Raw genomic sequence first — 144179 nt, 5'->3', positions numbered from 1 at the left:
GCGCCATCTATTTATATCCCCATTTCATAGTTCTAGAATTACTGCGAAATTTCTCGTCTTTTGCTTCTAGAAATTTCCTTTTCAAGAGGTGGCGCTGTATAATTCAACTCCATTTTTGGGATATTCAGCATCCTAGGGAAATTCCAACGGATGTGTTCAGAAGGTAGGTATTTTCATATTTATTAAAGGTGCGTTCAGATGTTTATCTTCGCATTCGTAGTAGTGTGTTCAGACATTTATCTTAAAAGTAATTCAGTAAATCATCGTTACAATATTGTTTACTGTTGCAGTAGAATATGTACATAGGGTAGAGTCGCCTAAATCCGAAGACTCACAGTAGTCGAACACTTTTTGAAAAAAAACCGTTTAAACTGTGTAATTTTCTAGATTTTCAACTTATGTAAATGCAATAGTCTAAATGTGTTACTACCCTAAACCTTGAGAAATTTTCAACTAGTACAATTCATGTCAACGTTTATAAGAATGGTAGTTTGTGTTAAGCCTTCAGAGAGTGCCATCGTTTAAGGGTTTTGTAGAAAAAAAAGTGTTGCGAGTGTTGTGGTAAACTGTTTGTATTGTGTGAAAATTGAGGTCAATACACATTCTTAAAAGTTTTTTCTTTATTTTAAATCTATTATTATTCAAAAACATACAATTTATATCCAAAAAGTTAATAATTATTTAATATTTTAACTGTTCGAACATAGGAAGCTTAATTTGAACGAGTTTCCTATTCGAACAGTTGTGTTCGAATATAGGCAACCTCGTCAAAATAGTTTTCGTTCGCTCAAGCTTGAAATATTATAGGAAAATAAATCATAATTAATTATTATCATAATTAAAAATTATCGGGTGTTCGGATCAAGGAAACTTACTATTTTTGGTTTCCTTTGTTCGAATAGTTGCTAAATTTAGTCGTTTCTTGCCTTGAATTTGAAAACTAAAAAATCTTTCAGACAAAATGAAACGAAAATATCAAACTAACAGCCCTATTCTGCTATTCGATTCACATCAAATTGGCTTTGAAAAACACTTAACTTTCTTAGGCAAAACGTTGTTTCCGTCTAAATTAGCAATTCTAAGGAAGAAAAAATTGCTTAAATGTTATTTCAACCCTCATTTAAACGCTTCTCATTTAAGAGTTTCACGTGAATCGAATAACAGAATAGGGCCGATATAGTGAAGCCTCCCTAAAAAATGCATTGAATAGTATTAGTGACAACCATATGAGCGTTCAAGGAGCAAGTAGGGAGTTCGTTGTTCCCATAACTACCCTCCATGATAGGATTAATGGGAAATTTGCAGATGGGCTTAAGCGCATGGGTCCTTCTACAGTCCTTACAGAAGATGAGGAACGCAAGGTCGCAGATTGGCTCATAAACTTACCGTGAAAAAAACTGAATTATGTTTTTTATAACTTTTTGTATTTATTTTATTATATTTAATTTACTTTTATTACCTAGTATGTACCACTATACATAACATTGCATTTAAAAAAAAATTCCAAAAATTACTTTGCTGAAGAATATTGCAATTTATGTTTTTTTTTGTTTTATGTTTGTAAGGTTTATTTATTACTTTCGTACCTATATTTCAATTAAATTGAATAAAAACTACATAATACTATGAATTTGTTGGTTAAAACTGAAATAAAAATTCCAAAAATTAGTTTTAACATTTTTTTATGTTTAACCTGTGCCCGAAATCTTACGTTCGAAATTAGGAAACTCTATGTTCGACTTCAGGAAACAAGTGTTCGACTACTGGAAAATTTGGCTTTTTTTCATTTTTTATTTTTTTATAAAAAAACAATAAAAGTAAATAAAAGAAACTTAAATTTAATAAAAACAATAATAGAAATAAAAGAAACTTAAATTTAATAAAAACTTAATATAACGAATTTAAGTTGAACGATTTCCTCACAGTTGAGGATTACTTTTTTGTAAGCTACTAGGTGTTCGATTATAGGGGAAATGACCCTACCTTTTTTTCATCTTCTCCAGAATAATCTATCTTATATTGCTAGGCGTCCGCATCACTAACTGAAAGCTGAAACCATTCGAAAAAGGTTTAACATTTCATGCAATTTTTACCATAAGAACAAGAATTTTTCATGCAGGAAAACATTGACTAAATATTTACAGGGTTTTTCTGATCTTGATAAAAGTTCTTTAGAAAAGAAACGTTGCTAGACCAAAGTTTTTTTTTTGGTAAGTATGATCTATATTTAGAACGCCTATCTTATCCAAAAATTTCAAAATTTTAAAAATATCGCAACGAAAACAATCTATTCGACCGTATTTTGTCACATATTATGGTATCAGTCTTTAATCACTGCAAAATGTTGTTTATTGCCTCTTATCGGGCTTGTGATAAGGATTAAGAAGTTATGAGATTCGTAAATAAAAAAAAATTAACTTGGGTTTTTTCCTCATTTGGAAAGTAATACAAAATGCATTCGTTTACAACCTCACGCATTTACGTAATATGTGAAGGCCTAAGGCTATGTTATAATTGTAAATATTATTTCTTTTATAAATTGCTGTCTAGTAAAAATGATTATAAAGAAGATATTTGCATTAGCATAGTATTACTGTGTGAGCGCGCGAATAAAAATTAATCCAAGATTAGCGATTAGCTATAATAGAGTATAGACTTGCTTACCTAAGCGACTTGCTAAATGTTGAATAAAGTAATGTTTTCTTAAGGTTCGTAATAAAAGTTATTAGTGTCCGACCGAAGCTTGGGCTTCGGCCGAATCCGGCCAAAAAAACAACATTCGGCCAAACCTTCGGCTTCGGCCAGGCACGTAGCCAGAATTTCGTTTCGGGGGGGGGGGCTTGGTTCAAAATCTTGTGAACAATTTTGTTATAATTTAAAGACTGCCTACATACTACATGCTAAATGTAATAAAAACAGTAGATAATCAACATGATTTTTTTGTTCATAAACCATCCCAGAAAGTTGCTATGACGATTCTTAATTTCAAATTATGAATAGTGTTTTTTCATGCAAAACTCATTTTCAGGAAATCCGATTGTCTTGGTTTTAGTTCCATGAGATTCATCATCGACAAATCGACATGCTGTTTTCTTGTTTTAATGCAAAATACACATGAGACATGATGGACTAAGATAAGAACCCACAGCCATTATGTGGATCTGTTGATAACATAAAATAATTTCCATCTTGGATGGCTCTTAAATTCGGATGTATTAGATGTGAAATACTTGCAGAGTCTAGTCATCTAAGTCCAAAATAAAGTGCACTAAAACTGCACTTCCTTAAATAAGGATGATACCAGAAAAAAAAAAACGATACCATATGATTGAATTTTCTTCCACAATACGAAAAGGTTAAGTTCAAAACGGTATAAATACGGCCTTCTGTACGTAAAATGCACTTGAAAACGCATACTTTAAGTGCATATTATGGCAAGATGGATTCATAAAAAACATTCATAAACCAGAAATTTTGGTAAAAGTAATTTTCATATTATTATAGTTTTGCGTCTATTGAAGATAACTTTTTGTTTGAAACGGCGTTTTAAAGGTTAAGAATAGTTATTTTTGAATAAATATTAAAAAATTACGTATTATAATGAATCATAAACAATTTTCGAAATTGCTGCGCAAGGAGTACAGCTTTCGAGTTGGTTTAAGATTTATTTTGTTGAAAAATATCTATATTTAATATTTGGTAAGAATAAGCCTCCTACATATCTATAATAGCCAAGGTTCTGGAGCCAGTCAATGAGTCAAAAGCCATGAAAAATAACCAAAATAACAGTTTTTCAAAATTTCAAATTCAGGTAAAAATAGTAGGTACATGATTTTTTAATATTAATTCAAAAAATTATAATTTCAAGCTTTAAAATGCCGTTTCAAACAAAAAGATATCTTCAATAGTCGCAAAACTATAGTAACATGAAAATGACGTTTACTAAAAGTTCAAATGCGGGTAGCGGGGAAACCACTCAACTTAAAATTAAATCGTCATGGATTTGCTTCCTTACAGTCCTAGAGAACATCCCTACAAAGTTTGAGCAAAATCTAAAATGAGACGGCAATTCCGATTGAACAATTTCATATCATTCAGATGTATTTTTTAAAAATTGTTGTAATCGAGAGCTGTGAAGAGAGGAGCTCTATACTAGTTTTACAGATTCATCGACTTATATTTCTAAAATAGGATACCATTTCAAATCATTACCGTGACTAAAAGTTTAATTAAGTATATTAATAGGTAACAGAATAGGCTAATGTTAAATTTTTTAATGATGTGAAATTTTTTAAATGGCGCGGCGGTGTAGTTCAGGATGATGGCAAAATCCTGTGCTTCCATCGGGCGACCAGCTTACTCCTACAGTTTTGAACCTATCGGGCTGAAATTTTTTGTGAAGTACGTAGGATTTTTTTAAAATATTAATTTTTAAAGAAATGGCATTAGTTTGAAAAAAATTATTTCATTCCAAAAAACAAAATTCGTTAAAAAAAGACCATAAAATCTTTAAATTTTAATATTTCAAAAAAATCGTACTTCACTAGGGAATAGTATTATTAGGCTTCACAAAAAATTTCAGCCCGATAGGTTCAAAACTGTAGGAGTTAGTTGGTCGCCCGATGGAAGCACAGGATTTTGCCATCATCCTGAACTACACCGCCGCGCCATTTAAAAAATTTCACATCATTAAAAAATTTAACATTAGCCTATTCTGTTACCTATTAACATACTTAATTAAACGAAACAAACACCAAAAGAAAATAATATTTCTTCTTTGTTTTATACGCTGATGAAAATGACGCTCGATTTCGTGGTTTACAAGGTGTTATTACACCTTAATGTAGTAATAATAGGTAATAGTATTAGTACCTACTTATATGTTTTAGACATTAGATGTATTCTTTATTACGACTGGGCTGAATTGGACAAAAAACGCAGTCGGGGCTAAGCAATTTACTTGTTAAATACAAGATTCCTCAACCGAGGGGCTAATTTGAGGCCAGCTTAGCCCCTCGGCTTAACTAAGGCCAAGGGGCTAAGTTTTTTTTGTATTTAAAATGTAAATTGCTTAGCCCCGACTGTGTTTTTTGTAAAATTTAACCCAATCGTAGTAAAAAACACACCTATTAAAAGAAATTGCTTTTTAGTCCTTTTTATAAAAAAGGACGAAGAACATTATTAAAATTTGTATATTTTGAAAATCATTTCGGGGGGGCTTCAGCCCCCCAAGCCCCCCCCCCCTGGCTACGTGCCTGGCTTCGGCCATTTCAGGTCGAAGTTTTGGCCAAAGCCGAAGAATCTTTTTGTTATATCGAGCATCGTACTAGGCGATGGAAAAAATTTCAATTTTTGAAATTTTTGAATACCGAAGAAAATATTGCAATCTTTTCTTCGGTACGTATTCCAAAATTTCAAAAGACATGTGTGCCATCATAGTAGGCGCCGAACAGAATTTCAATTTTGCCTGACAATAATATTTTTATCCAAAGGAGAATTCTTGTACCAGGCTTTAAGCCTAGTACACTGCTGAAGCGAAACGAAAAGTTTTGAAGTCTCCAAAGTCAACAGCGGACATATTAACGAAAAAATACCATCAGGTATTATAGAAAAGTAAAAAATAATAGAAATATAAATCAAAAAATTCAAGAAAAAACATCCGAAAATAAGTTTTAAAGCAAAAACAAAACAAATTTTATTTCGTTCAAGATTTCGTTAACGTAATTTTGTATGGAAAATTTCGTTTCGCATCAGCAGCGTACTAGGCTTAGGAATCAAACTTTTTTAGCTGTGCGAATTGGGTTAAAATGTGTTAAATGGGACTTTTTTTTGCACTTCTTTGATTGAAATTCCCTCAAGATAAAACAAAATTACCCCAAAATATGGTTTTTCTTATATTCATTTAATTAATTTTTTTAACAAAAACCAGCTGAAAATATATAAAGTTAAATATTCTAGATCTAGTATGAAAATGAAAGAAATTCTCAATTTCACACTCTTTTTTTTATTTGTATCGATAAATTTCCACTTCATTACGATCAAAAAGAAATTACACTGTGCTACAAAATAAAAAAAAAAATACACCCGAGAAATGACATAGTGTAGGCTGTTTGTATGGTCGAATAATGCATAAAAATATTTTTGTTATATTTTTGGAACCCTCCATTTTTTTTTTATTTACAAAAACCATTTTTACAGACCTTACGATGTAATCTATCAATATGTCAGTCATTTTTCTAACAACTCTCAATATGTTATATGTTTTTGGAAAGAGGATTTCCAGACCTTTTGAATGATGTATAGAAGTCTATTGTTTAAACAAATTAAGTGTAGGTTTTTATCCCACAAATCTTGAAAAAGTGATTTTTTTCCCAATTTTTTCAACTTTACCCAATTTTTTTTGCAAAATAAAACAAACAAAAAAATAAAGTAAGGTTATATTCTGAAAAAATATACATTTAGGCACAAATTGGCGTATTTTTTTATTGAATTTGACCAAAACTGCGGAATCTATGCTATTTTTTCGTAAATAGAAAATGTGGCTTTTCATGATGTGAATTGCAAGGTGCACAATAGGGTGTTCGTTATTTTAAAATAATAAGAATTTCTATGCTCCTAGGATCTTATATGGTTGGAAATAAACTAAAAAAAATATTCCCCAAGTTTCAAGTCTCTAACTTAATTCTAATTTGTGCCGCCAAGCGGTTGAAGTTTACGGACATCAAGACAAAAGCGGATATAATGTAAAGAGAACTGGAAATAACAAAGAAGTCAATACTTTAACATGGGATAGCTCAGGTAAAATAGGTCAATGTAATGGTGATTTGGTTGGTTTATTTAATTCTCGTCCTGTTTTTAGAATAAATTCTGTTTTCGATAATTCAAGTCAGTGGACAAAAACATACTTGATTGAGTCAGAACCTGTTAAATTTAAGATAGATTCCGGATCTGATGTAAACTGCATTCCTATCAACGTTATTAAGAAAATCAAGAAACAAGTTAACAATTCGAATATTAATTTCTCTATTTTTGATTATAGCAATAACAAAATCAAAATATTTGGAACTATTGTGCTAATTTGTATTGATTCAATTTCTGGAATTAAAAATAAAGCTGAATTTTTAGTAGTAGACAATTGTTTTACACCACTGCTTGGTCTAAAGACCTCTGTTGAGTTTGGGCTCATTAAACGACTTGATGTTCAACATATTAAAAAGCTTCCAAACACTGAAAGTGAGTTTTTAAGTCTTTTTAGTGATATTTTTGAGGGGTTAGGTCATTTAGCCACGGTATCTATTCATTTGAAAGAAAATTCTAAACCTGTGTTGCATTACAAAAAAAGAATCCCGCATAGCTTAGTTGATCGTCTCAAATTAGAACTAAACAAAATGGAGTCTGATGGTATAATTTCAGCAGTGGAGTATCCCACAGATTGGGTTAATAATATACAAATAGTGGAAAAAGCTAATAAAACTTTACGGATCTGTTTGGATCCCAAGCCCCTTAACGAGTGCATAAAAAGGGAACATTTTTTAATTCCTACTGCCGAAGATTTATTCTCAAAAATTTCGAATAAAAATATTTTTACAGTTCTTGATCTGAAAAGTGGATTTTGGCAAATGGAGCTTGATAAGTCTAGCTCGGATTTAACGACATTTATGACCCCTTTCGGTCGATACAAATTTCATCGCGTCCCATTCGGATTAAATTGCGCTCCTGAAATATTTCAAAGGGAGATGGTGAAACACTTTGGTGATATTCCGGGACTTATAATTTATTTTGATGATATTTGTATAGTAGCTAACGATGAAAAAGAGCATGATGAAATATTGTTGGCTGTCATAAACCGTGCGCGAGCACATAATGTGAGGTTTAATGCCAAGAAAATACAATATCGAAAGAATGAAGTTAGTTTTATGGGTCACATTATATCTGCCAATCAAATCAGGCCTTGTCACAAACATTGTGATGCAATTCTTAATATGCCTACACCACAAAATAAAGGGGACGTTATGAGACTTCTGGGTCTTTTCAAATATCTGGCGAGGTTTATACCAAACTTATCTCAAATGACAGCTTATCTTAGAGATTTAACAAAAAACGATAGAATTTTTAATTGGAATAAGAATCATGAAACCGAATTGTCCTCATTACTTAAAATTATCTCGTCTGCGCCAGTATTGAAACCCTATAATCCAAATGGGGAAGTATTAATTCAAACGGATGCTTCCAAGGATGGTTTAGGCTGCGTATTATTACAGGATGGACACCCAGTGTCTTATGCATCACGTACGTTGGCTTCCAACGAACAAAAATGGGCGCAGATAGAGAAAGAACTATTAGCTATAGTTTTTGCGTGTAGCCGTTTTCACTTATTTTTATACGGTCGTGAGTTCACCGTTCATAGTGATCATAAACCTTTAGAAAATCTCTTTAAAAGGGATATTGATGATGTGACTCCTAGACTTCAGAGAATGTTTATGTTTCTCCTTAAATATCCTTGCATGAAAATTGTATACAAACCCGGAAAAGAGATGTTAGTTGCTGATTGTCTTTCCCGTGCACAGCTTCCGGACCAAGAGGAAATAGTTAATCTTACTGGAGTTATTCACTCTGTCTCTAGGAATGTTTGCTTATCAAAAGAAAATTTTGATTTGTATAGGCAAATTATAGAAAATGATAATGCGTTGAAGAAAATTTGTTACTATGTGGAACAAGAATGGCCACAATATCAACGATTAAGTGAATTGGAAAAAACTTTTCACAAATATAAATCGGAATTACACTTTGAAAATGGTCTTCTTTTTAAAAATCATAAGCTAGTTATTCCTGTAGAATTACAGAATATTATTATCAAATGGTTACATGCACCCCACTTAGGTATAGAGAAAACGTTAGCTAGAGCTCGAATGCTGTATTTTTGGCCAAAAATGACCGAACAAATCAAAGATATTATAGCAAAGTGCACAACGTGTGAAACATTTAGAAGAAATAATACGAAAGAAACATTGAAGCAGGACGATTCCCCAACTTATCCATTTCAAAAAATTTCTATGGACATATTTGAATATAGCGGAAAATATTTTCTATCTGTCATTGATTCTTATTCTGGTTATTTGATGGTTGAAAACTTAAGATCTAAGACCACAGAAAATATAGTAGAGCGTTTAAGACAATTGTTTGATCGTATGGGGTATCCCACAGTTATCAGGTGTGACAACAGCCCATTTGGTTCAATGGCATTTGAAAAATTCGCGGAGGAATGCAACACTAGAATTATATTCTCCAGTCCCAGATACCCTCAAAGCAATGGCCTTGCTGAAAAAGGCGTGGCGATTGCAAAAAACTTACTTAAAAGGTGTTTGGAAGACGGCAGAGTAAATGAATATCAATATAGAATCCTAGAATATAACACAACTCCAGTCGCGTCTATGGGCCTTACACCAGCGCATTTATTTTTTGGTCGATTAATTAAAACAAAATTACCTATGACAGAACAAATTTTACATAGGATCAATATAAAAGAAGACACAATTGAAACAAAATTCGAAAAGAAAAAAGAAAAACAGAAGTTCTACTTTGATAGGAATGCAAGAAACTTACCTGTATTAGAGATAGGCGATAGGATTATTTTTAAAAAACTAAAGAAGAATGGAATTATGGAATTATAGTAGAGAATATCAATGGAAGATCATATATTATAAAAGATAATTATGAAAATTATTTCAGAAGAAATAGACGATTTATTGTTAAAACAAAAAATAATAAGTATAATCCAAGTGAAATACTTTATGAAGATCACGTAAGAACTTTCGAACAAGATAATGCAAATCAGTTAGAACCTATCAGCATCACACCATCCACAAACAACAAGATGGAAATACCGCGTTTAGATTCGGGATTAGAATCGAATCCATCCTTAAACAATAATAATTTGCGAACAACATCTGATACTAGTGTTTTGCGTGATGCTGGCAGTGCTAACCGTGAAGAGCCCCTGAGGGCAAATATTCCTGAAAATGTAATAAATAGTCCTTACCGCACAAAAAGTGGCCGAGTAAGTGCTCCACCTAATCGATTAGGCATTGATTGAATTTGTATTTATTTTTAGATTTTGTTACTTTAATAATTTTTAAATTATATTACCTAATAATAATATTACTTAATGTTGAAATGTATTATATTATATATTTTATTATATTGTTAAAAAAAAAAAAAAAAAAAAAAAAAAAAAAAAAAACAGAAAGCGTGTAATAATGTAGTCAAACAAACCACCTCAATTTATGTAAGCACCAATACCACCACCAATCACCATTATAATGTAGGTATTGTATACTGTGTGGATTAAGATTTATAGTCAGTTGATTTATAACCTTCCGATTGAATAAACCTTAAAACCAATAAATTACTTATTTTATTTCATAGTTTTAAAGCTAAACTTTACAGCATTAGCTCTGTGAATGACCGCATATCCTTGCAAGATGATCTTGATAGATTTGCTATTTGGTGTACAAGGAACGGTTTAAATCTCAACCCGACTAAGTGTCAGACGATGACCTTTTCAAAGAAAAAAACTCCTAGTCTGTACGATTATAAGATATCGCATCACACTTTACTCCGTGTGCATAGCTTTAAAGACCTTGGTGTTAACTTTAACTCCAACCTCGATTTCTCAGAGCACATAAACCTGATTGTAAACAAGGCCAATTCTATGTTAGGTTTTGTCAAGCGTTGGTCGAAAGAGTTTAGGGACCCTTACGTTACATTAGCTCTTTACAACTGCTTAGTTCGCCCCCACTTAGAATACGCATCTCAAGTTTGGACACCTTTTTACAGCATCCATATAGAAAGAATAGAATCAGTCCAACGTAATTTTATTCGTTTTGCCTTAAAAGGCTTACCATGGACGGACCCTTTTAACCTTCCTTCCTATGAGCATCGAATCAACCTACTGCAGATCCAAACCTTGTCTCAAAGGAGAGTAAATAACGACCTTGTATTTATTCATCAACTTATAACGGGTGTAATTGATGGCCCGGATCTGCTTAATTCTATTAATTTTAACTACCGGAGAGGTGCTTATAACTTTCGTAGCTTAGATTTAATAAAATTACCCCAACACCGTACTAATTATGGTATGCATGTGCCCTTAACTCGCATGTGTAAGCTTGTAAATTTGAATACTAATCTGTTTGATTTTAATATTAATAAAACTAGTCTGAAAAAAATACTAAAAACCAGTGTACCACGCTCATAAACTTTTTTTTTGTATTTATGTTCAATGTTTACTGATTCTTTTCTCATTTAATGTCTTTATACCTAATTGTATGTACATATGTATATTGAATTATTTTTTTATCAATACTCTTGACTATTAAAACATTTTTGTTTTAAAATTTTGACACTTTCTGAAAATTAAACATGAAATATTAAATTTATTTTTTTGTTCATTTTAAATTTTTTTTATTTTGCACAGATATAATAAATGCTTGTACTAAGCAGTCCCAATCTTTGACCTTCCTTTGATATTCGTATCACCATTCTCTTTACTTATTTAGTTCTTTTTAATTTGTTTTTACCTTCAAAAAACACTAAAAAGTGCCGATACGATAATCATCCGCAAATGACTTCGTACTCGGTGAAAATGGACCCCAGCGCGTGCGGTATCTGGGGGGGAAAGAGGCGTGGGAATTATTTAAAAAAAAACCTACACTTAATTTGTTTAAACAATAGACTTCTATACATCATTCAAAAGGTCTGGAAATCCTCTTTCCAAAAACATATAACATATTGAGAGTTGTTAGAAAAATGACTGAAATATTGATAGATTACATCGTAAGGTCTGTAAAAATGGTTTTTTGTAAATAAAAAAAAAATGGAGGGTTCCAAAATAATTTTAGGAAGTACTTTGTATTAGCGTAATTTAGGTAAATGTGGTACACTTGGGTAATATGTAGAGATTGCAATCCCGGGATGATTTTCCGATCCCGGGATTTCAGGATTTGAAAAATTGAATCCCGGGATCCCGGGATAATCCCGGGATTTGAAAAATATTTTCAGACTCAATTTAAGAGCCAAAAAAAAAACAAGTTTTATGGATTATTTTTTATTATTGAACGAACAAAGTATAAAAAAAATATATTCTTCATAAAAAAACAAACAAAACAAGTAAAACAAAATCAATATAGCTAACAAAAACTAAAAAATATTCCTAATGGAATAAAATATATGCTCCAAACATTAATTCAAAATTAATTCAGTGTACAAAGTACAAACTCAATGAAGTTTAGTTAAGAAGTACTTAAAATAATAAATAAATATTTAATTAACATTAAATAACACATTAACAATTTAGTATTAATAAATCACATTTGGAATTATTTTTATAATAAAATGGAATAAAAAGCAAAGCATCCAATGTTTTGTCTGCAAGTCAGCTTCTAAATTTTGTTCAGCTCGGTTTCAATACTCGTTAATTAATTTATTTATGTGCCTGCTTTAAGTATTTTCCTCTTATCCCGTCTTCAAAAAGCAGCATCTTTCCTCTTATCCCGTTTTCAAAAGCAGCATCTCTCATTTCATCAGCTGCTTCTATATTTTGGTGGGGTCCTATGTTTTTGAGACTATTTTTATTTCATTTTCTAATTTTTCTTTCCAGGAAAGATGCTCTTCGCAGCTTGAAACAGCAAAAGGCTCGCTGCCGCAAACTCAAGCTAATAATTAAAGCTGTCTTCAATTTGTTATTGCTGAAGTTTTTGACTCTAGAAGAAATTTAAGAACACCACCAGCCAGCTGTACACAATTTTAGAATCAGAACGGCAAAAAGATTCAACTATTAATTTTTTTGGAGCCAGTACTTCAATAGTCTCATTTATTAAATCAAAATCTGTTTCTTCAAACCTTATAGGGTAATTCAGATCGATAAGAGATTTTTGAAGGCTATTCCTCCTTGTTTTGCAATAAAGTAATAAGGAAAGTTATTTCCCATGTTCCTTTTCTACATATTTTTGCAGAATTGTGTCATTTTTTGTATGCGAATATTTAACCACCAATCCCGAAAATCCCGGGATTGGGGAGCTATAATCCCGGGATTTTCGGGATCAAAAAATGGGTCGGGATCCCGGGATCCCGAATCCCGGGATTGCAATCTCTAGTAATGTGGTATAGGCAGGTTTCTCAAAAACTAAGCATGCTTTTACTTTAATTTTTGAACCAGTAGGTGAAGCGACTGCGAAAAGAGAAGCAGGCGTGTTTAAATGTCAAATATGTCGACTCAACTGGACGAAATATTGAAAATTCAAAATTAGATGCAGCCGAGTTTTTTTCAAACGAAAGTGCTTGTGTCTGGGCAAGTTTTGTGTTTTTCGGCGGGATTTGATTCTTTCAAAACAAAGTATTAAGTTATTTAAGTGATATAATTGTTAGTTTTGTAATAACTAAATAATTTTATATTTTATTAAACTTTTTGTTCAACTATTGTGTTTTGGCTAATGTGGTATACCTGTCATGGGCTATTGTGGTATAGTATACGACATTACCCTTATAGCAATGTTGCTTCTATAATACTTTACAGAAGCAACAATAGCATTTGTAAAGCGTTATAGAACCAAAATTTTTTGTCGGGTAGACATTAGCAGAATAGGGGTGAAAGAGTGCATTATTTGTTTTTTTCTTCATGCAAGTAATTTTTCCACATGTAAAAATTCTTATTCCATCACTTAAGGTCAAGAACGTTCTTTCGTTCACTATTTTACTACATAATTTCATATTTTAAATCAAAATTAATTTAAATATTTAATTTTTTTTCATTCAAAATAATGTAAAAAACATTATATGGGTTAAGTGGTATAGTATACCACATTAGACGACATCAACAAAATTTGGAAGCAAACCGTTCTCTAAATTACTGGTGAGGTCAAAAAAACAAACATGTATTATCACAATACCCCAACTTCCTCTAATACTTTTACATTTCTTAAAATTATAACAATAATAATTTCAAATTTGTCTTGATCTTTCTATCTTGAGAAACGTCAAATTTTAACCACTAGTGTCAAATTTTTACCCTGCTCCGCAGACGGGTAAATTTTAACCCAATTTATTCACCACGCTAGTGTCAAATTAACCAACATTTTAACGCAAATCGCACACGGCCTAAAGCCTAGTACGCAGATCGGGAAAAATTTATTTTTCATACAAATTTTTTCTCGGGACAAATTTTGTCTTGAATATTTTTCCAAGCAGTACGTGGTTCACGCGCAAAATTTAAATATTTGGAGCCGCTGTAAAGAAAAAGTCTCCACTTAATTTTGCGCGTTCAAATAATGTTCGAAGCATTAAGGGCCCGACCCATAGAATCCGTTGCGTCCGTTCCGTCGAAGTTTTCAACTGACAGCTCGAATAAGCGACGAATCGGACAGAGCCCGACAGATTCGACGGGAGAAGTAGCCCAACTTTCTACTTTTTCATCCTTCGTGTCTTTTGGCATTGGTTGTCAACAGACCACTGGCAAGCCAGACCATCGCAATATATTTTTTAGGTGCACGAATTTAATCAAATTCCCCTAGAAATATTAGAATTCACAGTATGTTTATGCTGTAATTTTAATAAGTGTCGGTAATCATCAACCAAAATTTTGCGTCTTAGAAAGGGTACAACTACAACAGCATCTAACTGATGAGCCCAACTGTTGTACCTGGGCGAAACGCATTTTGGACTACAGGTCATAAAAACTTTATTAAATTCAATATTGGTTGTCAACAATAGATCAGTTCGATTTTCTGCTTCTGTTCTGAGTGCACACCGGGGAGTTTCAGAACTAAGAACTGTGTTCTTTTCTTCTCCGATTTTATGAATTGTGAACTTTCATTGTTCATTTGTGAAGAAATAAAAATAACGTTTAATGATATATATAATAATAGGTGTGTTTTTTTGTTTATCTATACCTATAGATTTTGTGCGAAAAACGACATCGGGAGTTTTGAAATCCATGCAAACATTTGGCACCACTGTTCATGCACTTTGGCAGCTGTCTGTCAAAAATGTTGCTTTTGTTTTTTTTTTTATTTTAACTCCGAAGTGGGAAGGCCATTACATCCATGTAGGATGCAAAAAAAATTTTTCACAAAAAAACAAAAACCATTTGTATGGCCATGGCATCCATGTTGGATTCAAAAAATTTTTTTTTCACAAAAAACCAAAAATCATTGGTTGCGTCTTTCTTGTGTTATAAGCGTTTGAAGGTAGCCATATTGAATTTTATTTCGATTTTGTAAAAATCAAACGTGGAAACTTTTTTATTTTTATTTCTAACTTTTCGAAAAAACTTTGGTAATTTTATGTATACCTATATTTGTTCAACAATCTTATCAGGATCCATTTAAGACTTTTATCTGAAAAGTGCATTGCGTATATACCGAAATATTAATCACAACAAAAACATTACTGTTAAAAAAAGAGCCAAGTTCTCCTATGTTGAAATTATGCTAGCACACAAAGTACTGAAATGTAAAAGTGTAGAAAGTTCTAAAGCTTGGCTTTAAATTTGTATAAATAAAATTTTGGTTGTTCCCTTGGCAATTTAACTTTAAATTACCGGTTTTTAAAGCTATTTGAAAAATTGCCAAGTAAACAACCAAAATTTTATTTTTACAAATTTAAAGCCAAGCCTTAGAACTTTGTACACTTTTACATTTCAGTACTTTTTGTGCTAGCAAAATTTCAACATAGGAGAACTGGCTCTTTTTTTAACAGTAATGTTTTTGTTGTGATTTCACTTCTTTTTGCAAGGTTTTGGTGTAGAAATTAAAATCTCTATAATTGATGAAAATTCAAATAAAATGGCGGTTACCACGCCCCTTGTCTAAAATTCTCAAATTTTGTTCTTTTGTAATAACTACCAGATCTACCATTTTACCAAGTTTCAAGATTCTACGATAATCAGAAGTGCTCTAAAATATTTGATGTAAATTAAGCGAAAATGGGCGGTTACCATGCGGTTACCACGCCCCCTGGCGAAAATTCTCAAATTTTAAATTTTTTCCTTTTTATAAACTACCAGATCTACCATTATTTTAAATTTCAAGATTTTACGATAGTTAGAAGTGCTCTATAATATTTGATGAAAATTCAGCAGAAATGGGCGGTTACCACGCCCCCTGTCCAAAGTTCTCAAATTTAAAATTTTTTTCTATGTATAAACTACCAGTTCTACCATTTTACGATTTTACCAAGTTTCAAGATTCTACGATAATCAGAAGTGCTCTAAAATATTTGATGTAAATTAAGGGAAAATGGGCGGTTACCACGCCCCCTAGCTGAAATTCTCAGATTTTAAATTTTTTCCTTTGTATAAACTACCAGCTCTACCATTCTACTAAATTTCAAGATTCTACGATAATCAGAAGTGCTCTATAATATTTGATGAAAATTCAGCGGAAATGGGCGGTTGCCACGCCCCCTGGTTGAAATTCTCAGGTTTTAAATTTTTTCCTTAATATAAACTACCAGCTCTACCATTCTACTAAATTTCAAGATTCTACGATAGTCAGAAGTGCTCTATAATAATTGATGAAAATTCGGCGAAAATGGGCGGTTACCACGCCCCCTGAATTGCAAATCTCAAATTTTCGATTTTTTGTATACACCACAAGTCCTATCACCATGTAAAATTTCAAGTTTCTACGATAGCGGGAAGTTCTCCATAATTTTGATGATCTGTCAGTGAGTCAGTGAGTCAATGAGTCAGTTACGGTTTTCGCGATTTTTGAAGTCCTATATCTCAGAAACTACTCATCGTAAGAAGCTGAAATTTTGTGAGGAATTTGGGTTTGGCCAGCTCAACAAATGTAGCGAGTTTGGCATATTTGGTGTGGAAGTTAGAGGGGGGTCGAAAATGGCCTGAGTTGTTTCCTGTAAATAAGGGTGTAGTGCCAAAGTTGCCAGAGAACTTGGCTGGGCACTACCGTACCGTGATATTTCAATGCAACTATGTCAAACAAATTTTTGATAATTTTTTTCTATGAGAGCTTTTTTCAAACCTTATTTTCTTCGCTTTTTTTTGACGTGATAACGTCTTATAAATCGATGAACCATAGCAGCCACCACAAAAAAGTGACGCCATTTTCTAGCGTTACACTCTCGCACTTTCGCAGTTCGGCAAAAAAATTCAATTAAAAATAAACTATTAGAGATAAAAAAATCTTCTATAGCTTATTTGAAAGATAATAACCTAAAGCTTAATCCAAATCAAGGATTTTTAAAAATTCCGTCATTTAATAGGGTAAACAGGGGTAAAACGGAAAGATGAAATTTGGGCTAAAATCTAAACGCGAAGTTGTAGAGAATTGATTTTTGTTTGCTATAGATAGATGAGACTAATTTAAGAATAACTGCATTCAAGAAAAAATTCTAAAAAATTTTGCAACTAAGCTATAACGTTTTGTTTGAACGTTGTACTTGTGTTGGGGCTATAACAAAATGATGATTTTGGGTAAAGGAAGACAATTCTAAAGATGCCAGGTGAAAGATGAGAGAAAAAAAAATTAGGGGTGTGATACGGATTTTTTTCCAACACTCTGCGTTTCGAAATATGAATTTTTGAAAAACACCTTGTTTTTTAGGGGTATTTTTGGGTAATTTTTGATTTTTATCTTTTTTTTTGGAGCGTTCAAAAAACTCAAACTTATAGGGCATGTAGGTTTTGGCCTTATGCATAGATTACAAAAACTTGGAAACGTTTAGTAAGTTTTGATTAAATAACGGAAGAAAGAAGTTTTTAAAAAACACGTTTTTTTTAGCGTTTTTAACCGATTTTCATCGTTTTTTATTTTTATCTTTTTTTCTTTAATATATACAGGAATAAAGTATATGGAGTAATGATAGACCATAATTACGACTATATGTGTGCGAAGTTTCAATCATTTTCGTAATCACAATTTTGAAATAACGGTAAAATAAAATAAAATTTTAGAATTCAACAGGTTATAACTTTTGATTAAGAACAGATAGAAATTTTTAACCCCCCTCCCCCCCCCGAAATTTTTTTTCAGAAAATCAAAAGATATAGTATAAACAAATACAAGTCTTATATGTGCAGCACTAAATGGTTTGTATGTGTATTTTAGTAATTTAATTACCTATCTTTGTATCGTTAAAGAAGCTGTCGATGAAGTTTTTATAAGGGAAAACAAAAATTTTGTGGTCCATAACAACGTTTGGTAAGGGAAGGAATTTTTCAAAAAACTAGTTTTTATCTCTTTGATAATTTCCATAAAAAGCTGACGTAATAATAACCTTAAAGTGTTCTTTTAAATAACACAAGTATTTCTACAAGATTTTTGGTGACTAAACTATACTTTTTTAAAGGGTTGCTGAACTCTAATCCGAAGACAGAAATATTCATTCACATCTCGCTTTTGAAATATTACCGTTAAATCTATTTAAATCTTTCATTTCTACTGTCCGAGATATCTATAGTTGCTTGTAACTTGTAACCCACTTTTGTTCTATGTTAAGCTTAAATCCAGTATATAAACGAAAACATAGGTGCCCTTATATTCGGAGAGTGTAGTACCTATGTAAAACATTTCGTTATATTTTTAGCTTTCTATTTTAAAATTGTTTCAAATTCGAAAATAAAACAACTTAAGTTTATAGTTTAATTTCAAAGTGAATTACTTAGATCATGCCAAACAACTTGTATTATTTATTTTTTACACTGGGGACTGAGGGAAAAAACAACTTAAAATCAACCACGTTGATTCAACTATTTTTCGGAATGATTTTGCGTTGAAGACGAAAATTTTAAAATCAAAGTAGAACATCTTTAGTTTAAAGTGGTTTACCGTTATAAAACCTCTTTAAATCAAAGTTGTTTCAACTTAAAAAAGCATCAATTTATTAAAAAAAAAGAAAAATGGGCAGCCGCAGGGGATTGTACCTATAACTCTTGGGTTACTAGGCGAATGCTTGAAAATTAGAGTGATAAAATGCAACAAAAGCTGAAGTCGGACAAAAATAAAAAAAAATTTTACGTTGTTTCAATTTTATTTTGAAGAAGTTTCATGTTAATTTTTTCAACATTAAATCAACGTTGAACATTTTACATCTTACGTTGCGTTTTTTCCCTCAGTGTAGTATTCCCGATTTAATTTAGGCCGTGTGTGAATTGCGTTAAATAGTTAACCCCGTGTAAAATTTTTGACACTAATGAGGTTAGCACCTATGTGAATTATTGTTTAAAATTTTTTCTGCCAAACCATCTGCAAAAAAAATTACCTAAAATTTAACCCAATAAATTTTTAATAGCTAAACATTTTTTATTCATTTCAATAGTGTCAAAAATTTTACACGGGGTTAACTATTTAACGCAATTCACACACGGCCTTAGAACTTAGTTGATATAATAGAATATATCAATTTTTTGCTGCAAAATTTCCGTGCGAGAAAAATTTCATTTTTCAATCTTTTTATACATAATAAAGTTGTACGAACTAATTTTTTGTATAAAGCCTAAGAATGGTTCAAATTTATTTCTTTAAAAAATTTTTCTTGCTCGCTAACGCTCGCAATTCAAAGCAAACAACTTATCACTCTTTGTATATCCAAAAGGATATTGGAAAGTTTTTCGCTTCGTTACAGTTCTAATGACCATTTGCTTTAACGGAACTAAGAATCGGCTGCAGTTACTTCTAGTTGACAAAAAAAGTTTTGTGATTCCTAAAAAAAATGTTTGTTCGGTCTGAGGTAACCAAAATCATTTTATTCTTAAGAAGAAATACTTGGCTTTTAAATTGCATAATTTTTTTTGTAAGCTTTTAAAATAAAAAAATTAATATAATGAGAAAATAAAAAAGGTATTTTTTTAGCTTTTTCTTGTAAATTATGATTGTTTGAAAAAAGTAAACGCTTCAATTGACTCATTTTAAACAAAAGTACACAACCTGTTTTCTGATGACGTTATCACGTAAAATCATCGTCCGTAAACCGGCTTTACAGACAACCTCTTTTTTTTTTTGTTAATATTTTCAGATATTTCTGTATGAACACAACAATTAAACTACCTTGGCACTACTGTTTTTATCGAGAGAAAGTAAAATCTGGATAACTATCTGGATTTTTCAAAAATCAATACAGATAAAGTTTTTGTTGTTTTTAACACGTAAATTGTTTCGATTTCAAAAATCTCGATGTCGTTTTTTTGCACAAAATCTATATAGATAAACAAAAAAAACACACCTAATATATTATATCAATTTAATAGCTAAATTCTAGTGTAGAGTTCAATTTTACAATGCCAAAGTCATACCTAAAACTGATAATCTGTTATTAAAAATTGTTTTTAACTGAAGAGCAAGTAGCTACATGAAATCTATTCGCGCATTTTATTTTAATGAAAAAGAACGACGATATATTGTTAACAATTTTTTACATCAGAACTTTATTGGTGCACATTTAGGGATAAAATATCGAACACACCTTGGAATTTGAAGTGAGCTGTCAAAAAGCAATCCGTCGTACCATGTATTCTATAGGGCCCAACCCATAGAATCCGTTGCGTCCGTTCCGTCGAAGTTTTCAACTGACAGCTCGATAAAATACACACCTTCTTATGGGAAGCGACCCATAAGCGACGGATCGGACGGAGACGGACGGATTCGACGGAAGAAGTAGCCCAACTTTCTACTTTTTCATCCGTCGTATCCTTTGACATTGGTTGTCAACAAAAGATCAGTTCGATTTTCTGTTTCTGAGTGCACACCGGGGAATTTCAGGACTAAGAACTGAGTTCTTTTCTTCTCCGATTTTATGAATTGTGAACTTTAATTGTATTTTTGTGAAGAAAATGTAATAAAAGTAACATTTAATGATATATCTAATAAATTATATCAATTTAATACTCAAATTCTGTTGTAGAGTTCAATTTTACTATGCCAAAGTCATACCTACAACGCATAATTTGTTATAAAAAATTGTTTTTAACTGAAGAGCAAGTACCTAGAGGAAATCTAGTCGTGCATTTTATTTTATTAAAAAAATGAACAACAACAATAGTAAAAAATTTCTTGCATCAGAACTTCCTTAGTGCACATTCAGGGATAAAATATCGAACACACCTTAGAATTTGAAGTGAGCTGTCAAAAAGCAATCCGTCGTACGACGTATTCTATGGGTCAACCCTTTCTGTCCCATCCGTCAACTTCAACGGATCGATTGACGGAACGGACGCAACGGATTCTATGGGTTGGGGCCTTTACTCTGCCGGCAAAAATTGTGACAAGGAAAAAAAAATTAAACAATATTGAAGAAAATTCAAACAAAATTAAGGTGGACTCTTTAATAAAATTATTGGAAAGTGAAGACGAAGGAAATACAACTCAGAATCAAATCAAAAACAAACAAAATTTATTTAATTTGAAAGAAGAAAAAAACTATTGATGGAAATTACTCAGGGTAACTCCCCATGTGATTGGCACCTTGAGTTTTAAAACCATTTACAGCTACTATTTTTATTTTTTGTTTAAAAATTCACTCTTCCCGCCTTTTTGGGCATATTCTTAGCAAACGAGATATTGATAATTACAAAAAAAAAGTATTAATACAGTAGTCCCTCGATAATGTGAACTAATTAAAACAAGGCGTTTTCGGATTTTAGAGGGATTCACATTACTGGAACTTTTTCCAATTGCCATATAACTGATTAAAACATTCTTAAAACCAATGAATATTACAGTTATTTTTAGCTCAGTTTAAGCCTGTACTGAATAAAGAAAAAAATCAATAAAATACAAGTAAAAAAAACGTTAAAAAACTTCGTATAAAAAGACGTAAAATGTTAGCACAAAAATCTCCAGCCTGCAGCTACTTTCAATATCTTACGAAATGTCAAGACAAATAACAGTTATCCACTTTTCAGACCTATACAAAGATTGCGTGCACGAACGAGAAAAACATGCAAGCTTTGGCAAAGGAAATTCACATTATAGAGTCTAAAAGTTTTCGAAATTCACATTACAGAGATGACAATGAAAATTTTTGGCGATTCACATTTTAGAGAAATTCGCATTATAGGTAATTCACATTATCGAGGGACTACTGTAATAGTTTTATGCTATACGGAAAAAACTGGGAACTAAATTTGGTGCGACATTCGCTTAAGGCCAATGATTGGGCAGTTTACCCTAGGTAATTTCTCCAATTTTAAAATTTTGCTCAGGATTCGGATTTTCATGGCGTATACGGCAAACTCGTTTTGAACAAAAATTTAAATATTTTGAAAACTAAACGAATTTCAGATGTCCAATAAAATGTATATAAAAGATACATTTTAACTATATATCACACTAAAAAATCAAAAATTTCAGCAGTTAGTTCTTTCGCAATAATCTTCCGAACATTTAAATGCGATTTCCCAAAAATGTAAAAATAGTGTGTATAGGGCACTTCAATACTAAGGCAACGATATGTGTATCAATTCCATATGAAAATTCATATATGTACATTGTACATCTTCTAATATGTATATAAAAATCTCATATCGCAGTGTTTGTTACCAAACTCCTCCGAAACGGCTGGACTGATTTTTATTAAATTTTGTACACATATCGGGTAGGTCTGAGAATATTTTTCATACCTCTAAATTGTTAGGGTGGTCTAGCCAAATTTTTTTATATCTTGGAACGATCTTTTCGAAATTTGTTGTGTATGTCGGGAAGTCTGAGAATCGGCCATTCGACCAACATGAATTTTCATATGATAAAATGGTTAGGGTGGTCCAACCAAAAAATTTTCTATATTTTTCTGGAATGATTTTTATGAAATTTTGTAAGTATATCGGGTAAGTAAGTCTAAGAATCGGTCAACATCTATTTTCATACCATAAATGGTTAGCAAGGTCCACTCCAAAATTTTTTTTACTTTTTTTTTCAAATCCTGGCTTTATACTGTTTTCAAGGGGTTCAAAAAAGTTAGTTTTCCAACTCATACGAATAGCCTAAATTCGTAATATTTCATATTCTTAATACAGAAACTTTAAGCCTACAAACATCAATATTCATAATGCGATCAATAGAACTCAAAAACCACCTTCTTTTATTAATAAAGACCTGTATTTGATGTTGTGACCCGATTTTTTTTTTTTTTGGAAAAGATTGACACACTCCAAAATTGGAAGTAAATAGCAGAAGAGGTGTAACGAAGTCCGCCGGGTCAGCTATAGTGTATTAATAATATCCAACACTTTATTTCATCTTGTACTGTAAAGCCTAGTACGCTGCTGATACGAAACGAAAAATTTTAAAGTCTCCAAAGTCGAGAACGAAAATGCCAACGAAAGAATATCATAGAGTATTCTGTCAAAGTCAAAATAAAAAAATTCAAAATTATTTTAAAATCAAGAAAAATCAACAAAAAATAATTTTTAAAGCAAGAAATAAATGAATTTAAAGTGAAAAAACCGTCGACACTGCTCTTAGAGTCAAGACAAATGCACAGGACAGTAAAAAGTAAGTGACAAATGAGTGAAAACTCTCCAATTTTTCGCTAGAGCTGCGTACTGAATAACGAAAAGCAAAACGAAATTTTCCGTTCGAGATTTCGTTAACGAAATTTTATATGGAAAATTGCTTTTCGCTTAAGCAGCGTACTAGGCTTAATCTGTCACTTTCACTCCCTTCTAAAAATTTTGCTTCTATAATGCTTTACAGAAACAAAAATTGCATCTGTAAAGCTTTATAGAACTAAAATTGTTTGTCGGGCTGTAAACTGTATCCGGTCGGTGTGTGTACTATCTATTGTAACGATTAATTACTGAACTACTTTTAAGATAAATGTCTGAACACACTACCTACTATTGCAAAGGTAGAAATGTGAACGCACCTTTAATAAATTAGGAAACTACCCTCTGAACACATCCTCGTCGTTTGCTTCTAAAAATTTCCTTTCCAGGAGATGGCGTTGTATACTTCCCCTTCAGCATTGACCTATTATATATGGACTGCCAGGACCAGGTTCAAGCTATGGTAGCGCCCCCTGGTAGGGCAGCGGGAAATAGTATTCTGACATCTAGGTTTTGTGACTTTTGATTGTCAAAAAAAAAAAAAAAGAATTTAATTATTTGCAGAAATTGTCAAAGGAATTTTGTTTCCCAAGAATAAAAAGGTAACAACAAATTAAAAAAAAAAAAAAAACATATTAATATAATCTTTTCACTGATTTATTTTCTGCAGACGATCTATCATCGGCAATCTCTCTTATAAATAAATATTTTTCCAAATTGCCCATTGATACATCGACCAAACTAACTCCATTACCGAGATGTGCAGAAACAAAGCGTTGCGACAAAGTTATGTATCAATATACACTTCGTTTGCCTATAAATTCGTCTTTAAAATATGACATAGTGGTAAGTTCAATAGCACCGTTTTTATCCATTTGATTAAATTTTTTTTCTTTGAAGGGATTACCAATGCCAACTGAAATCCTTGCAAGACTAATGGTAGCCCTTCAGGCATATCGAGAGTTGCATAAATGTGTGGAGAACTGGACAACACCTTGCAACCAATTAGGAAAGAAGGATTTAAAGCATTCGAGTCTGATTGGGAGGAGTTGGAATTAGAAAAAATTGACGAGTAAGTTTTTACATATAACGCAGGATCATGGCCTGGTGTATAACCAAACGTCGCCAATATTATTACAAACGAGTAAGAAGACATACAGCCCTATTCTGCTGTTCCCGTGAAACTCAGATCCGATTCACACATTCTGTTCACTTTAACTCTACCTTGCCATTCTGCTATCCATCGGGTAAACTGCATTATCATCCCTCAATTTGACGTCCAAGTGAACGTCAAATTAAAAAAAAAATGGCGACGAAGTAAATTGAAAGGAAAACAAATTTTTTGTTTGTGTTTATTTGCATAGAAAAAATAAAAACAGCCGATTAAATGTTAAGAAATAATTAAAAATTTATGAAAAGTGGCATTTTGCTTAATTTCAACGATGGTGAATTTATTTTTACAACCAAAAGTGACAGATCCGCAACATTTTTTATGCGGATTGCAAACGTATGGAGCAAGTTCATTCACGTGATTAGTGGAATACTGAACAACATTACCGATATTACCGACGTGAGTTTGGATTCCCCCCGATGAATAGCAGAATGGTAATTGGTGAATATTTAGCGATTTTTCCCCCCGATGGATAGCAGAATAGGGCTGATATTCATTTACTTTGTTTTATTTAACGAAAATTTTCAATTCGTAGATTGCATCAGAGTTTTACAATTGTCGACCTACTGCTGGTGCTGTATCCTATTTGTACATTCCTGAAGAACAAAATACTGCTAGTTGATTCTCGTTTCCATACAAAATTTTTGAAAATGTGGTTCAATGATTACTAGCGCCTGTGGAAGAAAGTGGTAAATAGAACTCAGTTAGCGTAGCGACATCTTCCGTCAGATTGCTTGAAGTACCATTTTTGTGCATAGAAACTATGGCCATCTACATTTTTTGGCTATAAAAATCAGTAGCACCTGTCTTTTTTGAAGTCTACTTTTTGACGTTTTGGAAGAAAAGAATTCTTTCAGAAAAAAAGTATTTTAAAATGTTTGTGCGAAACAAAATATCGGGGTAAAATAATTGAATCGTGTTGGAAAAAGGTTTTTATATCAATTTATTAATATCCGAAAGTTATTAAAAATTATAATTAAATCATTAAAAAAAAATTAAGTGTTCTTTTATCAATAATTTTCTGTTTTTTTTTTCAAATGCAATCGTGGAATCGTGTTGGATGGAAGGAGGGCCAAATGCTCCCGCAAACTAGATACATGCCTCCATTTATATCAATAGAAAGTCTAGTAAGTGCCACGATTCATCAACAACAGCATCCGAAACAGCATTATCACACCAAAATCAACAATAACAGCTTAAGCACCAATTACAACAGCTGAATCCCGATATGATCCGCCAGTCCTTTTTTTTTTTTAATCCCAGCTGCAGAAATCAATGCGAGGACGAGCTTAAGATACCAATTTATAACATGGAACCAATCGACAAAATAAGCCTCCTCAAACGAGACAAATGCCAGAACAGCCAGGACAACAAATGTCTGGAACGGGATATAACGCAAAATTAAGGTTAGATGAATAAAAATTATATTTTCTACTCAACACCTTTTTGTATGTTTCTAGTTCATATGGAATACTTCCAATATCTTGGTCATACTGGCCAACGTGTGGATAAATGCAAAAGACCTGCATAGGTACAAGGTACTAGGAATATATAAATTCGTTGCAAATAAAGATTATTGCCCAGTAAATGATGGTTGTTGGTGATGTTAATGAAATGTTCATGCCCTTATTCGATGGTGTCCTTGTCGATCCAGAAAAATATGTAGCTGGAACAAACTCCTAATATGTTTTTTGACAAAAGGAAAAGAATCATATCTTTTGCCAGCCACACAAGCTGGTCTAAAAGCACTCAAAGCATCAAATTGTGCTGAAAAGCTGCTCGTATTCAATTCATTGTTGCTGATAATGTGAAGATTCTGAAAAACTTCATAATCGTGACGATCTTAAACGAAACAGGGAAAGAGAAAACTGACTAGAGTGTGCTCAGTAGATTTGTTTATATATTCATATGTGGATATTGCTTCAATTTGGCGAGTTCAAGGTTAACAGGAGGAGAAGTCTATAAATACACAATTTTCCAGGTAAGTCCAAGGCCATAGTTTCTTTTAGTTTATTCGTTTATTATCAAAAAAAAAATCAGACTGTTAACAAAAACACTATTCTTGCATTTTGCTGTAATGTAATTTCTTTTTAGATCTGTTGGGGTTGAATTTTAAAAATTTCCCTGAGAGATGATCCACAGTCGCGGGCAGTTACGGAGTTTGTGGAAACAGAACCTAACAATTCTGAACCTCAATTCTTTGTAAGTATTTTTTTTTCTAAAAAAATAAAACAAATCTCTTACTTTATAAATTAATCCAAAATTTTCCTTTTTAGGAATGAAAATCGAAGAAGTAGCTCCAGCACAAGAACTACACCAAGCTTAAATCGGAGAATGTAAGGAAAATCAATACCTCATAGCAGATTTTTACGTAACACTCAACACTTTGTGTCGTATACCAACTGTGTCCTAAAATTGTTGTCATCGAAACTCCAAATGCAAAAACCATGAAGGAAGAATGTAAAAAGCGCCATTTGTTAGAAGATTAACATCAACAGTGTAGTCTAGGGCTTTTAATTATTTCTAAAGAGTACATCTTTTTATTATTGTTATTGTTGAAAAGACTTTTTATACGAATATTTTATATTACATAATTATGCAGGTATGTGTGTATTTATATAATAATTTTATTTTATTTTATTTTAAATTAAATCTAATTGATAGAATCTTCACACAAAATATCAAATGTGTTGTTTTGTTATCATAGTTAAAACAAGATTTACAAAAGAAACTTGAAATTCTTGTAAAAGAATACGTAATGCACCGCTAATTTTTTGACTAAAATAACTTAAAGCTGAAACACAATCACGCTTTAGGGCGTCGCTTCGTTGCGTTACGTTGAGAAATCCTCAAAGCGCGCTTCTGTCACTTTGACTTTGAACAGCTGATTGCAACATAAAATCTGCTGTCAAATAAAAAAAACACAGTCACTCACAAAATTATTGGGCCAAGTCTTTATCTTGATTTAATTGTGGAAAAATGAAAAAGGATATTAATGTGTTTAAAAAATGCATAGAAATTTGTTTATTCTTTAATACTATAGTTATAAAAACAAAACCAATCAAAATATATTGTTTTTAACAATAAAACTCAGTCCAAAACATCATTAAATTTTTTTTGTTTTTAATACGTAAATTGTTTTGATTTAAAATATCTCGATGTCGTTTTTTTGTGCAAAATCTATATAGAGAAATTAAAAAACACACGTAGTTTTTCAATAATTTATTTTTTTTTATTCACATTTGGCGCAATAATAATGTGGGTGACTGTAACTATGTCTGTTAAATGTCAGAAAGCGAGCAAAAGTTCAGTCTGGTTGAACTTTTGCTCGCTTTCTTACGTTTCCTTACGTTTGTCAAAAAAAGCGTACGTAAGAAAAGCGTCATTGTGTGAGGATACACAGATTTCCTATAGTTGAACTTTTCGCAGTTGTCAAAATCGACGGCAAAGCGTGATTGTGTTTCAGCTTTTAAGGGCATCATCATATAATTAAACGGCGAGCATAGTTTTTGTGGTACAAATTACCGGGCCCCCAAAAACCGAAGGGGCATAAATTATACACGATACGAAAGAGAATGACGCGTAGATGTGCAGAATCACATTGTTTTTTACTTTTTTTTAACCGAAATAACGAAATTAAACAAATTAAAATTCGATACAAAATAAAAAAAAAACAAAAACAACTGGAATTCTATTGGAAAATTTCCAATCGACTGGAATGAAATGTCATTCATGACTGAATGAATGAATGAAAGCATTCAGCGAAAATCAAAAAACATTAAGGTGGGTTCACATTGGTGCGTTGTTTTAAGATCGCACGTAAACTATGGTTAACTTTCATTGTTTTAGTTATCTAAAGCCCAGTACGCAGATCACGCTAAACTAAATTTTATCTCGACAATTTTTATCTCTACACGCGTTCGCTAAAAGCCAAGATAAATTTAAATTCAAAAATAACGGCTGATACACAGTTTCATTTACTTATACCAGCTTACATTCAATATTACATTACATATTTTTTTACCTGCAGAATACCTTTTTTACGCTCTCATTTTGTTTTATTCCTCTTCTTTTATATATTCCAAGGTTTTTTTGCCTCTTATTCCTTGCAGCAACAACAACAACCACAAAAATGTCAAATTTTATCTGTGAAAAAATGCGCTGAGCATTATTTCGCGAGCTAAATTGAGTGGAGACTTTTTGCAAAAGTAGTAGATGAGAATTTGAATTTCGCGCGTGAACTGCGTACTACCTGGCTAAAAATCCTCGCTAAAATTTATCTTTGGAGGAAATTTGTATGAAAGATAAATTTTAGCGCGATCTGCGTACTAGGCTTAAGTTTAGAAAGTAAGATGTTTGTTTTATTACCATGAATTTTTTTGTTAAAATCGAATTCTATTAAAATCAAGTCTATTACTTTTGTAAACACTTTTGATACCAATGAAATCTATTTTCGTCCTTTTCTCTCTTGAAAGAACATAAGAATTTGTCAGCAATTACATGAAGCCTCAAGAGGCGCGACTCTTTTTAAACATAATGTGTGCAAAAGAGAAAAAAGATGAAAGAAAAAATTATCCCACCGGAGAGTCGTGGGTCGTGAGTCCGAGACTCTTTTTTGACGTTTCTTTTTCCACTTTTTCTTTTTTCAACATTCCCTCACATTTCTTTTTGCTTCTTGGTGCAATACAACAACAACAAATTTTAATTCAAAAGATAAATGTCAAATTTGAGTCCTTGACTCAAGAGGCATCGTGTAATAGTACGCGCCTCACAGAATGATTACACACCCGACAAACAATTTTGGTTCTATAAAGCTTTACAGATGCAATCTTTGCTTCTTTAAAGCATTATAGAAGCAAAATTGTTAGTAGGGCAGCCACACAAAAAAATATAAAAGTTCTGACCTGGGATTGCGACTAGATTTTTCATATAGTTTTTGGGTCGCTGAAACCGAATCCGAATTCCGTTTTGCTCCATCACGTCAGGTTTTCGAGATAACCTCATAAAATGTCACGAAAACAAAAAATTTGTTTCTCTGATATGGATGTGCGAATATGTTAATCATATAGTTTTTGGATCACTGAATCCAGATTCGAAGTCAATTTCGCCCTTTCACGTCAGGTTTCTGGGATATCCTCAAAAAAATGTCAAAACCAAAAAAACAAAAGTTTTTACATGGGGTTGCGACTAAATTTTTCATATAGTTTTTGGGTCGCTGAAACCGAATCCGAAGTCTATTTTGGCGTATCACGTCAGGTTTTTGAAATATCCTCAAAAATGTCTAAACTCAAAAAAAAAGTTCTTATCTGACATTTTTTGAGGATATCTCAAAAACCTGACATGATACGGAAAAATAGAGTTCGAATTCGGTTTAAGCAACCCAAAAACTATATGAAAACTTAGACGCAACCCCAAATAAGAAATTTAGTTTTTTTGGTTTTGACATTTTTTGAGGATATCTCAGAAACCTGACGTGATAGGGCAAAATTGACTTCGAATCTGGATTCAGTGATCCAAAAACTATATGATTTACATATTCGCATATCCAGATCAGTGAAAAAATTTTTTGTTTTCGTGACATTTTTTTAGGTTATCTCGAAAACCTGACGTGATGGGGCAAAACGGACTCCAGATTCGGTTTCAGCGACCCAAAAACTATATGAAAAACTTAGTCGCAACCCCAGGTCAGAACTTTTTTTTTTTTGTGGGTGTGTTATCAAAAGAAATTTTGAAGAAAGAGTCAAGCCTCTTGAGGCTTCATGTAATAGCTGACTTTGACAGTTCCTTTACCATTTTACCAAGTTTTCACTTTTAGACGTTTACATTTTTGCATAAAAGGCACTAATATTTTATCGCCGCATGGCAAAGCGTTTTTCTTATGAGGTTCAGGGAAAACTAACAAAAACGTCTTTTTTGTTCCTTATCTACAATAACCTAAAAAGTGAAAAAAAAGGGAAATTTGCAGAATTAAATTTTTTTATTTCTTTCTAGCGCTATTTGTTTTTGTTTATTAAAGCAAAAAATAAGCTTTTTGCATCATTATTTTTGATTTTAAGGTAAGAAAAACTGTCAAAAAATGAATTTGAAAATTTTGTAAAAAAGAGTTAAGGTATAACTACAACGGCCACTTTTTGCAAAAAGTCAAAAAGTGAACATTTTCAAACTCATTTTGTGACAGTTTTTCCCATCACAAAATTAAAAATATTGATGCAGAAAGCTTATTTTTTGGTTTAAAAAAACAATTTTTGTAGTTTTTTTCTAAAAAAAAAAATAGCGGTAGAAAGAAATAAAAATTTTTTACTTTTGTAAATTTCCCACTTTTTCACTTTTTAGCCCATTGTAGTTATGCCTTTAACAAATTGTTTTTATACAAAAAAAATATGGTTTCCGCATTTTTTGTTAATTTTCTAGCCCGAAAAACCATACAAAAATGCGTTTGAAAATTTTCACTTTTGTACTTTTTCACTTTTTGAGCCAATGTAGTTAAAAGCCACTTAATGCAAAAAGTCAATAAGTCAACATTTTCAAACTCATTTTGTGATAGTTTTTTCGACCAAAAAATTAAAAATAATGATGCAGAAAGCTTATTTTTTGGTTTGAAAAACAATTTTTGTAGTTTTTTCCAAAAACAAATGGAGCTTGAAAAGAAATAAATTTTTTTTACTTTTGTAAATTTCCCACTTTTTCACTTTTTAGGTCATTGTAGTTAAGCCTCAAGGCTTTAAAAGTATAACTACAACGGCAACTTTTTGCAAAAAGTCAAAAAGTGATAGATTCAAACTCATTTTATGACAGTTTTTACGACGACAAAATAAAAAATAATGATGCAAAAAGCTTATTTTTTGGTTTCAAAAAAAATGTTTGGTAGTTTTTTCCAAAAATTAAAAAAAAAAACAAATATTGCTAGAAAGAAATAAAAAAAAAAATTTAATTTTGTAAATTTCCCACTTTTTCACTTTTTAGGTCATTGTAGTTATGGTTTTAACATAAAAAAATAAAAAAAATCGTTGTTGTGCGACGCAGTTGTCGTGGTAATGCCTTAAGAATTAATTTGTTTGATTAAAAAATGTCGCTTCTCACCACATAGTACCACGGATTACCTTTTTACTACTGTATATTATGAAGATCTACACCTGAACATACCTTTAATAAATGTGAACATATCTTTAATCATTATTAAGTGTCTGAACGCATTCATTAAAATTTTCCTGGAAGATTTGACATTTCTCAAACGTCAAGCTGAAAGTTTTCTTCGTATTGTATTAGGGGGGTTCACATTGACTAACTTACCGGACAGACCAGCCGCCGTTTGGTATGATCTGATGCTGTTTTGATAGTGTGAACACCCATCCGACGACCTGTCCGGTTTGCCGGATGGTTTTCAAAAAATTTTGATTTTTTGGTGGTCGGACGGACATGTTAGTCAATTGAACGACATGTCTGTCCGGCAGACAGTGATAATCCATTCTCTTGAATTTGAGAGCAGAATAGGTGAAAGATACATTAAAAATAAGATGAAAAATGGGTTTTGATGAAAATTGTCTGATGAGTGTGAACGAAAAATATAATTCAGCCATCAGGCCAAATGACAATCGGTCTGTCCGGTAAGTTGGTCAATGTGAACCCCCCTATTGTATTAATTTGAGAACACCAACTTCAAATAAAGAGTAAATTCTAATTGAATATCGTTTTTTTATTGCGGAAAAATATAAAATAAATAAAAAAAAAACCATTTGCGATCAAAATATATTTTTTCCTGGCATAGTTATTGTGAAAAAGTCAAATTACTATGACTTTTCTTCCCGTGATTGTCTTCAGGATATTTTGTCTCTGTAAAACGACAGCATACGGCCAAAATAATTAACTTTCTACTTCATCTTCACTCAGATCTTAATAATATCTGCAATTTCCTATTGATTTTGATTTAATTGAATTTATATTACCGAAGAAAATAAACAAAATTATTGATCAAAGGAATCTCTGGTTTTATTTTGCAGAAGTTGTTTTGATTTACGATTGACGTACGTGTTAAAATTGTTGTCAAAGGACACATACACAATCGCAAAAAGAACTCGGTCTGTTTTCATGTTCCTACAAGCTAATGTCGAATTCCTTTCAATTTTTTGAATCGCCTCAAAAAATCGAATTTTTGGTGTTAAAAAGGAACATGAAAACAGACCGAATTCTTTTTGCGATTGTATGTGTGTCATTTGACAACAATTTTTACACGAACGTCAAGCTGAAACCAAAACAATTTCTGCAATATAAAACCAGAGATTCCTTTGATCAATAATTTTATTTATTTTCTTCGGTAATATAGATTTATTTTAATCAGAATCAAAGGGAAATTGCAGTTATTATTAAGATCTGAGTGAAGATGAAGTAGAAGGTTATTATTTTGGCCGTATGCTGTGGTTTTACAGAGAAAAAATTTTCTGACGACAATTACGAGAAGAAAAGTCACAGTAATTTGACTTTTTCACAAGAACTATGCCAGGAAAAAATATATTTTGATCGCACATTGTTTTTTTTTTATTTATTTCATATTTTTCCGCAATAAAAATACGATATTCAATTAAAATTTACTCTTTATTTGAAGTTGGTGTTCTCAAATAAACAAACAATACGAAGAAAACTTTCAGCTTGACGTTTGAGAAATGTCAAATGTTCCAAGTGTGTGTGCAAATCCGTGTAAATCTCTCAAAAAAGAGGGATTAAAAAAAATTCGAATTCTGCTTCGTTTGAGGCGAATTTTTTTTCTATGGAACATGATTTTCAGAAAAAATTCGCTTCGAGATCGCCGAAAATTCGATTTTTCAATTGAAAGGAATTCGACATAAATGAAAAAAAATGGTGTGAATGACAAATTTGAGTGAAGTTGGTGGAGGTTGAATGATTGACGGATGGAATTTGAACGAATGGAACATGAAACAGGTTGAATTGAATTGAAATGCAAGGTGCAAACACAATGCCCTTAAGGAGATTACACTTTGCATTTTCTTTTTCGATACTTTTTTTACGTAGTTGAGCGTAGTTAAAACGTAGTTCAACAATATCTAAATCAGGCTTAAAATATATCAAAAAGTAGGTATATTATATATTCCTGTGTAAAAAGTGTAGTTGATCGTAAGAAAACAACAACAAATACTATAAAAAATAAAGAAACTATTTTGGTATTATTGTGTTCAAAATTGTTGCAAATAAAAAAAAAAATAAAGAAATTGGCACTCGAATTTCGAGGGCTGGGTCGGCTAGTAATAATAATACTGTCAGCTATGTTTCCAATAGAGAAGATTTAAGTCATTGGCACTTCGGGCAGTCAAAGTCCATTGACTCGATGTAGAATGCATGGCAAACGAACAGCTGTTCGCCACAAAGAAGCAGGAAATGGATGAACTGTAGAAAGTTCCGGGACTAATATATGTTTTTGTTCTAGATTTTCTCTTTTTGCGCGTTTGGTTTCTTCCGAGCTTTCTTGGTAAAGCTTTTTCTTTTCTGTTTACATATCGAGGGGTAAGGAAATTAAGTCTGGCGATCGTAGATTAACATCGAGCAGAGGTTGATTAGTATTTTGAATTGTAATGCGATATTTTACAAAGAAGCGGATAAATTTTTCGCCCGCGAGTATTTTGTGCTTCAGGAATGTACAAATAGGATACAGCACCAGCAGTAGGTCCACAATTGGAAAACTCTGATGCAATCTATGAATTGAAATTTTTCGTTAAATAAAACAAAGTAAATGAATATGTCTTCTTACTCGTTTGTAATAATATTGGCGACGTTTGGTTATACACCAGGCCATGATCCTGCGTTATATGTAAAAACTTGCTCGTCAATTTTTTCTAATTCCAACTCCTCCCAATCAGACTCGAATGCTTTAAATCCTTCTTTCCCAATAGGTTGCAAGGTGTTGTCCAGTTCTACACGCATTTATGCAACTCTCGACATGCCTGAAGGGCTACCGTTAGTCTTGCAAGGATTTCAGTTGGCATTGGTAATCCCTTTAAAGAAAAAAATTAAATCAAATGGATAAAAACGGTGCTATTGAACTTACCACTATGTCATATTTTACCGACGAATTTATAGGCAAACGAAGTGTATATTGATACATATCTTTGTTGCAACGCTTTGTCTCTCCACATCTCAATAATGGAGTTAGTTTGGTCGATGTATCACTGGGCAATTTGGAAAAAAATATTTATTTATAAGAGCGATTGCCGCTGATAGATCGTCTGCAGCACCAGTTAGCAGCTCTGGTAAGGGTTTGTACGCTTCAATGCAGTTTTTCAGCTTCCTGGTGTTCTTGGTTGGGATTCCAAATAAATTTCAAGGAATTGTGTTGGTTCTATTTTTGCGTCGGGGATGCATAAAAAAAAGTATTTGCTTAATAAACTTTAAGATGAAGAAAAATAATATATTTTAGGTATAGAAAACTTGAAATAAAACAGTGAAATGATAATAGCCGTGTTTTATTGGTACTCAGTATTTTACTAAGTAAACATTTTATGCTGCAAACAACAAAAAACGATAACTTTTATTTATTTTTTATAATCCTATATTGTTGAAGGGTCAAAAATGTATAAGTCTATAAAAACAGTTTCTCTGTAAACCAACAAATACAAAACATTTGTTTATCCTCAGCAATCATTTGTTGTTGTTTCCCGTGTAAAATTTTACTGAGCTAAGTACTGAGTTACCAATAAAACACGGCTAATATTAATATGTTTTTTTTTTTAATTTGTTTTGTTACCTTTTTATTTTTGGGAAACAAAATTCCTTTGACAATTTCTGCAAATAATTAAATTCTTTTTTTTTTTTTTTTTGACAATCAAAAGTCACAAAACCTAGATGTCAGAATACTATTTCCCGCTGCCCTACCAAGGGGCGCCACCATAGCTTGAACCTGGTCCTGGCAGTCCATATATAATAGGTCAATGATTGAACCACATTTTGAAAAATTTTGTATGGAAACGAGAATCAACTAGCAGTCCATATATAATAGGTCAATGCCCTTCAGTGATATTTTTTTGGGATATTCAGTATTCAAGTTAAACTTCAACAGATGTGTTCAAAAGATATATTCACATTCAGGCCAACAGCCAGGGGGGGCTTGGGCCTCTTATTTAAATAATTCATTTTTTTTATTGAATGATTACATTATTTTTTTTGAATGAATAATAGCCCTGTTCCATTGGGAGGTAGCAAAGTACTACTAGTAGTTTACTAACGATTTTCAATGGAACGCACTTTCAACGAATTCAATACAAATCGTATCTACTCGGGAAAAAGAGCATGAGTAGCTTGTAGTAGGTGTGTTTTTTATTACCACCGGTCTTAACTGGACAAAAAAAAACACAGTCGGGGCTAAGCACTTTACATGTTAAATGCAACAACACCTTAGCCCCTTGGGCTTAGTTGTTTAGCCCGGAGAATTCTCTGGGCTTTACTTTTTCAACAGATTTAAATCTGTGCTACCAAATTAACTTGTTCGTAAATTGTTTAGAATTTGTTTAAAAACATCAAATTTGATGTTTGGAATGACAATTATTATTTTAAATATTTATTTAATAGTTAGTTAAACTTTTTTTCTTCAAAAACACACAAGAAACCAAAAAAGCGAAAAATATAACAATTTTATATTTGTTTGTGTCAGCTGATTTCGGAACATTTAGTATGCAGTGCTGCCAATTTTTCTCGCTAAGCCCCGAGGCGTTTTTTTTAACCAGTTAAGACCGGTGGTAATAAAAAACACACCTAGTATTAGACTAACAAAAACATAGTAGTAGTAAACTACCACCTCCAATGGAACAGGGCCAATATGAACAAAAAATTAAATCCTTGGATTTATGAAATTCAGATTAAAGTGATTGGATTTAAAATTAACTTTAATCGTTATCGTTACTGCTACCCGTACCGCTACCGCATACCCTCCGGTGTGACCAAGCCTTTAAGCCTCTTCATTCTTCAGGCTTAAGGCTTGGCCACACCGGAGGGTACGCGGTAGAGGTACAGGTAACGGTACGGGTATTTGTATGGAAAAAATTCCAAACTGACACATCAACGTTCGGGTGTGGAATTTTTTTAATACAAATATCGTTGCCGCTACCCGTACCGCTGCCGCGTACCCTCCGGTGTGGCCAAGCCTTTAATTACACAGGAAAGTATGCGGTAGCGGTCCGGGTAACGGTACAGGTACTTACTTGTATGAAAAAAATTCCACACCTGAATATTGAAGTTCCAGTTTGGAATTAATTTCAAACAATTTCCCGTACCGCTATCGCATACCCTTCCGAGAGGGCCAAGCCCTTAAGGCTTGACCACACCGAAAGGGTATGCGATAGCGGTACGGGTACTTGTATGAACAAAATTCCAAACTGACACATCAACGTTCAGATGCGGAATTTTTTTTAATACAAATAATGTCGTTACCGCTACCCGTACCGCTACCGTATACCTTCCGGTATGGTCAAGCCTTTATACGTATGTACATATTTCACTGGTTATTTCTGTACTTCTACGTTTGCTGGGTAGTACGCAGCTGAAGCGAAACGAAAAATTTTGAATTCTCCAAAACAAACATTGAACATTTTATCATACAAATAAAAAAATTCAAGAAAAAACATGAGAAAATAAAATTTAAAGAATAAAGCCTTAACTACATTGGCTCAGAGCCTAGCTACGGTCATAGACAATAAGACCAAACAGCGTAAGGTAAGAGCTCTCGATGAGAGCGAGCTACGACGCCGACAAAATCGCGGAAAGAATTATCCGTCGCTTTGCCAAAAGGACTCCCAAGTCCTTTACGGCAAAAGAGCGAATTGCACTGGACAAATCCCAACAGCGTTTGCGTGCAGTGGCTGAGCAAGGAATCATAGACGCGCCAAGCTCCTCCAAAAGAGGTAGGAAGGACGTCGATTCACCAACCAACTCTTCGCCTAATAAAACGAAGAAGAGGTTAAAGAACTCCCAGGCTAGCGTTAAAGGCCACCAAGTCGCTATAGCTGATTATGGTAAGCCCACACGCAAGCTGACTGAGGATGAATGGCATCTCCTTGAACTAAGAATCCTGGAGGAGTTCAATGAAGCTATCGTCAAGAGCTGGACTGTTCCACTCTTCGGTAACCTCACGACTGTCCATGGTTTCAAGGTGATGAACTGCGAGAACAACGTGACGCTCGAATGGCTTCGTGAGTTCATAAAGAAAACGGCAGCTCCATGGCAAGACACCGACCTTCGTCTCATTGACGTAAAGGAGATTAAAGACCTCAACAGACCTTTAGGTAAGCTGTTGGTAAAAGGCCCGGCCCTTCCCAGCGAACGGCTTGAAAGATATATCCTATCTCTGAATAGTGATCTCTTAAGCAAAGAGTGGGAAGTGGTTAAGAATGGGAGAACCAAAGATGGCACCGAAGTTGTGGTAAGATTAATACACAAATCTTTACCACTCCTGAGGAAAGCTGATTTCAAGGTACGCGTTGGTATCACTAGGTGCAAACTTAGATTGATTCGCAACGAGAGAAAACAGGTTAGTAAAGCGTTGAACTTTAACTTTATTATATAAATGGAATTGAAAATCTTACAAATCAATCTTCATCATAGTAAAGCCGCAACTGCTAACCTTGTCTACCTCATGGAGAGTAGACAATACGATGTAGCCCTGATACAGGAACCCTGGGTTGTAAGTCAAATCTTGGCAGCCTAAATAGTAACCCAAGAACATGCATAGTAGCTAGGAAACAGTTTAATCTTTTTCTTCTAACTACTTACTGCAACATGGACCAGACTACGGTAAAATTGGAACGCGATGGGCTTCCAACGCTCATCTTCTCTTCCACCTACATGCCGTACAATAGCATAGAAGGACCACCAGCAGATATCACTAAAACGTTGGTATCTTTTGCAAGTAAGAACAAATTTGATATTATTTTAGGCTGTGATTCTAATTCACACCATGTGCAATGGGGAAGCACTGACATAAATACTAGGGGCGAGTCCCTCTTCGAATATATTATCGAGAACAACTTGGTGGTAGCTAACAGAGGCAACACCCCCACCTTTGTTACAAAAATACGTGAAGAGGTTTTTGACCTTGACAAATAATTCAGATACTTGCCTATTAAAAAAATGGAAGGTCTTAGATGATATCTCTTTTTCCGACCATAGGTTAATAGAATTTTATATCCCTGATGCTACTAGGCACAATAAGCCCTTTAGGAATAATAGGCGTACCGATTGGCATGTATTCAATAGGGAAATAGCTAAGAACATTAGTCACCTGAGGACTGATAATAATCTAGACCCAAATGGCCTAGATAAATTGACAGAGGAATTCACAGGAATTCTACGCGATGCACTGGACAAAAGCTGTCCTCTTATTACCGCGACGAAGAAAAACAAAAACCATCCTGGTGGACTGTTGAGCTCAGTAATATAAGAAAAGAAACTAGAAAACTTTTCAATCGTGCTAAACGCACTAGAGCTGAAAGTGATTGGGAATTCTATAAAACCAGTCAAAGAAAATTTAAGACAGAAACTCAACGAGCCAAACGATGCTCTTGGAGAAATTTTTTGAAGTACTATCAAATGTACAAATCATTCGGCAAGACTTATAGTGAGCCAGCTTAGCATTAAAAATTACTCAATATAAGATTTGTTGCATATCATAGTATAGGCAATGAAACATTTTTATTAATATCATACATGATTTCGAGGTATTTTCTAACGCCCGATCGAATAAAATCATTACCAAAACGTCTCGACCAACATGTAAAATGTTATTGGACTCTTTATGAATTGTCTTTTACTCAAAGAGCTAGAGTCAGAATATTACCAAGTACTCTTTGAAAAAAGTGGTAGGTTGATAAAATTTTGTGTGGACGTTTCATACACCATAGAAAAAAATAATAAAATATGTCCATCAAAAAATTTCAGGTCAAAGGGTGTTTTTTTTTAGCGAGAAAGAACACTTTTGAAATGGTACCATTGCAGCACATGGAAAATTTATGCTTTTTTTTCAATTGCATGTAAATGTTGTACATAGTATGACAATCAAAAATAATCAAAAAATGAATTATATTTACCATGGAATATTGAATTTTCATGCAAAACTTAAATTGCTTGCTTTTATTTTTTATTAAATTTTCATTCAAATTAATATTTTGAAGGAGTTTAGGTGCAAAAGTAAAAGTATGAAAAATAGTTGTGCAGTTTGTGATAAAGGGATCAAATTAATAGGATTGTTAGTGGAAAGTCAGAAGCAACAAATTTGTTTACAACAACAATTTCAATGGGCTGGGGCTGTCAAAACCTTAAGTAGCCATAAGTTTTGACAGCTCTCGATACTGAGTTTTTTCTAATGATCATACCTTCTCTTTTTATACCATGCCTTTCGACAACCTATGTCACTCGTTAAAAATTTCCTCTTTTCGCCGTCTAAAGTTATACCGCTAGTAGAGCTAGAAAGAAGTGGAATAATTTTGTTTCAATTTTTGTATGGAAGAGTCAAACGACTAGCAGTCCATAGTAGGTCAATGCTTAAAACTCCTGGTGCAGGCTCACAGTTGTAACTCTGAATTGGAAAATGATTTTACAAACTCTTTGCACTCAGTTTGTGAAATTCCCAGAGAAATTATTACGAAAGAAAAGTTGATCTGGGCCATCAACTCCTTCTCTCCTTATACATAAATCTCCGGGCCTAGACGGCTTCTTCCCCTTAATGCTGCAAAAAAGTAGTGAATTCATTATTCCATACCTGATCACAATATTCCAAAATAGCCTACATTTGGGATATGTCCCTAAAACATGGCGTGAAGTCAAAGTTGTCTTTATACCAAAAGCTGGTAAATTCAGTTACACAGAACACAAAGATTTCAGACCTATCAGGCTTTCAGTCTAACTTCTTTTACACTCATAACACTTGAAAGGTTAATCGATATACATATCCGAAGTTACTTAAGACCGGAGGCTATATCACCATTTTAATAGAAGACACGGCCATAAAATGGATCGAGTGCATGTTAAAAAACAGGCAAATCAATAGTGAATTAGGTGGGTCACATATAAAAATGTACGCATCTAGAGGAACCCCACAAGGTGGTATTCTATCACCTCTTCTTTGGATCTTGGTGATGAATGAGATTCTAATCAAACTGAATAACAGCGGTGTCAAGGTTATAGCCTACGCAGACGATCTAGCTCTTCTAGCGACAGGTAAATACCTTACCACTGTAAGCGAACAATTAGAAAACGCATTATCCAAAGTCAGTAACTTGACCAGGAGATGCGGTCTTAAAGTAAACCCCCTTAAAACAGAACTGGTACTTTTCACAAACAGAAGGAAAATTCCTCCTTTTGCAGTGCCAAAAATTGATGGCACCCCACTTAAGATTTCGGATAAGGCGAAATATCTCGGAGTGATCTTGGATAAGAAACTTAACTGGGGTCCAAACATTCAAGAAAGATATAAGAAAGCCACGTTTGCACTTTACTCATGTAATAGAATTCTTGGCAGAAACTAAAATAATAATGTGGATGTATACCGCCATTGTCAGACGGGTTGGGGTCGAAATTCTGTATGGGCCAAAATTCGGATTCCAAAATTCTGTATTCCAAAATTCTGTATTTTAAAATTCTGTAAATTCAAAATTCTGTATTTTAAAATTCTGTAAATTCAAAATTCTGTATTCTAAAATTCTGTAAACACAAAATTCTGGATTTCAAAATTCTGTATTCCAAAATTCTGTACTCCAAAATTCTGTAAATGATAAAAGAAAAATTGTTTTGATAATGAAAAAGTGCGCACTTTTTTCATTATCAAAACAATTTTTCTTTTATCATTTACAGAATTTTGGAGTACAGATTTTTGATATTTTCTATGCAGAACCTTGAAGCAGTTTGCGTTCGCCAGCTTAAGTTAAGTGTTATGAGTTAATCGTGATATAAAATGAATTCAGAAAAATGGAAAATATTAAATTATTAAAACCTAATAAAGGAAAGGATAAATTGTGTGTCGATGGTTTTATGTTTAATAACGAAGAAAAAACTTTCGGAAAATAGGGTACTTAACTTAAGATCACAGAAAAAAAATCATTTTTGTAAAAAATTTTTTTTTTTTTTAATTTTTGTTTGGCACCTAAATATTAAACCAAACCCGAATTTTTTACTAACAGTTTAAGGCATTTTCTGGTAATTGCTCTCCTAACTTTAAATCGAGTTAGCAGAACATTAAGTTTTTCCAAAAGTAAGGGAGCACTTGATATAATTTTGGGGTACTTGCTCTGCTTACTTGAGGGACATGTTTTAATGTACAGATTTAAAATTACAGAATTTTTAAAAGCAGAATAATGGATTTGCAGAATTTTGAAAAACAGAATTTTGGATTTACAGAATTTTGAAATACAGAATAATAGAAAAGCAGAATAATGGAATACAGAATTATGTTCATACAGAATTTTTTCTTCAGATACAGAATTTTGGTCATACAGAATTTTGGAATACAGAATAACGACCCGTTCCCTTGTCAGACCCATTCTGACTTATGACAGCTTAGTCTGGTGGCAAGCTCTGGAGAAATCCACAAACTTGAAGACCCTAACCAAAGTACAAAGAACAGCATGCATTAGCACTACGGGGGTGATGAGGTCCACTCCAACCGCAGGTTTGGAAGCAATCCTTAATCTCACTCCCTTAGATCTATTTGTACAAGAATTAGCAGCAAATAGTGCCCTACGACTCAGTCAAACCAACATTTGGAGTACTAGTCAAAGCGGTCATACCACGATCCTTTCTAACTACGTTGACAACAACGTAAGTACAGACTACATGACCTCTTACTTAGACTTCAACAAGACAAGACAAGATTGGAAAAACAGTGTACCTTTCTCAAATGAGTCGACTATCGCCATCTTCACTGATGGCTCGAAAATGAACACTGGGGTTGGTGCAGGTTTCTACTCAGAAAACCTCAACCTTGCCAGTTCTTTCAGACTCCCCGATTACAGCAGTGTCTTCCGAGCCGAGATACTGGCAGTGAAAAATGCTGCTACACAAATATCAATGATGGCGATATCACTTGCTGACATCACCTTTTTCATTGATAGCCAAGCGGCAATAAAAGCGATTTCTGCCACCTTAATCAAGTCAAAGCTTGTTTCTTGCTGTCGCGAAGAGCTTAGGGTTCTTGGTATGCAGCATAATGTAAGACTCTGCTGGGTTCCCGGCCACAGTGATGAGTTCGGCAACGAAAAAGCGGACGAGCTTGCAAGGGAAGGGTCAGTACTCACAGTGAGCCTGAACAAGTTTAAGGTTGACCTAAAATTACGACAAAAACTAAAGATGAGGCTTTGTTCCTGAAGGCCTCAGCAATAATAATCCGTTTTACCAAAATCGGATTAGCTTCCTTTTTCGAGATACCCCCCGTAAACATGTTTTTTCGAGAAAAATTCATATCATCGCAAGGCTCCAGTACGATAACTTAGGCGCCGAGACTTGAAACCGGTTTTTAGTAGAGGTATTCAATACAATCATTTTTGGTTTTCGGAGGGAGGGTCTATGTCCCCCCCTTTAGGCGGGAGGGGCAGTTTTCTAAAAATTCAAACAAAAAATTATAAAAAAAACAATGGCAACACTTACAGTTATGAATGATACCTTTTTCAAAAGCTAGAATTGTACACTTAATTATAGTTTTTAAACCAAGTTATTTTAAACAGTTATTTTCAAAATAATCGATTCCAAAGTCAACAATTGTGAAAAAGAAGTTTAAAAAAATACATTGAATATTATTTTTGTCAAGACTTTGGGTTTCATTACGGGATAAATTGATAAAGTAAACTACCTCAATAAATTCCTTATCAAATACTGAAAACCATATGTTTTGAGAAAATTGAAAAATAGGAAAACTACTTTCTTTATCAGGCTCACTAATGAGCGTTCTGCTACCACACTGGTACTAAGAAATTTTATTTTTAAGATCCAATTTTAAATGGAAATAAAACAAATTCATGGAATCGAAGTAGATTAAGCACAGTACTTTTTAATTTTTGATTTTTGATAATGGCAAAGCAAAATAGCCAAGAAAATAAAAATAAGATAAAGAAAGTAGTTTTCCTATTTTTCAATTTTCTCAAAAACTAGAAGGCATAGAAACATATGGTTTTCAGTGTTTGATAAGGAATTTATTGAGGTAGTTTACTTTATCAATTTATCCCGTAATGAAACCCAAAGTCTTGACAAAAATAGTATTCAATGTATTTTTTTAAACTTCTTTTTCACAATTGTTGACTTTGGAATCGATTATTTCAAAAATAACTGTTTAAAATAACTTGGTTTAAATACTATAATTAAGTGTACAATTCTAGCTTTTGAAAAAGGTATCATTCATAACTGTAAGTGTTGCCATTGTTTTTTAATAATTTTTTGTTTGATTTTTTAGAAAACTGCCCCTCCCGCCTAAAGGGGGGGGGGCATAGACCCTCCCTCCCAAAACCAAATTGATTGTATTGAATACCTCTACTAAAAACCCTTTTCAAGTCTCGGCGCCTAAGTTATCGTACTCGAGCCTTGCGATGATATGAATTTTTCTCGAAAAAACACGTTTACGAGGGGCATCTCGAAAAAGGAAGCTAATCCGATTTTGGTAAAAACGGATTATTATTGCTGAGGCCTTCAGGAACAAAGCCTCATCTTTAGTTTTTTCGTCATTTTAGATCAACCTTAAACTTGTTCAGGCTCACTGTGTACTTGATCCTTCTCTCATAGACCATAACATATTATATTAGAATCCCACAATGTGAAATGAAAGGAAATATCGTCAAACATATTTTTCAAAAAACCAATGAAAGATGGAACCTCCTAGATACCTGCGGTCACACAAGGAAACTTTGGCCGAATTACGACGAGAAAAAATCTAATAAGATCTTACTACTCAGTAAACCCTCCTTAAGATCCCTTATAGGTGTCTTAACGGGACATAACCTACTGGGCTACCATAAAAAGAAAATAGGGCTTAGCACAGATGACCTATGTAGAGGCTGCGGCAATGAGGACGAACAGGAAGACACTACTCACTTCCTCTGTCACTGTCCAGCACTCTGCCGCACTAGAAAAACATTTTTAGGGAACTACATCTTTAATGAATTAGAAGAACTATCAGAACTGTCAGGCAACAGCCTACTGAACTTTTTCAAGTCAACCAATTGGCTCAAAAAGTGAAAAAGTACAAAAGTGAAAATTTTCAAATGCAATTTTGTATAGTTTTTCCGGCTCAAATTTGAATTTGTATTCAAAAATAAGGTCACGAAGATAGGAATTTTTAAAACAAATGATGCAGGAAGCTTATTTTTCGGTCTGAAAAACAATTCCATTCTCTTTTTCACAAACAAATTACGGTAAGCAGAAAAAAATCGTATCATTTTGTACTTTTTCAAAAAGTGGCCAATGTAGTTAAGGCTTATCAAAAAAAAAAAATTTCATTTAAGATCTCGTTGTGCGTACTAGGTACCTACAATTATTTTCGTTTCGCTTCAGCAGGGTACTTGCCCTTCATGTGCTGAGGCGGTCGTTTTTCTGTTAATACCTACCTCCACTAGCTGCGTTCCTTTGGAAATATTTATCTACTGCTTAGTACTTAAAGCTGCTTTGAACTACTTTTTCAGTATAGCAAAAGTAGTTCAAATAAATGCTTAAGCAGTAGATAAATATTTCCAAAGGAACGCAGCTACTGTAATATGTACTAGACTTGACAATCATCGAGCTACTTCTTCTATACGGATACCAACGCGTACCAAAAACTCAAATGAAAATGTCAAAACATTTACCCACCCCTTCGAAAATCCAACTTACCTTTCCCCGTGTATGTTTATGGCAAGCCAAAGCCTCTCGCGACTTTTTTTTAAAATAATTTTTCTAATAATATTCTAGCACATGGACAATACATTTTATTCTTTAAATATATTTCATAAAGTGAATAATTTGCTAGTATTAATTCAATCGTAAACACCATTCGATTTAAATCCCAAATCATAATAATCAAAATCAAAAAACTAAAGATACAACATTTTTTTTCTTTTATCATAAAAAAAGAAAAAAAAAAATGATCATGCTCCTTGTTATGTGCTGAAAGAAAAAGTTCTTATTCGAAACAAATAAAAAATTATTAATTTAACATGGATCCGGTATGTGAGAAGAAGTATAACTTCCTTCAAAAATATGTCCCATTTCTGGCCAATCTAATTAAGCTGCTGGCCAATGATAATGAAAAACAGGGCAAGTTGGCACAAATGCAATTGCTTTACGATTTATTGAACAAGCCGGACAATAGGTAATACTAGAAACACAAATATGCGATAGAAAATGTATTTATTTATTTTGTAATATATATTTTTTTTTTAACTTTACAAAACAGTGTACAAATCGAGACTTTAGAAAAGTGCGAAGAAGTGCTTTGTCGTGTTTTTGGCAACACCGATGAAAAACTAGTAAAAAAAAATAATGTATTTTATATTTAATCGATTATTTTTATTAACATTATGTTTCATCACAGGCTACAGCAGTTGAATGGGTTATGCCGAGTCCTTTTATTAAGGCGGAGCTGCCGGAGGAAGTTGACGAGAGTATGGAAAAAGTCGAAGACGCAAATTGGGAAAATGTAAGCAACTTTTAAACTAAAACTAACCACAAAGCCTTGAGCTCGCTTTTGTTTTAAAAAATTAAAAAAAACATCGATATTTCATGTTTTACAATGCAAACAAACATTGCAAAGAAGGGTCTCGGTATAATAATGTCCAGACTCGTATTTAGAAATTCGATTTGTGTTGAGGGGGGGGGGGGGGGGGGGGAAGAGGGGTGGGGTTAATTGCAGTGGGGTATTGAGGGGGGGGGGGGCTCAAGCCGTATTTTTGATCGTCTTAAGTATATTTACTTTTTTTTTCAAAAACAATATTTTTCTCAAAGATATTGGAAATAGACATTTTTGTAATTCCTGTTAGTGGTCAACATAATTAATGGTTGCGCTTCTAATTTGTACTAGCCGACCCCGCACTCAAAATTCGAGTGCCAATTGTAACTTTTATTTTATGCTCAAATAAGCACACTATATAAATCACTAAACACTTTTGAATTCAGCACATGACAAAGTTCGAACGAAGTTTTTTTTTTTAAGGATGACTCAACTCCTTGTGGTAGCTGTTTATGTAAAATGTTTGGGACACAAGAATTAAAAAAAAAACACTAGGTACTTTGAATGTAAAAGGAGGAGACAGTAGTACGAAGCTGACGAGAACAGTAAAATGCTACTATACCAGTTTCAGTACCGAAGCACAGCGCTTCACTCTCGATCATAGATGAGTAAAAAAGACAGAAAAATTTTACGTATAGATAAATCTACCCTGTAAAAAATTTTTGAAAAATTTTCCAGCCCCTCCAAATTTTTTTCTGGATACGCCACTGGTTGGTTACAGGATTTAAAAAACTTACTTCCAAAATAAACAAAAAAAAATGGTCAAGTGCTCAAAATATTTTTATTAAAAATATTGATATTTTTAATTAATATACAAAATTCTATCCAAAATCTAAGATCAAATGTATTTTCGAGAGGATTTTGTCTTGGACCCTGATACCACAGATGACTATCAAGTTAGAAACTCACTAGCCGAACCACTCGGAGCTTCTTCTGAATAAGTATAGACTTTTAACGCCCCTTTTTACTAGATCGCTAGTGTCCTCGTAGAAGGGTTTTCCTAGATGGAGTTTTCTTCTAATAGAGAGAGCAGGGCGGGTGCACAGATGATGTTTTCCTCTTCTTCTTCATCCATGCAACTTCTGCAGAAATCGTTACAGAACACGTCCATTCTTTCTGCGTGTCTACCTATTAGACAGTGTCCTGTATGCAAACCTATGGTGTAGCTAATATGCATTCTGTTTAAATTCAACAAACGTTTCAAGTCTTTACAAGGCCATATTTGTTTAGTTGCTAGGCAAGTATTACTCTGAGTCCATTTAAAGTTGGTTTTGTTTAAAGAGTCCTGCTTTAGCTTAAGTTTACATGTAGCGATATTGTTCCTTTCTGGTTGTAGAGGAGTGATTGTTCTTGTTTGGCGAGTTCGTCTGCCATTCACAGGATTAAAAAAAACTTACTTCGAAGATAATAAAAAAATATAGTCAAGTGCTCAAAATATATGCTTAATTTTAGCTAACATACAAAATTCTATCCAAAATCTTAGATCAAATGTATTTTCGAGAGGATTTTGTTTCGGAGCTTAAATTAAGCTCAATACTCTGCATACCTAAGGAGCCAACTTGATTTATTTCATTAAGAAGTGTTTTTAGAAACAAACATACAAAATTAAAAAATTACGATTCAAAATATAGTTGGCATACCATTTGTTGTAGAGTTGGTTGGGGTAAGTGCGCGCACTTTTCACTTTAAGTCAAAATTGTGAAGATTATGTAAGAGATATCAGCATTAAGTTTTTTACATTTGATAAACCTATATTTTGGGAACAAGAAAACACAAAAAAGGTTTTTAGTTTAAATATTTCATATGAATCGTAAGAGCGCGCACATAATTTTAATAGGAATCTTGACAGTTTACGGCTACTAAATTTCTTTTCACTAAAATGAATGAAAATATTAAGGAAAAAGCAAATTAAGTTCAAATACAAAAACTTAAACTTTATTTATAAAACAAAACAAACAAAAAATGTTTCTAATTAAATCAGAGCCTTTCTTTTTTTGGAATTCATGAATAACAGCCTTCGTTTCTCAAGATTCAAGTTTAAAAACTCTCTGTACTGTAAATCAGATTAAAAAAAGAAAAGTTTAATATGGGGAGAAGTGTACGATCTTACCCACAAAAAGACTGCGCGACACAACTCGAGAAATAAGCAGTGCGCGCTCTTACCCACTGCGCAATCTTACCCCAAATGACTCTAATTGTTTACACACTACATAAGGCCGTGTGTGAATTGGGTTAAATATTTAGCCGAGGTTAAATTTTTGACAATACAATTTTTGAATAAAAAAAAATTTTCAGCTGTCAAACATTTTCCCTGCCCTGGGACCCTGTTAAATTTTTATCTTCATAGGATAAATTATTTGCAGAAGGATTAATGTATTTTATTAATAAAATAATAATAATATTTTATTAATAAATAATCAAAAACTGAAAATAAAGAAATAAAATTGGGAAAGTAATGCAACATTATGAGTGTGTTTTAGGGAAAATCAATATTGTTCATTATATTTCACTTTAGCTGTTTTTTATTTTCCTCGTGACAAAGATACAAATGTCAAAAACTTATCCTCGGCTAAATATTTAACCAAATTAAAACTATGAAAAAAAATGTCCCGTTTTCGTAAATTGATATTTAAAAAATAAATATATTTTTCAATCCAAAAAATAAATTTTTCTATATTAACTTTTTAATTAATACAATCAAAGCTTTTGTTTAAGATAAATCTGTTGCAATAATTGAGGTTGTCATTTTAAACAAAGTTAGAAGTTAATAACCGTTCTACACTGTGTGAAACTTCAACTTTGCTAAAATGAACGGAAACCACTTTGATTTAACTGTTTTTCGGAATGATTTTGCGTTGAAGACCATCATTAAAAAATGTATTTTTATTCAAAATTGAATCAACGTTTACCATACTACATTTTACATTGCGATTGCAGTTGCATGTTTTTATAAAAATCGCAGGGACCGGTTTAGAAAAAATTGCCTATATTTTTACAAAATTCTGTTCAACTGTACTAAAAGTACGAAAATAATTCAGAAATGTTTGAAGTTTTAATATATCGATGTTTCCAAGAGAGATGTTTTCAGCATCATTATCTTTTTGCGGAAACATCAAACCATAAATGTTTTTTCTATAAAAAAATACCGAGTAAAAATAGTAAAATTATATGATTAGTTTGAATTTTAGAAATGTTATCTTTAAAAGCAAAAGTTAACTTTAAATAAAAAAATTTATAAATTAAAAAAAATATGTGTAGGATGAAATAAATTTCCTCCACACAGGTTTGTTACAAAGAAAAGCGTATTTCTTCATAAACCAAAATATGAAATTAAGTTTTTGCTATTAGTTATGATAGATCGCTCGTAGATATCATGGAAAATTATATGATTTTCAGCTTTTAAAAGTTTTCATTAAAAAAATGTGTAGTTATTTTATTATACCAGTTTGTATAGGGACAGTGAAGTTGTTAAATAATTGTATTTATTTATTTATTGGGAAACCTTATTTTAAATTAAAGAATACAATAGATTATGGGAACAGCTGCGATCTCAAAAGAATAATTATTTAAGAGTCAAACCATTTTATTAAGATAATTCGAAGCAAGAAATATTCGAATAAAAGAATTTAGACCAAATAAAATGGACATAGCGAAACATATCAAGCCCTTATCTGGAGAAGCAGATCGGCCAGTTTGGAAGCGCAAGATTCGTGATCTTTTAGACTATCACAAAGGAGCTTTAAATGTTATCGATTAAGAATCCTGAACCATTAGCAGCTGTGGCCCTAGATGTAGAAGTCAAGCAGCATAAATTGCAAAGCGATTTATGTCGAAAGGCTATTAGTAATGCGAAGACTATGCTTACCAGCTCGATGACTCATGAGGTTTACCTAAAGGTTATGGATAACGAAACAGCTCAAGATTAATGGGGAGCGCTTTGGCAGCTTTTTGAAGCAACTTCAAAAGATCAGCTCTTTAAAATGTGTACCAATCTGTTTAAGTTTAATTAAACTCAAGGTGAAGACGTTTCATCCATATCGCAAAACTGAGAAGTCTCTGGAGTGAACTCAATAAGGGTCTCAAAGTCAAAACATTAAATATCCTACCAGACTTGTTATTAGTTTGCAAGACGCTCCAGGTTCTCCCTGATAGTTTCAAAATGTTGCGATCCAGCTGGATACTATTGACCAAGGTCACAGAGAAGACTTTTGACGAGCACACAATGCAGCTATGTTTGTTTGAGAGGAACACACAAAAGAGTTGCAAAGAGAGTTCACAAGAAGCTTTACTTATCAAAGGTTATACATGCAAAAAAAAAGAGATGAACACGCCATACTGAGTAAACATTCAACCAAAGAAGACGATACTTGTAACTATTGTTAAAAAAGGGACACTGGGTCCCTGGATTGCCGATGGAAACAAAACACTGAAGTTAATACCAATGTAGCCCTGCAGTCCATTGCAAACGAAGCCAATCGAGTTGAACCCAATACAAGAGATTGGTAGATTGATAATGGTGTCACAAACAGACGAGATCTCTTTGTGGACTTTCAAGATTTCCATGATTGAGTTAAAATACAATCTGCCGGAAAAGAGAGTCTATCTGCACTAGAAAAAGGTGCCATTGGGATCATTTCTACTATTGAAAGGGAAATCAAGAAAATGACCATAAACGATGTTTGGTATGTTCCTCAAATTTTAAGAAATCTATTTTCAGTTTGAGCTGCACAAGACAGAAACCCAAGTGACCAATTTACTTCCACATCCCGTAATTGTTGGTTAACAGTAAATGGGCAAGAAGTACTGGAAAGAACACGACAAGTAGGTGGTTCACTTTTCAAAGCAAACATAAGATCAGTTTTTCCCCGTGAATTAGAAGAAGCTAGTGTAGCGCTTGTATCTAAGACTTAACTTATACCACGAGCGATGGGCTCATCAAGTCAAACGCTAGGTTAGATTAATGCTAGAAACTAGTAATAAAAGTACAGTTGGATTCAGAGGTTTGCGAATCCTGCATTTACGGGAAAGTACCATTTGGTACTTGAGATAAAACTTCTACCCCTGGCGAGTTGATTTCAGTAGATATCTATGTTCCTTTTTCTGAATCTTTTTCGAAGAAAAGATATTTTCTCATTTTTAAAGATTCGTTTACAAAGTTTCGTTATGGAATTATACGAAACTAGCTGACCCGGCGGACTTCGTTTCGCTTTTTTCTTGTATTTTTTTTCAATTTTTGGCTTTGTAATGTGTTAACCTTTTCCAATACAAAAAAATCGGGCCACAACTTGATATATGGAACACAAACATAAAATTGTACATATAAAGTATTAAAAAAAGCAAACCATTTGTCTGACAGCTATCTATTATAATTTTAATTGGAATGTGTACGAAGTTTCATAAATATTATGATTAAGGTATAAAACATAAATCTTCAGCGGAAAGCAAAATGGTATTATGTCCTTAACAGATCCTATATGGAGTTACAATAATTTTGCTTTCCCAGGCGATATGTATGTTGTATTAGGGTGTCCGTTATTTCCCAAAGTGATGTTTTCGGGGGTGACACCCCCCAGATCGAAAGTTTAGGGCCTAAATACGGGGAATTTAGCAAAAAAAAATTTTTTGGGGGTCATTAACCCGTGCCTCTAAGGTCATACTTTCCCCATACAAATTTGTATGGGAAATTTTTAACTCATACATAAAATTTTTTTTCTCTCGAGTTAAATCATCTATTTTTAAAATGTTTGTTGATTCTGGTTGGAAAATAGTTCCTTTAAAAGATTACATTAAAAATTTCCCGTTAAAAAATTTTTTTTATATTTTATTTCGGTTTTTGAAATTATTAGCTGTTTTCGTAGTTTTTGCTTTCACCTATCACATAATTTTAAATGCAGTTTTATTGGTTTTTAATTCTTTTCAAACATTGCATTCAAAAATTTGTGTATAAATCAAAAATTTTAATTTTTTTTTATTTTTTTTTTAATTTTTGCCGTTTTTATACGTTTAAATTTATTTTTCTCGAACTACAAAAGATATGTTTACAATATTTTTATTGAATTTTGTTTAAAAATTATTCACCTAAAAAATTACATCAAAAAAGTTGCAAACAAGAAAGGGTAAAGTATTTATACTCTGTCCGATAAAAATTGGCAGTACAGGCCTTATGGGAGAGCTTTTTAAAAATCAGTGGCGCGCTATTTTCTACACCATACCCAATTGAAGGAAACTCCCTTAAAAAGTTTAATAAAACGCCCATGAAATCTCGATGGCACCTGACATAGATCCCACAACGACCTACCTGGCACACACTTGAGCATGCACTGATCGTTCTCTGCTGCTTTTCAACCCTCATTAAATCACACATATTCAGAGTTGCCTTTTTCAATTTCTTAACTCACTTCGTAATTTTTTCTTACTTTTTCAATGGGTTTCTGTTGAGGAGCTTTTGCTTTGAGAGCTTTTTTAAAAGTTCTTAACGGTGAGTGTTATCGTGTTTTGACTTTTGCATTTCTTTTAAAGTTCTGCAAATCAGTTAAAATGTAGTTATAAAAATCAAAGCCATTTTATTTGAGGAATTATTTGAGTAGATTCTCGTGCCGGGCGGTAGGTTTGTTCATTTTGCGAGTTATTTTTGTGCATTATTGTAATAATTTTGTTGTGCTGTTGTTGTTCTATTGTTGTGTGGTTTGTTTTTAAGTGTTGTGCCTTTCTTGTTTTGTTTGTATATTATCTTTATGATTTTGTGGTGTTGTTTGTGTTGTTTGTGTTTTATTGTTGTGCTTTTGTTGTGTTGTGCAAATTAAAAATGGCTTCAACATCAACAGGCTCAAAGGACTTGAGTGCCGAAAAAAAGAAATAGTTGAGGCGACAAATGCTATTTGTAAGAACCTACTAAGCAAAACCGAAAAACGCGCCATTTATCTTACCTCTTGGTGGTGTGGAAAAAGATAATTTTTATTTCATTTTTATATATAATTAAAAACGAAATGAAATTTCTATGTAAAAAAGAAGAACGGTAACCCTGCCGTTATTTTTTTTAGCTTTTTCAAATTCAAAATGCGCATTACGGCAACCCTGTAAGAGCTTTTTTGAGAAAGGTACTTATGCGTAGGAAAAGAGTGCGAACGAGATGCAGATATCCCTATCTTCCCTGTACTGCCAATTTTTATCGGACAGACTATAATAATATTTTTTTATTATAAAAACGGCAAAAATTTCCAAAAAAATTTTCAAAAAATTGAAATTTTTGATTTATTCACAAATTTTTTAATGCAATATTTGAAAAAAATTAAAAACCAATAAAACTGCATTTAAAATTGTGTGATAGGTGAAAGCAAAAACTACGAAAACAGCTAATAATTTCAAAAACCGAAATAAAATATAAAAAAAATTTTTAACGGGAAATTTTGAATGTAATCTTTTAAAGGAACTATTTTCCAACCAGAATCAACAAACATTTTAAAAATAGATGATTTAACTCGAGAGAAAAAAAATTTTATGTATGAGTTAAAAATTTCCCATACAAATTTGTATGGGGAAAGTATGACCTTAGAGGCACGGGTTAATGACCCCCAAAAATTTTTTTTTTACTAAATTCCCCGTATTTAGGGCTTAAACTTTCGATCTGGGGGGTGTCACCCCCGAAAACGTCACTTTGGGAAATAACGGACACCCTAGTGTTGTATGCATGCCACTGTTTTTTTCTGTTATTGGCACGGGTTTTTTTCGTCAAATAGTAAAAAAAAGTGTTTTTAAAAACAAAATCTTATGTGTCTCGAACTCCTTTCAATCACTTGCAATCGCTACTAAAATTTTCAGTCAAATAAGGGTTTCACCTCGGAATGAATGCTAATAGAATTTTTTTTGCTCAATACCTTCGTTTTGGCATTCCATAACATACCTCAAAAGTCTAGAAAAATCTCATGTCTGCAAGTCGCGATTTTCAAGCTCAAATCGCGAAATGGAGATTTTCAAAATTAGAATTTCAAGAATTACATAACTTCGAGGCATTTTTTAATGCTGATTACAAAATTTTTTTTTTTGATTTTTGACATAAGTTATAGAATATCCAAACAAAGATACAAACAAAAAAATTAGCCTATCAGCACTAATTATAAGATTGTACCAGGATGTTTTTTAGTGCATATCCCAAAATTGTCCCTTTTCTCAAAAAATACCAATTTTTCATAGGTATGAATGTTTTTTTCATTGCATTGTTTTGATTCTTAATGATAATGGATATGAAAACCTTCATGAAAAATTTTGTCCCTCTACCATAACTTTTAAGGATTTTTCGGTAATAAGTTTGCAACTGTTATAATAATATGGGTTGACAATTGAAAAACAGGTATAACTTTTTTCAGAGACGTCAGATTGTCTTGATCTTGTCTAGATTTTTTGGCATCAGCATTAAAAAATATTGTATCATATGTGAATATAATACCATTGTCTTTTATTGCTTATTTTGAAAATCTTCATTTCGCGCTTTGACCTTCAAATTCGCGACTTGCGGACATGAGATTTTTCTATACTTTTGAGGTATGTTATAGAATGCCAAACCGAAGGTATTGAACAAAAAAATTTCTATTAGCATTCATTCCGAGGTTTACTCCTTTTTTTCACCTTGTTTGACTGTATCATGATATTTTTTGGCTGTTTAGAAAATTCAAAAAGTAGCAATCTTTTTTTGTAAATTGTAAAGAAACCGGCTTAAAATGAAAAGATTCCGTCTTAATTCTATACATACGTCTAAATATTAAAATATTTTCTTAAGAAGATTAAATCATTTTAAATTAATGCGGAAATTGTATTAATAAATTGGTAGTTGAAACAACTTAAACAAATTTTAAGTTTCAGTTTATCATACCAATTTTCAACTGTGAGATATAGCTTAGTGGTAAACAATTTTAATTGAGGAAATAACATTTTAAAGAGTTAAATCGTGTTTGTTTTTATTAGCCTTGAATATGAACTCTTTGAACCCCAAATATTGAATTTGCTCATAACTTGACAGCAGCGCCACGTACCAGGTCCAACAGGGGCTTACACACCATTGGGGCAAGTGGGGCGGTGGTGCCCCGGGGCCCCCAACACGCCAGGGCCTCGTAAGGAGACAATGCAAAAAGATAAGATACTTGACATGAATCACTTCGGGCACAAGAGAGACACATTATATTTTTCAGTGAATTGGTAGCCAGTCACATAATATTTCATCTAAAAAAAAAGTATTACCTTAGGGGTCCCAAAAAAAAATTGCTTTTTTGAAAGAAAAATTACATATTATCTTGGGGCCCCAAAAAATATTACTTACATAATTTTAGCGCCCAACAAATGATAGGTACATCAGGAGCCCCAAAAAAAATAAGTGGGCGTATACGTCCTTTTTTATTTGTTCTTATTTTCTATATCAAAGTGGCCCCAAAAATGTAGTCTTGCCCCGGGGCCCCGACAACTCAACGTACGCCCCTGGGTCCAACTTTGAAACAAAGCCTGTCTCGAATGAACCTTATCAAACGCAAAAAATTTCATAAAAGTCTATACAGCCGTTCGGACTCCAAATATGGAATTTAACTATAACTTGACAACAGCGTCAAGTCTTTCTATATATAATTTGACAACAGCATACAGTTATAATTTACAAAACATGGACGGAACTTATCACACAAACGAACTTTCACAAAAATCTGTCAAGTCTTTCGGACTTCAAATATGAAATTTGTCTATAACTACTTCGGCAACAGCGCCACCTACCGGGTCTAATTTATGAAACAAAACATGTTTCGAATAAATTGTATCAGACACAAAAAGTATCACAAAAATCAAAATATGTAATTTTCCTAGAACTTGACAACAGCGCCACTAACGACTGTCCAGTCGCTCGTTCAAAATATGCAATTTTCCTAAAACTTGACAACAGTGCCAACTACTGGGTCCAATCATGAAACAAAACTTGTCTCGAATGAACCTTGTCATAACACAAAATTTCACAAAAATCTGTCCAGTCATTCGACCCCACCTATGGAATTTGCCTATAACTTGAAAACAGCGCCACCTATCGGATCAAATTATGAAACAAAACCTGTAACGGATAGACCTTATCAAATAAACAAAATTTCACAAAAATCTGTTGTTATTCGACCCCAAACATGGAATTTGCCTATAACTTGACAGCAGCGCCACCTACCGGGTCCAATTATAAAACAAAACCTGTTTCGGATGGACCTTTTCATATATATTTCACACAAAATTTCAGAAAAATCTGTCTAGTCGTTTAGGAGTAGGGCCACAAACAAACGCACAGGAGAAATATATATAATATGTAGATACAAACCATAACTCTGATTGATGTGCCAATGCTTTACTTATTTGTCCTCAATGAAAATCAGAGATATACATTTTATCTGTGCAGTCCATATGTGGATTTAATATCACAAGACGAATAATTATTTGTTTCACTCAAAATCAGACTTTTTTAATTATTTTGAAAGCTTTACAAATTAAGCTTAGTTTAAATTTTTAAAAAGCGAGAGTGGTTTTTTACTCGTACATATTGACAGCTATGTAAAGATGCGAGAAAAGGTATTATTTTTTTTGATACAAACCATCTACATATTAATACCTTTCAAACAAAAACAAAATTACCAAAATCGGACCAGCCAAACGCGAGTTTATCGGCCACACACACTAAACGAACTCATTTTTATATATAAGATAAGCAAAAGACGTACTAAGAAAGATGCTTATTGATGTGAAAACTTTGGGACATCCAGTTAAACAATTTTTGAGTGACAATGGTGCAGAATTTAATAATGAAGATGTTAGAAAAACATAGAGCTCTTTTGTGATAACGCAAAGATTGACAGCCCAATACACACCTCAGTAGAATGGTGCAAGCAAATGTGAAAATAGAACATAAGTTAAAATGGCAAGAACATTTAAATAAAGCAACAGCGAACCAAAATTTCCAGAAGCGATGTGGGCTGAACTAGTCAATACAGCCATTTACATTTCGAATAGAACTGGAAAGTCTTCTGTTGTAAATGTTACTCTCATAGAGCTCTGGCTCGGACAAAAACCAAGAATAAAGCACCTACAAATAATAGGTTATACGTGTTTTACACATGTACCTGATCAAACACGAAGAAAGGTGTATTCAAAGGCTCAAAAAGGATACCTTGTCCGGAATGAAGGAGATGAGAGGTATAGAGTTTATGTTAAAGAAGAACATAAAGTTATTGTGTCCAGAGATATCTAATTTACTGAAAATTCATATAAGTCCAACAAAAATAAAGAAATAAAGATAGTTCAAATAATTGCAATACCATTCAACTTCCAATAAAATTTAAACAAAGAAACAGAAAAAAATCAGGAAGAAGATCAAGTAGAACAAAATCAAGATAACAACCAAGATCAAGACCATGAAGAACAAATTCAAGAAGAAGACCAAGAAGAAGAAATAAATTATTTTTCAAACAATTCAGAGGTGCATGTTAGTTCGCAGAATTTCCTAAAAGACAGCTAAGAGACAGAACTAAACTTAACAAACCAAAGTATTTAGATGAGTATGTTCTTCAACTTGAAGATGCACTCTCAACAGAAAACCCAGATAATTTTAAAAAAGCTTCGGCGAGTAAACATAGAGCACAGTGGGTTTAAATGGAACGATGCTGATCCATGTATTTGCACAAAAGAAAAATGTGGTAAGAAACTTCTACTCGTCCTCTATGTGGATGATGGGTTGGTCGCTGCAACAGATCCCAAAGAACTATCAAAGATTTAAGAACAGAATTCAAAACTGTTTCCAAAAAGGCCGAGTACTTCTTAGGACTTGAAATTTAAATTAAAAATAGTGAAATTTCAATAAGTCAAAAAGCTCATGCATCTAAAATCTTAGAGCGATTCAATTTCACCGAATGCAAACCAGTTTCGATCTGTGGTATACCTAAGGTATACCAAGTGATCAGCAGATAAACATAATGGCCTTTTTTTTATCACTTTTGCGCGATTATCCAGCTTGAAAATAAAATAGATAAGCAAAAAATAAAGTCAAATCGATTGTACAAGTACTATCCACAAAAAAAATGTACTTTGCTCAAAAGAAACAATTTTCTCTTCTCTTACATATTTTTTTTTTTGTAGGAGCTTGGACAAGCTATCTCTTTATAGCTTTTGGTTCAAAAAGATATTCCAGATACGGGTATCCCAGATAACCACGATACTCTCACACCCACTCCTCTGTTTGAAATTCGTCTGACCATTTTTTGTTTTTTTTTATAGTAAAAAATTTCGTATTCGCAAACAATTACAAAAATAGATTTCATCTTCCATTTGCCAGGAACAATCTTGGATTCACAGTATCAAAGTATTCATTTAAATTGTAGCATAATGAACTTAATTACTTTATTTATTATTGGCCTATTTGATTAAAATTTGTTCGTAGAAATGTTTTATGATATTTTTTTTTTTTTTTTCATTTTAGTTAAATGGGTCTATTGAACTTAAAAATGATGGTGAATCAACTTGTACGAACGAACCAGAATTAAGTTCAAAAAATAGTATCGAAACTGAAGAAGGTGGTCAGACATACAATTCTGAGACCGAACACTCTAAACAAGAATTTTTTGACAAAGACAACAGCAAAAAAGATAATTCACAAGAACGAATGTTGTCTAAATCAAATTCAGTTGAGGAAGAACAAAACAAAGATATAATTTCAGATAAATTCAATGATGTTGCAGCTAAAAAAGAATCTGAAGACATAAATGATACTGCTGAGAGTAGTGCAGTCAAACAAATTAATGTAAATGATTCTAAAAGTGAACAAGATACTGAAGACATAAATGATACTGCTGAAAGTAGTGTAGTTAAAAAAATTAATGTAAATGATTCTAAAAGTGAACAAGATACAGAAAATGAAGCTAAACTAAGTAATGAACACGAAACAGAAGTAGAAACACAAAATAGCAAAAAAATACCAGAAAAAACAAATGATAACCAAGTTACTAAAGAAAATATACCAGAAGTAGTTGATTTAAAATCAAATTCAATAATAAATAAATCAGAATCAGTTGAAACAACTAAAGAAACTCCACCAAAATCTGAATTAGAAAAGGATAATACTACGGAAAATATAATAATGCCTTCATCTAATAAAAAAGATTCTAATGAGTTCAATGAAGTTGAAACAAATATTGAAACTGAAAAAGGTTTATCTATGTCTAATAACGAAAAACAAGTAAGTCAAAACGAATCTGAACCAATGCCTCCTTGTGTCGAAATCAAAGAAGATACGAATGATACAGTTAATGCAGTTAAAACTGTACAGACATGCGAAAAACCTCCAGACGATTTTAATGAAAAGCCTAATTTAATCTCAAATGAATCCGATTCCAACATCTTATGTGAAAAAACTAGTTCAACTTGCGAAGCTATCCCGAAGAGTGATGAAAATCTCCACTCCGAACAACAAAAGATTTCGTTGTGTGTCGATAATGAAGTAGAAGCATCAGGCAGTGACAAAATCAGAACGGATAACCAAAGGGAAAGTCTCGCTCTCGAGCAAACGAAAAAAAAAGATGTAATCGAACAAAGCCAAACAGAGATGTTAAAATTAAAAATTGTTTCAGCTGAAAGTCTAGCTGCAACGGACACAACTCCAAATGATGTTGAAGAAAAAAGAGACTCACCTGAAATTCAATCAAATGATACTGCCAACGAAATCACGACGACATCTGAACCCCAAAAAGATGTCTTGGATCCATTAGATCCTTTGAGTCATGTCACAGAAACACGTTTGGAAACCAATAAAACAGCAGAAAACGGTTCAACTTCTCCAAAAATGCAAAACAAAGATGATGATGATGATGACGTACTTTTGGTAGAAAACCGTTCATCCCCAATATGCATTGATTCAGACCCCGAGGATGAAGAAAATATGAAAGGAAATCGTTCTTTTCCTGTCATTTCAAGTAATCTTCCACCAAAACAAAAACTACTACTATCTAAACCTACTGTAAGAAAATCGACCGCAGCGGTTATGGAAACTATTCGAAACATTATTTCCAAGAATCAAAACATAACGCCCAAACGAAAACCTCCAATTCAAAAGAAACCAACAAACAGTCGAGATGTGGCGTTTGTAAATAAAGATCCTAAGGCTCTTATGGAAACTATTGACCTCTTAGACTCTGATTCTGATGATGAACGACCCAAGCATAATAGCAAACAGTCCCAAACAAACACAAAAGCCGATGATGATGTGATAATTGTTAGTTCCACACATCCTCAACGTAAGTTTCTGGCAAAGAAGCTAAATCAAACAGTACCATCACCAAAACAGATTCCTAGATTTCATTCAAAAGTAATAAATAAATCACCAGCTAAACCGGCAACGGCACAATCAAATTTTTTGAATGCTGTAAACCTTCAGCCGGCTAAGTCAAGTTCTTCAAATCCAGCTACGTTTTCTGCAAGACTTTCTAATAAAAAAGTTATAATACCGAATGCATTTTACGGAAATCCTTCATATAACAGGAAACCGTCATTATCGTCAAATTCATCAGCACCATCAAAAGTAAACAGTGGAAATCATGACGTATCTACTTCAAATGTTTCTTCTTTAACACCACCTACACGTGCTGTAGGTGTTTACTCTGGAGTCAGCATTCGACATGTGCAGGACAAAGTGCTGAAAGAATGGCTGGAAGGTTTTTTAACAAACTTTGCTAGCCCTTTGCAAATAGCTTCTCATGCGTGCTTTGTGCTTCTCCAACGCGTTTTAAAGTACAGATTCTTTCAGCGTTTAAAGGAAACGCGTATTTTTTTAAATCAAGCAGCGAAAAATTGTTCCGCTGAGAGCGTAGATGTTCAAATGTTATTAGATTTGCGAAATGTTTTTCTAGAAAATGATTATTTGACCGAAGCTGGTAGGAGATTTTGTCGTTTTGCAACGAATGATGCATTTGGTAAGCCGGTGGCATTGACAACGGATTCTAGAACTGGCAGAGTAACTTGTCGTACAAGAGTGGCTTCTAAAGGGGATTTACCTACGAATATTGCTAGAATTCCAAACAGTTCATTTATAAGGAGTCCAAAGCCTATTACACCAGACAAAGCAGCAGCTTCAACAGCTCAGTTACCCGCATCAACACCTACTACAACAGCTTTTAACTCCAAACCATTTGTTAATTCTACTAAGATATGCCCATTGCCTAGCACATCAACTCCTTCGTCAGTTCCTAAACGAAGAGGAAAATTCCGGAAATTGAGTGATGGATTAGTGGTAGCTGAAAAAGATGAGGATGACAATGATTATACACCTGCACATGATGAGATCGAGCCAGAAGCAGAGATTGTTACTGAACGGAAACGATCCTTGCGTACAAACCGTACAAAACGAAAGGAAGCGGGTTTTACATACAGTGAAGACCATGATGATGAAGAATTTGAAGCTATAGCTAGAAAAATTGAGAACAAAAAAAGAGAAGAATTGAGATTGGCCGAAGAGAGAGAATTGGAATTGGAGAGGGAACAGTTAGAACAGCAGCGCAAAATGAATAAAAAGACTGTAGCTAAAAAGACGACTTCGAAACGCAGTGGTGGACAAGCTGGTTAGTATGTTTAAATACTCTATATTAAAATTGACAAAAAAAAGAATTATTAATGTATTGGAAATATTTTGTAACGCGAGTTACCATGGAATTGCCTTTTTAAGGATCGCATCTGAAAAGGAAAGAAACATTACCACTTGTTTTGTGGTATTTTCTCACGATAAAAACCCAAAATTGTTTTCTTCTAGCTTCTCCTACATTTTATTTAAGAAATAGACGAACACAACTTTTAGAGAAGTGTACTTGGCCCACTATTATTCCGAATTTTAAACAACATTCTCAATTCAGTATCCTTCTCCTGATAATAATCTTCAACCCCTAGATTTAGAACATGTTTAATAAGAGGGAAAATTTATGGAACTTTTTTGCTTAAAACATTTGTCATTGACAAAGATTCCATATTTTTGAAGACAATGGGGCAAATTTATAGTCAATCTTAGACCCCAGTTTATCTTAGACTAGGGTTTATCCATGATATACTCCCGTCTTTTTTAGAAGTGGCATAGACAGTGTCTATGATTATGGCCTAATGTTTTTTAAGTTAAATTTGGAACACTGCTACTATCTTAATTAAGTTACAATACTTTACCTCTAAAATTCCTCTAATTTATAAGGCTCACTTGCACGGAACTTACTTATTTCATCCTCCCATGTCATGCTATCAACAATTTTTTTTATTTTTAGTACATATAAATATATGTATATTATTTTATTAAATAAACTTAACATTTTTCAAATTATAATGTTTCAACAGATAATCCAAAAGGACCAACTCGTAAAAAACTTCGCTTAGCTAACACATCAATTGTAGGTTCGGAAGAAAATGATCTTTTAACTCCCACCTGGATAGAAGCTGATGCAGATGATGGGGAAGTAGACAGCTTGTTAGATTTTGCCGATGAACCCCAATCACCAGGTATAGACACGAATACATATTTAGAAACGGACAATGCCGATGAAAATTCTTTCCAAAACGATGAAACAATAGAGGAGGCATCTCAAGAGCCATCAGAAACATTTGATTTGCAAACAGATAAAACATTGAAAAATATAGATCGCAATCAACATTTACACAATAAAACACATGATTTTTGTGTGCATTGCCAACGAAGAGTTCCGCGAATTGTACACCACTATGTGAATGAGCATCGTTCTTCTGAGGTGTTCCCTTCCCGTCTTCGGAATAGAGATATTCGACGGCTGCTTACAACGAGCAATGTTGGATTTGTGCATCTTTACAAAGGAAATCAGATACAATATGCTGCTCATTGTATTTTTTGCGACAAAGAGGCCAAGTTTTTGTTGCCTTATTGGTTCGAACATTTCACCATGCACACAGGAGAATATAGCTTCAAATGTAGCGGATGTCATATATTAAAACCAACTAGAAGTCTCCTCACTAATCACATACAATCAAATTCAGGTTGTCCGAAAAAAGGTTCAGCAATAAGGTTGGTCAATTTCGACACCAAAGTGCATCAAATCGAAGCGCACATATGTTCAATATGTAATTATACACAGTTACATAGAAAAAATCTGCTGCGACATCTTCGAACGCAGCATGGTTTAGACACAATTTCACCTGATCAAATTATAAAAGTTGTGCTGCTTCAAATTTCTGCGCCTAATCAGGATGCAGCTAAAAACGAGGAACCACAATTGGCATTTTTGCAACATTCAGATGATGAAGACAATGGCATCAATAATGTGTCTTTGGATGAAAATTCCTTGATGCTGCAACATGATTTTACAGACAATGATGACTTGTCATTCATGATTTGTGGAATGCTGGATGTTCAAACGAATTTGTCACCAACCGGTTAAAAAACGAAAAAAAAAATACTGTAGATAACAAATAAGTACTTTCAACTATTAATTCTTATCATGTTTTTGGTTTTTATTTCAGTTTCTCAGCTACGTTAGGGTCTCACAAGTCTCATTTTCTTTTTTTATTATTTTAAATGTATTCGCTTATTTTAATATTGCTTCAAAAATCATATATTTTTTTTATTCTTTAAGAATACTTTTATGTGTATAGGTAATGCCAGAACAACAAATTTAAAAATGGCCAAGGTAATAGAAGTGCTACTGTTATGTTAGGCAATAAATTAAAGTTACAGACAAAAATTCATAAAGAAATAATGCAATGTCGAAGATGTTATTCACTTTTCATTCTATATTTATATGATACTTTATTTAATTTAAAATATACATTTTTTTCTTTCAACCAGCAACTATAAAGTACTATTATTATATTTTTTGTTTACATTCATATAATTTTGTTTAAAACTTCTCTAAATATACATAAATATTGCTCTGGCCATAAAATTGTATAATTTTTTGAAAAATGTAAATGATGTGTCTCAATTGAGTTATAATATTATCAGGTTATTATTTTACTTGTATGTTTTCTTTTTTAATTATTTTTTTTTTGCATTGTTTAAATTTCATTCATAGTAAATAAAAGTATACAGAAATAAACAAACAAGATTTGTTTTGATTTGTAAAAAAAAAACATGTGTAGCAACATTTTGTTTGTAGTTCGAAAAGTGTATAGGTTAGGTTCGTTTGCAATAATAACATTATTGGAAATCAAAAGCAACAAGTTATCTTTAATAAATTACACATTACAATTAAAACAAAGTTGAGGAAACTTTTAAGTTTAGTGAATATCTATAAATAAAATAAAAGTTTAAAAATTTACTAAGTGAAAACTCCTTATTGTTGTTGAATTAAACAGATTCTATGCTTTTCTTTAAGGAACTATTTGAATAGTTTCCTGTTGTTATCCGAAATTTTAGCAAAAAAAGGAAGTATCAATAATTATTTTGAGCATCTTTTCGCCCGTAGTTGAAAATAGGAAAAAAAGTCAAATTGAATTTTCCTATTGGAATCTCCATCACACTCAAATGAAAAAGGCAAATTGGATTAATTCTAATTAATGGACATTGTTGCCCCTCTGCATTTATGAACGTCAACTTACGCCATTTTAAAGCTATAACGAAGACTTCTCATAATGAGTTCTTTTCCTCGTTGCCATCAAATCTCTGGGTAAAATTAAATTTATATGTAGTTAAAAAAGAAAACTAATTTTTTTTAAACCTACAGATTAAATATAAAATTTGAATTTGTATAAAGAACATCCTCGAAAAAATCGACCCTCGAAGAAAAAAATTTAAGAGTGTCGGTGTAATTTTCTCTCATTTTTATTAAAAAAAAAAATTAATGGAACCTTCAACTTCTGGCATGTAATGAGCTATTATTTTGTTTAGAAAGTACATCGGTTTCTGAGTTAAGTTATGCAACTCAAATGAGCTTGAGAGCAGTTTGTCAATGGAAGATATAACAACAACTTCTGAGAAGTTACTTCAAACAGAAGAGTTCTCGAAGTAACAGTTGAAGCCCAATTATATCGATATCATAAGAATGAGTGCACTAGAAAAATTCCTATCGTATAAAGTCGTTCAAGCTGCGAAAAAAGAATATTCGAGGAGATGCTGACAAGATGATCGTTGTGGATTGATCATAGACAAACCAAATCCCGGATTTGGCAACTCAAATGATGGAAACAAGACAATTCCTTTTTTTTTTCAAAACCCTGAAATTTCGGCTGAAATAACCAAAATTGACATGGAGAAAAATTCAGAAATGATGCAAAAGATACTGCGAAATGTTTTGTAACTAAATATCCATCGTATTAAAAATGTCAACAACACTTCATAAGTATTTAATTCATAGGCGGGATCCATACGATAAGAAGGAATTACTTCAAAAACTATAGAAAGCTTCTTCAAAATTCTGGTAATGAAAGTCTTGATGACATATGGAGTGATGAAGAAAACGATTCCATGCAATCTGAAGATTTTTGTTTAAATAAAAAAAAATGCAATAAATTTATTTATCTAGGTACGTATATCAATTTTGAACTATTTTAGTTTACTGTATTTATTATTAAAAAGATCAAAAAATAAATTGATTGATCATAGACAAACCAAAGCCCGGATTTGGCAACTCAAATGATGGAAACAAGACAATTCCTTTTTTTTTCAAAACCCTGAAATTTCGGCTGAAATAACCAAAATTGACATGGAGAAAAATTCAGAAATGATGCAAAAGATACTGCGAAATGTTTTGTAACTAAATATCCATCGTATTAAAAATGTCAACAACACTTCATAAATATTTAATTCATAGGCGGGATCCATACGATAAGAAGGAATTACTTCAAAAACTATAGAAAGCTTCTTCAAAATTCTGGTAATGAAAGTCTTGATGACATATGGAGTGATGAAGAAAACGATTCCATGCAATCTGAAGATTTTTGTTTAAATAAAAAAAAATGCAATAAATTTATTTATCTAGGTACGTATATCAATTTTGAACTATTTTAGTTTACTGTATTTATTCTTAAAAAGATCAAAAAATAAATTGATTTTTTTACCAAACGAAAACACCAATAGTTATGAATGCCCTTAAACACATGGCATATTATGACTAAATACTTAGCAACGACGTACAATAGTGTGTAATTTTGTACACCTTTATGACAAATTTTACACATGTTTGCCACACTGACGAACAGGCAGACTAGCGGTTCCTTATTGAGGACTATAAAGTGGTATGACTCTTAATACTAAGCAATTACCTGCAAACTTTAGGTCGCTGGCTCATAGTTTATACATTCTCTAAGCCTTTGATGCACGGATAGTTTCGGGCTTTTTGGTATAAGGGGACAATTCTGATAACCGAAACGAGAGAGTAAACGATCAGGAAATGTCCCTTGCAGTAATTGAAGTACACTTGTTGTGAGTGTCGTTCAACTTTCGATGATAAAAGTCGATCGAATCGATAAATATCTCTTTCGACAAAGATATTTGGAATAGAAATGTAATGAACTTGATCTCAGTCGAAAGTAAAATTGTAAACGAAAAAGATCGAACGATAAAACAAACAAAAAATAGATCAGATTCGCAAAAAAGTCGTTTATCGATAGAGATTTACAATACATACCATAATTAATTTTCAATGATTGACTATCGACAAAAGTCGCTTATCGATAGACAGACGACACTCGCAATAGGGGCCATAGTCAATTCCTACAATCGAATTAATTATAATTTAACCATAAAAGTAAAAAAACAATTTTTGAACAAGGATAAATAAATTTTTATTATTCACATTGTAAAAAAACAACTAACTAACCATACATTTTTACTTCAAAATCTATGTTTTTTTTTATTTTCTTTTTAATCACAAATTTATATTGCCTTCTTTATAATGCAAAAAAAAATATTACTTAGTGTTCCAAGACAATAATAAATATAGGTAAAATACATTTAATTCTAATTAGTTTTCTATTCATCAATTCTCAGATTTCACCGTAATATTAAAAATATTATAAAATGGCACATACATACATACTTCAAATAATACATACATATAATAATACAACTTTATCACATTATCTCCGGCTAACCCAAACAATTTTTTGAATTCCAATATTAAACTGCAATGATCTTGCATAATATGCAATGAAAATTCTTATGGAATTATTTGTTCAAATTCGATATCTACTATAACTAAGTTTTTCCACTATTTAAAAACAAAATCTTAAAACATTCATGAAAACTTAAAAAAAAAACATTATAATATTTAATATATATATCCAGCTTCAAAATTATATATATCTCGCATAAAGGTTTGCTCGTTAAATATGCCAGTGTTACGTAAGTCATCTAAGGACACTAAAAAACCATTTGGGTATGCGATTCGAATTTTTTTATAGTATTCAATTTTTTGAGGAAACGTTAAGCTCATTGTTATAAGATGAGAAAATTTCATGTGTTGAACAATGTCAGAAATTTTATACGATGTCATTGAAGAACACATACAACAATAATACTTGAGCTTAGTTTTCAACATTCCAGTGTCTAAAATTTGATGATGAAAAATAGCAAAATGTTGACGAAACTGCTGCTGAGATAGAAACGGCAATCTGCATACATCGCATGAATATTTGTAGTATTGATAGCCAATTTCTCGTAAACTCATAAGAAGTGGCAAATTCAAACAATCGGCTAGAGTTATTTGAGGACCTGGGCATGGGCAAGCGCAAACGGGCGGCAAGTTTGATAGAGGGTAGCGGAACATATTGTTGCAAATGCCACAGCGCGTTGGTTCCTTAATACTGTGACACAGGCTTATTTTGTCGGGATGAAAAATTGTGTGGTGATACGCAAAGGAACTTACACCACCTCGAAAGTCGCAATGCATGCAACCAATTTTACGGTCCACATAGAAATAAAAACATTCATTGTAACTTGCGTGTGTTGCTTCATAATGGGACTGTAAATGAATAAAATCTTTACATTCAAAGTGGCAAGTCCCACAAATTGAAACTATTTCATCAAAACTGGGCACATTGGATTGATGCATTTGTACGCTAGGCATTTCTGGAATCCAGGGCGTTCTACTCGTTATAACAGGAATCCTTTGCGATGTTTCTATAATCGCAGGCCGTTCTGCTGTTGAAGTTTCAAATGCTGCTGAAGGTATTGAAACAACCACATTTCCAGCAGTCAACTGTATCTCCTTTATTACTTTATGTTGCGTTTGCTTTGAGGGCTGTCGGTTGGGCAGAATCAAATGGTGTGAAGATAGTAAAGATCTTAAAAGAGTATTTGATGATGTAGAGCTTTGGGCTCCAAGAACCGGTGCTCCGGAGATAGTTCTTTGGGTAGGTGAGGGAATATCGCTTGCAATATCTTGTTCGGTTAAAGAACATTGAAGACCGGGTGTTGGTACCATTGTAACTGCATTTTGTTTTTGCAAAATGTTCGGTGAATGTTCGGCTTCCTGGTTGCCAATAGCTGCTTCAGGCTGCTGGACTAAATTTGCGTGAAGATCCTTCGATTGTTGTTGATATGTCTTTTCGAGTCCCCTCTCTAAAAGCTGATTTGTATCTAAACAATTTATAGAAATACTTTGTATTTGCGTCTCCGCTTTCAATTCCAATTCGTTCTTCACTAAAATTTCTTCTTTGATTTCTACCAACGATAGATCATTTGGATTCGAATCGATGTTTAAATCAGAATGCTTTTCTTTTTTAAGGTGCATTTTCATTTTTAAAGGTGACCAGGATATTGGAATCAAATTGTACAAATATGTAGTACAAACTTCATATCTTAGTTTAAACATGTCCATCTGATGGACCTCCTTGAAATGAACTTCTGCATTGATATGTGTCAGTATTATTTCGCTACATATTTGGCACCTCGTACATAGAGTTAATTTATGAACCTTCTTCAAGTGCTGAACATATTTTTTGCTATTTCCTATTTCCTCTGCGCAACAGAAGCAATCTTTTGAAGTTGTAAAACTGATTTTATTCGGAGGTAAAAAAATTGATACTGAGACTTTGTGATTTAAATCGCCTCTATTTAAATTGAGTACTGGCACATCTCTACTGTTATGGAGGTTGTTTATATGCTTTATAATACCCTCATTGCTGTAATGAATAAATTTACATACACAACAAACATGCAAAGTAGAACTTCGATGTGTTGAAAGATGAAATTTAATACTATCCCAACTGGAATATGTAGTTTCGAGCTTACAATATGTACACTTGAAAACATTCGGTAGTTCATGTAGGACTAGGTGGCTATCAAGACAGTCTTCGTTTGATCCAACAAAAGAACACAACTTGACGAAACACTTGTATAACGGTTGTCCGTCTACTTTATATTGTGGGATCCCCATTTCATTGATAAAATATTCTGTAAGATTTACTGGCCACTCATTGATAGTATGCCGTTGAATTTGTTTCGTCAAATGCAAATGTATTGATTTATTGAAATGTTGTAGCAATGCTGTGTAATCAGTTATTATAGCATTTTGTTTCATTACCATATAAAACGAATCTATTGGCATTTCAATAACATTACAATTGTCATGATTGTAAGCAAAATGTTCAATTAGTCCCTCATTGGTAGAAAAAGTTGCGATGCAGTAATAACAAATGAACTTATGACGAAGGTGGCTTTTAAAGTGAGTTTCTGCCGATTCAAATTGTAATTGACTTGTACAATATGGACAGTTACCACATTCAAAGTTTGAATGATTATTTTTCATATGCGTGAGCCATAATCCATAGTGCATAAACGAAGAATTACAGCGTGGACATTTAAAAAGTGTAGAGTTATGAACGCCAGTATTTTCGACGAGTAGTTCCAGTAAGAGCTTTAGAGGATTTCCATCTTTTTCAAAAGCTTCATTTAGTTGTTTATTTTGTAGATCTGATAATTGGCCATGATCGTTCAGGATAGAACCTCGCTCATTTGATTCTTTTGGAGATTTTATGTGTAAACTCTCCACAATAGGATGTGGATTTAAGTTGATTTTAACGACTCTTTCACAAGTTTTTGATGTTTCATTTTGGTTCGATTCTTGAAAATCGGGATTATCATTGGATTCGCTCATCAGTTGAACACAGCAATCGTCCGTCGTTTGCAGTTGTGTTATAGAAAGAAATTGTGTTTCTTCCATCTTATGCAGTTTCATCGTCGAATCTTTGTTTTCAATTAAGGTACTGTTGGTTTGCGTTGTGACGGAACTTACTTCTGATGACTTGTTGTGGACAAAATTATCAGACGATCTGTATGTAAAATACAAATTAAATAAATAAAATATATAGTAAAATTTTACACGTGATTTGTTAATCAAAACTTTGTGTCTTAAATTAATAAAGTAATACTTTGATCAAGACATATATAAGTAAGGATTAATTTAACATTAATTATTGACTGAATATAAATTACAATTGTAATACATAGAAAGCTTTTCATATCTTAATAATAAAAGTAAGTTTGAACCTGCAATATTTATTTGGTGAATCCAGAGGCATTATTGTTGAAGATTGGTGCTCAAAACTTTCCATACTTTTTTTCTCCGATTCTAAATTGTTCAGCGGTTCTTGTTCTCTATTTGTATTGACGTTTTTGCATTCGTCAAAAAGTATAATATCAGACTCAGCAACATCCATACTAATATCCACTAGTTTAAGATCTTCTTCAAAAGCATCCTGTATTAAAATAATCCGTTAGGGTAAAAAGATGAAGATGGATATTATATTTGATCTGACCTCACAATCTTTTTTTTCTTTTCTCCCAATAACAAAACAAGGCTCATCTGGGTGCTGCAATGCTAAATGAATCTGCATACTTTGTTTACAAAGTTTTACTCTATTGCAATATATGCAAGCGAGTTCATTTAAGTTTAAGGAACTAAACTTTTGAAATGTTTCTGGGTGCGAATTTCGCAAATGCAGTTTTATTGAGGCGACAGCAAAAAATTGATATGAGCAATCTAGAATAAGGTAAAAATTTTATTTTATTAATTAGTACGATTGCTTAGTATTTATATAAAAGTAAATTGTGGATTATGAGATAAAATATTATAATTTGCATCGTGCCACACACGTCAAAATTTACCTATAGTTCAGTCAATGGGGAAAAAATTGAAAAAAGTTGTGACGTTAGCTAAATTTGGATGCAGTATTGAAGAGGGGTTATCCTGGGTATTAATCTCAGTTTGCGTATTGATTGGTCTTGTGGGGCGTCCGACATTTTAAAAAATGCGTTAGTCTCAAGATCTCGAGAACGAATGGTCGGACAGAAAATAATTATCTTTCTTTTTGTAGTACATCATTTTTCTCTAAGAGTTATACTTTCAGAGTAAGAGAACCGTAAAGTATCTCATTTTCAGTTATTTCCCACTTAAGTCTAAGGGTTGTTTAATATCAAAAAATACTTTATTTGCAGTACCTACTGTAACTGTGAAAGTATAACTCCTAGAGAAAGATGATGTATACTACAAAAAGATTATTACATATATTTCCAATCTGAAAAGTTCTTGCAAATTTTCTGTCCGACCAGTCGTTCTCGAGATATTGAGACTAACGCGTTTTTCAAAATGGCGGACGCCCCACAGGACCAATCAATACGCATACTGAGATTTATACTCAGGATAAACCCCTCTTCAATACTGCATTCAAATTTTGCTGACGTCACAACTTTTTTCGGATCCCCTGCATTTGACTCCTCATTGACTGAACTACTAAAAGTGGGTCCCGCAATTCCGTCCGTGGGTCTGTGCGGTTGTGCGTCCATCTGTACACATTTCCACAGCCTAAACGGGTGGATGGATTTTCTTCAAATTTGGTACAGATGATTTTTATGGAATTCTGAAAGTTGGTTTTTTTTTGTTTTTTTTATATCTCGTTTAGAACGTATACCTCCCATATGAAAAAATACGATATTACGAATTTCTCAAAAACGGCTCTAACGATTTTGATTAAACTTTGTATACGTAATATTTAAAGCAGTGGCAATAAAACTGCATTTTTATTTTTTCTCAAAAAAGTCAAATAACAAAAAACAATTTTTTTCATTTAACAAAAATTTGCCCTAAATGTCGGCTCTTCCCCAATATCAATTTTTTTTTTTAATTTAGATCCAGCTTTTTAAATCTACAAGTAGACTAACATAAAAGTGCTTTGAACTGCAAGAGCAAGTACGTGCGACCCCAGTCGTGCATTTTATTTTTTTTTTGTAATTGTGTGTGTGACAAGCCAAAAATGGATAATTTCCATGACAAAAATAGTGATAACAGGCCTAAGGAAAAATTTTATGAATTGAAAAAAAAAATTTTAATATTAATAACATATGAAGCATAATAAGCGTTCGTTGATAAGTCTGCTTCTACACAAAGACGCAAGGCGCAGAAATTATCTTTAAATTTCCTTTTGATTTTCGTTTCGCTGCGTCGCGCGCTTCTACACGCAGTATTTTTTTGAAGACGCAAATTTGACAGCTATTTTCTTTGGTTATATTTTGTTCTTGTTTTCGTATGATGACTTCTACTGGAAGACGTAGACACACAAGATGCACATAAGAACGAGGGAGAGAGAAAGATCGATTTCTCCTTTGCTCTTATGTGCATCTTGTGTATCTACGTCTTCGTGTAGAAGCAGACTATGTATTTTAATTCTAAAAAAAAACACCAAAATGTACAAAAAACAAACAACTCCAGTGGGGTCTATGTGCAACGAAAACTTTTGAATAAATTAAAAACGTTACTATACACGCAAATGATACACAACCGACGAAGAAGACTGCGCGACCGACGAAATAAAATAAAACAGAACAGCAAAAAAAAAGAACAAGATCAAAGAGAAACGTCAAAAAGAGTCACAAAATTTTTTACCGGAGACTCACGGTAGAAAATCTTCCTTCCCTTTTTTTCGAACTTTATTTCTCTCTTCCTCTTATGTGCGTCTCGCGCTTTGCGTCTTCGTGTAGAAGCGCACTTAGTTTTACTTTTGGTATATTTTTCATTACGCTTCTGATCGGGGTTTTCAGCCTAATTGACACACACCTTTAGTTTGATAATTGTAAAATAAAAATATCCCATCAACGCAGAAAAAAATGGGATTTTTTTGCTATATGGCACAGGATTTTTTTTTGTTATTGATGAAGAACACTGGCTGAAAATTTTTTTTATTCGGTTTTCAATTTCATTTTGGAAAAAGTGAAGAATTAACGAAAAAAATGGAAGAAATATATCTGGCGGAATATAATACAATAGAAAATATATTCATAATGGTTGTTTTTGTTAATAACAACAGAGTTTGAAAAAAAAAACTTTTCGCATTTTCCACTTTTCAAACAAAATTTTAAAATATCAAACTTCAAATTCATAAGTGTGTGTGCAAATCGGTGTAAATCTGACTAAAAATGTGGAGTAAATCCGGGGTACTCCGTAGTACTAAAATGACTCCGGAGTAATTTTTTTTTTACACTTTTGTGGCTTCAAAGAACACAAAACCTTCAAAAGTGCAAAAATAAGTACTAAAAGGGTACTCTCATTGGAGTGAAAGAAAACGACATAAGTTAAGAGAAGAATTTGCTAATTTTTAAACGATTTAAGCATATTACTATCTCTTAATATTTTACTAATGTTAAAATCAGAAAATGGCTGCTTTAACTTTTAGTCTTTCATTTTCATTAAAAAAAAAATAATTTCAGTTTTATTTGAGAGAATAAAGTTGTGTTTTTTTCATTTTTCGTCTTGCAATAAATACTAATAGGTACATTTGGGAAACCGACGAAGTTACGAATACCAGAGTTACGGGCGACAGAGTTACGAGCGGCAAAGTTACGCGAAACCGAAGTTACGAAAAACTAGAGTTACGAACATCAAAGCTATGAAACGATGTTCTTGGGTTGGCAACCATTGAGATGAACGATATACTGGAGGAACTTATTTATGTTTAAATAATTCCATATCGTTCCTCGCAATTGTTGCCAACCCAAAAATCACATGTCATAGCTTAACATAACTTTAGAATTCGTAACTCTAGTTTTTCGTAACTTCGGTTTCGCGTAACTTTGACGGCCGTAACTCTGTCGCCCGTAACTCTGTTATTCGTAACTCCGTTACCATTTCGGTACATTTTAGATCGAAAAAAATAAAAAAAAAGTATTCGACGAGAACAGGTTTTGAATAAACGTGTGCTGTGCAGAGCACATTTAGTTAGCAATACAAGGCCTTGCGAATTGGCCTTAACCACTGGGTCACCACATCATGTTTGACCACGTTGGTACCATTGCACCACATGGAAAATGTATGCATTTTTTTTAAACATATTTTATTATTTTTGTCTATGGTATATGAAACGTCCATACAGAATTTAATCAGCCTGCCACTTATTTTCAAAGAGTGAATGGTAATATTCTGACTCTTGCTCCTAAAGTAAAAGACTATTCATAAAGAGTCAAATAACTTTTTACATGATGGTCGAGACATTTTGATATCAGTTTTATTCTATCGGGCGTTAAAAAATAAATCGAAATCATGTATTATATGAATAAAAATATTTTATTACCTATTGTATGATATGAAACTCTTGTATCTACCCTTCCGGATGGAATACAAAGTGTACCAATATCTCAAAATAACTCTTATGTCGTTTTCTATTGACGAATCTCAGAATGAGATTTGTGAATTTGACAGCTGAAAGGGGGGGTGAAGAGGGGAAATAGTGGACAAATCTCAGATTTCATGATCTATTTGCGTCTTGAGATTCCAAAAAATGACAAAAAAATGAATCTGAGATTCAAGAATCTGATTCTGGATTTTTATCAAGATTCACGCATACAAACACACGCACTTTCACACACACTCCTCTGTTTGACATTTGTCTGAACATTTGTTGTTGTTTTATTTTTTTTTATACGCACAGATTTCGCACACAATTACAAAACTAGATTTCATATTCTATTTGCAGTGGAAAATCTGAGAATTTTACACAAAAATCTCAAAAGTCAATAGAAAACGACATTATATTACTACTACCAACGATGTTAATTTTATGCTTTTATCACAAGTGCACGATTTTGTTGCTAAGCCGCACAGTGGTGCCATTTGTATGGGAGAGCGAAAAAAAAATCCGTAAAATCTGTACTATCTAACAGAATTTAATAAAACTTGGCACATGGTTGGACTATGCTTGCACGCATTTTGACAAATTTTGGATAAAAAAAATACACTGAGAAAAAAATTATTATCTGAGATCCGTGAAAGGATGAATTTTATTTTGTATTTTAATGAAAGATATATACAGGGTGTCCCAAAAGTAATGGATCAAACGAAGTATGCTAATAGGGGATCTTAAGGGCTCTCAGAATTTGGTAACTTGTTCATCCCAAATCCTTACGGTTTTCGATTTAATGCAATTCTTGTGAAATTTCGAAAAATCTCGACTTTGCAAAAGTATTTTGCTTCCTGCTGCCATTATTAATTTTTGTTTTTTACAATTCTTTTACTAAAACATTGACAAATAATTAGAAACAATTAATTAATCAAAATATTTTTTATTCCATAAGCCATTTCGTTGCAAATTAACTAACAGTTTCAAGTTTTATAAAAAATCAATTTTTTACTTTTATTTGAGAGCAACACCACAAAAAAATTTCTATGGTGTGAGGTAAAGAATTATTAAAATACTAATTCTAGTTCACACACTCCTAACCCAAAAATAAGACCAAAACAAATGTTTGTTTTTTTATTTTGAAAGCTCAATAGTAGTATACATGATGTATAATTAATTAATTTTTTTTGTTTTAACAAACAGCAATTAAAATGCTATTTTTCATGAGAAATAAATTAATTCAAGAAATTACATAGGTACATTTCAGAACATAAAGATAGGTTTACTTTGAAGCGCTTTGTCTGGTGCGTATATTCCTTGATATAAATTCCCTAGATTTTGGGAAAACATAGAACAGTTATAGGTATATCTTTGAAAAAATAAATGCAACAAATTCATACTCAAAATTTCGCTTTTACCATTTATAATTTACTTCATCAAAATCACCACTGTGAGCCGCCCACTACAAACGGATAGATAGTAAAAAAGATATTATTGAATCCTAAGATATTATTTGAAAAATTCTTGAAGTACGAAACTCAAGCTTGTAGTAGAAATATGGCATTCGAAAACCTGCAGTGGTTCAAATGCGTTTGGTTTTGGGTAACATAATCTTTGATAAAAAAAATTGATGAAAGATATGATTTCACTTACCCGGACACTTCAAGCTGGATACGTTGTTTCTAGTATTTTCTGACGAAGATCTATATTTTCTCTTTTCTTCCATGCTAAGATAACAGCATTTGTAAATTGATTTTTTTGTATTAATATTTTTGTGATATATTTTACGATGGATTATTACATTGCCAGGTACCATACTTCGATAAGAACACCCAACACATTGGTAAATGCTCATGCTGTGATGTTGCCAAATATGGTTACTAACTTTTTCCAAGCAGGAGCTCTTATTTATGCAATAAGGACAATCATATAGTTTTGATTGGTTGAGATTTATGTGATTGTTCGACGAATGTATTTTGAATTCCTCTCTAGAGTTGGTAGAATAAAAACAATCCTCCATTAAACACTTATATAAACCAAAATAATTTGTATCCAAGTTGCAGTATTGACGGTAAATCATTAAATGTTTGTGTTGTTCTGTTGAAGATTCAATTTTACGTTCGTCTGAAAATGTATTTAATAATTCTTTTGGGACCTGCATGTTACAAGTTTTATTAGCAGGCGAACGTTCTGTGTTATGAAGACCTTTGAAATATTTTTCGGTGCTTTGGTTCATCGTTTCTTTTGAAACTTTTGGAACAGTGAGTTTACCTAAGTGTATTTCTAGGAGGCTCTTGCAAGGCACTTTATTACCAAACGTTAATACATTTTTAGATACTTGATTAATTAGTGTTTTCGTGTGCGCTTCAGTGATAGGTACGGGTTCCGAGTCTGGGAGTTCTTCAAAGTGTTCCTCTATAAGTTTGTTAGTTTCTTCTTCAATAGTAGTTTTGGATGTAAGAAGTTTCTTTGAAATCCTTTCGGCTTTTTTGCTTAAATTATCACCTTCTGACATCTCATTCTTTTGATCGTTAATATCACTTACAGGATTTTCTGTACTTTCGGTTGTGTTTTTAACGAATGTTTCAATGCTGCTTAAGGATTCCGAATCTTGAAGCGTCAAATCTATTCGGAATGTTGAATCCGCTTTAGTAGAACTCTGAGAGTTGGTAATTAAATCCGTCATTGATTTCGTGTATTGTATTTTATATAAAACTCGTTTTGTCTCATGATTTGACTTCTCAAATGCACTTTTGTCTTGAGTATTATGATCTAAAGAAATTAATTCATTGATTTTGCAAGGTGACTCGCCCAAACAAGCTTCAGTCGTGACAATTTCATGGTTTGGAGCATGCATTTTTTCCAAAAGTATTTCGGGACTCAGAGCTGAAGCTTCTTTTACTGACCTACTATTGTCGCACGCATTACTTGCATTAATCAGCATGTTTTGTATATCCATTGGTAACTCTTGTTCTGCACAAAGAGGGTCTTCTTCTTTTGCTGGTGTATTATCCGTCTCATAATGTTTATCATCACGTCCAACTGGATCAACTTCTTTGCTAATTTCAAGGCTTTTTCTTGCGACCAATACACACTTTTTAAAGATATCTGGGAGATAAGACATTATCCCATGTTGTTTTCGAACATGATTTTTTAAATTTATTTCATTCAAATTTCCAAAGTTACAAATTTTGCAAATATACAGATGAATAATTTTTGTTTCCAAGTGGTTATGGATTTTGTTGGTATTGCTTTTAATGCATATTCTTGATCGTAATCGATGTGAGTCGATGTCTTCTTTGTATGGTTTTTTAATGCCACAGCCTTCACACTTGAAATTGTATTCCCCCGTGTGATACGAAAAATGAGCATAAAAGTTTTCAAAGTGATCTTCTACCATTTGCTTGCAAAACACACATATTATTCTAAAACGATGTCTACCAACCGGTATGGCTACATTTGTCTTGCCTTCCAATCTTTCTATGTCGACCGAGGATAGCCGGGATACGTACGATTCCGTTTTGTGTTTTGATACATAGTGGTGTGTTAGATCTTTCGAGTTTTTGTTACATAAAGCACAAGTTTTTGTAGATTTGAATATCATATTAGAATCGATATTTGGTTTGATGGATTTTCCCGTTGATTTGTAATCAAAAGCGATTTCTTTACATGGAGAGTCTTTGGTTGTTAAATTATTATCCAAGATGTTTTCAGTTACTTTAACACTGAGGCTGGCATTAATTTCATTTGTGTTCTTTGAACGATTTTCAGAGATATTAAATTCATCAGTATCATCAGAAGATGCGTGGTGTTCAATATCTGGGATATAATACTCGTTTCGGTCGCATGAGCGTCGTATTGTCAATTTTAGGTTAGCCAAGCCACTACAAGTCTGTCGCCTACGTTGAATTGGGGCAGGTCTTGTCCCAACATTTTTTGGTTTGTCATTAACGTTATCGGTTGAGTTTAGCCAACTAGAACTACAACGGCGTATAACAATGGCTTTAGAATGTAAGTTTTCTCCAAAGCGACATTGAATTGGTGAAGAGATTGGTTCAGTATCAATGTTTTTCGAATTTATATGAACCTTATCGGTAAAGTTTAGCCAAGCAGAACTACACCGTCGCTTTCCAATAGTTTTAGGAAGTAAACTTTCTTTGAATGTACAAGTAAGGTTATTGAGTTCTCGATATAAACGTTTAGGTGGAGAATTCTTAGATTGTATGGCGGATTTATTCTCATACGAATGATTAGATGTTTTAGTTCTCTTTTCTGTCAAATTACTACTGGTTACCTTAGTGCTATCTTCTTCTACTGAGGCTTTTCTTTTAGTCCCTGTTTTACTGATATGGGAATTATCTTCTAAAGTATTTCTTTTATCAGAGCATTTTTTGGCACCTTCTTTACTTTTTAATTTCTCTTGATCCAAATTATTTTCTCCGCCAATATTCAAGCAATTATTTTCGCCTTCTAACCTCTCGAGGGGTGTTTTACACTTTTCAGAAGTAGGAATGAAATTAATCTCTGATTGCTTTGATATTTTGCGTTTCTTCTCTGTGCAGTTTTTGGCGTCTTTTGTGCTTTGTATATAGTCCTTTCTTTTAGAAGCGTTTTTATTCGTAGATATATTATCTTTTGATTTTATTGCCTTATCAGTACTTTTATTCTTTTCGTTAACATTATTTTGTTTTTTTATTTTATCACATTTTTCTACAGATTCATGGTCACACCGTATAAGTCTTATTTCCAAATCAAGAATTTGATTTTTTTCTGAGACGTTCTTTGATTTCGTCGTTAAGTGTTCACCCGCACCTTTCAGTTTTGTACTGGTTTTATTCATTTCTTGATTTGATTTTTCAGTTTTGTCTCCGCTTCGTTTTATTGCTTCATTTCTGAACAGTTTTGGCGTTTTAATTTTCTTCGTATGCCCAGGTACAACTTCAACTTTTTCCGTGGGGCTTCCCTTCGATTTAGAAGAGCTGCTATGATTTTTAAAAGAATTCTTTTTTTCAATTGGCTTCTCTCTAACTTCACTTATATTAACATTTTTAGAATTAAGTTCAACATCATCAATCTGATTTCGTATTTCTTTATGTTTTCGAATCCCTGGAATTTGGCTATTGTCTTCAGATATTGTTGAAGGCAACTTCGAGATTGAGAGCCGTGATGGATTAGAATTGGATTCTTTTTGACTACAAAGCTTTTTATTAATTGAAGAATGTTCTAGTTTATTTTGTTTAGATTCGTGTTGCAGGTCGACATTTTTATTGCATTTTTTAATTTTTGAACTGATTGAGCTATGAGAACAATTATTGCTTTCTTTGGGAATTTGATGTTTAAACAGTGAAGTTCGATGCTTTCGATCAGGAGAGTGTTGGCTGCTCTCTTGAAATTTGAAGTTAATTTGTTGTTCACACAAAGCTTTGCGGTATGCATCACCTGTATCATAACTATTGTTGCTTGTTTCAAGCGTTTTTGAAGTTGTATTTTGAATAACTTTTAATAACTTTGCTTTGGAATTGATCTGACTCATTTCATTTTGTGACTCGTTTGATTTGGATCGGCTTATTATTGGATTATTTTTTGAAGAATTTATATTCGTAACATTTGTGTAGTCGTACAGAATTTTTGGTCCCAAACTGTCATTTTTCAACTCTGGAACAATCTCTGGGTTTCTTGTAAGAACAGATTTAATTGACATGCTAGCCGAATCTATAGTAGATTCTTTTCTCTCAATCTGTGCTGATTTTCTTCTTTGGAATAATTTGATTTCTTGTGATTGTTTCACATTAAAATTTTCTACAGATATTGAAGGCTCTAACTTCTCATCTTCATCTTTTAAAAGCTCTAATAACTTTTCTTTCTGTTTGATAAGACTTTGATAACTTTGAAATTCCATTTCTGCGGAGTTTATATCATTTGATTCTGATGTGTGTTTCTTTTTGTTGTTTTTTCGATCTGAGTTCACATAGTTTTCTGATGGAATCGTTAAGCGTTTAGATGATTCCTTGTGCGAACAGACTTTGAGCATACGACTTTCCTCATCATTTTTGTCAATATCATGTAAGGGCAAAATATCAAACACGCTTGTATCGACTTCATTGGTAGTGTTTCTGTTTCCTTTTAAGGATTTTTTAATATGATGACTAGTGCCATTTTTTTTAATTATTTTGGACGAGGAACTAATTTTATTTTCTCGTTTAGTACGGCTTATTTCTTTTTTCCTTTTTATTGGAGAACTTGATATTTCTGTATGCTTTTGTGAATCCTCTTTCATTTGTGGGATTTCAATATTTGACATTGAACTTTGCTGTTTATGTACTGTATTTTTATATTTAATTTGGGTGGTTTCATTTGTTAAATTATCTTCTTCTCTTGATATCGATGGCAAGTTTGAGTCTTCTTCATCAGAAATAATAATTGAGGCTCCGCCTTCGAAAATCTCGAGTATGTGCGTTGGGATATCCTGCAACGAAAGGTTTGAAAATAAAAACAAAGTTTTCAACAGAACTTCACATTTTTTAAATTTAAATACAAAATGGGGCATATTCATAATCGTTTTTAGACCCCAGTTTCTCTTAGTCTGGGTTTTTCCAATGTTATTTGAATAGGATAAACTCCAGTCTTTCGTAGTAGCAACAAAGTCTATGAATATGGCCCAATGGCGCAGATTTTTTAAACGATAAAGTTAATTGCTGAAGCCATTTTAGTAAGTTACTAAGCCAAAAGCATACGGATTTTTAACTTAGTAACTTATTAAATGGCTTAAGCAATTTACTAAATCGTTTAAAATTTTGCGCTAATATTTGTAAGCAAACTGGTGCAATATTTCGTAGCAGTAGGTAAAGCAGCAAGATAAATCTTAAATACCTTTAACCCAATAGACGGAAAATAGTCAAAGAAAGGAAAAAAGTTGTAGATTACAGGCTGATTTTTGGTAAACAGGTTGATATTGGGAGGAATGATAGTCCAGTGCATTTATGATTTGACCCAGCACACTGTGGGCTAGAACGCTATTTTAGCAGGAATTAATTAAAAAGTCAACTTCTTCAAATATTGCTCATTTTAGTCTTATTCGATAGATAAATGGACTAGCTATAATTGTTTATTCAAAATTGAGGTCAAAGCATTCATTGGATACATAAAAACACAATCGAAAAGCAAGTTTTCGAAAAAAAAAACAAAAAAGTCCACTTTTTCCTCTATCCAGATATTCGTTTACTGAGTTTGTTTTAACGGATCGATTGTGAGAATTTTGCTAGTTTATCAATTAGTGATATATCCTTATATAGTATTTGCTATTAAATTGTAATTATATTGAACTTTTGTTTATAAAGTTTTAAGGTAAAGTATGTTACTAGCACCGATTTCATATAAAACGAATGTTCCTAAGCTTTAAAAAAAGCCACGCGTAGGCACACTCTAGAAATAATTTTAAAAAGTAGCTAGCCTATATGGCATTATGTTTTTTATAAAACTATGTTCTACAAGAGCAAACTTTTTTCGCTGTAACTCTGAAAGTATAGTGAGAAAAATGGAAAAAAACCACTTACGATGAAAAAAAAACGTGTTGAATGTTTTCAAACAACGGTTTTTTTTATTTGCATTAACATTTTACCTTCCCTATTTAGTAAAAAAAACTTTTGTAAGCGTTCAATGACACCATTTTCGAGTTTGATGCGTTCAAACTTCAAAAAACTCATTTTTTTGTTTTTATACCAATAATATCTGTTGTAAATTGGAAAACCTTATTTAACATAATATTTCGTTTATTTTTGTTGTTGGTCTTATCTTTAGTGTCTGTTGTACCATAAAATTATCATTATTATATCATTCGACATCATTTTAATGGCTTTAAGTGCAACTTTAGATTATTTCGAGAATTTCTATAATTAATTCCAGCTAAAAAAGCGTTCTAGCCCACAGTGCAGCAGTTTGTACCACCCCCAAATTTTTTTTGCTCATTCGATAGAGCATTGGCTGAATATCATTACCCTGATTTTTCACACTCGCGAAAATCACCTTTCGGCCGCCATCATGGATTTTAGTTTTTGTTGAATATTTCGATTTCTATTTATCCTACATAAAAGTTGTGTATACAAGAAACGTAGGCAATTAAATTTCGCGTCTCTTATGTTAAAAACACTTTTTCGATATTCTGAATATTAAAAAAGTTACAAGCCAACAAAGTAAAAAAAAACATAAAAAAGTGACAATTTTAAAGTTTTGATCACTTTTTATCAAAATTATGAAAAAACCTTCCGAGATTAAATTATTCACCTTAAAATTCTCTACAACTCTGCTATACAACTTTTTTTCTATAGCTATAAATACAAAAGTTATTAATATTTTTTTTTGTTAAAAATGCTCTTTTTTGTTTGTGTTTTTTATCTTTACTTTTTTCTTAATTTTTTTTTTCACCAAATCTTGAATTTTAAATGATTAGTGACTATTTTATAGCTTTATTTTACAAGATAAAATTCAAGACCTGCAATTTTTTTATATTTAAGTCTCTTCATTGCGTAAAAAAGGGGTATTTTTGAACAAAAAAGTATTATTAACTTTAATTATTATAGCGATATAAAAAAAAAGTTGTATAGCAGAGTTGTAGAGAATTTTAAGGCGAATAATCTTTTCTCGATACGTTTTTTCATAATTTTGATAAAGTGCTCAAATCTTTAAAATTGTCATTTTTTTCGTTTTTTTTTTTTTACTTTTTTGGCTTGTAACTTTTTTAATATTCAAAATATCGAAAAAGTGTTCTTAACATAAAAGACGCGAAATTTCATTGCCTACGTTTCTTGTATACACAACTTTTATGTAGGATAAATAGAAATCGAAATATTCAACAAAAACTAAAATCCATGATGGCGGCATGTATACACAACTTTTATGTAGGATAAATAGAAATCGAGATATTCAATGCTCTATCGAATGAGCATGAGGGTGGTACAAACTGCTGGGTCGCCCATATATGAAAATCATAAATGCACTGGACTATGATGTATAATCTGTGCAAAGTCCTAAAGATTCCTCCGCTAGTCCCGTTATAAGAGGCAAAGTTCCACAATTTTGTTCTATTTTAAAAACGTTATGTTTTAGAAAAAAAATTATGTTCTACAACTTTGTAGCTAAACTTACGCCAACTATACAAAAGTTTGTCAGGCAAGGTTTTTTTTATCTATTACCGTTAAAAAATTATAAGACTTCAAACATTAAACGCAAAGTTATGACAACCGGTAGTTATAAAAAAAATCAATTGTCGTTTTCGATTGGTCGCCCGGAATGGTTCTAGATGCTTCTAAAAGTGTGTAATTGATAATCTTCTGAAGAAATATCAACAACAGAGATTCAGTTTTGACAACTATCTTGTAGTAAATTAGATTGGATGTACCACAGTAACGTCACCTCAGTAGGAATTTTTATAAATCTCTTTCCTGAGTAAATAGGTTTCTGACTCGTTGAAATAGTATAAAGCAGCTGAGTTATAAAAATTTAAAAAATAAATACTGAAACTGTATTTTGTAGGGTTAATCTTCACAAGCAGAGGGCAAGTACCAGTGGCATACGTTGAGTTGGCAGGGCCCCGAGGCAAGATTTAACTTTGGGGCCCCTTTTTTTTAGATGAAATAAATATGTAGCTGGCTACCAATTCATTATGCATGTATAAAAAGTTGCCTTCTCTGCAGTGTCTCCATTCGGGGCCCTACCCCTGGGGCGTTTCGGGGGCCCGGGGCACCACCCTGCTTGCCCCAATGGTGTGTACGCCCCTGGCAAGTACCAAATATTAAAGCAAGTTTATAGTCAGCCTATCACCTATCTTAAAGAAATTAACATTATATCGATACCTTCATACATTTTTTTCTAAAATGACTTTTTGATGTGGAAATTATACTATAAGTTGAGCGCCAAGTTTTGGTACCATTTTGGTTGTTCTACAAATGAAACTAGAGAGAAAATAAAATTGTGGAGCCCATACATTTTCTCACAGAATAATTTTGTTTTTTGGCCAAACACTTGTTTAATTTCCGGAACGTTCTTCAAGTGAGAGATATTGTTATATTTACAGATTTTTCCTGATCAAGAAACACATTTAATTTTGACTTACCATTGTACTTTTAAGTTGCTCGTACCTTCGTCTTATATAGCTGTCGCAGGAACTCAGGTGCCATTCATCAAGGGTTCTTTAATACAAAAAAATTCCATTTTTTTTTTGTTATTATTATTATTTTTTGTTTTGTTTTTTGAATGATATTAATAAAATTAAATATAAATATTTGGCAAAACCCGACTAACCAAAACTAATGTCGAATTCGTTTTAACCAACCTGCAGTCGCTACTAAAATGGATTGCTTTTGATTATTTATTTTTTACACAAATCTTATGTCGAATTCCTTTCAATTAAAAAATCGAATTTTCGGCGATCTCGAAGCGAATTTTTTCTGAAAATCATGTTCCATAGAAAAAAAATTCGCCTCAAACGAAGCAGAATTCGAATTTTTTTAATCCCTCTTTTTTGAGAGATTTACACGGATTTGCACACACACTTGTAACATTTGACATTTCTCAAACGTCAAGCTGAAAGTTTTCTTCGTGTTGTTTGTTGATTTGAGAACACCAACTTCAAATAAAGAGTAAATTTTAATTCAATATCGTATTTTTATTGCGGAAAAATATGAAATAAATAAAAAAAAACAATGTGCGATCAAAATATATTTTTTCCTGGCATATTTCTTGTGAAAAAGTAAAATTACTGTGACTTTTCTTCTCGTAATTGTCGTCAGAAAATTTTTTCTCTGTAAAACCACAGCATACGACCAAAATAATAACCTTCTACTTCATCTTCACTCAGATCTTAATTATAACTGCAATTTCCCTTTGATTCTGATTAAAATAAATCTATATTACCGAAGAAAATAAACAAAATTATTGATCAAAGGAATCTCTGGTTTTATTTTGCAGAAATTGTTTTGGTTTCAGCTTGACGTTCGTGTAAAAATTGTTGTCAAATGACACACATATCGCAAAAAGAATTCGGTCTGTTTTCATGTTCCTTTTTAACACCAAAAATTCGATTTTTTTGAGGCGATTCAAAAAATTAAAAGGAATTCGACATTAGTTTGATTTAACGTTTGGCATTTGTCAAAATTATAGTATTTGTGAATATGTATCTGTGTAAATCGATCTAAAAAAAAAGAGATTTTTGTTTCATTTGAATTGTGACTATAAAGTAGCGACTGCAAGTCAACTGCAGATCGAATTTTTGGTTGCTTGGAATTCGACCGAACCAACAGTATAACGATTTTTTTTTTTTTAATTTTGATTATCTATGTATATGCAGTGACGTATCCAGAAAAAAATTTGTGGGGGGGCTGAAAAATTTTTCAAAAATTTTTGATAAGGTAAATGTACTACAAATTTGTCTTTTTTTATTCATCTTTGATCGAGAGAAAAGCGCTGTGCTGCGGTACTGAAAGTCGTATAGTAGCATTTTACTGCTCCCGACAACTTCGTACTACTGTCTCCTTTCACATTCAAAGTACCTAGCTATTTTTCCAAGTTCTTGTATCCCAAACATTTTACACAAACAGCAAGGTGTTTAGTAATGTTTAAAAAAAAAAACACTTTTTCGTTCGAACTTTTTCATGTGCTGAATTCAAAACTGTTTACAGATTTATTCCTATCACGTCTAGTTTTTGAGCTATACTCATCACTTTTTTCGGTATAAATGCTCATATTTCCGCAATTCGACCGAAAGTGAACTGGCATCACTTTCAATTTCATGTGAAATTGATCTTCGATCGATTTCGAAAACTTCGAAAATGCTTCGAACTGTCAAAACTGAAGGATCATCCATTTTTATTTTGTTTCTAAAGTTAAATTACTGCTGCTTTGAACATGGATGCAATTTTATTGACAACTTTATTGTAAAAAAGCAGAATTTAAAAGAAAAAATAAGAAGTCACATTTTGCGAGACAAATGAAATATGTAATTGAAATGCAGAACATGGGCGATATTATTGCAAATTTTCAAAGAAAAATGAATTAGATAAAGTGTAATGCGAATGAGGTTGCAAACACAGAGGCATGATATTTCATGCCTCATTACAAAACAATAAAAATATAAGTTTTGATAATATTTTGTCCAAAAATTGGAGATTCATTGAAAAAGATACCAAGTTCACGAGCAGAAACAAAGCGAATTGAATTCGATCAGAAAATCGAAATGAGCGAAAAAATGTAGAACACCTAATTTCACTATCAGCAAAGCAAGTGAATGCTAAAAAAGTGAAATGCAGAACGTAAAAGTCTCAAAAAGTAATTTTCAATGAAATTCTTTTGATGTTTAATCCGAAATATATATTTTTTAATAATATGTTTCTTTTTTAATACAAATCAGAAGCACAAACTGGAATTTGCTTAAATAAACCATTAGTTATGTTGACCACTAAGATATTGAGATATAAAAAATTTGTATTTCCAATATCTTTGAGAAAAATATTATTTTGAATAAAAGTAATATACTCAAGACAATAAAATAAGACGTGATTGCATAAGAAGCTTTGCAAAATTAACGGTGATGTAATTCGACGTAAAAACAACAAACAAATTATTTGAAGAATTCTGAATTGGACTAAAATCCTGAAAATCCCAAACCTCAACGTCAACTAAGGACATTACTCAAACAAACACAAACAACCATTTTAGAATTTGGAGGGGGCTCGATCATTTGAGCTGCCTCTAAATCTCTACGATTTACGAAGAAGTTTCAGCTAATCATGTAGATTATGATGAAATCAGCTAAATAGTTACATGATTTTGGAGGCTTGGGGGGGGGGGATTTGAGCCCCCTGAGCCCCCCCGCCTCAATACGCCACTGTCTATATGATATCATAACACTGAATCCAACATATCATACCGTTCCCAGAGAAAAAAAAAACAGTAGGGGTATTACTCCAGTGAAAGAGTCATTTGACCTTGCGCTTTTAGTGACAGTCAACATGGTTTTGTCCAAAATAAGTCTACCGTTACAAACTTGCTTTGTTTCACTTCTTTTTGCATTGATTCATTTGAAAAACGGAAGCAGGTAGACTGTGTCTTTACTGATTTCAGTAAGGCTTTTGACAAACTATCAGCCCTATTATGCTATTCGATTCACGTGAATTGAAGGATTCCCTTTCTTAATTATGTCAAATTGGTTTTGAAAAACTTCTAACTTTCGATAGCAAAGTGTTGTTCCCGTCTGTTTTAGAAATTCTAAAGAAAAAAAATTGTCTAGATTTAATTTTAACCACCTTTTAAACACTTCTTATTTTTGACTTTCACGTGAATCGAATAGCATAATAGGGCTGTATGTCACAAAACTTTATTAATAAAACTAAGAGCTTTGTTTTTTAATGTGGGTTGCATGTTGCATCTTATTTAGAAAATAGAAGTTATGCTGTTATTTTCCGTAGTGAATGTTCCAAACAATTTTATGTTAATTCTGGTATTCCACAAGGAAGCCACCTAGGTCAATTATTTTTCACTTTACATATAAACGATATGACCACAATTACTAAAAACTCTTCTCTTCTTATATACAAATGCAGCCGATATAAAAATATTTTAAGAAATATCTTCAGTTAGTGACTGTCTACAACATAGAGGAAGGAATACCTAGAGACGCGACTTCGGTTGGTTTTTCTCTTCCACCCTACAAGCTGCAATGAGAGGAAAAACTCCACAGTGCTTATATGTGGTAGTTTTCCCGTGCATTTTAAATGGCACCAACACATTCAACTGTGGAGTTGAGCTCAAAACAATTAAAAACAATTTAAGTGCTCAGTAGGAAATAAATTCATAAAAAAATAATATAATAAATTCAAAACACGAACCTTTTTTTTATTTCTGTACATATTTATTGAAAGGTGGGTGTCTGGAGTGAGCTATTTGAGCTATTCAAGTTCATGTACAAACCTAAATCATGTTTAAATTCAAAATTTGTGAGGACATCTACTGGTGAAAGGAAGGTATTAAACGAATTGTACTTTTCACACGTATTCACAGATAGGAAAACAAGAGAAAAATAAGAGAGATTATCTGAAATTAAATTTGCGGGTGTTTTAGGTAAGGGGGGTACGAGTCGGCTCTCTAGGTATTCCTTCCTCTATGGTCTACAACTTCAAGAACATCTTCAAAACTTCAGGGAATGGTGCATTACAAACCGGTTATTTTTAAATGTTGACAAGTGTAAAACAATGAGTTTCACACACCAAAAGAATTTAGTCTTGTATAACTACATGTTTGACTCTTGTCCATTGACTACACCGTCCGTTTTTTCTGACTTGGGGATTATACTTGACCCAAAACTAACATTCACTTATCACTATTGTCATTTCTGTATTTTCCCCTACCTACATCTCTGTATCTTTCATACCCCATCCCTGTACCTTTCTTTCCTTCTCTCTTTATTTTATTCATTCAGTTGTTTGGCTTAAGCGGTAATAGTCGATTTCGATAAGCGTCTTCGCGATTATTTTAAAAGAAATAAAACTGAATTAAAAATATAAATCTTGGCATTCCGTTGTTTTATTTAAAAGGATTCTAACTTGATCATTATGACAAAACTCAGAAGTGGGATTAAGAACTAACCTTAAAACTCGCCTACGAAAAACGGGATTCGGAATTTTAGAAAAAAAAAACCAAAATGAATCTGAGAGATTTATCAGTAAAAGAACTAAAAGAAATTTTGAGACAACTAAACGAAAAAACGACGGGTAATAAAAATGAACTAATTGCGCGTCTGGACAAGTTCGAATTCAATGAGGTTCAGAAAATAGAGGATTCGATAACGTGTTGCGAGGATGACGAGGGAACGGACCATGAGGATGAGGTAGGCAAGTTAGGGGACGACGTAGCAGCGCAACATTGCACAGTGGGCCCATATGGCCTTAGGCGTCTCAAAAATCTGTAACTTTGTTGTCTTTTGTGATAATTGCTTCAAATTTGGAATATAATGCCTTTGATATATAACGAATCATTCAACTTACTTTTTTTAAATTAAAATTGATTTTAAGCTTTTAAAAACACTGTGCAAGTCGAAATTCTTGACAGGCGCGCGAACAACTGTTTCGCCCTATTTCGGACCCGAGAAATCCATAGCATCATTAGATTTTCGATTTATCGGTATGACTTCGAACAAAATTTTTTTTGAAAGTTCTTTCAATTATTTTTAGAGTTTCCCACTGTTTTTAGTCATTTTTCAAACAAAAACAATATTTATATTGCTAATAATTCTGCTCAAACGTTATTTGCTACCAGTAGAAAGACATTATAAACAATTGAACAATTTATTTGAAAGTTTAGTGATTTTTTTTGAAAAAATTAAAAAAAAAATCGAAATTTTTTACATTGTTTATCGTTTTTTCCCTGTTTTTGATCTCTTTTGCTCAAATACATTGCATGTTTTCCATTAAAAATTAATTTAACTGTTAATTTAGTGTTGGTTAAACTTCGACAGTCTATCGATATCATCGATAACAAAAAATATCGAGTATATCGATACTTCAAAAAACTATCGATAGTTGCAATACTTTCAAATTATTTTACCACAAGGCTACCGATATTATCGATAGCTTTGAAATTAATTAAACACAATTTGAACTACAAGTTAAGTTTTCGTTTGACATTGGATGTAAACAACGAATTAAGATAGGTAGTGTTTGGTAGATATCGATAGTTTCCATTGGCGATTGTATCGATAGTTTTAAGAAAAAACTATTCTCAAAATAATTGAAAAAACTTTCAAAACAATTTTGTTCGAAGTCGTACCGATAAATAGAAAAACTAATGACGCCAATCGATTTTTCGGGTCCGAAATAGGGCACCTGTCTCAAAATTTTTTTTCAAAAAACTTGCACAGTGTTATATAAGGTGTGTTTTTTCTAATATGTACTCAGTAGCTACTCAGTTTTTATTTATTCACAAAACAATAATACAAATTACACAAGTAAGTATTTGTTTTTATTGTTTTTCGAATAAAATAAAAAAATGTGTATCTACTGAGATGTAGAAAAAACACGCCTATAAGTGTTGTATGTCGTTGGAAAGCTTATTTTAACTGCTATTTATATTGCTGAAAATAAAATTTTTTAAAAATATATTTTTAATTAATATTATTTTTTTCACACAATAAGCTTTTATTTGCAGTTTTTTAATTTCGAATTGGGTTTTAAATGTTTCCGCTGTCTACTTTTTTTCACAATTTTGTTCTTTGGTTTATGTACTAAAAGATACAAAAAGAATTGGCTGCTTTTATCTGCTTTTCTTTGATAGAGAACGATATATCTGTCGAAAGACATAGTACAAAAAAACGTATTTTGGTGCATCCTGACCTGTTTCAATACATATCTTGAGTTCTGTCAAGATTGATGTCTTCAGGCTTTGGGGGAATGACAGAGCATCAGTCCTTATATTCAGAATGTGATTTTGTGTTAATTTAGCCTACTCACATTAATTGGAAAACTGGCGATATTTAACCCCTCGGAACCATATAAATCCGCGATTTAAAGCTGCCAGACTTTTGAATTCGTTATTAAAACGCATAAGGCTATAAAACTGCATACTCACATTTTGGTTATACCTACCTCCACTCCCAAAATTTGCTGTGGGCTCTTAGACTTAGTATATATAGCAGAAAAATGTTACAATTTAATATTGTAATTGTTGAAAAAAATTTCATCTATGGAAAAAGTTACATAGAGATTTAATTTACTGATTTTGATTTTACTCGAAGATTTTCAAAAGAGCCGTTTAAAGTATTTAATTAAGAAGGATTTTGGTGAAAATTGACAACAAGTTTTTTTTTGTGATTTCTTTTTTTGCTCTTTTCTCAAAAGAGCAAAAAAAGATGAGATGAGTATAATCAATATTATTTTTCTTATAATTTTTCAATAAAATAGCTTTAATTTCAAATAACGTAACACAAACAAACTACATTGAAATGTATTTTTTCTTTATTTTATACTCATAAAAATAATTAAGTAATTTTAAGACACGAAAGGGAGGCCTTTATAAAATTAAGAAACCAGTTTTATCTTATTTTGCAAAATTTGAGAAAATAATCTTTTAAGGTACAAAAGAACCTTGAATTAATCAAAACCATCATAAATCAAAAATGTCTTGTGCACACATTAAAGTCAATGTTTATCTTAGTTTAAATTTCACAAAAATATATTATTTAAAGGATATTCTGTACGAATAAAACACAGTATTTAAATCCATCAACTTTAACCATTTTGAGATAAATACTTTGGAGCAATAAAATCTCAATTTTGAGCAAGCAGTTGATAATAATGAAAAGACTTTTAGATCATGTTTTCTGGTCCTTAAGTTTCAAGAAAATTATTTCTTCCATTTGAATATCCAGTCACGTAAAAACAAAAAATAATGGGGTTTCTTAGTTTTTTTTTAATTTCTAGAAAATGACAAGACTCTTTTGCATTCGGTTTTTTGTTTTTGTTTGAAAACACATAACAGCATTGAATTTTGAAAACTAAATTAGTACTTAGTAATTTTTTTTTTTTCATAAATTTTTCCAAAGTTTTAATTTTGAAAATTATTTTTATATTTTATAAAACAGGTTGAATTAGGTAATAATAGAATAAAAGAATTTTTGTTGCTCTACAAAAAAGTATAACGCCTGAAAGTATGTGTAACCGTTGATTTATATTTTTTTTTCAAAAGTAATTTTTTTGAAAATTACTCCTCCTGGCTAAACGAGAGGCCCTATACTATACGATTTTCTTCTTGTTTCGACCTCACTTACATATTCCTTTGAAATCAGTCATATTGAAGTAAAAAATTAAAATATATGTTATAAAAGTACGAAAATAAATGGTTACCTTTTTTTTGTAAAACCATTGCAGCACCTTTATATAAACCATATCTGCAAAATTAGCACATCAAATTGTTGGAAATTAAATGATCTTTAAAAACTGTCATAAGTATTTTTTCAGTAAAAGTTGTAGAAAAAAAGTTGTGGCCCTTCAAAGTATTTTTTCTTGAAAATGTACATCTATTGCATCAAAATGCAAGGTGTGGTCAAAATTTTGTAACATTTCAATGGACTACATTTGCGTCTCAAAAATTGTTTTTATGAAATTTTAATTTTTCGTAAATTCTTTACGGAAATTTTTTTTTTTTTTTTGACGGGAGGAAATCTTCAAAAGACATTTGGCAGTATTCGACACCAAGTAGTGTGGGACTCTTAACCACTAAAACCACCTCTTTATCAGGACCAATCTTGAGAGATCGACATCAGATTTTTCTTTCTTAACTTTGTAAAATCACTTTGGGGGAAGTTTAAACTTTTAATACTTTCCCATGTTTTTTTAGACCATAAGCTCATGAGGCTTGGTTCTTCTTAATCTCCGAACATGGTTTCTGGTATTTAAGACGGACACCATTTCAGAATTGGTATGACTTTGCAGTCTCTGATTATGGGATACAGCGTATTTTTTAACAACTTCTGTAACCGTTTCTATTTGTAAGTCACGATGTAGATCGCTATTTCTTATGTACCAAGGTGCATTAACTATTCCACGAAGGACTTTGTTTTGGAATTTTTGGATGATTTCGGTATTTGTTTTCTTTGTACAGCCCCATAATTGGATACCGGGTTGGGGTCGAAATTCTGTATGTTGCAAAATTCTGTATTCAAAATACTGTATGCCAAAATACTGTATGTCAAAATTCTGTATGTGCAAAATGCTGTAGGAACAAAATTCTGAAAGTCAAAATTCTGTATAGCAAAATTCTGGTTGGTCAAAATACCGTATTTCAAAATTCTGTACATCAAAATTCTGTAAATCAAAATTCTGTAAAAATGCTGTAAAAAAATATCGTTTTGATAATGTAAAAAAGTGCGCGCGCACTTTTTTACATTATCAAAACGATATTTTTTTACAGCATTTTTACAGAATTTTGATATACAGTATTTTGCCGTACAGAATTTTACAAAACAGAATTTTGCATGTCAGTATTTTGTTGATACAGTATTTTGACGTACAGAATTTTGTGTTTACAGTATAATGACGTACAGAATTATGGTATTACAGTATTTTGACCCCACAGAATTTTGTCGTACAGAATTTTGACAAGCAGAATTATGACCCGCTCCCTTGGATACCATAGGTCCAAACAGGCTTTAGTACTTGATTATACAGCATTATTTTGTTTTGGGTTGATAAATCAGAGTTGTTACCAAGTAACCAGTACATTTTTCTATATTTCAAGTTTAGTTCTTCTCTTTTCTTTTTGATGTGCTCTTTCCACTTTAGCTTTGCATCCAAAGTCATTCCAAGGTATTTGGCCGTATTGGCGTAAGGTACAGCTTGATTATTAATGAATATTGGAATATTGTTTATCTTTTTATTTGTAAAGTTTATATGTGAAGATTTTGTTTCATTGAGTTTGATACGCCATTTTTCGGTCCAATCTCTGACTGTGTCGACGGCATATTACAGCTTTACTGCTCCCCTAGAGACACATTTGTCGGGTACCAAAATTGCGGTATCATCTGCAAAAGTAGCCATTGTGGTGTGATTCCCAACTGGGATATCCCTTGTGTATAGTAAATACAGGGTAGGACCTAGGACACTTCCTTGTGGTACACCGGCTTCTATTTTCTTCAATTCCGAATATTCTTGATCGTACCTTACTCTAAACAATCGGTCTGAGATGTACGATTTTAATATTTCATAGTACTGTCTGGGAAGATCCCTTTGCAGTTTGTACTCAAGTCCCTCATGCCAAACCTTGTCAAAGGCTTGAGCAACATCTAAGAAAATAGCTGAACATACTTGTTTTTCTTCTAATGCTTTTTCTATTACATCCGTTATTCTATGAACTTGGTCTATCGTGGAATGTTTATTTCTAAAGCCAAACTGATGATTTGGGATTAACCTTCTTTCTTCTATAATTTTGCTAAGTCTCTTCAGAAGCAGTTTTTCAAAAACTTTTGCCATAATTGGTATAAGTGATATTGGTCTGTAAGACGTCACTTCTTTAGGTGGCTTACCTTGCTTGGGTATGACAATAATTTCAAGGGAAAGTCAATCTATATGTTTTCATTGAAATTTGATTTTCAAAATGAGTTTCTTTATTACAAAATTGTATCTGAAGTCTCCACTTGAAAATAATTTGTTTGAGTAACAAAATAGAGCAAATCTTCACGATACGTTTTCAAAACTATATTTGAATAAATTACACTGTGCAAGTCGAAATTCTTGACAGGCGCGCGAATAACTGTTTCGCCCTATTTCGGACCCGAGAAATCCATTGGCATCATTAGATTTTCGATTTATCGGTATGACTTCGAACAAATTTTTTTTTGAAAGTTTTTTCAATTATTTTTAGAGTTTCCCACTGTTTTTAGTCATTTTTCAAACAAAAGCAATATTTATATTGCTAATAATTCTGCTCAAACGTTATTTGCTACCAGTAGAAAGACATTATAAACAATTGAACAATTTATTTGAAAGTTTAGTGATTTTTTTTGAAAAAATTAAAAAAAAAATCGAAATTTTTTACATTGTTTATCGTTTTTTCGCTGTTTTTGTTCTCTTTTGCTCAAATACATTGCATGTTTTCCATTAAAAATTAATTTAACTGTTAATTTAGTGTTGGTTAAACTTCGACAGTCTATCGATATCATCGATAACAAAAAAAATATCGAGTATATCGATACTTCAAAAAACTATCGGTAGTTGCAATACTTCCAAATTATTTTACCACAAGGCTACCGATATTATCGATAGCTTTGAAATTAATTAAACACAATTTGAACTACAAGTTAAGTTTTCGTTTGACATTGGATGTATACAACGAATTAACATAGGTAGTGTTTGGTAGATATCGATAGTTTCCATTGGCGATTATATCGATAGTTTTAAGAAAAAACTTCTCAAAATAATTGAAAAAACTTTCAAAACAATTTTGTTCGAAGTCGTACCGATAAATCGAAAAACTAATGACGCCAATCGATTTCTCGGGTCCGAAATAGGGCGAAACAGTCAATCGCGCACCTGTCTCAAAATTTTTTTTCAAAAAACTTGCACAGTGTTATTATGACTAACATTTTTCTAAACTATTGTAATGTTTTATTCCGGGTTCACAATAAAACTTATTTAATTTCCACTTATATTTCCGTTCAAATAAGAACACACTTTATTTCAACTCAATTTACTTTTATTATTCGCTCAAACAAACACACTTTTAAATCACTTTATTTACTACTAACAATTCGCAACACTGTATTTCACTTTGTACTGTACTCTTTCACTTTCAAGATTAAACTGTATCCGGTCGGTGTCTACGCTGCCCTTTTATACCGGAATTTCGAGATTCGAGAATGTCTTCGAAGGTTCTCGTCTTTGCTTCTCGAAACTTCCTTTCCAGGAGGGGCGCTTTATACTTCCAGTCTAGTGGGATATTTTGGGATGTGTTCAGAAGGTAGGTAGTTTCTTAATTATTAAAGGTCCGTTCAAATTTCTACCTTTGCAGTAGTGGGTAGTGTGTTCAGACTTTTATCTTAAAAGTAGTTCGGTAATTCATCGTTACACTATTTTATAGCCCTTTTCATTCCCAAATTAACTCTCTATCACCTTAGATGGCCGAGCAACTAGAATATACCCCTATAGATCCATGAAATAAAAACTGACAGTGCCTCTGCGCGCAAGGTTAGGACCTTTTTTCCGAGTCTTTGATTGGAGTATATTTATGCAACGGTGTAAACTCTCGGTAAAACTTGCAAATTGGTAAAAGAACCTGTTAAATGCATACAAAATTTTGACTTTACCACGTTTACACATAGTTTACACCATTTCATGAATACCCCTCATGTAAAATAAAGTGGAAAAATTCTATTTGCAATGGTTTCGTTTTCAAATGATATGAATTAGCTCTTTTGATTTAGAAAAAAACATTTTTTCTTCGGCAAAAAAAAATTTGAGAATACAATTAAAATTTACCGATACCGACTATGAATCAATGGTGTTGCTCGGAAGCAAAAAAGTATTCCAAGAATGATATTTCTTTGTTGTTTTTTTCTGTGTTAATTTATTTCGCATTCAAAAATATTATAAAATCAAATGTCACTTGGGTGGCGATGGTGTAGGTGCAGTCGATGTATAGCTTAGGTAGTAATTGACTGCTAGCCTAAAAAATACCTACTAACATACAGTGGTGGCAAAATAATTAGAAACATTCTCCTTTGTTTACAAAATGTTATTTTTTTCTTACTATAAATACAAAATATTTAACAATATTTTAGCAAGCACGAGTGATGATATAATCCTTGTAACATTTTAAGAAAAAAATTTTAGAATTTTTACCCAACAAAAGAAAAATATTGCAAAAAATCTAAAATATAGTCCAATTTTGTGTGGAAATATATTTAAGGTTTTTGATTTTTAGCATTTACATTTGTCGAACTTGGTCAATTAATTAAACGTGCAATGAACAAAAAGGACTATCACCAAATAATTTCTATAATACTATGTTTCCACCTACTCAAAATCCGAGATTTAGCTAAGTAGATTTAGAATAAGTCTAGAGATTTATTTTAAATCTACTTCGCTAAATCTCAGATTTTGGTTCAGCTACCCTAAGCCCTAGTTTGTTCACAGTCGATTATCTTTTAATCAAGGATTATTCCATACAAAATTCCTTGATTAAAAGATAATCGATTGTGAACAAACCGGCCCTAAATCTAAGATTTTCTCCTGCTTTCAATCCGAGATTTAGAATAAAACTCAAGATTTGTGCTAAATCTACTTAGCTAAATCTCGGATTTAGGGTAGTTGGAAACGTAGTATAAGTTGGTTTATGTGGTTGCAGTCCTCGAAAAATGCCACATGTTCCGAAAAAATAAAATAAAACGTCCTTAACAATTCCTGACCGACCAACCCCTTATATTTTAGAAAAAGGAGGTGCAATAAAGAGGAGATCCTCAATAAAACATCGAGCTTTTCAAATATCTCTGTTTAAAAATATTTCTAATGTTTTTTATTTATATTAAGGACATACATACATTTTGAAAAGAAAGAGCTTGTTTCTAATTATTTTTCCACCACTATAGGTATTCAATCAACTCAAAAAGATACAAAAAAACCATAATAATTATAATGTACTTTCAAAATCTTTTGTTTTTGTATCGGGTCTTGCCTTAATATAAATTTTTCTATGGTTGATACGCATACTTAATAAAAACTTACGCATGATGTTTAATTTTAAGCCAATCCATCAATATTCCATATTTGTACGGAGTTATGAGTTTCGAGTCAAAAAGATAATTCAAGAAAGGAACGAATTTTTTGAGATCATTAAACTTTCTCTTAAGTATTTTATCGTTTTTTATCTGCAAACAAAAATATATACATTATATTAATCCAGGAAATTTTGTTTAAAAAATATAAATAAATAGATAAATTTATCTTGAGACCGTGCAAAAAAAATATTTAAAAAACTATTACAAGAAAGAGATACGGCCAGTTAAAGGACAAGAGAACAAAAATCATAAAAACCGTGGTAACTCGAAAACGGGACGATAACGAAAAAATTACCTCTTAAGTTTTTCGACTTAAAATGACCTCAAGAATCCATGGTTTTCATTTGGGGCGGTGACTGTGGGACACCCTGTATATTTCAAAGAGCTTATATTGATATAAGCTTTCGTATATTGAAAAGTCATATTGGTCTAGCGATAGCGAACAAGGTCGATGCCTTTTACTCCTACTGGCCTAGGTTTGAATACCGGTAAAAATTGAAATTGTTTTTTTTTTTGTGGAGATTTTTTTTGACAAATTCAATTAATTTTTATTCTAGTAATGTAAAAAAAAACAAAAAAAACCATCTCAATTTTCCTTCAGACTCGAACCTAGGCAGGTAAACTTAACAGACATTCACCTTATCCTCTAGGGCCTAGGTCGAGGCTATCTCCACTTTTTGAAATAGGAAAACTTTTATCTATATAAGCTGTTTAGGATTTGATTTTTGATGGCTGGATTTGCTTTTGGATTGTTGGATTTGCTTTTCTTAATTTTTTTTAACTCAACGCACGATACTAGAGACAGTGAGAAAACAGCGGAAGTTTCCCTGCGTGTCCACTTCTATCTGTAATTATTCAATGATGGTAACATGAAAAGAGTCATACATTTTGCAATGAAATCGGAGAAAGAGAAAATTGTAGGAGGTGTTAAGAAATATATAAGTATTTTGAATTTGTTGAGTTTGGTTTAATGTTTCCTGAACCAGGGTAGGCGCACACATGCGATTTTAGTCGCGCGATTATTCAGTCGCAAAAATGGATCACAAGGATTTCAATGCCTGTGATTACACATGCTTCCCGCGATTAAAAATTTGAAAATTGTGTCTACAGTCATTGAAATTCTTGTAATCTAATTTGCGACTGAATAATCGCGCGATCAAAATCGCATGTGAGCGCCTATAGCCTTACTATAAAATTTCAAGTGAAAAAAGTAGATATGCAAAAAGTGGTTAGTGTTTCAAAAAACATTGAATTATACAATTTGGGTATTCACGTAACGAGATAATTTTCTACTTTGCAGAAAAATAGAAAATTCCGCAAAAGGTTTAAATGAACACCCCAGCAAAAAATAATTGCGTAAACAAGGGAAACAAACAGCTGTTTGTTAAACGTCAAATTGAACTTATCAAATTTGTTTAATTAAAAAAATTAAGTCAAGCTAATTTTGCAAATACTATGCAACAATAAAAAAAAAATGTAATTTGCTCAAATAAAATAATAGTCTATTGAATAGACCCTTTTGGATGGAACAAATTCGTTCAAGAGTTTTTATTGCTGATTATGATTCCTTGCCATACAAGAATGCTCCAGCCAAAAGTGCTACTAAATCCGTTGGTGCATTTCTGAGAAAACGGCAACACTGGTCGGTTTTCAGTTTTTTTGATTTAACTCGAAAACCAAGCCTGACTTTGAAATGGTTCAAAGACACTTTTCATAGCAAATTAAATTTTCTGTCAAGTTAAGATGGTTAATAAATTTTAAAAATTATTTTTGACTAAAATTCTAACCTAAAATCAAAGAAAAAAAAGTTAAAAAATTGACAATTTTATTTTTTCTTACTAAATCAAGGGGCATTTTGTGTATGTAGCCGGGACGTCCAAACTTTGTACTAATGAAATAAAGTAGAGGTAAAATCCTTTGATAATATGCAATTTTAATTTTTTTTTGTCAAGAAACAACTTAAATGTACCTATTCAAAAATTAGCACTTTTTCTAAATTTCTGACTTTTTTAGTTAAAAGCAAGTTTTTAAAACTCGATAAAATCGTATTAATTGGTAACTTTTTGACTTTTAAAGTAAGCATACTTCGAAGGATTGATTTAATATAAACTAAATATGGCAAACAAAAAAATTTATTTGCATCCTTATGGCCTTTTGTGCAATTTTGTGTATGTGCATTTTTATAAATACGGGTTGAATGGATGGACGGAGAGCCATTAGCTTTGGTCTATTGCATAGAAGAACATTTAATACCAACTCTTTTACTGTTTTCAATGGCCTGAAAAACAATTCTTGAAAAATCTGCGACCAACGAAAAGTTTCTCTTGAAAAACGAAAACAATACTCTAATGAGTTTGAAACAAAATAGCTCAGGCAAATTAGTAAACCCAATTGCACTTTTCGCGGGATAAATTTTTTTCATGGAACGTGTTTAGGTGAATGTCCTTATAGTAAAAGTGAATTTTTTGGGATGATAAGATATCGGGAACAGCCGCCATCTTGGAAAAGAGGTCGGTGCCGTTTTTATTTTATAACTCCATTTTTACTCATTTAAACCAAAAATGTCCAAGGATAGACTTATTATAAATTAAATTATCTAAAAAATGATATACAAATGAATTCCGTGAACTGGTTAAATTCAATTTTATAGTCAGTCAAAGTCCAGGTTCTTCTCGCAAGGTTAAGACAATATGACATTTTTCCAAATATCTGAAGAACTTTTTATTTGTTTGGGATTTTCTTAAAGAATGAATTATAGCACTTTTAATTATCGATGAAATGAACCCTTTATTGTTTTTGTAACCATCACATTGCAGAAGCAACCAAACGTCGAAGTCATGATATACGATTTTTTAACTGAACATTTCAATAGTTCAAATAAACAATCAAAAATTAAACACAATAGTCTCGAAAACATAACGGCTTACACGCCTCATATCTTGAGTTATACTTATCGTAATGCTGAGATTGAGGTGTTCATGTTTAGGAAAAATGACAGGGCATCAGTTCTTATATTTAGAATTATAAATAATGTCACTTTAGCTTATTCACATTAATTGGAAAATTCACTTCATTTAAAACCTCGAAAACCATATAAAGGTTAACATTAAAGATTTCAAACTTTGAATTCAATATTTAGACGAATATAGTTAAAAAACTGTTTACTTATATTTTGGTTATGCCTCCATTTCAAAAATTTGCTCGATCTAATAGAAGAAAACTTGTTATTTTCTCACTTTTGACTAGTAGAATGTGAGCTTCGACGTTAGGTGGCTCATACATTATGTTGGTTACAGTTACGAGAAAGGGCTTATTTTATAGATATTTAAAAGTGCTATAATTCATTCTTTAAGAAAATCCCAAACAAATAAAAAGTTCTTCGGATATTTGAAAAAATGTCATATTGTCTTAACCTTGCGAGAAGAACATGGACTTTGACCGACTATAAAATTGAATTTAACTAGTTCACGGAATTCATTTGTATATCATTTTTTAGATAATTTAATTTATAATAAGTCTATCCTTGGACATTTTTGGTTTAAATGAGTAAAAATGGAGTTATAAAATAAAAACGGCACCGACCTCTTTTCCAAGATGGCGGCTGTTTCCGATATCTTATCATCCCAAAAAATTCACTTTTACTATTAGGACATTCACCTAAACACGTTCCATGAAAAAAATTTATCCCGCGAAAAGTGCAATTGGGTTTACTAATTTGCCTGAGCTATTTTGTTTCAAACTCATTAGAGTATTGTTTTCGTTTTTCAAGAGAAACTTTTCGTTGGTCGCAGATTTTTCAAGAATTGTTTTTCAGGCCATTGAAAACAGTAAAAGAGTTGGTATTAAATGTTCTTCTATGCAATAGACCAAAGCTAATGGCTCTCCGTCCATCCATTCAACCCGTATTTATAAAAATGCACATACACAAAATTGCACAAAAGGCCATAAGGATGCAAATACATTTTTTTGTTTGCCATATTTAGTTTATATTAAATCAATCCTTCGAAGTATGCTTACTTTAAAAGTCAAAAAGTTACCAATTAATACGATTTTATCGAGTTTTAAAAACTTGCTTTTAACTAAAAAAGTCAGAAATTTAGAAAAAGTGCTAATTTTTGAATAGGTACATTTAAGTTGTTTCTTGACAAAAAAAAAATTAAAATTGCATATTATCAAAGGATTTTACCTCTACTTTATTTCATTAGTACAAAGTTTGGACGTCCCGGCTACATACACAAAATGCCCCTTGATTTAGTAAGAAAAAATAAAATTGTCAATTTTTTAACTTTTTTTTCTTTGATTTTAGGTTAGAATTTTAGTCAAAAATAATTTTTAAAATTTATTAACCATCTTAACTTGACAGAAAATTTAATTTGCTATGAAAAGTGTCTTTGAACCATTTCAAAGTCAGGCTTGGTTTTCGAGTTAAATCAAAAAAACTGAAAACCGACCAGTGTTGCCGTTTTCTCAGAAATGCACCAACGGATTTAGTAGCACTTTTGGCTGGAGTATTCTTGTATGCCAAGGAATCATAATCGCCAATAAAAAGTCTTGAACGAATTTGTTCTATTTTTGCTCTGGAGCTCGGGTCTATTAAATAGACTATAATATTCTCTTTTCAATATTAACATATTTTATTTGTGGTTATCTGAATAATAAGACATAAATCGCGTTCAAAAAGATATTCCAGATACGGGGATCCCAGATAGCCTATCCGATAGGTGATTGAACATAGCCGTAGCTAGGATTTCATATCGGGGGGGTTAGCTCAGACCAAACAAAATTTGTTTTTAGAAATCACAATACTTTGTATCAACTATATGTAACTGCAGTCGATTCTAAATCCCGCTAAATCAAATAGTCATTTGAACTGTGTAGAAGCGAAAAATTTGCCAATATCCTTTTTAAATATTTTTTAGGAGAGGAATTCGTAGTTAAAAGTTTAAAAAAGCCCTGCTTACGGTAAACGAATTTAAAAATGGCCGAATATTCAGCGGCATCTCTAGTTTTGTAGGTACAAAGAGTGATAAATTGGTTGATATAAATTGCGAGCGTTAGCGAGCAAGAAATTTTTTTTTAAGAAACAAATTTTAACCATTCTAAGGCTTTAAAAAAAAAATTTTTTCGTACAATTTAATATATAAAACATTGAAAAATGGACTTTTTCTTGCACTGAAATTTTGTAGAAGAAAATTGACAGGTACATTCTATCTATTGAGTTCTAAATGAAATTAGCAATACTTAAAAACCAAAATTTTAAATAATCCAAGTTGTTTGACATGAGCTAATTACACAGGTCAACAAGGTTTTTGTTACAGAAACCAGGGTATACTTTTCTATAGGCTGAGCTCGAATCCGAAGTCAGAAAAATTCTATCACATCACGTTTTGGTTTTTGATATTTGCTATTAAAAGCAAATAAATATGAGATGCCCCAAACACTTTGATTTCAAGTTATGATTTCTCGAGGAAGAAAATAGATATTTAAAAGATTTAAACGGATTTAGACAGACAACTTAAAAAAAACTTAATTCTTTTAGAAACTGTTACAAATTCAATTTAAAAAAAAAATAAGTAAACGCTAAAAAATAACCCTGAAAACTGGTAAAAAGCGGCATTTTCGATTTTCTAACGGGAATATCTCAAAAACGTGATGTGATCGAATTTTTCTGACTTCGGTTTCGAGCTCAGCACACAAAAAACCTATAGAAGAGTATACCCTGGTCTCTGTAACAAAAAAGAAGTTTAATTTTGTTGACCAGTTATACTTCACTTTGAAATTTAACAATAAACTGAAATTGTTTAATTTTATAATTTAAAACAAAAGAATAACGAAATGTTGTAAATACAGTGCTTTGCAAAAGTATAATCGCACCATATAAAAATGCTATTTATATAAAACCGAGTATTGCAGCCACACCCTACTATTTTTTTGTTAAAGGGGATCAAAAAACAAGAATATTGAGAAGAACAAAATGTCCCGTTACTTTCTCTTATAATTTTTAAGAAATAAAAACAAGTTTTTCTTCCATTGCAAAAGTATAATCGCATTTTTTTTATTTTGAGTATGGCCAACAAGGTTTTTGTTACAGAAACCAAGATATACTTTTCTAAAGGTTTTTTATGTGCTGAGCTCGAATCCGAACTCAGAAAAATTCTATCACATCGCGTTTTTGAGAAAATCCCGCTTTTTACCAGTTCTCGAGGTTATTTCCTAGCGTTGCACAGTGGGGCGACCCATATGGCAATATTGGAAACAATTCAAAAAATAAAACAAAAGATATCGGTGTTTTTTGTTAGTTTTCCGTTATATAACATTCCTATGCATCAAAACCACACTCATTTTATCTTGGTGCATGATTTCTCACTCTAAAACGAGCACTTGAAATTGCCACATTAGTTGTATTTAAATTGTGTTGTAAAAAAATTAACAAAAAGGTTTAATGTTCAACTAGCTGCCATTTTTGTTTAAATAACAGTATAATTCTGATTAAACATGGAATCGAAAGATTCGGTTGTATATTTTATCATTTAAATAAAAAAATTTAAATCAATGAATTATTTTGCTCTATTTTGTATTAAATGTAGTGTTTAAAATTGTTAGTTGCAAATTAAGAAATTAAATTATTTTCAAAAAACTTTAGCTTAAAGTTAGTTTCCACACACTTCCACATCGAGATTTTAGTATTTTCATATGGCTTGACTTATTATCTGTGGAATTCTAAAAAGAAAGGGTGCTCATATGTGCTCCATTTTTTGTTTCAGTTTTTTAAAGTACATCCTCAGTATATTTTAAAAGGCTTACTTTTTGATTCAGGTTTATTAGGAAGGTCTTATTTTTGAGATATATATAATTTTTTGCTCCCATAATCTCATATGGTTGAAAAAAAATAAGAATTTGCATTCCTCAATTAAAGTTCCTGACTTAATTCTAACCCGTTTTTCCCAGGAACTGAAGTTTCTTATGGGAACAGTATGGTATTTTAGTCCTTGCCTTGAATAGTAAACTTTAAAATCTAGCGTAATATTGCATACTTTACTATAGCACTACAAACAAATAGATTATCTCACTTCCACATTAATTTCATCCATCAAAAAAATTAAAATAAAAAACGTTGAAAAAATGGTCAAAAACTTTGGGGCAAAATAAATATTTTTCCCCTTTATTCGGTGAAAATCATTTTAGAAATAGAAATTTTTGCACACTAACATAAATCAATCTCACCTGTAAGAACTATAAGTTTCAGATTTTTTGCAAGCTTTCAAGAAATCCTAAAAAAAAAAAAAATACCACTCAAAAATACTCCTACAAGATAGCTGTTTTTCAAAAATTCACGTTCTACGACAAACCGTTGTAAAAAAATAATTTTATTCTTACCATGTCATTTTACCCCTATTGACCCTATCTAATGATTGAATTTTTAGAAATCCTTTCTCAGTGTTAACTTTAAGGATATAAACTTTTAAATAAACTATATTAAATTTTGTCTTTTGGCGTCATATGAAATAAGATGAAACTACAATCTATACCACATAGCTAACGGCAAGTGGAACGTGAGGAATAGTCATCCTTTTTCGTATTTGCAGCACGGGTTCATCGATTTATAACGATTCTTTACCACGTCACAAATATAATTCAGCCAACTAAATTTCGCAAATGAATTAATTCCAACTTTTGGGGTATCTTGCCCCATTGTGCGTTGGTAGGTACTACAGTCTCTGAATAAATCGATACATTTATTTTCGCTTACATACTGGATTTAATTTTAACATAGAACAAAAGTGGGTAATAAGCAACTGAAGATATCTCGGACACAGTGGCGTATTGAGGGGGGGGGGGGGGGCTCAAGCCTCCAAAATCATGTTACTATTTAGCTGATTTCATCATAATCTACATGATTAACTTCTAAAATGGTTGTTTGTGTTTGTTTGAGTAAGTGCCTTAGTTGACGTTGAGGTTTGGGATTTTCAGGATTATAGTCTAATTCAGAATTCTTCAAATTGTTTGTTTGGTATTTTGACGTCGAATTACATCACCGTTAAATTTTGCAAAGCTTTTTATGCAATCACGTCGTATTTTATTGTCTTGAGTATATTACTTTTTTTCAAAAATAATATATTTCTCGAAGATATTGGAAATACAAATTTTTTATATCTCAATATCTTAGTGGTCAACATAACTAATGGTTTATTTAAGCAAATTCCAGTTTGTGCTTCTGATTTGTATTAAAAAAGGAATATATTATTAAAAAATATATATTTCGGATTAAACATCAAGAGAATGACATTGAAAATTAGTTTTTGAGACTTTTACGTTCTGCATTTCACTTTTTGAGCATTCACTTGCGTTGTCGATGGTGAAATTAGGTGTTCTACATTTTTTCGCTCATTTAGATTTTCTGATCGAATTCAATTCGCTTTGTTTCTGCTCGTGAACTTTTTATCTTTTTCAATGAATCTCAAATTTTTGGAAAAAATATTATCAAAACTTATATTTTTATTGTTTTGTAATGTTTATTTGTTGTTAATTTAATACAAAATACATAAAACACATGAGTCATGAAATATCATAATTCATCACTGCCTCTGTGTTTGCAACCTCTTTCGCTTTACACTTTATCTAATTCATTTTTCTTTGGAAATTTGCAATAATATCGCCCATGTTCCGCATTTCACTTACATATTTCATATGTCGCGCAAAATGTGACTTCTTATTTTTTCTTTTAAATTCTGCTTTATTCCAATAAAGTTGCCAATAAAATTGCATCCATGTTCAAAGTAGCAGTGATTTAACTTTAGAAACAAAATAATACATAATGGATAATCCTTTAGTTTTGACAGTTCGAAGCATTTTCCAAGTTTTCGAAATCGAAAGTAAAATGCTACTATACGACTTTCAGTACCGCAGCACAGCGCTTTTCTCTCGATCAAAGATGAATAAAAAAAGAGACAAATTTGTAGTACATTTACCTTATCAAACATTTTTGAAAAATTTTCCAGCCCCCCCCCCCCCCAAATTTTTTTCTGGATACGCCACTGCTCGGGCAGTAGAAAAGATGTCTGAAAGATTTAAATAGATTTAAGGGTAATATTTCAAAAACGAGATGTGATCGAATAAGTCCGTCTTTGGATTCGAGTTCGGCCACCCTTTGAAAAAGCATAGTTTAGTCTCGGCACCAAAAACCCTGCATAAGTACTTGTGGTATTTAAAGGGTTCTTAAAAGAGCATTTTAAGGTGTTAACATAGTGTTTAAGGTAATGGTCAAAGAGATAAAAACTCTTTGTAATGGACCAAACAAGTTTTGTTTTCTTTTATACAAACTTCATCGACAGCTTCTTCAACGATGCAAAATTAGTAGTGATTTTAAGGGAGATTTTCATATAGGTAACACAGCCACACAAAAAATATAAAAGTTCTGACCTGGGGTTGCGACTAAGTTTTTCATATAGTTTTTGGGTCGCTGAAACCGAACCCGAAGTCCGTTTTGCCCCATCACGTCAGGTTTTTTTCACGAAAACAAAAAATTTTTTTATCTGATCTGGATGTGCGAATATGTTAGTCATATAGTTTTTGGATCGCTGAATCCAGATTCGAAATCAATTTTGCCCTATCACGTCAGGTTTCTGAGATACATATCTTCAAAAAAATGGCAAAACCAAAAAAACAAAATTTCTTATCTGGGGTTGCATCTAGGTTTTTCATATAGTTTTTGAGTTGCTAAAACCGAATCCGAACTCTATTTTGCCGTACCACGTCAGGTTTTTAAAATATCTTTAAAAAAATTTTGACAGCTCATTTCTACCGACAGAAAATTCTACGGTTTGTATGGGTTTTCCGCGTTTACGTGAATACCCCTAATATACAATAAAAAATAGTTTTTTAATCTAAATAAGCACAAAGCATTTCTAAAGAAAGAGAAACGAAAAGCTTTTGGAAGCGCTTTTTCCTAGTTTTTACACTCAAAGCTAAGAAAAAAAATTATTAGTTTTGACTTGACCACCAATAACCCAAATTGAATTATTTGCTCGGTTTCTCGAGCTTCAAAAATTTGTGAATCCAGCGAACTTAAAAGCTTTGCATTACCCACCCGAAAAATTACTATTTAAAAAATTTTTGCATAAACGGGCCACTTCTTGGCAAAAAAACCATGCTTAATTTAAACAGATTTTCATTTTAGCATATTATTTTTTTACGGAAATAAATAAATTTTAATGACAGCGTCTTTTAAAAAAGATTTTATTTAATTCAAATCAGATCATTACGATCATAAGACTTGGTACCTAATAAATAAATAATTAAAACGAGAATTAGTAGTTATTCTTATTAGTTATTATATATTGATATCGCGCACCAAATGAAACTTATTTATTTTATTACTATCATACACAAAATAAGAAAGATTAAAAATATAAAATCAATATCTTAAAGTAAACTTAAATGTATGTATAAAAAATAAATTTCACGACTGGGGTCGCACCTACTTGCTCTTATGCTTAAAGTAACTATAATGTTAAAGCTTTTTATTCAAGAAATTAAAAATTTGATATTTTGAAGAAATTTCATAAGTAGTATAAAAAAATTAAATCTGTTTTTATAGTTAATTAAACTCCGTTTTAAATTATCTTAAAAAAAAAAAAAAACAAATATGCCATTTTATTTCTTGTATAAAAAGGTATTTTTAGAAAAAATTTTTCGAAAATTGTAGGAGCCGTTTTTTTAAAAAATAGTTTTTTATATACATATAAAATTTTTTTAACATTTTTCAAAAAAAAAGTTGGGATGCCATTTTGAAGAAATAATTAAATTACACATTTAAACTAAATTTCAAAATTTTTCATTAATCCGTTTTCAAAAAATTGATTTTTCAAAAAAAAATTTTGAAATATTTTTTAAAAAACCAAAAATGCGTTTTTTGAAAATTTTCTAAAATTTTAATATTATCTTTACTTACACACTTTTGTATAAAAATTTTCATTTGAATCGGGTTAATGTTGTACGAGATATTCAGAAACGAAAAAAACCGTTCTATGACAGGTACCGTTAATAACGGTACAAAAAATATTTTTTTTATTTAAAAAGTTGGCTCTTATGTGTTGTACTACACACAAAAATTTTAATCAAAATCGTTAGAGCCGTTTTTGAAAAAAATTAACTTTTCTATTTCCGTTATATGGCAGGTACCGTTAGTTTTGGTCATAAAAAAAAATTTCAATTTCCCCTCTAGGGAATCACCAAAAACTGCTAACTACCAAGTTTGAAGAAAATCACTTCACTCGTTTAGGCTGCAGCTCCAGATAGAGACAGACAGACAGACAGACAGACAGACAGAATTGCCGGACCCACTTTTTTGGCATTCTCCATCATCGTAATGTCATGTAAAATTGTTATCCCGAGTTCGATTTTTTTTACGAATCCTAAACTTGCCCTATAGTACCTATATCGCAAGTAAAAATTTTAAACACCTGTGGTATAAAATAAATCTGTAAAAACCTAGGTGGCCAACTTTCTTAAAAATATTCTCGTCTAAGGGGAATATTTTTAAGAAAGTTGGCCACCTAGGTTTTTACCTAGGTATTTTATACCTAGGGCTGCCAGACGTCCCGATTTCACCGGGACAGTCCCGACATTAAAAACCCTGTCCCGATTTACAAAATGTCACGATTTTGTCCCGACATTCCGTTTCTAAATCAATCTTTGTTCGAAATATTTTGGAAGAAAAAAAATGAGACTTCTTAATGGATGAAAATGATTTTTAGCTGTTTAAATTTACATAAGAGAATTTAATAGTTACTTATGTAAGTGAGATGTGGAACATTTAAATTTAAAATATTATTTTAATTGTGAATGTTCCACATCTCGATCTCACATTGAAATCTGTTAATGCCAACAGCTTAGGATTTCTAAAACTTCGCCATTTCTTTAAAACAATTTATTTTTAATGTAGACTTAAAGTACAAAATAAAATTAAATAAAAATGACTTAAAGCTTGCATTAAAAATAAATTGTTATAAATATAAGAAAATTCACTCAAACTATACAAGAAAAAACTTTTAGGTCAAATTCCTTCATTCTACAAAACTAGAAAACTGTTGAAAGCATAAATTTAGGGCTTAGTCAATACTAAAAGATCTATCAAGAGACAGTTTTTAAGCGAGTAGGTCTAGGTAGTACCTACGTACGTATCTACGATGAATGTGATTTTATTTTATGGATGAAGTCTTTATATTATTTTTTTTTTCAAACGAAGATTTTCAAAAAATGGAATTTCAACCAACTCATAGGTACTTTTGCAAGAAGTCACCAAAAATTTAGGATTAAGTCTTAAGCCTTAACTACATACACCACTTTTTGGAAAAGTACAAAAGTGAAAATATTTTTTTTCTGGCTAGCGCAATTGTTTTGTGAAAAAGAGCATACAAATTGTTTTTAGGCAAAAAAATAAGCTTTCTGCATCATTTGTTTTAATTTTCCAGCCCGGAAAACAAAAATGCATTTGAAAATTTTCACTTTTGTACTTTTTCTTTTTTTGAAAAAATGTTGTTAAGGCTTTATGCATAAAAAAGTTTGTAATCACCTACGTAATTCTTTTTATTATTTTTTTATTTTCGATTTCATGTATTATTTAGCTGTCACGATTTGTCCCGACTTTTGAGACCTGTTGTCCCGACATTAATAAAATTTTATCTGGCAACCCAATTTATACCACAAATGTTTAAAATTTTTCATAAAATAATTTTTTTACATTTTGCATTGAAAAACAGATTTCAAATTTTTTTTAGGGAAAATGTGCAATAGCTACGAAATTGGATGAGTACATAAACTTTTTAAAATTTAGTAGCTATTGCACATTTTCCGTAAAAAAATTTTAAATCTGTTTTTCGATGCAAAATGTAAAAAAATTATTTTATGAAAAATTTTAAACACCTGTGGTATAAAATAAATCTGTAAAAACCTAGGTGGCCAACTTTCTTAAAAATATTCCCCTTAGACGAGACGGTATGTAGCATTATTTGGCGACTCTCCAGAGGGGTTTTTGGAATTAATTTTTTTGGACCAAAAATAACGGTACTTGTCATATACCAATTTTAGCAAAATTGAAAACGGCTCCAACGATTTTGTTTAAAAAATGCAAATGTAAGTTTAAAAACAAGGTTTATACCCTAATAAACATTTTTTTTGAAAATCATTATTAAAGGTACCTGCCATAGAACTGTTTTTTTTTTTCAAATCCGATTATCTCGGAAAGTGCTTATTCGATTTCAACGAAACTTTGTGAATACTCCAGTCAAAGCGTCATTTGACCTTGTGCACAGAGGCACTGTCAGTTTAAAAAAAAAATTAGCTCTCTACGACCCACACGAGCCGGGAAATTCATTTTTTTAAAAAGTTCCAAATGACCAACGAAAAACATGAGACAAATTCTCTTATAACAAGAAACAATGAAAACAACCCCTATCACTGAGAACTATTATTCGACTTATAAGCATAAGGGACATTTTTTTAAATTTTCTTACGGAATGATGCTTTCTTAAAATTACAATAACTCGGCTCCCGTGGGTTGTAGAGAGCTTTTTTTTTTTTAATTGTAGATAATTTAAAAGAATACAACAGTATTTTATTTTGTTAGCAAATACTTGCACCGACCGTTTACAAAATAATAAGGCAAGAGTTTGCTAAAGAAAAAAACGCCTTCGACTTAATATTACTTATTTTTTATTTATTTCCACAAAAAGAATGTGCACTAAATCGATAGAAAATGTTGTAACGAACAATTAATAGCTTTATTTTTTGTCGTACGACATTCTGAAGCCGAGTTATTCCCAAAAAACGATATTTTTGGGTGTTTTCGCACCGGTTTTTCGTGCGTTCATTTATCAATTGCTCGGTCATCTTTGGTGATAAAGAGTTGATTTTTTCTGTAAAATGCAGGGCTACAAAATAGGTTAGAAAAATGTTAACCATAATATAAGCTTTTTTCGATATAAAAACGAAAATGTGTTTTTTAACAACTAGAATTTGACTTTAACTGGCTGCCACTTTGTAGTAACTCACTTTAATACAATGAAATTACATACAACGATAGACAATATTATAAGGAAGAGAATGTATGTTCATTTTTTGGTCTACGATATACTGGAGCAAAGATATTAGCTTGGAAGTAAAATATCCCAAAAAAATCCATTTTGTGAATAACTCCGCTAAAAAGAATGATCAGGTGAGAAATTGGGGTTAAGCCTTTGAAATATACCCCTATCGATCCATGAAATAAAAACTGATAGTGCCTCTGTGCGCAAGGTTAGGCCCTTTTTTCCGACGCTTTGACTGGAGTAGAAGAAGCATTTATATAATTTTAATATAAGCCAAAAACAAAATTTCCAAAAAAATAATTTTTGGATTTAAAAAAAAAATTTGAAAATTTTTTTTTTGAAAAATCAAATTTTCGAAAACGGGACTTGAATTTTTTTGAAATTTTGTTTTTAGATGTTGATGAGTGATTTCTACAAAATAACATACAAATTTTATTTTAAAACATTTTTTCCAAAAAATTATTTATAAAAAATTAGTTTTTTTAAAAAACGGCTCTAACGATTTTGAGAATTTTTTTTCTAAAAATGCGTCTTAATATATCAATAAAAACTGCATACTTGTTTTGGAGGCCAATTTGATTTCAGATTTTATTTTATTTATTTAAAAAACGAATTTAATTTTTTTTTGTGCTTATATTGTAGGTACCTACATTTTCCAAATTTTTATATAAAAAGTCTTAAAAATGTAATAGTCCAGTCAAGTTATACTTTTGCTGAGAAATAATTCGCAACTGCAATTTGTATTCAAAATATGAAAGTACACTAGTACAGGAACTAAACCCCCCATTTTCCGAACAAATGTCTGGACGACTTTGGCCGCCATTTTGTTTTGAACAGTTTTGCGACTATCGCTTGTAGTTCGGCTAGTTTTGGTCTTAGAGAAAAATGTTATGAGACAAAGTTGTAGCAAATTTTATTTCCCACAAAAAATGTTGAGTAAGTTTTTATTCTAAAACCTACCATTTAGGAGTTATAATGAATTTCGTAAAATGCTATGCTCACTTATTTTTTATATTCACCATAACTTTTTTTTCAAACTTTTATTAAAAAATTGTTGTTATAAAAGTTAAAGAGCTACTAATTATCTATGTTTGTCTCATACTAAGTTTTTTTGTCCGAGTTGCCGTTTCCTCACTAAAACAAAAATTCAATAAAAAAATTAGCAAAAACAGGGTGAGGGGAGAGTACGATAATTGTGGTGCCGAGATTTTATAACAGTATTTTGAAGAAGGGTTCAATACAAGTATTTTTTACTATCGGAAGGGGGGTCTATCTCCCCCCGTTTATGCGGGAGGGGCAGTTTTCTAAAAAAAAACAGCCTAAAATTAAAAAAAATATTAAAAAACAACGGAAACACTTACAGTTATGAATGATACATTTTTCAAAAGCCACAATTATATGCATTATTGTAGTTTTTAAATGGAGCTATTAAAATTTATAGTTTTTGAAATAATCGATCTCAAAGTTAAATTTAGGAAAAAAAAATTTTTTTTAATCGATTATTTCAAAAACTATAAATTTTAATAGCTCCATTTAAAAACTACAATAATGCATATAATTGTGGCTTTTGAAAAAGATGTTTACCATAATTTAAAAGGATTCTGATTGTTTTTGGGAATTTATTTTATTTTAAGACAGCGTTCATGGCATAAAACCAGACAGAAATCCACTTTATTTCTTATAGATTCCGCAGGCAAACTTTATTTTTATTTTTCTCAGCAAGAAATGGCTGCTAATAAAACAGGCCAATTAAAACTATTAAAAATCTTGTTTTTCAACAAACAAAATGACAATTTTTAACTAATTTGCCATAGCCTTTCTTCAAATTATAAAAACTTTAACTTTTCTATGTTCAGTTCATGCAGTATTATTTTTGCTACTCGCTAGTCTAACAATAAAAAACGATTATTTTATAACAGTAACAGTAAAACGAGATTTTATAACAGTATTTTGAAGAAGGGTTCAATACAAGTATTTTTTACTATCGGAAGGGGGGTCTATCTCCCCCCGTTTATGCGGGAGGGGCAGTTTTCTAAAAAAAAACAGCCTAAAATTAAAAAAAATATTAAAAAACAACGGAAACACTTACAGTTATGAATGATACATTTTTCAAAAGCCACAATTATATGCATTATTGTAGTTTTTAAATGGAGCTATTAAAATTTATAGTTTTTGAAATAATCGATCTCAAAGTTAAATTTAGGAAAAAAAAATTTTTTTTAATCGATTATTTCAAAAACTATAAATTTTAATAGCTCCATTTAAAAACTACAATAATGCATATAATTGTGGCTTTTGAAAAAGATGTTTACCATAATTTAAAAGGATTCTGATTGTTTTTGGGAATTTATTTTATTTTAAGACAGCGTTCATGGCATAAAACCAGACAGAAATCCACTTTATTTCTTATAGATTCCGCAGGCAAACTTTATTTTTATTTTTCTCAGCAAGAAATGGCTGCTAATAAAACAGGCCAATTAAAACTATTAAAAATCTTGTTTTTCAACAAACAAAATGACAATTTTTAACTAATTTGCCATAGCCTTTCTTCAAATTATAAAAACTTTAACTTTTCTATGTTCAGTTCATGCAGTATTATTTTTGCTACTCGCTAGTCTAACAATAAAAAACGATTATTTTATAACAGTAACAGTAAAACGAGATTTTATAACAGTATTTTGAAGAAGGGTTCAATACAAGTATTTTTTACTATCGGAAGGGGGGTCTATCTCCCCCCGTTTATGCGGGAGGGGCAGTTTTCTAAAAAAAAACAGCCTAAAATTAAAAAAAATATTAAAAAACAACGGAAACACTTACAGTTATGAATGATACATTTTTCAAAAGCCACAATTATATGCATTATTGTAGTTTTTAAATGGAGCTATTAAAATTTATAGTTTTTGAAATAATCGATCTCAAAGTTAAATTTAGGAAAAAAAAATTTTTTTTAATCGATTATTTCAAAAACTATAAATTTTAATAGCTCCATTTAAAAACTACAATAATGCATATAATTGTGGCTTTTGAAAAATGTATCGTTCATAACTGTAAGTGTTTCCGTTGTTTTTTAATATTTTTTTTTATTTTAGGCTGTTTTTTTTTTAGAAAACTGCCCCTCCCGCATAAACGGGGGGAGATAGACCCCCCTTCCGATAGTAAAAAATACTTGTATTGAACCCTTCTTCAAAAAACTGTTATAAAATCTCGGCACCACAATTATCGTACTCTCCCCTCACCCTGTTTTTGCTAATTTTTTTATTGAATTTTTGTTTTAGTGAGGAAACGGCAACTCGGACAAAAAAACTTAGTATGAGACAAACATAGATAATTAGTAGCTCTTTAACTTTTATAACAACAATTTTTTAATAAAAGTTTGAAAAAAAAGTTATGGTGAATATAAAAAATAAGTGAGCACAGCATTTTACGAAATTCATTATAACTCCTAAATGGTAGGTTTTAGAATAAAAACTTACTCAACATTTTTTGTGGGAAATAAAATTTGCTACAACTTTGTCTCATAACATTTTTCTCTAAGACCAAAACTAGCCGAACTACAAGCGATAGTCGCAAAACTGTTCAAAACAAAATGGCGGCCAAAGTCGTCCAGACATTTGTTCGGAAAATGGGGAGTTTAGTTCCTGTACTAGTGTACTTTCATATTTTTAGTCCGAATTGCAGTTGCGAATTATTTCTCAGACCTCCATACAACCAAATCTAAAATGACTGGACTATAAGCAACTTGAACTGCATTTTATTTCCTATGCTACGGAACCTTAAAAATTCTTGCTAACAAATGCATTCAAAAATTTTAACTCAGCTGCATGAGTTTTGTAGAAAATATGTCCAACTAAGTACTCAAAAATTTTACCTGACCCTAATTCAATGAACCATTGGAGAGAGGCTATTTCGCATACTACAGCCCTGTTCACTTATACATATAAAAATTCTATTTGAAATGGAAGCAGATATACTTCACGCACATCTCGATCACTGTGACGTTAGTGTATATTCTCTCACTTGGCTCACATTTTAATGGTTTGAGAATCCAAAACCAAATCAAGTACTCCGGGTATTTATCGACTAACCAACAAGCATAAATGCTAGCCAGATGAAGTAAATAAACTCTGGAAAGTCTGTCAATTCATATTATATATATGACGTCTGGATGTTTATCTAGAAATTTGAGTATTTCCTCATATTTCCTTCCTATTTATATTTTGTAAAACAGAAATTTAAAAACAAGCCTATTTTTGTATGGGTAAGAGTTTGAGGGATGAAACATTTCCTCCGAAAAATCGAGTAGGTATCTAGTAGATAATCTACCTGTTTTTACGCGTTAATGTGAATCCTTGGATACCCCCTGTTCTGTAACTTTATCACTGGCGGTAAACGTTTTTCGACGTCTCTTAAATCCATTTTCTTCCATTATTTTCTTCTTTTATTTTGATGAGATAAAAAGGATTTTAAAGATTTTACCGCCATTGGTAAAAGTTACAGAACATGAGCACTGGTTCGAGTGTAGCACTAAAATCGATACCGGTCTGAAACCATTTACTGTTTTTACTTTATGACTAACCTTTGAGATATTGAAATAAAAACATTTGTGAATATTCTCTGTGAACGGTTTCTAATTTTAGTTTTTAGATTCTGTTCTTCCTGAAGAGGATATCGTGGATTGATGAAATGCGAAAATGTAAGAAACTAAGAATGTGAATATTTTTGGTAATTTTTATTACAAGGGACTTGGAGGATTTAAGATTTATAAAAATAAAATGTCTGTTGTTCAACAGGCATTGACACATTAGTTGATAACAGAAAGAAAAATAGTTTTACTGCGACGGACGTAGCTTTTGGGATTAAAAGATAAGGCAAGGAATTGTATGCTTTGATTCCAATACATTAACATAACTGATAAGAATTTATGGAAATTGTATTTACAATTCGAGGTCACTTGGTGGTTTCATTACCAAAAAAAAATGTTGGTGGTTTAATTTTTTAAGATTAAATCCAATGAAACAAATTTTCGGTATATTACGTGTTTCAAAATTTTTGATGATATGTAGAATTACATAATATACATACAAAGCTTTAAAGAAGTGGTACAATGAGTGTGTTTCTTTATTTTTTTCCGAATATTCCAAAAACGTGGAACACGCTTATTATGTTCCTTTATTAATCGGAATGTTCCGGATAAACTATTTTGTTGTTTCTTTATCCATTCCGGAATATTTGGAATGCATTTTTTTTTTTGGAATATTCATACGCTGTTGTGTATAGGTTGTAGTGAGAAGCTGTCAGTTTTTCGAAAAAAAAAACAAAACTAAAATGAAAAAAGAATTAATTAATACGAAAGTTTTCATTCTAATTGTTTTTATTTCTTCATCTTATTCTTAAAAATAGAAATTTAAGAAATAGTAGGTAAAAGGTGATTTTATATGTGTTTGTGTTTTAACTAAAATATGTAGTTGAACATCTGATTCGCATTCTTTTTAGACTATTTCTGTTTCTTTATTTTTGCGTTCTGGATATTCTGGATAAACTATTTAGTCTCGCCGGTATATTCTATTGCTTATCCGGAAAAAATAAAGAAACACACTCAATATGTTTCTCAAAATATTTCGTTTTGGTGCATTGTATTTTAATATTTCAGTACAAACAGGTAGCCAGTTAAAATCAAATTTTAATTTCTCCATCATTATTTAAAAAAAAATAAGGCATATTATAGGTATGCGAATATTCGCATCCGCATCAGCAAATGAGGAACATCCACAATAATCACTGCGGATTTTCATGCGGATGCGGATTCAAAGAAGTTGCTACAAGAAAGAAGTTGGCGAAGCCGGCGAATGGCGCGTACCAAAGGGAGTCACACCGAGTAATGGTCTGAGACTGATTTTTTATGCAAAACACAGAAAAAATGCAAAAATCTTTATTTTTATAGCCCGTTTTCACTATAGCCCAAATTAGATAATTTCGCAAATTATCTCATTTTAAATTGTATAGGAAATTTTTAGAATTTGGAAATAGAACTGAACTAATTTGCGAAATTATCAAATTTGGGGTGAAAATAGGCTATAAATAGAGAAATTTCTTTCCGAACAAAAGAAAATGGCCAGTGCCAGTGAAGTCTTTAACGATAATTTCTAACCACTCCACAAGGCAGTTTTCCTAGGGAACAATTAACTCTGTGTAACCGGCTTGATGCAGAGAAGGTGGCGATATTACTTTTTATTATGTCTAATAAACCTCTTTTTAATTTCTCTCACTAAACACAATTAATAAAAATGTTATTTATAACTGTATCATTATTTTAATTCATTTATATTAATTTTGTATATAAGATGAACAATCAAACACGACCATCCGTCCTTTTTTTCGTTACCGTGTTCTTTTTACTATATGTATTTGCTAAAAAAGGACAGTAATTGTCATATTTTTTTAAAACTGTCCTTATAATGTCCAGCAATCTTAGACAAGGAGAATCACTAGTTTAAAATATGCAAAAAATTGTATTTCGTAGGCAATAGATCGATATTTTTATAGTAATTCAATAATTATGTTTGTTAAGAACGAGTCTTATTATGCTAGTTATCAGTCAGAAATTGAGGCAGTCACTCAAAAAAAAGGTTCCGATGCCGTAAACTACTTAGCAGACGTCAATGCTTTGGCAAAACTGAGTTTTTATCAGCCTTCTACAAAATTTTTAACCATTTTTCAGTGTATTTCCTTTTATAAAATATGTCCAATTTTTGGTCAATAGAAAAATGACCCAAATGGATTAGTTAGTTTTTCTGAAAAAAAAAAAACAGTCCAACGATTTTGATTTAAGAAAAATATGTATGTGTACTGTGGCGACTAAGGTCCTAATTTTGAAATAAGAAAATATTTTCTGTTTTCTTGATTTACCGCTTTCTCGTACTTATATTTTCTTCTTAGTTTTTGTCCATTGCATTTTGAGTTAGGGGAATGACTTTAGAAAAGAAAATAGAAAGGACCTTAAAATGTAACGGATTTTTATTTTTGTCAAAGGTTTCTGCAAATGAAATATTAATTTAAAAAATATCACAGAGCCAGTTTCAATTGTTTCTGAAATAGATAAATCCAACAAAAACTGTACACACTTGAGCTTTTATGTAATTGGGCTTCTATAAATAAAACAAGTGTGTAGGTTTCTGCTCGTGTATAAAATGCATAATCTAAGGAAAGTAGTATAGAGATAGCGTGTAATCATTTCTTGATGTTTTCATGCAAATTTAAAAAGAATTCAATTTAAATTAAAGTAAAAAATAAAATGATTTTTCCAATTCTGATATAAATACATATTTATTTATTATAAGATTTTATAAGCAGTTGACTATGACAAACAATATGAAAAATTATTTTACAATTGAAAAATGCTGTCCGTTTAAACCTAAATTTTAGAATAATTTCACAACTCATGTTACTAGCTCAAATGAATATTGTTTTTAATAACTTTTTTTATTTTAACTTTTATTTGACTAGCGTCAAAAATTTTACACGGGGTTAACTATTTAACGCAATTCACACACGGCCTTAATATCTGTTCACTGTTGACGCTCTTTGTATATTTAAAAAAATCATAAACAAAACTTACCTGGTATTATCATTCAGTGTCAACAGCATGCCTTAAACTTTATTATAATAAAAATTCACAGTTAAATCTTACTTTTTTCGTACACAATTTAAAAGAAAACGGGCGGTTTTTTAAAATCGCTTTTTGTGTAACACCTTGATTGGTTGTATTAATTGTATTGTCCTTCTTTGTTGTTTTGAATTAAGAAACTGCATTTCGTTATAAATAACTTGAAAGCAATTACCTTTATAACAAAAGCATTAAAGGGAATTTGTAGAGGACTCAATTACGTATTTTTTTTTTCATATACATTATATCTTAAGTTTTTTACAAATTATTTTACATATATATGGAATTTCTATAATTAAAGTTTTTTACTCAGGTATTATCTAGTTATGCATTTGTAAGGAAAAAATATACACAGCAATCACAAATGACACTACGATGATAGAGGATCAGAAAAACTGCCGACCCCAGAGATACCTAAATATATATAAATATTCTAAACATTTATTCATAATTAATTCAGTCTGTATATTTAGTTAAGAAGTATTTAAAATAATAAATAAATATTAAATTAAATTAATTTGGAATTATTTTTATAATAAAATCGAATAAAAAGCAAAGGATCCAATGTTTTGGCTGCAAGAAATTCATGCGCGTAGGAAGGGGGGGTCCTGGGTGGGCCAGGCCCAACCTAGAAAATCAATGGCCCACCCTAGAAAAACCGACAGTTCTACGGAACCTTTAGTCTGGTATTAGCTCCCACTAACATTTTTTTTTTTTAATATCGCTTGCTGAGAATTATAGGGCTATATGTATGTTTAATAATTTAATTAATTTTTAAATTAAAATTAATTTTTAAATTAAAATTAATTTTTAAATTAAATTTAATTTTTTACAAAATTAAGATTTTTGGACGTCAAAAATATCTTTTAAACGGTTATATAAATGAAAATGGTGTCCAAGGCCTTTTTTGTAGAGCGTTCAATTTCATACAAGAATATGTAAAGAAACCTGCTAAAAAGCCGATTTATAAAATCATGATTTTTTTTTAGTAGAAGGATAATCGGCCCTAGCGAGGTAATCCGTCGGAGCGGAAAATTAAATTTTAATACAAAGATTTTATGTTTGGTGAGTATATTCTAGAGATGTCTGGCAATCTATCGGAGTATAAAATCAAAAAAAAATTTGATTTTTTTGAACCAGCCTTGTGTTTATGTATATTTTTCTTAGACAGCGATATGTATAAATACCCCGTTTATATGAGCAGTCTAAAAGGTCGGATTCAATAATTAGCTTTTTCAATTTAGGCCGTGTGTGAATTGCATTAAATAATTAACAGCATGTAAAATTTTTGACACTGTTGAGGTTAATAAAAAAATTTTCAGCTGTTAAAAATTTATAGGGTTAAATTTGAGTTAAATTTTTTTTGCAGATGCTTTTGTTTTGTTTTTTTTTTTTTATTCAAAAGGAGTATCATGGCAGAAAAAAGGCAGACAAAATTCTAAACAATAATCCTTACAGCTGAAATTTTTTTTATTAACCTCAATAGTGTCAAAAATTTTACACGGTGTTAACTATTTAACGCAATTCACACACGGCCTTAGACCGTGTGTGAATCGGGTTAAATACTAAGCCGATAATATATTTTTGACACTTTTGAGGTGAAAGGATAATTTCATTAATTCTTTCGATTTGCAGAAAAAAAATATTTATGTACGTTAAAAATGTATCCAAATTCACACAGCTAAATTAAGCCAAAGATAATTTTTTATTCACCAGACATTCAAATGTCAAAAATGTATCCTCTGCTAAATATTTAACATACGGCCTTAGAGTCACATAGTCACCCGCATACAACAACTTTTATTTACAAATTTTTATTTTTATATGTACCTACACTTCTGGCTTAAGTTTCAAGAGCACCTTATGTCGAATTCCTTTCAATTTTTTGAATCGCCTCAAAAAATCGAATTTTTGGTGTTAAAAAGGAACATGAAAACAGACCGAATTCTTTTTGCGATTGTATGTGTGTCATTTGACAACAATTTTTACACGAACGTCAAGCTGAAACCAAAACAATTTCTGCAATATAAAACCAGAGATTCCTTTGATCAATAATTTTATTTATTTTCTTCGGTAATATAGATTTATTTTAATCAGAATCAAAGGGAAATTGCAGTTATTATTAAGATCTGAGTGAAGATGAAGTAGAAGGTTATTATTTTGGCCGTATGCTGTGGTTTTACAGAGAAAAAATTTTCTGACGACAATTACGAGAAGAAAAGTCACAGTAATTTGACTTTTTCACAAGAACTATGCCAGGAAAAAATATATTTTGATCGCACATTGTTTTTTTTTTATTTATTTCATATTTTTCCGCAATAAAAATACGATATTCAATTAAAATTTACTCTTTATTTGAAGTTGGTGTTCTCAAATAAACAAACAATACGAAGAAAACTTTCAGCTTGACGTTTGAGAAATGTCAAATGTTCCAAGTGTGTGTGCAAATCCGTGTAAATCTCTCAAAAAAGAGGGATTAAAAAAAATTCGAATTCTGCTTCGTTTGAGGCGAATTTTTTTTCTATGGAACATGATTTTCAGAAAAAATTCGCTTCGAGATCGCCGAAAATTCGATTTTTCAATTGAAAGGAATTCGACATTAAACAAAAAAATAAAGCAAATTAAATTGAAAACTTGGTAAGGTCAGTTTTTAAAGCCAATCGCTGTCATAAATTGCGACTGAATTCAACTTTTGTGTAGCTCAAAATAAAAGTGATGTAACTCCATCCAATTGCATTTCGATATATCAAGCTTTTAAAAAACGGAATACCATATTACAATACACAATATAAAAAGAAAAACCAGTAACTTTTTATATTGAAAGATATTAACAAAATACGATACCATTGAGCAAAAACACACACTTTTCAAAAAAAAATTAGTAACACCACTATTATTTTGAAAAACACATTTACCGATCGAATATATTATTAAAAATAAACTTTTGGCAAATTTTAAGTTATTAAAAACAGCAGAGAGTGGCGAATTATTTGCCAATTAAAGGCGCAAAGTAAATAAAATGCTAGACTGTGTCACGTAGTTGCTGTAAACTAACACTTATGTTAGTTTACAGATTTAAATTTCAAAGAAATTTTGTTGATGTTGGGAAGAGCCGACATTCAGGGCAAAGTTTTGTTAAATCATTTTTTTTGTTATTAGACTTTTTTGCGAAAAACTAAAAATGCAGTTTTACGCCTGCAAAGTTTAATCAAAATCGTTAGAGCCGTTTTCAAGTTATTTGGTATAACTTGAAGAATTTGTATGGGGGTACACATTATTTAATAGAAAAAGAACAAAAAAAAACAACTTTCAGAATTCTATAAAAGTCATCTGTACCAAATTTGAAGAAAATCAGTCCGCTGGTTTATGGCTGTGGAAATGTGTACAGATGGACGTACAGACGCACGGACAGAATTCCTAGATCCACTTTTTCTTAATCCTCCACCATCGTAATGTTGGTTTTGATTAACACCTCAAATTTTTTTTCGACACGAAACCAATACTTGCCTTATATAGACCTAGTAAAAAAAATTGCACACTCATGGTTATGGCTTCAGGTCCATGATAACATCTGGCCCACCCTAGATGAATTCTTTAGCTACGCCCATGAAGAAATTGCACGCTCGGTTTCAATACTCGTTACATTAAATATTTATGTGCCTGCTCTAAGTATTTTCCTCTTATCCCGTCTTAAAAAAACAGCATCCCTTTTTTGATAGCTTGATTAAAGTCGTTTCATTAGCCGCTTCTATATTTTGGTGGGGTTCTGAGGCTATTTACGTGTTCATTTCATTTTCATTTTCTAATTTTTCTTTCAAAGAAAGTTTCTCTTCGCAGCTTGATGAAACAGCAACAGGTTCAGTTTCATGCTGTCAACGATGACTATCGTTGACAGCACCCACACGTTTTAAAATTGGTGTAATTGGGCAGGTTCAGAAACGTTAGGGACTAAATATTTAGGTAATTTCTCGGTCTCTGATTGGTCAGCTGTCAAAAAAAATCCTTCCAATTTAGGTTATTTTATTGGAAAACTGACCGGAAAGTTAGGCAAGAAAATTTTCCCTAAAATTTAGGAAAGTTTTTTTTGTCAACATGACAGCAGATTGTTTTTAATTAAAGAATTAATTTAGCAAAATTAAATTTATTTGTGTGAAAAACAACTAAAAAGTGCATTATGGGTTATAATTAATTTTATTTATTCATTACAGTTAAGTGAAATTTGGTGTCTTACCCATGCGACCGATAAAATTCTTAAATAAATTTCGAAATTTGACAATAGCATCACATCCAAACTAATTTAGTCAATTTACTGAAATTTCCGTTCAGAAAATGACGTTGCCTAAATATCTAGTGCCTAATATTTCCTGAACGTGCCCATTTGCTTTATTAATGTCATTTTGTTGAGACTTCAAAATAAATTTCTCACTTCTGGGCTTGAGTTTTCGAAAATTACTTTTGAGTTCTGTATGTGAGCAAGAACACCAGGGGTCGAATTAAATTAAATAGAGACAGAAACAGTCAAAACGTTAACGTATGATCGTAATCGTGTGCCGTAATTCGACTCCAGATATTCTGCTCACCGCCGCAAGCTCAAGCGATTAATAAAAGCTGTCCTCAGTTTATTAAAGTTTTCGACTCTAACTGCTTAAAAAGAAATTTAAGAGCACCATCAGCTGTACACAAGTTAAAACCAGAACGGCAAAGAGATTCAACTGTTAATTTATTGGAGCAAGTACTTCAATTACATATCTCAGTTATTAAATCAAAATCTGTTTCTTCAAACCTTATAGGGTGATTGAGATCGATAAGCGATTTTTAAATGCTCTGTTTTAAAAGTGCAAAGCGTTCAATCATCGTAAGAAGGCTATTTCACAATCAACTAGTAAGGAAAGTTCTTTCCATTTCTACATATTTTTTTTGCAGAATTGTGTCATTTTTTGCATGCGAATATTTAGCCACCAATCCCGAAAATCTCGGGATTGGAGAGCTATAATCCCGGGATTTTCGGGATCAAAAAATGGGCCGGGATCCCGAATCCCGGGATTGCAATCTCTACTTGTAGGCAAACCAGTATGACCTCAGAAGTTTCCCATCTCCTTCTGTGAATCTCTGGCCGACCCGAAAATCAGTTTGTCTGTCAGTCTGCATGTTTTTAAAGGGAAGTACAGCCTAAACGGATGGATGGATTAATATCAAACTTGGTCTGTAATTTTGTTGGGCCAAAAATAACTGTAGGTACTTGTCATACACCAATTTCCGAAAATTTTAATTTAAAAAAAAAAATTACTCCAACTGTTTTGTCTGAAATTCATTGTCACAGAACTGTTTTTTAATGTGTTTTCTTGGTTGTCAACTTGTTGGCTTATCATATTTAAGTCGAATTCCAACTAAAAGAGAAGTCCTATTACGATATCATCATACCCAAAACAAAACAATATCAATTTAACATTTTTTAAATGAATCGGTGATTGTTAAAGCAACATATGTAAGTAACATTTTTATTTTTTTTTTTTAGGAGAGACAAAAAACTCTGTTTTGATGACGCGGCCGCATTGACAATTTTAGCTTTAAATTCGGTTTAGAGGCCTTGTTGGGAGTTGAAACTAACTAAAAGTTCTAAAAAAATATCTTTATCAAAGAAGATTTAACAAAAACTAAATATTTTTTATACGTTGTTTTAACACCCAACGTTTTGTTGGGTCTCAAAACCTTGGAAATAATGTTGTTTTGACACTCATTTTACATCCAAAGTATAAGCAAATTTAATGGAAATGAGTATAAGACCATCATAATTCAGCAATTTTTTTAATACATACATTAAAAAACAAGAACATTAAACAAATAGGCGAAAGTGGACGTTCCACGGCCAGCAATGAATTTGTTATTTTTTGAGGTAGTTAAGTCTTACTAATATTGTGCAAAAGTTTTATCCTTGTGACGTAGGTACTTCAAAATAGTATAAAATGCATTTTTGCATTTAACACTTTTTATTGATTGTCTCATTGAATTTTAATGTTTATTTGAAGTGAAAAATATGATGGTTTGTAATTTTCCCTGAGTTTAAAGACCTTGATTTTGAATATCAAACCAATAGAACCCAAACTGGAAGCCTTTAAGACAAGATTTACGATTTTTTTTTTAGTTTGCAATTTCAATTCTTTGCTGGTATTAATAGCTTGAAAACTCTAGAACAAAATGTCGAAGTTAATGGCTCAGGGAAAATAACAGAGCATCATATTTTATATTCAAAATTAAAATTAAATTCAATATGTCCTTCACACATTGCGAGATGCATTACCAATACTAATATTGCAATATCTTACATTCTTAATCCAAATGCAGAGAAAAATTCATAGTAAAACTTTTTCCTAAGATATAGTATTTTTCATTTGGTACCAATTTAATTTATTAACAAGAACATTTTGAAAGATGCAATTCCATTCGAATCACCGCGAACAACTGACTGACACTAAATCATCGAAAAACTGTAAGAAACAACAGTTTACCAGCGTTACCACTTACAGAAAAAAGTCGAAGTAGATTTGAAGAAAAAATGGAAGTAGATTGAGAAAAATCGAAGCAGATTTCAAAATATCATTTTCTTTATAAAAAATCTATATTAAAAAGAAAATTCTATTAAATTTATTTAAGTTAAATAATTTAATTAGTAAAAACAACTAACAAACCAAAACAACTAACAAACAAAAAATTTAAATCTTTCAAACTACATATCCTCGGTATAAATATATTTTTATACATTCTTTTATAACAAGTTTTAGTCAAATATTTGGTTTTCTGAAAAAAAAGATGTAGATTTGGCTTATAATTTGATACTTCGTTTTTCCAGCGTTGAATGTAAAAAAACAAATTAATATGAAGTACTTAAGGTGTTTTAACACTCAATTTCAAAATTGGCAGAAGAGATATGTTGTTTTAGCACTAAATGCATATTTTAACCTCGAAATTTTATATGATCCAAATATCAAATCATGTTGGTTTTGCTCTCAACGCTAGCTCTACCCATATCACATTTTTGAAATTTTTTTTTCTCTATTTTTAGCATATCAATTTTCCATCTGTTTTTCATTCCAAATTATTGAAAAGTATTAAATAAAAAACTATTAATGTGATATGTGAACTAATTTAAAGGCGCTTTGTGTTTTTTCAAAGTAAAATGTAGGAATTACTGAGAAAATTTAATCGGCAATAAGTTTTTACTTCACATAAATTGGGATGAAAATAATAAAACAATAATTAGGTATATCACGTATAAAAATAGAGAAAATAATATCACCATTGTATAAAGAATATTCACTTTTAGTAACATTTTGTTTCATTTTAAAGAAAAAAGAAAGAAAATACTTAAATTAATAAAAAAAAAGAAAGAAATGTCATTTTAATGAAAAGAAGAAAGAAAATACTTATTAATAAAAAAGAAAAACAAAGAAATATCATTATAATAAACTGAAACGTGACTTGAGAGGAAATAGATGGGAACAAATGGTTATGGTTTATTTTTATTTTTTGCCCTGGACCACACTAATATTCCTAAATAGAGTGAAGGAAAACGCCATACATATATTTAAACTGTCATTGCACACATTTCCCAACTGCATTTTCACCTCTCATATATTGAAAACAATGGACCTGCAATAAAAAAAAGGACCGTAAAGTCTGGCCTGTAACCTTTTTTTTAACTACCTGTCTCTTTTCTTTCCTTTTTTATGTTCTTTGTAGATTTTTTTTTCTATTGTATCCTTTTTCTATCAAAAAATAAAAGGAACCGGTAACGTTTGGAAAAATTGATAGGTACGACAAATAAATAAATTATACAAACACAGCAGGTATTAAAATGGACTTGTAATAATTCACTATCACTATACATAGGTATAGTCCCGTATGTCGTTAGCGATATTGTTCACTTCATATTATTTTGAGAAGTAAACTGGAACTCCAAGTTCTTATAATGTATCTAAAGTGAAATACATATTTTATATTTCACAATTTGTTGACCTTCATCCCCTCTCTCTTGTACTAAAAAAAAACACCCTTCCACCCAATTTTTTTGTTAATCAATGATTATTGGATCTAATCCTACTAGCAAACTTTTTGCTTATGTCGTTTTCAATTGGTAATCCAGAAGAACTCTCCGATCCCGAGGCCATAAAAACACCCAAACACAGTTATTTCCAGTTTGACGTTTCATGTCTATGTATACAGGGTGTCCCAAAAGTTAACGTCGAAACGAAAACAGTAGATAGGGTAGGTGGTGACAGTCATCAGAAAAATAATAAAAAAAATCGCAACCATAAATTTTGTGAGTTATGGGGATTTGAAAAAAAGTCGAAAAAATGGTCACCCTATGAGGGTTTTTCATGTGCCGTGACTACAAATCTCAATTTTTCTCATTTTTTTCTTTTGTTACGGAACCTTGAATAAGCCTCCTACCAAATACATTCAAAAATTTTAACTCAGCTGCATCAGTTTTAAAGCAAATACTAAAAAAATACTACTAAAATTTTTTACATGACTCTAATTCAATGAACAGTAGTGTGAAAAAATGCACTACGATGTTTCGGCAAGTTACCTTAAAAGTTGGTGTGTTCAATTCTCTTCAAAATAGTATAACATTGTTATGAATATTCCATAAATAACCGAGATAAAATTTATTTTCTTAAGAAATCCGACTTTTTTATTAGGTAATTTTTTGGGTGTTTTTTGAATGCATTTGGTAGCAGGCTTATTCAAGGTTCCGTAACAAAAGAAAACAATGAGAAAAATTTAAATTTGTAGTCACGGCACATGAAAAACCCTCCATGACCATTTTTTCGACTTTTTTTCAAATACCCATAACTCACAAAATTTATGGCTGCGATTTTTTAAAATTATTTTTCTGATAACTGTCACCACCTACCCTATCTACCGTTTTCGTTTCGACGTTAACTTTTGGGACACCCTGTATGTGTGTTTTTTTCACAATCTTCCTCATCACTTGACGATTATGAAGATGATTAAGAGGGAAATAGCAAAATGTTTATCATTGTAGGAATAATCATAATCAATTTATTACCTAATAATAATACGGTGTTACAAAAATGAGGTATTTAAAAAGTCCCTAACAGCTCCAAAATCTGGAGTTAGGGGCAAAAAACGGTTTATTTGACCTTCACCCATTGAACAAAATCTAGCTTCCTCAAATTTTCACTCATTTTCGATTTTTTTACAGTTTCAAATGTACAATTTTGCCTTTCGGAAATGGTATCATTTATTACTATAAGTGTTGCCGTTGTTTTTTAATAATTTTTTTTATTTTGAAAATTTTTTTTAGAAAACTGCCCCACCCACCTAAACGGGGGGGGGGGCGATAGACCCCCCCTCTCAAAGAAAAAAATGTTTGTATTGAACTCCTCTACAAAAACCCGTTATCAAATCCTGGCGCCCAAGTTATCCTACTACGTGCCAAAACAACATTTTTGTTCTATACCTAAAAGTTCGAATTTCTGTATCTGGGTTGAAATCGTAAAATTTTTTTTTCTAAGCCAATTTTAAACTGATTTTCATAAAAAATACCTCTTTTGATTTGTAAATAAATATTATTTTAGAATATATTTTTAAAACAACATGTTGTTGTGAAAATATATACTTTAATTTGATGTCGAAGTTGGGTAAATGACGAAAAAAATGGAATTTTTGAACTTTGACAGCTTATAAATTCTAGGTGGTTTAACCGAGTTACATGTTTTATACATTGTTGAAAAGGTATATTTATCTCCTATCAGAAACTGAAAAATGGGTAGAAATTTGACGAAGCTAGATTTTTTTCAATGGGTGAAGGTCAAATAAACCGTTTTTTGCCCCTAACTCCAGATTTTGGGGGTGTTAGGGACTTTTAAAATAGGTCTCCGCCCGCGTATATTTTGAGTGTTACACCGTGTAGTATTCATTTTGTGGAATTTTTCAATAGTTTATTAAAATTAATTTTATATTTTGCAAAACAATCGCATCAAAAAACAAACAAAAAATGAAGTATGACAAATTTGACGTTTAAAGGTTTTAATGTGTGAGTGCTTTTGATTCTGGATTCTGATTTCAAAATCAGAAGTAAAATTCTCATCTTTCCAGAAGAAGAACTGTCATCCGACGTCAATAAAACACTTTCCGAAGCATCCGGAAGCATTCCGGACGACCAATCGAAAACGACATTAGTTACATGAGTGCAACAATTTTATTTTGTTTTGCATAAGGTATACATAAGGCATATTTTACCTAAACTATTAAGGTTTTAATAAAATCAAATGTATTCCACATTTTTTTGGACTCAACCAAATTATGTAGGTAAGGAATACACCTTTGTTTAGAACGGGCGGCCACTGCAGAAACGCTCAACTCATCGAGCTAAAGAAAATTTCAAATTGGAAGTGGAAATAAGGGCTATTAGTAGTTACGAAAACAACAGGTCTTCCCGTCCGCATCTTGGCACGATGGCGTGGTAAAGTGCATTGTACATCTCATAGAGTTAAAAGAGAAGAGAGTTAATAATAAATCTTTTATTAAAATTAATTTTGAATTTAGCACAATTTGTAAGTATTCTCAAGTAAATAATAAAAAATCAATTTTTTTACTTTGCATACTCCTCTTGAGCGTGAAATACTCCCCGCGAAATGTGTTCAGTATTCAACTCGGTCTGTTCAGTTATTTTATTCTGAGCCCGTCGAACTAAGTACGCCGATGAAGACTTCAATTTTACCTATGAGATCAAAGTGGGCACGAATCTGCAAAATTGTAGTTCTGAGAAAAAACGGCTTCAAAGTTTTATAAGCTCATGCAATCTTTTGAAAACTCGTGAAACGAAATTTGATAGTTTAGGCTTCTATGCAGTGTATAGAGGGACCAATAACAAGTAAAATGAAAATGACCAAAAATGCAAATTCGTGGTTTTGGCGTTGAGCCAAGGATATAACTTGTTTAAACGTCTATGTTTTTGGAGACTTCTCATTTTTATATTTATTTTGTTAAAGCCTAGTAGGTAAGCCGTTAAATAGAAAAGAAATTTTCCATACAAAAATAGCATAACGAAATCATGAACGAAAAATTTCGTTTTGCTTTTCTTTTTTCAGTCCGATGCTCTAGGTCTAGGGAAAACTTGAGAGTTTTCACTCATTTGTCACTTAATTTTAATTGTCCTATGAATTTTTCTTGATATTAAGAGCAGTGTTGACGTTTTTTCACTTTTAATTCATTTTTGTATTTCTTGTGTTAAAAATTATTTTCTGTTGTTTTTTCTTGATTTTAAATAAATTTGTATTTTTTTATTTTGACTTTGATAGAATACACGATGATATTTTTTCTTAAGCATTTTCGTTGTTGATTTTGGAGACTTGAACATTTTTCGTTTCGCTTCAGCTGCGTACTAGGCTTTAAAGTCTAATTTTTAACACAGGAAATAAATGAATTTAAAGTTACAAAACCGTAAAAGCTGCTCTTGGAATTCAGAAAAATGCACAGGACAATTAAAAAAAAGGTGACTAATGAGTAAAGGCCCAACTGTAATAAGCTTATGTCAAAATCTAACGAACTGCTTCGTCCTTGTTTTTTCGAAAATGACTTTTTGATGTGGAAATATACTTTGAGTTAAGCGCCACGTTTTGCTACCATTTTGGTTTTTCTATCATGTATGCCAATAAAGCTAGAGAGAAAATAAAACTGTGCAACACATACATTTCCTCATTAGAATAATAGCTGTGTTTTATTTTCGTCGTGATCCGGATCAGATCATTTATTTATTTGCGAAACAATAACAAAACAAAATCCTGTTTTTGCTGTAAAGCTAATAAAAACAATGATCTGATCCGGATCACGAGGAAAATAAAACACAGCTAATGTTGTTTTTTGCTTTTCCTGATCAATTTTCGAAATGACGCTTAATCAAGGGGCAACTTTGGCATTACACCCTTATTTACAGGAAACAACTCAGGCCATTTTTGACCCCCCCCTCTAACTTCCACACCAAAGATGCTAGAATTTTCAAATCCGTATCAATAAAATTTTGATTGTTTACTTGGCAATTGTTGAAATAACTTTAAAAATCGGCAATTAAAAGAAAAATTGTCAAGAGAACAATCAAAATTTTATTGATACGAATTTGAACCCAAACTTTAGAACTTGGTACACTTTTATATCTCAATACTTTTTGTGCCAGCATAATTTCAACATAGGAGAACTTGGCTCTTTTTTAACAGTAATGTTTTTGTTGTGACACAATCTTACGGGAAGGTATCGAGTTTATTCTGAGAAATTTAATAATGCCGTGCGGTTCAGAGCATACGGCATATGCTTTACGAAAGTTAATGAATCGCGCATATGCGCATTATGGCTATCCCATAAGAACTGTGTATGTTTGACTACTCACTCATGCCATTTTGACATAAGCCTATGCGAGCTCATGCCTATTATAGTTAAGCCTTAAAAACTCTCCAATTTTTCCCCTAGAGCTGCGTACTGAAAAACGAAATTTTTCCTTCAAGATTTCGTTATGTTTTTTTTGTATGAAAATTTCGTTTCGCTTCAGCTGCGTACTAGGCTTAAAGCGAAAAGAAATTTTCCATAAAAAAATAGCACAACGAAATCTTGAACGAAATTAAACTTGGTTGTTTTAACCCTTAACTGATGTGGTGAAATTTATTGACGTATCTAAAGTCATGGGTCCAGTGGACCCAAGTGTTTTTAAATGATAAAACAAAATACAAAATTGAATTTTTTCACAAATTTCTTTTTAACACAAAGTGTTTTGTGTTTTGGCTTAGAAGAAGTAGCATACATTATTGTTCTATAAAAAGTATGTACTTACATGTAATATGAGAATAACACATAAGTTTTGCTATTTATTATTTTGGAACTTTTTGCTATTCATATTTCTTAGTTGTGATGTTTTTGACACGATAGTACTGAAAAAAACATTTTTTAATATTGATTTTCATAGCTTGGGTTCGAAAGGATTAAAACTGTTAAATATAACATTTTCCAAACCAGTTAAAAAAATTTAAAAAAATGGGATGGTCGGATTCACAAATCTGATTCTGAATCTCGTTAATAGAAAACGACATTAATACATTTTTCGTTTCGCTTCAGGTGATGCGTACTAGGCTTTTGTTCAGTGTTAATATTTGGGAAATCCTACTGCGGTAGATAGCTTTGCCAAAAAAAATACGCTTAATATTTAGGTGCATTCATTATTGAATCAGTTTCACATATCGCACTAAATAGACTGTTGTAACTCAAAAATTTTGTTTGCTTGAGGTGACATCATATATTTCACACCGTAGGTAACATTATATTTATTTATCTTATATTTTAAATAATTGCTGAATAGTTAATTGCATTATTTTTGTAAAGGAACCTGATAAAAAAAAATATTTTTGTTTATAACTTGGAACAGTTTGTAAATAAACAATTATTCACTGATTCTGGGAGATTTGTTTTGTAAGTTACTACAATCTTTTAATAGTAGTGCGAAATATGTTATTTAATATTAGGTATATTACTAAAAGGAAATGTTACTGAGCCGTGAGTGGGTTTAGCTCGACTAGCAACGACAGTGTAGCGTTGTGCAAATTAAAAAAAAAAAAACACAATTTGGACTTTCAACAACAACAACCTCTACGCAACGTTCTAGGTTCAGGTAAATATTAAATAATGGCAAACCAACGGAACACAATCCTGTTAACATTGAAACAAAGGACGTGACTTATAATTACCTTAAGCTTAAATAAATTTATTATGTAAAATAACGACATGCAGAAATGGTGCTTTAAACATATAAAAGCCAATACTTACTTTCATTTCAGGATCGTCAACACAGAGATCAATCACTTCCATTTTTAAAATGTAGGTATTATTTTGAAATTATGTAGGCAAAAATATTTTGTCGTTTTCCAATTCTGAAAGCCTCCTTCGGGCTCAGTATTGGATGCCTGCTTTCGAGAACAATCACTGTAAATAAAATAGTTTTCTTTAAAAAAAAGCAACAAATAAAATGCAAGGATAAAAACTGTTATTTATGCAACAACTTTACTTAAAATATTATTGAATTTTTTTTATATTTGGCGACACCACACAAACGGCAAGTGAAGTGATGAATAGAAACAAGCATACATCCGTAACACTCGAGGTATCAACCACAAATAGTCAAGTCAAATTATCACCAAACAAAATCCCAAACAAAATACTGTACACCTACAAAAGGCTACTACAAACAAGCAACAACCCAGCAAACGTAGAACTACAGAAAAAACCGGCGAAATATGTACGTAAAAGAAGTACTTCTTTTCCACTGAAAAAAGATAGGAGCTCGGGAAAAAACTCAGTTATATACTTTCTGTATATAAGAATACGTGAAGCATCTATCTCTTTCTTGCATGCAAGATGAAATGAATTTCCCCTCCATTAAAAGTACAGACAAGTGTACTTCAAAACTACATCAGCGAAGCACATCTGGAAGTGCTTCTGATGTACATTTTCCAGTACTTTTTTAGCTACAGAAAAACTACTGAAACTCCATATGGCTCCTTGAATCTAGAAGTACGTAATTAAGTGGTGAAATTTGTACGTAAGAGAAGTAGTTTGTTCCTAGTAAATCTAAACCTTTTGAAACTACACATGAAATTACAAATAAACTCTGAAGTTAAAACTTTGGTTAGAGATTTAGATTTATTCAGTCGAATTATATATCAAAACATGAACGTCTTGTGTGACACTTTACTTCAGACTTCTATGAGGAATGTTGGCGTTGAATTTCTCTTAAATCTTACATCTACGTCAGGAATTTTGGAAATTCTTTTTCACTAAACGAAGGAGAGTCGCTTCATGCACACAACTGTTGAGGGGAACAAAATGCTTTCCTAGCAATGTATTTGTAATACGAAATACGAACTTGCACATCTTGATTGCCACTCGAACGGACTGCATCCAATACTGTGGCGAGCAAGGAGTGTCTGACGTCATTTTTATACTCGACATAGAATTGTTGAATGTTGGTTTTGTCTAGGATTAGAGCGAACACATCAACAAGTGGTCGGAGGGTGCAGATGCAGACCTGAGAAAAAAAAAAATAGTACCATCAGCTTCACAAAGAGCAGAAGGGAATCTCTTTAACTTACACTACAAGTCTGTGAAATGTGGATCACACTCAAGTATTGTAGTCTCTAATAAACATTAGATTCGTTTCACTCGTTCTGGATGGCGTGGAGGAAAATTTCGAACTGTAAACTCAGTCATTGATGTCTGGAATTGATCTCCACTAGAAGACAGAAAAATCAACAATTATATAATTTATTAATTTTAAAATAAGCATACCTATATTTTCCAAATCCATTGGTGGTGGTTTTGTATAACTTTTTTTAATTTTAATTTTTCTAAATGCACAAGGCTGAGGTTGTGCATTTTGATGATGGAAAGAAATGGTGGTTGTATTTTTGTGGCGTGCCGAAGAATTTGTGCTACTACACATTGTGTATTGAAAATAATTTTCACAAATAACACTGATTAAGACGATATTTATTTTTTCAAATTAAATTGTTTTATTTTGGAGCACAGAAATTTTTTTTTTTTGCTTAGCTAATGTTGCTGTGGCTATCAAGGTTTCACTAGAAATGCAGGAAAATGGCGAGCCGCCATTACAAAAGAGAGAAAACCTTGAGCATTGCATACATCGCACTCTTTTCCTCCCATTTACCAAAGAGTTTATTTTTTTCAGGAGAAACAAAACTACAATATTTTGAGGGGAGAGGTTTTGGTAAATAAGGAAACACATACATCTACAAAGTAAAGACTTTGTTGGTGGTTGTAATTTCCCCTAAACTACTGAGGTTTGGTTTGCAGGGAACACGATCAAGTAAGTATGAAGCAGCGTTGCCAACTGAGGCATAATTATGCCTTTTAGGCATAATTTCGTTAGCTAAGGTATTGAGGCTTATTTTTTGCCAAAAAGGTATAGTTTTTTTCATTCCACTCTTGATTTATATTTTAAAAGATTCTTATAATTTTTTAAATATTTTGATAAAAAAGACTAAAAATTAATAGTATGTTATTATATCTTTTAAATAAAGGTTGTTTTAAATTTTATTTACAGAATTGGTTTTTACCATTTAACTCTTGTTAATGTTTTTCTCGAAGAATTTTGTCCACATTAATCAATTTTACTAAACGAGAATCTACAAAAGCAATTTTGTTGCTATAAAAAGGCCTAAAAAGCTTGCAAATAGGCGATTATTTCTTAATGGTGAACAAAATTGGTCGCTAATTTCTTCCAATTATGTAAAGCAATGTCTTAGTTTCCTTGAAAAATTCCTTTCGAAGAAAATAAGTTGCCGTTTCATGACAAATAAGTTTTTTTTTAACATAAATTAAGAAATCTAAATTGAGGCATAATTTATTTGAAAAGGCATAATTTTTTTTCAAGTTAGGCATAATTTTGACTGAATGGGTTGGCAACGCTGGTATGAAGGGAACATGCATTCATGTTCGTGAACGTTATCTTGGAACACGTTGTTGTTTTGTTCTGTTCTGATTCTGATGCAAGTTCATTCGAATTTCTTACATTTAATAACACAAAAATATGAATCCTTTCATTTCATTCAATACGTTAAAAACACAGTTCATACACAACGCTAAATACTATCTTCTATTATTCTTAAATTAAATATTTTTCAAAATAAAAATAAATGATATATTCTTTAAAAAAGTGTAATATTTTATGGCATTCATGATTTTATAATATGTTGTGTATTTTAAGAGAAAATGGACATACGCCCTTTTTGTTTAGTAAAACACATAAGATGCGCAATGCTGTGCTAAGTATAAAGGGCGCATATCCACTTTTGTAGTATTTAGTAAGTTGAATTTTATTGTTTCTGGTTCTCGCACCTTTAAATTAAATATTTAAAAAAAAAATTTTAAAGAATATGGAGAAATCTACGCCCTTTTTTAATAAGTAAAACACATTAAGAGTGCAAATGTGCTAAATGAAAAGATTCGGAAAAATTGCCATAATTTTGTATTTAATAATTAATAAATAAAAGATGTTTCCTAACATTTCATAAGCATTAATTCATAATTAAAAAAAAAAACAAACAAACAAGCATCAAAAATAATAATTCAACATGAAACATACTTAGTAAATTACTCAAATTTTCCAGATATAAAGCCGTTTTTCTGGTAAAATCTGGCTTATTTTTTGGATAAGATCTACGTTTCTGGTTAACGACATACCTCGGGGGATTTGTTTCGCGACAGGCATTTTGATCCCGTATTTTATGACATTTGCTTTCAGAAACACATGTTACTTGGGTTTTAGCTCCTAGGGCATAATTTCTGTTTATGGGATGCTTCAAATTATGGCCGATTTTTTCTGCTGTACTTTCCAGTCGAAAAATTTGTCATTAATCTGTTAAATCTTTTTTTTAAGCCAAGAAAAGCGTACTTCACTCAGTTGCATTTCAGAATATTTATCGAGAAGTAAATATGTATTTCAGATGGTTTAAGGAACTTGTCACTTTAGTTTCAATACTTGGCGGAAACTCATTTGCCTGACACATCTGCGAACAACATAGTGACAAAATTGTTATTTGTACCTATGAAAGTTTTTTCTATCAAACAAAAAGATTTTATAGTAAATCCAAACAAAGTATTAAAAATAACTTCTGAAATAACGAAAACAACTTTTGAAATGTTTTTTTTTTTAATAATAGGTATTTGTGTGTAGAAATTTTCAAAAATTTTTCAAAAACGAATAAGTCGACATATTTAAACAAAATTTTTGATCCTTTTCGAAAAATTTAATTTTTCAAAAAAAAAAAAAAAAACGAAATTATATTTTTGAAATTTTTTTTTAATTTTTAAATCAAAGAAACTGATTTTAAGTAAAAAGGCATATGAACCTACAAAATTGTGAGATACTAAGTAAAAAAGGGCACATACGCAGAGAAAGAGGCTTATGTGCTAGTGTTCGTTAAACATCGATAGTCTATCGATAGTATCGATAGTAAAAAACTATCGCGTACATCGATAGTTCTTAAAAACTAACGACAAAACTATCGATAGTTTTAAGTTTAACAGTTTACCCCAAGCTTTTCGTTCTAAACGCACCAGCTTTTTAATTTTGAACTCCTAAAACACTGAAAAACTTTTGAAAATTTAGTGAAATCTTCATTTCTCATCATTTCAATTATTTATGAATGATTTTTTGTTTGGGAAACCACAGAATTATAATACTAATTGTTAACATTGTCACTGTTGCATTTTGTTTACTTTCGGTTTTGGTTGCTGCGCGATTTGTTTCAATAAATTTTATTTTATTGTATTGTGTTTTTAGCTGTATTATTTCATAAATACATTCAAGGCAATAGTTTGGTTCGTTATGACAACACCAAATAAAAAAATCATCTGCTTGCTTAGTATTTTTGTCAAGCCGGTCGGTCGGTGGAAACACGACTAAACTTTATGTTGAGCCCTTTTTTAGTATTTATACATGCACTTACTAGAATGTAGGACCTTTATTCTCTTTGTTAAATAAATATGTATATGTAGGAATCGACAAGGTTACAATATCTTATTTGCTGATGTACCTAAAAGAGTATGCAGTACTGCTAGATGTATGTATGTATTGTACATATATCTATTTATACAAAAATGTTCTCTTGTGCTCGATAAACTCGTGCACATATGCGTTAACCCTTTCGGACCCAGCGTTACTCTCATTTAACATTTTTTTAAAAATTCGTAAAAAATATTAAATTAAACAATTTTTTAGGTTTCGATGGCTTAATTAAAAGATAATAATTTCTAGTTACTAGATTATTACAAAAAGTTAGTCAAATATCATACCTTTAATTTTGTTGTTTCGAAAAAGGGATTGAAATTCAAATTTTTTTTTTTTTTTTTGCAAAAAAAAATTTTTTTATATATGGTCATAATTTTGAAAAAAAGATATAAAAAATGTTAATGCAGAAAGTGTTTTGTTTTTTTTTTGCTTAGAAAAAGTAGCATACATTAAAGTTTCATAAAAAGTTATTTTCTCAGTTCTCCGACTTTTTTTGGTGGTCATAGGCAGTGCATGTTACTTACATGTAGCATGAGAATAACACATTAGTTTTGCTATTTAATATTTTGGAAAATAACTTTTTGCTATTCATATTTCTTAGTTGTGATGTTTTTGACCCGATAATACCGAAAAAACATTTTTTAATAATGATTTTCATAGCTTGGGTTCGAAAGGGTTAAATATTTTCATTTTACATAATTGTCTAATATTTTTGGCAAGCTTGCCACAGGCCGTATCGAACCGAATATTTTTTTTTCGAACCTCAAGTCAATACATCTGGTTTTTTGTTTTTCAAAATGTTTTGCGAGTTAACAATTGAAATAATACATTTTTTTCTACGCGAAATTAATTTTTTAAGAGGGTCTATCAAAGTCAAAAACATGTGCTATTTGGGACTAGCGAGACATTCCCTATCTCAAAAAAAAATCTCAATCGGATTAAATCTCCAGACAATTTTTGACCCCAAGGAAAAAATCTCCATGGGGAAAAGCACCCAATGGACAAAATCTCCAATAAATAATTTTTTCTCACTTTTTCAAATCCTCAAAAATCTCCAATTAGCAAAAACAAAACCGGTATAAAATTATAAAAAAAACACTTTAAAATCATAAAGGTTCCTCTTTTAAAACGCAACAGAAAAAAAATTAATGTAAACAACCGTGATTTGAACCTTCTTTGTTTGACCTACCATTCGTGTGCCTTTGCCTTCACCATGATCATGATGCTAATATACTGAGGATTGAGGGTACAAAGTACAATTGAGCAAAGCATAATCTTTAAGGTAAGATATCACAGCTTACAAGAAGCGTTTGGATAAAGAAGGGGGTAAGTGAAATTTGCAACATTTCGAGATATAAGGACTTAAAGTTTTTTGTTGAGAACTTTTTTCGTATTCCAATCTAAATAAAATTTAATAAACTAATAAAACAAGAATAATAATAGCTTTTTAACAATGTTACTTTTATTTTAATACAGTAGCTTGGTATATTTAAAATAAAATGCACGACTGGGGTCGCACGTACTTCCTCTTATGATAAAAGTACCTTTTATGTCAAAGCTTTTTAGGAAAAATATTTTGAATTAGTTATAATTTGATTTTTTAAGGAATTTCATAAGAAATGCAAAAATATGTAATTTTTTTTATAATTTCTTACGCCATATTTCCGTTACCCGTAATTTTTGAGAAAAACAAAAAACCGCAATTATATTAAAATCACTTACAGTATTATGTATGTCAAATTTAATCTCAATCTTTAGAGCCGTTTTTGAGAAAATTGTAATTACTTATTAATGATTTACGGGAAGAGCCGACATCAGCCATTTAAAAAAAATGTTAATGCATATTTTCACTATCCGTATTTTTTGAGAAAAAACTAAAAACGCAATTATGTTAGATTTACGTACAGTATTACGTGGGTCAAATCAAATCAAAATCGTTAGAGCCGTTTTCGAGAAAATTGCAATACCTCGAACACTTTGTATGGGGGAGGTATGTGTTCTAAGCGAGATATTAAAAAACAAAAAAAAAACAACCTTGGAAATTAAGAAAAAATCATCTGTACCAAATTTCAAGAAAATCCTTCCACCCGTTTGGCTGCAGCTTCATGTACAGCTTTTTGTGACGACGACGCACCGACGCACGCACAGACCTTTTTCGGAATTCTCCATCAACGTAATGTTAGTTTTGATTAAAACCTCGAATTTTTTTTTGACATGAAACCAATACTTGCCCTATTGAACAAGTAAAAAACGATATTTTTCAGAAATAGAGCAGTTAACTCTTTCTTGAACAAAAAGCTTATTAGTATTTTGAATTTTTAAGAATATAAAGGAGTTAAGTCAGCTATTACATGAAGCCTGAAGAGGCGCGACTCTCCTTAAACATAATGAGTGCAAAAGAAAAAAAGATGAAAGAAAAAATTATCCGACCGGGTCGTGGCCGTGAGTCGCAGGGCTGCTAGAAATCATGATTTAGCATGATTTTCTAAACTAAAATCATGTTTTAATGTTTTCGTGCCCAAAATCATGTTTTTTTTTAATCCAAGAGAAAAATCTTTATAATCCAACAATTTATAAACCAACAATCTTTTTCACTAGGTGAACTGTTTTTTTAACGGACATTTAAGTTTTCACGGCATCCTCATTTTTCAAAAAAAAAACCGAAAATCGAAAAATTGTCACTTACCCCCTTCATCATCCAAACGCTTCATAAATATGAATATGATTTGATTGAAACTGATGAAAACTTGCGCATCTGAAATTTTGGAATTTCTTTTTGGGATTGGGATTTGAGATTTTCTTTTTGGGATTTTTGAGAAGAAGTCGTTAAAAATATTTTGGTGAAAAGTTTTTTTTTGAGAAACAAGGAGAACTAGCGATAAGTTCGATTAAATCAATGGTATAAAAGGCACCCTTACGAAATTTACCGAAAATGTTGTCTTTCCCATGGGAACTACGAATAAAATAAGTTTATACATTTTTTTCATGTCTTAAGGGTGTTTATTTAAACTCTTAAGTGTAGAGAAATTGTGGGTATATTAGAAAAAGTAAGTAATAATTGAAATTCAGCAATAATATTACTTTTGAGATTATAAACAAGAATCTAAAGTGTCTATAAGAATAGTGAATAAGTGAAAACAAAAATGATGGGCCACCCTAAAGAAATTTGGTAGATAAAAAAGATGAGTTTGGGATAGAAAGCAAGAATAAAGAGCTTTCATAAAAAAAATTTAGGTGAAAGGGTGTTTTTTTTCGAAGAGACAGTAAAATCTGTAATTGGTCCCAAAAACCAAATTTGTGTTCTACGGAAAATCTAGCTGGGTTTTATTAACAAAGTAATTTTCTCTAAAAAGCATCTTCATTTCTTGTCTAGCTTTAAGTTTAAGAAAATTTAGAAGTATGCATTGTTTTAGTTTAGGTTTTAGTTTGTTGTTGACTCGTGAACAAATATGTATGGTATGGATATACATTTTCTGATAATCTATTTTTAATTTTAACTTCTAGAACCTTTAATAATCGATTTTCAATCTGTGGTTGTTTGAATGAAATTGCAATATTGAGTAATTTTGAATGACACTTTCTTGATGTTGCAGGAAGTTTTTGTTCAATTCATTTAAAATTTTTTTTGTATAGTTCTGTAAAAATCAGGAATAGCCAGAACTATAATTGTCGGATCGTCGGATGAAAACGGAGGGGAACAGCGCTCGCAACCGCACTCGACGGATGAAAACTTGTCGAAAATACAAAGAAAACAACAACAATTGACAGTAGCTTCCGACTCCATTCGCCAATTATGGTTCTGGCTTAAGTCCAAACTCCCTACACTTGGGAAAAATGTTTGGATTTTGGAATTTTGAAAGTTTAAAACGTCTTTTTCAAGAACCTGAATTTTGAAGCATTTAAAATTTATAAACGCATTAGGAAGAACTCTTAAAATTTCAAGACAAAATAGTTTGTAAGTTTAATAGATAGAAAAAAGGTCACGAAGAAAGATATATTTATGAATATTAGTTTTTCTTACCTGATTTCTGTCTAGGAAACGTTCTTTATTTCAATTAATTAAAAAAAGCAGAATGAAGAAATTGATTAATTTTCATATTGAGAACACTTGTTTTTGATTGCAAGCAAAATGTATGTTTTGTATTTTTACTTCTCGCCACGATACTTAATATTCTAAGCTCCGAACAACACTCAAACTAGGAATCCAATATCTTACTATCAGTACCTCAAATCGAAATATTTGAACATTCAAACCATATACATAATTATGTATTATGTACATTATTTTATAATATTCCAGTCCATACACTATAAAAAAAAAACAATAAAAACAAGAAACAAAGAACTCTTATATCACACTTGACTAATCGAACCAAATGTCCTTTGTAGCTATTTTAAAATGAGGGCATTTATTGATGATACATAATATCGTTGCTCCAAAATTCAAAGTAAACAAAATTTGATTTTTATTACTTCTCTAATTTCGTGTCAAGTCGGCATTTATTTGGTCTGTTGCGAGTTGGGCGCATACTTTGAACAAAAAATTAAAAGACTCATACGGCATAACGGCATACGAGTGCACTATTATGCATACACACTAGGGTGTGTCAAAATGCTAAAATATGGAATTTTCAAATGTATAATAGCTTTTTAAAGTTGCATTACTTATCAAAAATAAATCCCGCGTTTACAATTTTCATTTTAATTAATATCTTTGGGTTTCTCAAAATATAGAAAGAAATCGAAGAAATTTGAATTTTTAGAGATTTTGGAAAAATATGTTTTTTTTTAATTGCGCCGTTTGAATACAAAAACAAATATATTAAATATATATCTTTATAAGAAAGAACTTTTAAGCTTATATTTGTTGGAATTGAACACTTAGTAAAAAAGCTGCGAAATAATATACAAAAGTGACACACAAAAGTGACACACCCTAATACACACGTACATTGTGGAGCGAAATTTATTTAATACCCATCTCCATCTTGATACAAAATATGGACATACCACTCAACAAAACCTACAGTCCGTGACACTGAAATGAGGCCTAATAAATTCACCGATAGTAAAAATGATTTTGTGGTGGAGAATAGTGGGCACTTGGCCGATGTGTATTTATTACTTATTAAGCATACTTGCGTATTTAGCTATTATTTTACAATAATTTATATCTTAAAAAGTTATTTTTTACAAATTCCTTAAAAATGTGTTTTACAATAATTTATATCTTAAAAAGTTATTTTTTACAAATTCCTTAAAAATGTGTTTATAAGTATAAATTAAAATTTCTTTGTTATTTTAAAAATGTTCTGCCAAAGGAATTAAAAATTTGAAAGCCTTTATACACATAATATAATACTAATAATGCAGGGCCCGGATTTTTATGCAAATGCATATTTTTTTTGACGGCCTTAGAAACAAATGAATCAGATAATTTTTCGAATCAAGAGATTTGCTTTA

At 31.7% G+C, this 144179-nt stretch overlaps 2 protein-coding genes and 2 long non-coding RNA genes across 8 annotated transcripts; 2 read left to right on the top strand and 2 right to left on the bottom strand.

Annotated features, from left to right (window-relative positions):
* Positions 1–24049: 24049 nt before the first annotated feature.
* Positions 24050–27375, top strand: LOC129920160 (uncharacterized). 2 transcript variants are annotated; one of them, XR_008773196.1, is made up of 9 exons: positions 24050–24159; positions 24228–24403; positions 24458–24701; positions 25264–25417; positions 25487–25657; positions 25689–26134; positions 26189–26709; positions 26823–26930; positions 27005–27375. It is a non-coding gene; the product is annotated as an uncharacterized LOC129920160 (long non-coding RNA). The 2 variants fall into 2 exon arrangements; XR_008773195.1 differs by having other exon boundaries at positions 25264–25657.
* A 5373-nt stretch (positions 27376–32748) lies between these two features.
* Positions 32749–35524, bottom strand: LOC129920161 (uncharacterized). The gene is made up of 5 exons (XR_008773197.1): positions 35479–35524; positions 34783–35073; positions 34486–34729; positions 33565–34429; positions 32749–32826 (listed from the first exon to the last, which is right to left on the bottom strand). It is a non-coding gene; the product is annotated as an uncharacterized LOC129920161 (long non-coding RNA).
* A 10025-nt stretch (positions 35525–45549) lies between these two features.
* LOC129920150 (uncharacterized) lies at positions 45550–64772 on the top strand. Of its 2 annotated transcripts, XM_056001373.1 has the most exons (6): positions 45550–46044; positions 46129–46201; positions 46267–46371; positions 58940–62069; positions 62824–63913; positions 63976–64772. In XM_056001373.1, exons 1-5 carry the CDS (start codon positions 45890–45892, stop codon positions 63891–63893), a joined length of 4533 nt encoding a protein of 1510 aa, XP_055857348.1. In that variant the 5' UTR covers positions 45550–45889; the 3' UTR covers positions 63894–63913; positions 63976–64772. The 2 variants fall into 2 exon arrangements, with proteins under 2 accessions (XP_055857348.1, XP_055857347.1); XM_056001372.1 differs by having other exon boundaries at positions 62824–64772.
* Positions 64773–67347: 2575 nt separating this feature from the next.
* On the bottom strand, positions 67348–143141 carry LOC129920148 (uncharacterized). 3 transcript variants are annotated; one of them, XM_056001365.1, is made up of 8 exons: positions 142738–143141; positions 133955–134110; positions 98319–98461; positions 85169–85244; positions 76714–81526; positions 71212–71435; positions 70943–71151; positions 67348–70725 (listed from the first exon to the last, which is right to left on the bottom strand). In XM_056001365.1, the coding sequence occupies exons 2-8, from the start codon at positions 133994–133996 to the stop codon at positions 67722–67724; spliced, it is 8511 nt and encodes a 2836-aa protein (XP_055857340.1). In that variant the 5' UTR covers positions 133997–134110; positions 142738–143141; the 3' UTR covers positions 67348–67721. The 3 variants fall into 3 exon arrangements, with proteins under 3 accessions (XP_055857340.1, XP_055857341.1, XP_055857342.1); XM_056001366.1 differs by lacking the exon at positions 142738–143141 and adding an exon at positions 134193–134335; XM_056001367.1 differs by lacking the exon at positions 98319–98461 and having other exon boundaries at positions 142738–143140.
* Between the last annotated feature and the right edge of the window lie 1038 nt (positions 143142–144179).

This window comes from Episyrphus balteatus, chromosome 4, assembly GCF_945859705.1.
Source record: "Episyrphus balteatus chromosome 4, idEpiBalt1.1, whole genome shotgun sequence".
Lineage (NCBI taxonomy): Eukaryota > Metazoa > Arthropoda > Insecta > Diptera > Syrphidae > Episyrphus > Episyrphus balteatus.
The sequence above is the reverse complement of the archived record's forward strand: the minus strand, read 5'-3'. Positions and strand labels throughout refer to the sequence as shown.

What these genes read in the sequence shown, in the direction of transcription:
- LOC129920150 (XM_056001373.1), top strand. Translation starts at nt 45,890, where the DNA reads ATGGATCCGGTATGTGAGAAGAAGTATAACTTCCTTCAAAAATATGTC. An exon ending in GCAACACCGATGAAAAACTA is followed by an intron (nt 46,202 to 46,266) that starts GTAAAAAAAAAT and finishes GTTTCATCACAG; the next exon opens with GCTACAGCAGTTGAATGGGT. An exon ending in ACGCAGTGGTGGACAAGCTG is followed by an intron (nt 62,070 to 62,823) that starts GTTAGTATGTTT and finishes ATGTTTCAACAG; the next exon opens with ATAATCCAAAAGGACCAACT.
- LOC129920148 (XM_056001365.1), bottom strand. Translation starts at nt 133,996, where the DNA reads ATGGAAGTGATTGATCTCTGTGTTGACGATCCTGAAATGAAA. An exon ending in TTGACGATCCTGAAATGAAA is followed by an intron (nt 98,462 to 133,954) that starts GTAAGTATTGGC and finishes TTTTGTTTGCAG; the next exon opens with ATAAAAAACGATAAAATACT. An exon ending in AGCAACTTAAAAGTACAATG is followed by an intron (nt 81,527 to 85,168) that starts GTAAGTCAAAAT and finishes CTTTCGTTGCAG; the next exon opens with GATATCCCAACGCACATACT.